The sequence below is a fragment of the Diplotaxodon limnothrissa genome, linkage group LG15 (assembly GCF_057381915.1).
Source record: "Diplotaxodon limnothrissa isolate DT_005_m linkage group LG15, D_limnothrissa_male_GT1.1, whole genome shotgun sequence".
Lineage (NCBI taxonomy): Eukaryota > Metazoa > Chordata > Actinopteri > Cichliformes > Cichlidae > Diplotaxodon > Diplotaxodon limnothrissa.
Window position 1 is genome coordinate 6572450 of NC_140610.1, and position 117918 is coordinate 6690367.

At 41.6% G+C, this 117918-nt stretch overlaps 5 protein-coding genes across 5 annotated transcripts; 3 read left to right on the top strand and 2 right to left on the bottom strand.

The window, feature by feature from the left end:
• Positions 1-28749: 28749 nt before the first annotated feature.
• On the top strand, positions 28750-38279 carry dll4 (delta-like 4 (Drosophila)). The gene is made up of 11 exons (XM_085372253.1): positions 28750-29187; positions 29350-29610; positions 30000-30057; positions 30735-30998; positions 32922-32982; positions 34042-34172; positions 34403-34572; positions 34672-34891; positions 35393-36128; positions 36473-36581; positions 37090-38279. The coding sequence occupies exons 1-11, from the start codon at positions 29134-29136 to the stop codon at positions 37093-37095; spliced, it is 2070 nt and encodes a 689-aa protein (XP_085228379.1). The 5' UTR covers positions 28750-29133; the 3' UTR covers positions 37096-38279.
• Positions 38280-44311: 6032 nt separating this feature from the next.
• chac1 (ChaC, cation transport regulator homolog 1 (E. coli)) lies at positions 44312-45970 on the top strand. The gene is made up of 3 exons (XM_085372555.1): positions 44312-44945; positions 45084-45119; positions 45230-45970. Exons 1-3 carry the CDS (start codon positions 44775-44777, stop codon positions 45611-45613), a joined length of 591 nt encoding a protein of 196 aa, XP_085228681.1. The 5' UTR covers positions 44312-44774; the 3' UTR covers positions 45614-45970.
• A 3644-nt stretch (positions 45971-49614) lies between these two features.
• On the bottom strand, positions 49615-87713 carry ino80 (INO80 complex ATPase subunit). Its single transcript, XM_085371838.1, has 37 exons — positions 87652-87713; positions 86377-86436; positions 85817-86009; positions 85315-85472; positions 85129-85196; positions 84840-84986; positions 84196-84316; positions 83863-84068; positions 83717-83770; positions 83360-83563; positions 83038-83242; positions 81612-81679; positions 81307-81528; positions 80897-80977; positions 80344-80439; positions 79450-79509; positions 79212-79354; positions 78434-78518; positions 78172-78289; positions 77926-78011; positions 76224-76391; positions 75126-75259; positions 74685-74752; positions 74149-74242; positions 73563-73779; positions 70315-70455; positions 69506-69731; positions 60989-61116; positions 55968-56062; positions 55482-55554; positions 54841-54999; positions 54622-54724; positions 54448-54536; positions 53155-53310; positions 52453-52624; positions 50696-50911; positions 49615-50049 (listed from the first exon to the last, which is right to left on the bottom strand). The coding sequence occupies exons 3-37, from the start codon at positions 85966-85968 to the stop codon at positions 49841-49843; spliced, it is 4722 nt and encodes a 1573-aa protein (XP_085227964.1). The 5' UTR covers positions 85969-86009; positions 86377-86436; positions 87652-87713; the 3' UTR covers positions 49615-49840.
• Positions 87714-88437: 724 nt separating this feature from the next.
• vps18 (VPS18 core subunit of CORVET and HOPS complexes) lies at positions 88438-94780 on the bottom strand. Its single transcript, XM_085372146.1, has 9 exons — positions 94391-94780; positions 94157-94298; positions 93243-93334; positions 92612-92862; positions 92083-92436; positions 90707-91969; positions 90322-90531; positions 89801-90037; positions 88438-89692 (listed from the first exon to the last, which is right to left on the bottom strand). Exons 1-9 carry the CDS (start codon positions 94491-94493, stop codon positions 89396-89398), a joined length of 2949 nt encoding a protein of 982 aa, XP_085228272.1. The 5' UTR covers positions 94494-94780; the 3' UTR covers positions 88438-89395.
• A 410-nt stretch (positions 94781-95190) lies between these two features.
• rhov (ras homolog family member V) lies at positions 95191-96491 on the top strand. The gene is made up of 3 exons (XM_085372416.1): positions 95191-95530; positions 95693-95751; positions 96005-96491. The coding sequence occupies exons 1-3, from the start codon at positions 95191-95193 to the stop codon at positions 96449-96451; spliced, it is 846 nt and encodes a 281-aa protein (XP_085228542.1). The 3' UTR covers positions 96452-96491.
• Positions 96492-117918: the final 21427 nt, after the last annotated feature.

Sequence of the window (117918 nt, forward strand, 5' to 3'; positions counted from 1 at the left end):
CACCGCATTTCAGTCTAATGACAGATTTTCAAATATTTCTGCCAACAACCAACAGCCAGGAGCTCATTGGAAAAGGAAGAGCGGTTGTTAGAGATCTTTCAAATTTGCATTTTCTGGAAATAAGGAGAGGAAAAACTTTAGCCTGTCCAAAGCAATGCATTTTTGTTTTTTTACAGAACAGTTTTTTAGGCAAATCAAGCAAAAATCCTCTCTTGTTTAAATCCCAATGCTCAGAGGGAATTTATATATCTTCGAACATGGCTGGAGGGGATCTTTAAGTTTCTGTGTTTGAACACTCACAAGTCTTTGCTAAGGCTTTCAGGAATGTATTTACTCCTTATCTCCCAGTGCATCATTTAATATTAAACCTAACACTAAAAACAAACCCAGCAGATTCACATCAAAATGCAGCTTTAGACCAAAATTTACATATGACAGGCACAGAAGTATGTTGTTGTGCAGCTTTATTATCTCTGCTAGTAACAACACCCTGCGTGCAGCTGCCCAGTAACCATTTTATATGCCCTTGTGAACTAGCAGTGTTTGCATAACGCCCCAGTAAAATCAGTGCTTATGTGTAAAAAGATCATAAAGCATGCATAGAAATCACACAACTGCTGCCAAATCTCCTTCTCAGAGAAGATCTGACAGCCTATTCTGTACAAGATAATCAAAGTGGTATACGTAGAACAAGGCTGTGTTTCTATTCAATGTTTTATACCACTGGGAGTTGAAAGTAAGTCTGTTATTTGCACTTATTAGCAATTTAATGCACACACCGCTTAAAAGAAAGCACATTGCTACTTTTATTATTCAGTGCTTGTTTAAGGACCTAAACAACAGCATCTGTGAGTTTGGCGCCCATCACTTGAAAGCTACACTTCAGAGGCAGACAACCAAACATGCTGATTGGGTTAATAACAGGGCTTGTGAAGCTGAAAGACTCAATGACTGATCTGCTGAATACTGAGTCTTTAAATTCAAGGATGGCTGGCATTGAAAGGGCACTTCTGGTGATGTGATAAAACATATTGAGGTCATTGTTATGTGAAAATGTAACTGACATCTCTGTCGTCTGACGCACACACACTCGCAAGACAAAACAAAACAATTAAGCAGCTAAGTCTGGATTTGTTGTTCCTCTTCTTGCATCGCACACAGACCCCAGAGCCGATTTGGACGATCAGGACGGGGAAAGAGATGAAAAAGGAAGCTGGCAGCGAGTTTAGAGGAAACGGGGTGTGGAGTGAAAGCATTTGTGGAAGGAGAGGAGGAAAATAAGGGGACTGCCTGTGCCCCATTCCTCTGTTTTGTTTTAACAGAAGTTGGCAGCACATTGCCCCGACCTGGTTGGCACTGAGGCATCAAACGGTCTCCACCCTGTGCCGTTACTCATTAAAGCTTCTGAATGTGAGCTGCACTGCCAAACTTTCTCTGTTTTATCCTTTGCATGCCATGCTCATCCTCTTTTTTTACAACCATAGCACAGATCTTTAAAGTGGAATACTTGCACATTTTGCATTGGTTAATATGTTTCCAATACCAACTAGTTTTTCATTTTCTCCAAATTATTTTAAATGTTATATTTCTAGTCAGATGAGAAGATCAGTGTTTCTGTCATGTCTGGACAATAAATATGAGGATGGCATCAGCTTAACTTTAATAGTGGACGCGGTGGAAACAGCTGTGTTGGCCTTCGGTCTAAAGGTACTGAAGGTATGCCTGTTTTTCTTCACATATTCACTGCAGCCCAAAACTTCTATACATTCACTTGTATGTGAGAAAGCAAATGTCGGATTTAGACAGACTGGACATTAAATCCTGCCCACTCCCTAGTACAAAGTCTATGTGATTTCTTACTCAGCCCACATGAGAAAAGGCGAGGTAATTATGCTGTTTATTTACGGTAATGGAGCACCTTCGGCGCACTCTACCCAGTTGTCACCCCTGACCTAAACCAAAAGGAGTGTTTCCAGTAGTATGATTTGTCTTGTCTCTCCATCCATTTTAAGCACTTTCATCAATTCAGGAGGTGGTGGTAGGGGCAGCAGGGTCAGAGGGTGACAGACAAGCCAGTCGTCAGTCTATTGCAGGGCTAGCACAGAGAGACTGACAACCATTTACACATATTGCCAATTTAGAATCACCAATGACTTTGAACTATGAGAGGAAGCCGGGGTACCTGCAGATAGAGCATGAAGACACAGGGAGAACTTTCAAACTCCATGCAGAAGGGTCCCTGTCCACCATTGAATTCAAACCCAGACCCATCACATTGGGGTGACAGTGCTAACCACTGGTGCACTGTGCCACTCCTATTGTAGACCATCTGTAACTGGCTGCTTGTTGGAAAAGGCAACTACCGGCCATGTTATGACCCAATTCTTATGAAAGTCATGCAGGTCATCGCCCATAAGTGTGTGTCAGTTTATTCTGAGAAATGTTGCCACTTAGCACCTTTAGAGTCAGCTGCCTTTTTTTTAAACAGCATCTTACTATGAAAACTGTTACAAGCTGCTGAGGTTCAAATCTGCCATTTTTAAATTGCATTATTTTTTAAATGCAGATGCTAGCAACATGAAATTTAAACTCATCTATATAAAGCATCTTCGTACGTTTCAGATTTTGAACTATTGCCTTCGTCACAGTATGCCTCTAGTAAAACTGTGTATAAGGACTCATTTGTGGCAAATGCATTTAGTACAATGAATAGTGAAATGCTTTGATGTATTTATGTAGTTTTATTCAAGTTTTATTTATGTATATATATGAATGTGTGTTGATTACGAACAGTATTTTTACTACAAAATGATTTTTGTTAGTGGGGACAGGTTAACTGGAAACTCTAAATTGCCCATAGGTGTGAATGTGGGAGTGAATGTGAGACCGAATGGTTGTCTGTGTCTATGTGTTAGCCCTGCGGCAGACTGGCGATCTGTCCATGGTGTACCCTGCCTCTCGCCATCCCAACCGCCGAGATAGGTTCCAGGTAGGTTCCAGATAGGTTCTTGGTTCACGCTGGTTCACGCTGACCAAACTCGAATTTTCACATGTGATTAAACAGATCTGACCAGTCAGACCACTTCATTTGATGACAAGTCCGCTTGCAGCTCAAACTGCGCGCTGGTACTGAAAATACAATGTTTCTTCCTTTTCTTACTTAATAATATCAGGGCCAGCTCGTCATCACTTGATGTCTACTTTATTTGTATTCACAGGACAAATAGGACACATTTTTGGTGAAAATACTTTTGGTGTGTACATACGTTACACAACTAGTTTGAGCTCCCAAAAAATTCAGAATTTTGTGCAATTTTTTAACAACACGGATGGTTTGTAATGGCATTAATTCTAATTCAAACTCTATGATCAACTTTGAGCATGCATATCATGCAATATAGTCCCAAAAGAATAAGGGTGTCCAGACTTTTTACTGTTAGTAGATGCGAAAGTTATTGTATTAAACTGAAATGTGCTACAGAAATAATCTCATTGTTTATGAGACATTCACAGATATCAGCCGAAGGCTATGTGTGAAGAGGATGTTGTTCTTGACATAAAATGTACTCCTGCTTCCCAAAAATTACATCACTTGGCTTCAAGTTGAAGAAAAGTGTGAATAATGGACGGAGCAAATGCTTTTTTATTACTAGTCAGTGAAAGAGGCTGAAAGCTATATCTATTGCAATTACTGTAAAATGGGAACGGGAATGTGGGGTACTTTTTTAAAAAAACACACTTTGCACTGCCAAGCTCTGACATAAAAAAATACTACAGTTGACTTTTATGAGGTCAGAGGTTTTGAGATGGCTACACACACTCAGTAAATATAGCTCACCTTGGTTCCCACATCGTAAACAACCTTGTGATGTCAGTGATGATCCCGAGGACAGGATAAGAGCAATAAACAGGAAGTGGCTCAGCAGCAAGCTGCATCCCATAATAATCACAGCAAAAAAACAAAACAAACACACACTGACAAACAATCCCAAATCACCACAAGACACAAAGTGACAGACAACACAGACAAACGACCCCAAAACCCAGCACAAACGTTCAACAGCCCCAAAAAGAGCACGTGACAGAAACACAAACAGCCCCCCTTCATGGAGAGATTTCCCAAAGAGAACATCAAATGCATCAATTTCCAAAATCAAAGGCTTCTAAGCCTAAACAGTCCATGAATCAAAGAAAGGCGCATGCAGGAATGAGCAGAGATGCGTGCAGAGAATGGTACAAACAGGCATAAACAGAGGATAGTGTGACAAACACTGTAGGATCAACTGTGAGACAACTTCACATCTTCAAGAGTGATGCTCTAATGTATCATATTTCCTTGTGTAATATGCTACAGTGGGGCACCACATTTCCATTTTATTTGAAGCACATAACAGAAAGAAGAGCCTTCATGCTTCATCTCAACAGCAAAACCTCCTTTATGGCCACCTGACCTGTGTCAGCAGCACATAAATCCATTTTGAACTTATCATACTGCCTGTAAACAGACAGGGAGAGTGTTTAATGCACTAAGAGCACACAGACATAAAAATATAGTGTATAGATACCCCGACTTTCTCCACCCGGTGAGCAACCTGAGGGAGACCATCTGGATGCAGTTTCTCTGTGTTTTATACAGTCCCATCTCTTTAGCTACTCTTCATCTCTGAATATGCAACAGTGTCACAAGTTGGTGGATATACAGCTAACACATAAAACAGCTTTTTTACAAATCTGGAACCAATGGACAGTTGACTATGCAATCACAAACAAGCATTTTAAAGCCTTACTAATTGGCCTGCAATTAGCATTAATCTCAAAAACCTGAACACCTTAATCAGCATAATTACTGCTACTATTAGTAGCTTAATTACAGATTAGCATACTAACACACTATTGTAGGATAGCAAACATGGTAGGCATTAAACATGTTAAACATCAGCACATGTTAGCATGCCATTTAGTTCAAAGCATCACGGTACAATTAAATATCGCCCCAGAGCGTCTCATACAAAAAACTTGATTTCAACTTTAGTGATGGTACTTTTACAATTCTGACGAAATTAAACGTAATCATGTCTGACTGAATAAAAGATGCTGTTAAAAGTATGTTGTGTGCTGGAGGGGTTGTTGGACTGTGTTTCAAGAGTTGTATTGTTTTTAATGAGTGCTAATGGATCCCGATGACAAAGCACGCCAACTACCACAAAAAACAAAAAAAAAAACTAAATTCAAGTGAATCTATGACAACATTTTCTTTTACTGTGTGATGAGTGTGCAAATCTTAACACTGATTGGTTATACTCAGTTTTTATTTTCAGTTAAATGACATGCTTGACTCTTCCTGTAGCGCAAAAAATTCTGCGAGGGATCTCTGGTTATGATATTGCTCGCTGGATCAGACGCTTGTCTGGAACGATTCAACGTCCTTCCTTCATCCACGGCCGGCAGACCCACCAAGTCCGTGCAGCTGTTAATCCTGCTCCCTCCCATCTCTGACTACTGACCGCCGCCACACAAGGAAGGAGAACTTGAAAGGCAACCTCGGTGACTGTACTTCACACCTTTTTCTCTGCCTTACACACAAGGGTGCTTGCGCACGCACATCATCTGTCTCCTCGTTTTCATATAAACACACACAGACAAACACGCAGCTGCCTGGACGCTTAAGATAAGGAGCAGGAGCTGTGAGGTGCGGGGAGGGGGGTTGCTCTGATGAAGTATGCCTGTATGTGTTTGTGTCTGTTTGTGTCTGTGTGTTTTTCTTTTTTCTGGGGGGGGGGGGGGTGCTACTCTACAGGACGTCCTGAGAATGGCGAGCTTTTCAAACAGGAGACAGGTTGCGCACCACGTCGAGCCATATACAGGGCAAACAGCTCAAAAACAAACAACTGATTGCTAAACCCCCTAATGGCTACAGGACAGCTGATGACAGACATTAAATATCAATAAGCTAATGACCAAGCAATCGTGATAGCCAGATCTGGCAGATATTCAAAGGGCAGCTTTTTTTGTTAATGAGCTGCAAATATATTAGAGCTCTAACTATGGCCACCGTTTGGAGAGAAAAAAAACACCAGCAGCAGCTGAACAGTGTCGTTAGCAGCAGGAGTCCACTGATGGCACTGCCTCTCCATTTCCCTAACGACTGCACCATAGGAAGAGAAGCAAGGTCTTCTCAGCACTGATTTTCCTCCTGGGTCCGTGTGTGTATGTGTGTGTGTGCATGTGTTGTCAAGTGTGAAGGTAGTAGCCTTCCTAATGGGATGTGTTGTATACAGGGGGGGTCTGGGAAACAACAGTGTAACCAAAGGGAAGAGCAGAAGGAAAACAAGGACCCCTCCCTGTCCGAGTATGGGACAAACACATTCGACGCACACACGCACACATTAACACATTAACACACATGCCTCCTCGCTCTCCTTTCAGGCTGATCTGGAGGGGGGCCAAGTTTCTCTTGGACACCTCTCTCTTGCCGTGCTTGGTTGGCTTGCGTTTTGTATTTGAAGGATGTGTTTTGATGTCGGACCAGACGATGCAGTGAAGCTCTACTTCATGCATCCCGAGCTCTAAGTTTAGGAAGAGGAGGGCAACACCAAACACTGTGTACGCTTTCTTTTCATCTTGTTTATTGGCCAACATGCCCTGTGGTCCCTGAGAGCTGCGAACCAATGACAAGCCGGGGATGAGAGTTGGCACGGTGCCCCGCTGGAGCAGGTGCAGCCAGAATAGGAGATAAGGAAAACGTGCTGACAGACCTGCCGATCAACTTAAAATCACTGATTGAGGGCGTTGACACTCCGAGGCTTTTTTTTTCTTTGCTGAGGGGACACTGTTGTACCATGTGGGTGTGGGTGGCCCTGTTTGTGTGGGATTAGAGCAGGGAGGGATGGGGAAGGGATAAAATAGTGCATATGTGTATGTATGTGTGTGTTCTCTAGTGCCAGAACTCCTGTGCGACATCGTGGAAAATCCTCCTCAGCAGTTTCCTGTGGGTCTCCATTATCAGGCCTCGTTGATAGACCAGCTTTCCCCCCTACTTCCTGGCTCTCTTCCTCCCCTTCCACCCCACTTCCCCTCCCACACTCTTCTCAATCACATGAATCACCACTGCCATGTTGAGGGCGAGGGGCTGGCAGCAATTATAAACAACTCTCCCAAATCGCATATGGCCAAATTATGCAGTATAATATTTACTGTGCAATGAGCTAATGCCATCCCTTCAGTACTGCATGTTATTCGTAACATGATGTCATTACCGTGCTGCATTTACTGACATTCTGGTGCACACACTTAAGACAAATGTTGAGTCACTTGAACATGAGGTCATTCCTCCTTCCCCTGTGAGATGTGAACCCAAGATGCCAATCAGGACTGAGCTTGCCCTGTTCAAACATCCTTAGCAAGCCCTTGCTGTTTGATTGCAGCCAATGCAAGTGGGCCTGAGTGACGCCACCATTCATCACGATCATTGCGACCGTACAAACTCAAGACGATGTGTGAGCCAGATTTCAAGGTTTCAGTTTCTCCTCCTTCTCTCTCCAGACTCTCCTGTGATAAGACAAACTGGTTTGAGATGTGGGGATTTTAAAACACCGTACTCTAATCCTTTTCAGCAACAGCTAAATGATTCTTGGTAACCCATGTTGTTACTAAGACAACATCAACAAACACAACCCTACCTGACAATGATGAGGGCTGAAAGGTGGTTACTGGTCAATAAACATACACGCCGAGTTGAAAGGAGAGTGAGCTTCAAATCTTTTCACCAAGTTACACTGCAGGTTGCTAGAGGGATAGGAAAGCAAGGAAAAAAAGGGCACCCATGAGTCATTGTAGGTGGAAATAAGCAAGAAAAGGTTTGAGAGTAGGAAGAACAAGGGTTGGGGGGATAAAACATGACTAATCTTGCTTGCATACTTTTTTTTCTCCAAGATTTCAATCAGTTCTGTAGACATGAAGAGGATTGATCTGTGGCTGGAATCATTGTGCCTTTCAGGGAAGGTAGGGCTGTTGTCCGCTACAGGACGTGACACAGAGCATGTGTGAGGGGCCTGATAGAGAAGCAGAGGCCGATGAGAAAAGGAAAGAAAATAAAGAGAGGGAGGAAAGGGAAGCACTTAGGTGTGCTTGATATCCTATCAGCACCCAATACCCATCTCGGGCATGGAAAAACACCGCGAGTATCATGAATGGGAATCGTAATTTGGTTAAAAAGGAAAAATCAATAAATAAAAAGCTTGAGAAGACCGAGCGGATTTTGGACTGTGAATGAGAGCGGAGATCAAATGTGGATGGATAAAAGGTGGGGAAACAATACCCAGATCCCCCGTGTGTCCGAGAGCCAAATTCGCAGCGGCAATATGAGTTCCTTTTTGTTCTTGAAAATGCTCCTCAGATGTTTGACGCAAGACTGAGAGTAGAGGAGGGGGAGGCGGAGGGAGACAAAACAAACAGCAATTAAGGTAGTTTGTGGATCCGTTTGAAAGGCCTTGTGATCCATCCTTTAGGAAACATCTGCCATATTGATGTATGAGTCCAGGAAAAGACAAATTCCTTCTATCCCTGTAAAACAAACCCTAGCAAGGATGAGTTGCCTATTAATCCATTTCTAACCTGACGCTGGTCTTCACGAATACTTAAATCAATGAGTCACATGTAAACGCACTCAAACAAAGAATGTGTTTTTTGGCTATACTCTAAACTTTATTCTTCCTAAACATTTTTAGTCTAAACACAGATAACACCAACCCTTATCATTTCGCTCTCAGCTGGAAATTCCAGTCAACCTTCTGATAGAGAAAGTGGATAAGAACATATTTTTTTAAAGCAAAAAACTTCATGCTTGTCTAGGGAAGAAACATAATTCATAATCTCAAGAAAATGCAACTGCGTTTATCGTCCGTCCACATATTGCTGGTATGAAAGAGTTCAAACGTCTCCGCTGTCGGTCAAAACAACCCTGAAAGTCCCAGAGAGGAAGCAGACTGAAAAAAATCTCAGATTTACTGTGTGAGGCAGATGGAAAAAGATACAAACAATAGTTTTACAAATTCACCATGCAGTTCCCTGAACACTAAATCATAGTAAAAGAACTCGGGAAACACCACTGTACAGTTTACATCACTCGTCTTTGGGGAAATCATCATCTTTGGATGCGTTAGAGCGATTCATCATACAGTTAATCTGATAAATCAGACCACATAAAACACTCAAGTGCAGTTTGGAGGAGTCAGAAGATAAATGACAGACTCCTACATAGCAATGCAAGCCTGACCTAGTGCTTTACACACCTCGAAAATGGGGGTTTTGTCTTTTGTCGTTTTTCGTGTTTCTGTTTTTTGGGTTTTTCGGGGGGAAAGGTGATATGTCTATATGTGACTGCTAATGTCAACCCATTTATACTCCACCTTCAGCAGTATAGCCTGGAATCCAAAAACAAGAGGCTGAGGAAAAATCCAATATGACAGTAGTTTAAGTGGTTTGTTGTACAATAAACAGAGGAGCAGGCTGCAGTGTGGCATTGTTTTTATGTCAACACTGAAATATTCATCCAAGGGACCACTCGCTTGCAAGGGCATGCACTCAAAATTGTGTCTGTCCACCTTGACTTATGCCAGCTTCTGTAAATGTAGTCGGCAGTGGTAGAAATCATTTTAAGGTAATTTGATTTGGCGCTGATTTTCTACGCTGGATGCCCTTCCTGAAGCAACCCTCCCATTTATCTGGGCTTTGGACCAGCACTAGGAGTACACTAGGCTGGTTTTGTGTTTCCTCCCATTTGCTAACCGGGGAAACCTTTTGTGTGTTAGGTGAATGTGCTAACCAATACACTCTACAAACACAAGCTTGTCTCCATCCTAACATAACAAAGAACTAAAGAACTTATAATTAACCGAGACACACAGTGCTTCAGGGGTACTGGTTGGACAAAATCAGGATGGTTATATGCACATGCTTTCTTCCTACTTACTAACATGAATGCAGTTTCCAGGTCTGAAAAAAGAAGCCAATGCAGAATTGCATTCAACTTTGTTTTTTATCTGAAGGCCATCGGATGGCTATAGATGTGGTTGCAAACAGAGGCTTTCTGACTTGACCTCTGTAAATGCTTTTCTGATGAGTTAATGGCTATAGTCACTCATTTGGGGTCATCTTGAATTAGTCATTAGTTAAATTGGTCATATTATGTTTCAAAATGGAAAATTGTCTGTGGTAAGAAACTGCACACCCATTGGCTAACAATTTGTGACTGATAAGTCGTTAGCCAGTGAGCATGCAGTTTTACAGTCAGACATGTCCCACTCAGTTTTTTACAACCAAGATGGCAGAGACAAAAGCGTTAATCTAGAGGTTTCAAAACAAGACTGCAGATATCAGTGGTTGATGTCATCTTTTCTATTTTGTATGGTTGCTCCAAGTAGATTCATATTTTAGCCCACAGACTTTTAAAAAGGCATCAGTCTTTTCTCTTTAACTCCTAACAAATGAAAGACAGGACAGATACAAATTAATTTTACTTTCAGGGGTATTACAGTAGTCTTCTACTTTAGGGCTCACAACATTGGATCATCTGCCACCATCTCATCCTATCCCTTGCATCTTCCTCTGTCTAACCAACCCTCTTCATGTCCTGCTTTATGACATCCTCTGTGGTCTTCCTCTTTCCCTCCTGCCTAGCAGCTCCATCTTCACCAACATCCTTTGTCTAATATATCAACTATCCCTCCTCTGCACACTGTTATACTACGGTAGTCTATACTAGAATCAGATTTTTGTTAAGACATGTAACCATTCTTCCCTTACTGAAGTGATTAGTGTTGAAGACAGCTGAAGGTCAGGTCTAGACTCAACAGTTATTTGGAAAAGTGCAAAATGCATGTTCCCAGGCATTAGCATCAAGATGGAGGAATGTGCACAGACAGAAATTAAAGCTAAAAAAAATTAGTTTATTCTGATTCATCATAAACAACATTTTCATTCTGTTTCAATCTGCTTGGTCTTTGAAAGCAATTACAGTCAGAAGGTAAAGCTCTATGAAAATTGACCCAGTCAATTAAACAGAAATAGATCTGGAAGAACAATAGAAACCTTAAGTTTGGCATTCCCTTGTTTGTGAATCACTTTACTATTTTAACTGAACAATGATTTACAAAATGAAGATTAAATTGTACTGATACCAATTCAGTGTATTTATAAACAAAATGAAAATCGAGGTAAAAAAAAATCAGTCAATCAAATGAGAAGTATGGCTATGTTCTCATAGTGGTGCCTGTACCGGCCACTGGAAATAATGCAATTTTAAGTCACTTCCACATTAGCTCCATGTGTCAGTTCCACAAGCTTATATGCAGTTGGTTTTTTTTGGACATCTCCATTTTTATTTCAATTGCACTTGAGGTTTATTTAAACTTAACCTCAAATTCAGCTGCACTTTGTCCTGCAAAATATGAGTCATGTGTTGCTGTGTCTGTGCTTTGCAAGTAATAGATCACTCTTTGTTTACATAAAAAGCGAAAAGCGAAAGAAACACTGAGCTGATAATGAAGAGCCCAGAGACTCCCAACAGTTTAAGGAAGAAATGTGTTTCTTTTTATTTTTCAAGTGTTTACGATAACATCAAGCAATCGCCATCCAGGGTTACACAGCATTAGCTGGATGCAATATCAGATTGAAATATGTAAACATTCCCCAAATGAATTATAATCATAAAATAACATTTTTGGTTCTCTGACCTTGCAGCATTTTAGTGCACAGATATTCAACCTTTTTTGTGACTTTCCCAAAGCTGACTTTGTAAACTGGCAAAAGGGACTAAATGAAGATACCGGCAGATAGTCCATCCCTTGTCCCCGGGATGTCAAATAAAATGTTTTACTAAGATTAATGCTGTACCAACATGGTTGATTGCATAGCAACTAAAGGGGAGAAAACAAAATCACCATGTTGTTTATATGTAATGTTTATTGCTTGACATGCAACATTGAGAAATAAGCGATGCTTCAGACACTTGATGTTTATCATATGTAACCATGTAGCACAAATGCAAACCTTGTATTTATAGGCATGAATCGTTTCCTCTGGGGTGTTTGTAGCTCTCTGTTTGTTCTGCTAGAAGTCGGTTAATTTGCAGGGAGAGATGCAGAGTAATTTGGCCTGCAGCAGGACTGTACAGTTAGATCAGAAGCCAGACTCAGACAACATTGGCCAAACCAAAGATCCATCTGTCTGTTCCTTGCTGAGAGGAGCGTGTAGGGCATAGAGTGCATACACACACACACACGCACGCACACACACACCTCCCATCGCCAGCTGGATTGGAGAAAGCAGCACTTGGGGAACAGTTGACATGCTGATCTCCTTAATGGTTACATCCTCCACACCCAACACCCGAGATGCTCAGACACACACACGCGCTTTCATTACTTTAAACTGACTGACAGAAAAAATACATATTGCAACATTCGCCACCCTCCACCCCCCAATTCAAGATTCGCAACACAAACACACACACACACATATATGCAGCACCGTACTGGTCACACACACGTATAGACACACTATCCTGTTAACCACCCCCACTTCCATGCAATCAGAGGCTCAGAATAGGAAGGAGGGAGAGGAAGCGGCCCTGCATTCACAGGCTGGGAACAAGGAGAAGGAAAAACAGCCGGAACCTGGAATTTACGGAGGAAAAAACAGCAGCCATCCAAAAATACCCCACTACCATCTCTGCAGATAAACAGAAATATCATTACTCTCATCCTCCCGCTCAGGAGTTTTCCTTACATACTTCCTTTGACTCATCCTCAACCACTCAACGCCGTTTCTGGCTACTCAATCAAGGAAGCATTCATCGAAGCTGCAGAGATTTTTGTTATTCACCCAGAGTGGCTGATCCTCAGATGTTTCTGCCCAGCCTTCCTCGCTCACTCAGGCCAGGAAAGGCCTTGAGTTAATCACTGTTAAGTGGAGGTGTGGAATCCCTAAATAGCAGACCAGACACTCAGCCAGTAGTTTTCCCTGATGGTAGGCGATGAGTACCCACTCTCCTTCACAGCTTCAAATGAACTGGTGCAGTATGGTTTTGCATTGCATCATAGCCATATAAACCTGGAGAAGTAGAATCTGAAGTTTATTATAAATTGCATGAATGGCCCATAGATAGTATATATAGAAAAGGGGTGATCTCTGCAATATAGCTCTTAATTTGTAAGGCTGAACCATCCAATACATGCAAAATGCAAGTGGATATAAAGTGCCGTGAAAAAGTATTTGTCTCCTTGTTGATTTCTTATGTTTTTGCATATTTGTCACAGTTGCACGTTTCAGATCATTAACAATCTTTTAATTAAAGATAACCACAGTAAATCTTCTTCTTTGTAGAATCATTCTAATTCAGCAACATTTGGGGTTTTCAAGTATGAACAGCTTGTTTTTAAGGCCATGCCAAAGCATCTCAATCAGGTTTGAGTCTGGACTGTAACTAGTTTCATTTTGGTTTTTGAGCCATTCTGAGGTGGACTTGCTGGTGCATTTTGGATCATTTCCCTGCTGCGTAACACAAGTTTGTTTGAATTTCAGAGCAAGAACCAATAGCCAGACATTCTCCTTCAGGATTTTCTGGTAGAGCGAGGAATTTAATCCATGTCATGATGCAGCAAAGTAGCCCCATCACACTACCACCACCATGTTTGACTTTTGATATGATGTTCTTTTTATGAAATGCTGTCTTAGTTTATGCCAAATGTAACAGAAGACAAACCTCCCACAGAATTCAACTTTTGCCTCATAAGTAAAAGGAAAATATTCCCAAAAGATGCATTTCACCTCTTCCATGAGGCAACTGTTGTTTTGGGTTTCTTTTGTGACCTCCTTGGGGTGATTTTGGTAGGCCACACACTCCTGGAAAGGTTCATCAATGTTCCAGGTTTTTTCCATTTGTAGATAATGGCTTTGACAATGTTTCAACTGGAGTCTTAGAGATGCCTTAGAGATGTCAGTGATTTTGTTTCTCAGCTATCTCTTTAGATTGTGATATGATGTGTTGTTTTTTGAGATCTTTTAGCCTTCTTCATTTTGTCAGAGAGGTTCTACTTAAGGGATTTCTTGATTCAACAGGTCTGGGCTGGATGCGGCTTAAGAAACTTATCTAAGCTTTCCAAAAAATGTGGTTAATCAGAGTTAATTCATGATTTGACAAGGGTGGCAATTACTTTTTCACAAAGAGTGGGTTGGGATTTCTTTTTCCCCTTAACAAATGAAACCATCACTTCAAAATGGTATGTAGCATTTACTCAGATTATATTTGTTTAATAGAAAAATAGGGGGAAAAAAGTTGCCAGTGGGTCCAGTAGACAGCTCACTGACAGAGGTCTTCCTGTGGATAAAAGGTGGGGTTAAGTGACCCTGAGGCCATTTCCTCTGACCTCTTCTTCCTAATTGATTCAATTTCCAAGCCACTGGCCCTTTATTAGGATGTTCTAATAGACCAGTGCCACATTTTCTAAGTCCCTTTCTTTTGTCACTAAAATAGGGCAAATTTCCATGCTGTCCACTTGGATGAACTCAATTCATGTTGCTAAAATTTCTGCTTCTATCCACATGTGATATCAGTTAAATGCATACTTCCCTCACTATGTGCATAACCGTTAAATTACATAATTAACCTTTCAATGAAATAGCGGTGTCATCTGTTGAACTCAAGTGGAATGCAGTAGATGTGGGACTGCAGAAAAAAAGATGTGGCAAATGGCTTATCTGCAGTTTGCCTGAGAAAGCTTAAACCATACAGTTACATTCAAAACTATTTAGTGATACAATTTTGCCCAGTGCGCTGAGAAAATAACAAAAATTGTTATAAACAAATACAAATAACAAAATTCACCTCTTGCACAGTATAAATAAATAAATACCATCCAATAATGGATTATAACACAGATAAAGATTAAAACAGTCACAGGTTTAAACTGAGTTATATATGTATATACTTGTTTATATCTGGCATCAATTTTCCTGCTGTGTTTAATTTAACTTGTAACTTTAACTGTTGTTAATAATCAACTATAATTACAAACATACAGTATTTTATATACTACTGCATATATGATAGAGTGTGTGTGTGTGTGTGTGTGTGTGTGTGTGTGTGTGTGTGTGTGTGCATATCTACACAGGAGATAGGGTACCATATCATATCCATTCATTATAGTATGATGCTATGATACGTTATATTGTGATACACCATTCTAATCTGACATTCTATTCGTTTCTTAAATTACTCATCAAATCTACAAATATATACAACTGTGGGATTTGTATAAAATATTTCCATATGCTACATAGATGATGGAACTCATAGTGGCCCCGGCAATGTTTGTGCAAAGTTTCATTAAGTTCGGTCCACTCATCTAGGGGGAGACGGGGAAGATATAAACAAACGGACGCTACATTCATTATCTTGGGATATAAGTGTTTGTGACGTTAAGAATTTCACTGCAGCATAAATGAAACTATTGATTACAAAACATCAGCATTTTTCGAGAATGTAACAAATTTTTTTCCACGTTTTCTTATGTAATCATATTACAGTAAACTTAAATTTGCTGATTTGCTTACCAAAGCATGTTTCACAAGTTGTCAGGCCAGTGACGGGCACCATGTGACTGCTATTTTGCCATCAGACGCTGCTTAGACTAGGCTCCAGGTTGACTGCCCTACAAAGCAGGTGAGGGTAGAAAACAATACCATACCATCAGGAGAATGTATGCAATCACCACATTTTACTTTTATTCCATTACCACATACGAAGTTATTTTTCTGACTGTAAAAATGTCATTATCACTGCTTCTCTTCCTTACGCACACCAAGGGGATCGTGAACATTAAACTGCTGCAGGTCCTACGATAAGTCAATTTCACCGTGTTAACATCCATAAACATTTCAGCCCATAAGTCAGACCCATTTCTGTGTAGATGTAAACACAGTGTGACATCAGGGTAATTAAACAACTCACGAGGACTCCAGACTGGTCTCCTTCGGGCTGTTCTTATGTCTGTTTATTCATTATGTTACTTTTTACGTGTTCGTTTATGTGACTACTGAGCGAAAACCTCTAATTAAGATAAAATATCACCACTGCACTGGAAAAATTACAGGCAGCCCCAGACAAGATGTTTCATTTGAAGTCCATGAACCACCCGGGGTAATTCACGTAAACTCAAAATTTTGCTCTAATACAACCGGATACAATATTAATCTTTGTCCTTTATTAAATATTAGTAAACATGGCTGATATATTTTTGTTTAATCTGATAAAAAGGAATTAGATAAACTGACATAGATACTTGCCCATGGAAATGTGCCACTTCAGCAAAACTAAGAACTCGGGACAGATAAACAACAATTGCAATTTGTTTGTTCTTTCCTTTTCTTACACTGTTGACACAAAGCATGAAGCAGGAAAATGACTTCTGTGGCAATTAAGGAATGTTTCATACGATGAAAAGCTTGTGTTTGCTTAGATATGCTGGATTTACAAACATTTCCAGGGCCTTTTGGAGTTTAGACTGAAAAATATCTGTGAATTCATGTAAGCCATGAGCAGTTGCTGATGCAGCAGTTTGTCTGATTTGCTAAGTGGTGTCTTCATCTGTAGCAGTTTCTGTTTATTAGTTTAAGTGTTTGACATTTTCCGAACGCAACGTCTTATTCAAACAAGCCTGCGCCGAGCACGCTGCTTTAATCACAAACTGCTCTTTTAGGATAAATACAACTGTCAGCCTGTCAGAGAAGCATTTCACAAAACTATGTCTGTGTTTGTTAGGCATGGCGTTTCAGATGTGTGTGTGCACATGTTCAAAAAGTGTTTACGTGTGTGAGTGTGTGCGTGCGTGTTAGCCCCACTGAGAGAGTTATTACAAAGAGCCAATAGGAGCGAAGGACCACACTCTAGCACATCCTGTTTGACTTGACCTCAGAGGATACTCTCCTTTCCCAAGCAAACAAACTGCCGGCTTTTTGGATCGTACCAACGTCGGAGGGGAAGGGAGGAGACGGGAGGAGACGGGAGGCAGGAGATGTCTCTGGTGGGGAATCAGTGGGCTGAGCAGAGTTTTTGCAGCACAGAGCAGCAAAATAGTTAATATATTGCCAAAGGGTGGGGGGAGGAACAGGTATAATCTCAGAAAATCTGCGTGTTAGCAGACTCTAGTCCTACAGTGATCCAATGATAATACACTGCTGTATATCTATATGGATATGGACTGGCTGATGTGTTAGGAATGCCACATTGTTTGGTGGATATGAAAATTATCAACTTACAGAGGGCTGAATGCAAAGTGAAAAAGTGAAAGTAAAAAAACAATAGAGCAGGATAGTCCATTTTTCCGAAATATCATCGAGCAACTCAAAATGATACTCAGTACAGTGGAACCCCAACTTACGAAATTAATTCGTTCCCGAGGTTCTTTCGTAAGTCAAAAATTTTCGTAAGTCGAAGCACCCATTGCGCGTTTTGAGTGAGGCGATGCTGAACGATAGGCTATAGGCTAATTGCTAACTAGAACAACAATACGTCGTTCAAGTGAAACAGCGAAGCGCAAGTACAGAAGCCAAGGGGTTGTCACATGATTCGGAAGGCATTGTGGGCATTGTAGGCTCAGCCGATCAGAGCCAGCGGATTTCATTACCCGGGCATTTTGCCGTAACAAGGGCAGAAATATTGCCGTTCAGTGCCTTCGTAACTTGAATTTTTCATGAAATGGGGTATTTGTAAGTCGGGGTTCCACTGTAGTTTGTATGGCCCCCACATACTTGTATGCATGCTTGAAAATGTTTAAGCCTGCTCTTGATGAGACAATGGATGGTGTACTGGGGGTTTGCCCCCAATTTTGGAGCATCACTGAGCTCTTGGTGCAACCTGGGCGCGTTTGGATGGACTGAAACATAAGCATTTTGGTCAGGCAAGTGTGGGAGTCAGTGAGTGGCATCAATTCCTTTAACCTCCAGAAACTGCCTGCATACACTAGCCACATGAGCCAGGCATTGTAGAGCATCAGGAGATACCCAGGTTGTACTGCAACAGTGTAGGCTTTGACAGTGGGTCCGAGGATTGCATCCCAATACCTAATGGCAGTCAGGGGACTGTTGCACAGCATGTAGAGGTCTGTACATCAATCCATGAATAGGCCTTCTCAGAATATCACTGACCTGTTCCTTGAACAAAGGAAGTTGCTGGTCTTGTTGATGAGTTAAGGGCCTTCTACAGCCCTGTCCAGCTCTCATAGAGTAACTGTCTGTCTCCATGGAATTTCCTTCACACATTTGAGACTGTGCCGGGAGACACAGCAAACCTTCTGGCAATGGCACATACTGATGTGCCATCCTTGAGGAATCGGGCTACCTGAGCAACCTGGCACCTATCACCAGTAGTGACATTGAGCTTAGACAAATGAAGACTAGTGAAAAAAAACATTCTTGTTTTAGTTGTTGCCCCTCTAGTGCACCTGTTGTTAATTTCATTAACACCAAAGAAGCTGAAACTGATTAGCAACCCTCCCCACTACCCAACTGACCAAACTGGATCAATATCCCAGAAGTTGAATTTACTTAATGCTATATTCTGATTAAAAAGTGGATCTTTATATTTTTAAAAGGCCATTATGTATGACATAGCATTTACATATTTTACATAATGTTTGAGCTGCATTCTCAATTCTCAGCAAAAAATATTTGTATATTCAAAGCAAAGCATCCCAATCAAGAACAATCACAAGTATATGGCACTGGGGCTCACTGTTGTGGCGAATCCACTTAGCCAAAAAAATGGATCGGACATCAATTGTAGAAACGATAGTCTTTATATAAGGCTTCAAAAAGGGGAATGTACAACAAATAAACTGCTCGACATCAGAGCAACATATAAAGGCTTCCCGAAACTTTCTTTGCTAGCTAAAACCCAGAGTAACTTTCGTCTACCACAAAGGATTCTGGGAAATGCAGTTTTCTAATGAAAATACCTGTTAAATGCTCCCCTTTAGCAGAAAATTAAATCTATAATTAACAGCTCTAACTAGACATGTGGCTAACACTTAAATCACTTACAAAATAACCAAAATGCTGTTATCAAACAATAAACTGCAATAAAGTTACAACACTCACAATTCTCAGTATTCAGTACTGATCATTTTTGTAGTTAATCAATGTTTTTTAACCAGTAATATTTTTTCCTGTGTTCAGTGGTGTTTCAAACAAAATTCTGTCATGGAAACAAATTCCAGTGACCCTTAAGTTACGTTAATGGGAACGTCGATGAACACGACACATGAAACAAACACAAACGGGCAACCCCCACAACCCTGAATTGGATGGATAGCTACACAAATTTTTTGCGCCAGAGGAGATTGAACTGAAAAAGCTTCTCGGATGAGAGGTGAAACGTTTTCAAGAAACTTACAGTACTTAAAGGAGTCCAGTCGCTTTTCTTTCCAAGGTCCTTAGACAACATAACATCACATTCACAGGGGAAATAATATATCCATCCATCCATTCATTCATTCTCTTCCACTTGTCCTCATCAGGGTCGTGGGTGTATGGGGCTGGAGTCTATCCCAGCTGCCACTGGGTGAGAGGCAGGGTACACCCTTGACAGGTCGTCAATCTGACCCACCCGTTGAGGACGTGATAGGGCACATGCCCACATATATACATAAATAATCTATCGTCAATATAGTGAAACAGCATTCATTCTGGCAGTCAGCATACCGGTTGCCTGATCCTTGCTTCCCTGTTGCTGTCATGGAATTAGGGTTAGGGTCTTGTAACAGATTATGAATCACACCATGTGGACACGGCAAGTTGGCTCTCCAAGACTACTCACAAGAAATAAGCTTGTGAGTAGTAATCGCTTTTTCATTACTCTTAATTGTTTTGCTATAAGTATTTTCAACTGTGTAAAATTTGACATGGCAACTTGTTGGGTTTCTGCTTTTCTAAAGCTTCTTAATATGATTTTAAACTTGATTTATAGGACTCATCTAGCACAGCAGGTCCTGAAAATAAAAAAATGTGTATGTCTATCCATCCTATTACCCGGTCGTAAGGGGCTATATTTAACAAATGCATTTTCTCTATATAATTAGACTACCATCTGGAAACATCAGAGTTGTGTTCTAGTTAGATGAAATTATCTACTGATACTTTTGTTTTTATGGTGGAGCTTTTTTTTATTTGTGTGACTATGTATTACTGCTTGATTTTATTTTGTTGATATATCTGTCCCAAGTTATAGGTACTGAATTGACTGATTCAGTGAAAATTTCAGGCAGTTACCTTTAATAGCTGTTTAGATATGCTGGAAGTCGATGAAAAATCTATCTTAAATAGTATTTTATACATCATATTGTATTTGTACCAAATTTCTGGGTAAATCCAAGATTGTCAAAAAGAAAATGTTCTAAAATTTTTGATGATTTAAGGTGTTGTGAGCCGATAAGCTCACATTAGTCTAAAGATATTTGTTTTATTGTGTCACAAAATAATTAATCCAAATATACTTAACGCTTAATAATGTGTCAGCTGTGTCATCTTATCATTGTAGGATGAACAAAACATATACTAACATACTAACACAACAAGGCATACAATATAAATCTTGCGATATATGTAAGGCAACAATATCAGCAAATTGCCCGTATAGAAAAAAAATGGACAAGCCTGCATCACAGTAGTAAGTTTTTTTGTTTTTCTTTGCACATTATGTAGAAAGTCGTCTCCTCCTCTATCTGTAACTGATTAATCCATTATTTGGTTAAGTCGCTGCTGCCCACTCCCTTCAGCCTCCCACCGGTGTTTTTCTCAGCTAACGGTGGGCCAGCTTGATGCTGCTGCTGCTGGGAGACTATTGGGATTAATGCTGCCGACTGACACTAATCTCATTGTGGTTAAGGCTTTGGAGAGACTGCATAGCCTACACTCTCACTCCCAAACACGTATTTATGGCACCAATCCACTGGGATATTCATGCCCAGGGAGGGATTTGTGTAGTGGATTCTTTCACTCACTGCTCATCTAATGGATGGCTTGATTTAATTCCTAAATGACTGATTCTGAAGTCTTGAAAAACTAAACTTAAAAGATACAAAGAAACACAGAAATCACAAACCTATTGTGTGCTTTTATTATTAAACACTATGTCATGATTTTTACTCTTATTATTTATCACTACAGTAAAGCCTTGACTTTGAACTACATATCAAAAAATTCACCTGAGCGGTGAGTCCTTCCACTTATCTGAATAATTATTGAAAGCTCTTTGTTCATGGTGAATGATATCTGCTGCTTTTATCAACTTCAGGAGCTGCTGTCACTATATTTAGCTTATATAGCCTGTGTTTCCATGGCTACTACAGTTAAACTGTGGTGGTTAAAGGCAGGAAACCTATACAATCCACATCCTCGTAAATCATGTCAGCAATCACAGCGTTTGTATCAGAATACTAAATCATTTCCACCTGAGTCCTGTAGTAAACATTAACAGAACTTAAAATCATTAAGTCCATAACACTGGCATTGCTCTGTTATATGAATTCATGTACCCAATTTTTATGTTTGAAAAACTGTTTCAGTAAAAAAGTATTTTAGTTTGATTTTTCAGTTTCATCTTCACAAAAATTGTGCTGATTAAATTCTGCAAAGCTTGTCTTGAGTTAAGTTGGAGTAACGTGACATGCTCTTCCCTAGAAATGTAACTACACACTGCATCAACCCAACCCTAAACAATTACCATCTCAATATAAGGAATAATAATCATAGCATAATGACTCACAAATGTCTCACTCGAGGGACAAATATGACAAATATACCCCCACACCAAATTAAAAAAAAAAAAACCTGACCAGAACAAAGAACATAGAAAAAAGTCCCAGCATTTTATTTGTTTGTATCGGCTGGCACTGCATATAAAACATGACCACAATGTAACTGAACACATAACACACCAGGTAAAGGTGCTGGTTTACACACCGAACAAACGTAAGAAGCATGCCAGGAAGAGTAACTGGTGTAGAAAATGAGTAAATAAATCTACAAAATCAATCATGCAGCGCTACCTGCAGTGACAACCCATTGTGACTAAAAGAGGAACAGAAAGTACCTTTATGAAGCTTTCTGCTTTTATTCCCTGTGAGATTATTATATTAGATTATTATATATCAATGCAATTATTGTGGTTTGTACTTCGAGCTATTCATTTTAAAGCTGTAGGTACTTTTTTTGCAGAATTGCAATATTAAAGACCAAACTTTATACCCATCAATCAATCAGTTATTACAATTGAGCAAATCTAAATATTTTTCATTATACAAAATATAACATAGCAGTTTTATTTATATAGCATATGTCATTATCATAAACCTTGGAGATTAAAAACATAAAAATCTGTGTAGATTTTACAATGCCTCAAGGCAGTGAAAAGCATCAATTAAAAAAAAAAAAAAAACGCACACAGCTATTGACTGTAAGCCTGTGTGAACCAGACGGTTTTGAATCTGTTTTTGAATGTGAGCACAAATGCTTGTTACAAAGAACAGGACCACAGTAACTGAAAGCACCCTCAGCATACTTGAATCTGATTCTAGGAATATTCAAAAGATCTGCACCTGATGACCTGAGAGGTCTGATTTGGTTATAAACAGTGAGCTAAGTCAGAGATGTCCCAGGAGGGCCAAACCACTGAGAGCTTTGTGACCTAATAGAAGGATTTTAAAGGTAATTCTATATTGCACTGGGAGCCAATGAAGAGAGTTTAATACTGGGGTAATATGGTCAAATTTCCACGTACCTTTAAGGACTCCATCTGCTGCATATTGAATGAGTTGAAGTCACCCTACTGATGCAAACAGAGCATTACAATAATCTAACCGGCTTGATATGGGACACATTTCTCAGAGTCCGTATGAGATAAGCATTTTCACATCTTTTAAGGGATTTCAAAAACATTATTTATCAGAACATTATGTTTAAATTCTTTATGCAGACTACTTATAACATAATGAATGTGTAAACACAGGACTGCACATGAGCCTGAAAAACGTGTTTTCTATCCCAGGTTTCCACAATGATTTTATTTCTGTTTAAATATTAATTTGTCTGGGTTCTCCATCCTGTGCTCTCAGTCTCCTCTGTCTCACCTTATTTAAAAAAAAATCCTGGAAATACCCTTTGTTTTGAGTTGTTTCATGTTGGAAGTATTTCTTTTACGTAGTAAAATTTGATGTATGTTTTTGTGCTTTTTATGGTTTTTGGTCCATTATAACCAACAGAAGGCAGACATCTCTATAGTTCATTTTGTAAAAAGGGCAATTTGCACTGAAGCAATCTAGAAAATATCACATATGGGAGAAAAAAACATGTTTATTTGATTTTGTGTGACTTCTTCATTTAAATTATAAAACTCAAAGCTAACCTCAAACCTTAGTGTGTACTCCATTAAGATAAGGTAAAACTGACCTCGACCCCCTCCTTGAGATTATGATGTTCTCAGACAAGGTGAGTTTTGATGACGGCACATTCTCTGTAGTCTGCGGCATGCTAAACAACTCCAGATGGTTCATGTTGCCACTGTAATCGTCAAAAGGCCAAGTCAGTGCTGGTACAGTGCTGTTTGTAGTAAACACCATGAAGTCAGAGAAAAAAAAGACAGGTTCCAAAACAGAACATAAGGGAAAGCATTGTTAAGGTAGACAGATACGGGGCATTTTGCTCCAATGAAGTCCAAATTTCAAGAGTTGAATCAGATGTCTGAATTTTCCTTTCAACCAAATATCATGGATTATCTAAACTATGTTTCACCTTCTTTAATTAAAATAACTGGACTTTTATTAAATTGGTTTGTATGAAGAACTTCTTAAAATGTTAACCTATACATTCTTCAGGTTTCATTAAAGAAACACTTTTTTTTATAGCTTGACCTCTCGAGGTCATTTCCTTCACCTGCAACTGAAGAAAATGGAAAATCCAGAGAGACGCGCATCTGCTGACGGATTTTTTTCTGAATCACTTTTGTGCAGGTCACCCGTGACTTCCTTAAATGAGGTCTTTCAGGTGTGACTAAGAAGTATCCTGTATACAGCCAGGCAGTGAACCTGTACCTCTGAGGAGCAGGTCATAAATCTGCCGTCTTCTGGTGTAACTGTCGATGTCAATGTCAGTCTACTCCAACACACTGGCCTCCTTTCAATTAAATCAGGATTTATGATACATTTACGATAAAGCCCAGGTGGACGTCAAATATAAGCTTCATTGAGTAGTAGATATGGTCCGGCCTTCCTGATCATCATCCAGCTAAACAGGATCAGACAAATATGACTGACTGCATACACATGTCGTATATAACGACTGAGTCATAGTATACAAAATGTGAAGTCCAAACCATTTCACCTGATGTACTCCCAGTTCTGTTATTTCTCTGCCTATAAGACAGGCTTGGTGTAGTGAAATGTAAAACTGTCAAGGCTTCAAATTACAGCATGTGTTACCTTAGACAATTAGTGGCTTCCTTTTCCTTCCTTCACTCTCTGTGGTCTAAAACAGTAAAAGTGGACACTTGATGACTTTACATCTTGTCCACAGAAGTTTAACCTGGGAAGAAAAAAGGAAGAAGCAGAAGAGATTTCTGATTCCACTTTGTTATCCAAACTATTCTACTTCAAAGATAACTCCAAAAATGTACGACCGGAGTTAAAATTGCTGTTATGGTCTGGTTGAACAAAGAAGCAGATTCCTGTCATAGCAAAATTATATTATGTCAATTTAGTTGAGTCTATATTTTTTTTAGATTAGCACCCATTGAAGTTTAAACCCACTTCATCTACCCACAAAAAGTTTAAAATATAAATAGTTTCAAGGTAGTACAAATGGTAGTGTGCATACTTATAACTCCCTTGTAAGAGATCTGCGGCCCTAAAAACTTTAATAGCCTTCTGTATGTTAAGCCATGTGTGGCAAATAAAACTGTATAAATTAATTTGATATAGAGTGACAAAGGAGCAGCATATTAGAAAAATATCTGTCTTCTCATATTTCCAAGTTTCAAGTATCATTACAGATGCGCCTATACTGTAGCGCTTGCCCTTCGTTTTCAGATTACTCGTGTGATAAATGGAGAGGCTGACATCATCTTGCTTGCTCCATTAATACAGCATTCTTCACATTCCACTGACAACAATAGATATTTTCTTGGCCGCTCTCTGACCGATCAACCTGTTTACACTTCCTTGTCAGATCACAATTATTCATGAGAATTGTCCAGAATGGTGAGAACAGGAAACGCGGTTTTCTCCGCAGCGTTCCTCAAATCCACAAACAGCCAGGAAAGCATCGCGGAACGATCTGAAGCGCACCAGCAAAACCCACGAGGGGGGTTTGCTCGCTGTGGAGTAGAGGGACGCAAGAGGAAGCAGAGGAGACATGAGCTTGTACGCTTTCTTCAGCTTCCACGACACCCACATACAAGCTCGTAGACACAGACACACACACATCCAAACATCAAAGCGCTCGGATGAAGGCTACAGCATGAACTGAAGCCTGGTCAGTCAGATCCTGCTGTGTTGCTGGAAAGCAGCGAGCTTTGATGCAACATCTTAATAAATGCAGGGTCCCAGCTTGTGGTTTAGAGAATGGGTCCAAATAGCTTAAGAATGAGCTGCACCAAAGCAGTTGGCTTGTTGTGGGCTCCAGTTGCTGCCTGGCATTGCATAAGAGCTCAAGAATACAATGGTTTTTCAGCAACGCATGTTATAAATAAAACCACAGAGAGCATTTGATGACAGCGGCTTAACTCTATCTCAGATCCTCTACTGGAAATGTTTCTGACTGCAGACATCGTGCGACGTGTTTTGATTTTTGCCTACCATGCTTTACAGCTTCAATGCTTTCCCTTTAAAGAGTTTTCAACTTTTGCCAAATATAATCAGTAAGTAAGCATGAATAGGCCATCTGCAAGTATATAAAAGTGTAATATCTGCTATCTTGTACAAGCACTATAATAAAAGAAAGGGTCTGATATTGCCGACATTAACAGTGTTGTATAAAAAAAGCAAAGCTGTTTGGTTTAGTTCAGCTTTATGAAAAAAAAAACAAAGCCCATATGGCATTGTCTTCATAGTAAAGACAGTTTTGTGTTATCAGCTGCACTCACCTGTTAAACTGCAACTGTCACACTTTTTATGGTGGTGACATTTTAGCTGGACTGGAGACATAGGGCCATAAAGCAGATAAGCGGGGGAATATTGAAGATGATTAGAAACCATTATTGGCAGAAAAACTGATGTGCTAATGTGGATCAGTAATCCTGAACCAACTCAAAATGCGTGAATTGAATAAATAGGTGCAGCTCCTATAGAGCGCACACACAGATTCTGTTTAAAAACACCTCATTAAATCAGAAAGAGTCATCAACATCGCAGTGTCAACAAGTTACAGAATTAGCATCCGAGAGTCAAAAAAAAGGGGGGGGAAGAGCTGCACGGCATATGGCTCAGTCAAGCCAATGCCATTGTGTCTCTGCGGACCCACTGGAGACACAACAGGTGTGTCAATATGACAAGCATTCAACCAATCCATCGTGTCTCCCTCATATAAACACTGAATAAATATAGATGCTCTCCATTTTCACTCTCAGCAGTGCACAGAAACAACAGATGAAATTCAAACACTTTGAGATCGTGCCGAGGTCAAGGGAAAATCACAGACTATTTAAGCGTGTCATCATCCGTTAAGTCATAAATATACACTTTTAGGAGGGGGGGAAAGCAGCTTTTGTTGATTCTAGGTGACTAAGATTTTAAGATTAATCAGACTCTAGTCACATGTACTTGGACACATTTGTTCCCTTTTCATAAGCATAGCATGCACACCTACAAGAAAAAAACGGGGGGGAAATAAAAGAGTTGATGGAGGAGTGCACAGTTCATATGCTCAGCACTGACTACAGTATTCAGTGTTTTGTCTTCAACAACCTGATTATCATATTTTCCAGAAGCCTCCTCCTCACGTGGGCAAATGGTGTTGCTGCACAGCAACAAGTTTTGTCATATCCCCAGCGTTCACGTAGGAAGTCATTTTATTACACTATTACTGTAGTTTCCTCTTAACAAACGCTCACATGATGCCAAACAGAATTTAGATGAACAGGTTGGAGAAAACTGGCTCGTGCCCTCCGCGAACAGACGATAGAAAAACGGTGCGTCGGACTGCCAGTCTCCCACCAGATGGTAAATGAGAGAGACACGGGCGATCGAACAACAAATACAACCGATGAGATTAATCAAAAAAACAGCCAATGGATATGAGGGGGGAAACTGAGGTAAAGAGTGGGTTCCAAAAATTCAAATAGGGATTCTTTTTCTTTTAAATATCCCCCGGAAGTCTTTTCAATACAAATTCAATAAATAACATGTATAAATTTTATGTGATTGACATTCTTTGTGCATTACACTGGCGTCTACGTCATCCTTAGTGGGTAAACCTGGAAGTTATTTATTTATTATTTGCGTCAAACGGATTTAAGATAAGACAAATTGTCAGTTTAATAGTTGGACGCATCACCGCTGCCAATTTCAGGCCATCAAATCAAATATTTTATCTCGAAAATGCGGGGCTCAGATTCCTATTAGATGTAAAAGGCCGCGTGGAGAATAAATCAGTTTTACGCACGCGGGTGAAACCACGCGCAGTCTCTCCGTGTGTGTTTGTAGGGTATCACAGAGAGAGAGAGAGAGAGAGAGAGAGAGAGAGAGAGCTCATTTGCATACAGCTGAATAGTTAAGTCCCCCAGTCCTGTACACCCGCATGAGGGCGAGAGAGGGACACGCGCCGCAACAATAGGAGGCACGCTGCCATTAACCGTAAAAATACTTGGGTGGGCATGAAGGGGCGCACGCGCTGCAACATTAAACACAACTAGAATAAGATGTTCAGAAAGGAGAAAAAACAGAATGGAAACATAATACGAAATGTAGGTGGGTGTGCGTAAAATACATTTTTTATTGGAGCTGAGCAAAGGCCCTTTTTCTAAATTAAAGCAAGCGTGCGTTTTAGTGGGATCATTTGGGTTTGGGAGTTGTAAGATATTGGCTCTTGTGCTTCTGGGTTTAGTCTGAAAAAAAGTAACATTCTGAAAACTCAAAAACAACTCAAAAGATTGTCTCCCCCCCTGTAATCGCATTTCTGCTTTCATTGTTTGTCTTACATCCCGAGGGAGGCGCACATGTGACCCCACAGAGAGTGGAGGGTCCTGGAAGGATAGCCCAAGTGTGCGAGGCTCCAGTGCTGCAGTAAGGGCTAATTAGGCGTGCAATTGAGTGGAACCGGGGGTTAAGGAAGGTACAAGGAGAGTAGGACAGTAATTGAATTTCTGCTCTCCATTCTCGAAGTTTCGGCTCTCCTGCGCTGTCCCCTCTCATTGTGCAAAAAAAAAAAAAGTCTAAATGTGCGCCCCGCATATTGTGCGCTAAAAATAAGTCAGCAGATGTTGGGGGCTTGTTAATAATCGCCCGGTATCCATGGTGGTCAGTCATCTCTCTGCCAGTGGGTATTAAATCTGGATAATTGTTGGGGTGGAAAGAGAAGGGGGTTGAATATGTAAAGTGGGCGGTGCCAGTTGGGTGAGTGGCAGTTTATGTAATGAGCAGCGCAGTGGTAGTCTATATATCTGGGAGGAGACACACTAGGGTTCATTCAGTAGTAATAAGACGAGTGATGAACGTCCGTGGCGCACTGACGCACCGACTTGAGCACCAAAACAAGGTCTGAGCCGCGCGCACACAGAGGAGTTGACCATTGTGGAGTACAATATCATGCAAGGAGAGGACGCCTGCTGACGGAGTGGGACACAGCTGTGGATATTGGTCTTCCCTCACCTTTGGATAACTTGGAGATTGGAAACGCTTCCTCTGGACGCTTTTGACGCACGGCAACAAGGAGCTATTGAGGACTAATCGGGAGTGGAGGATTTATAGTGTTTCGTGGAAGGGTTTTTTTCAATACCCTATTTGTTTACCTCGGCGTCAATACTTCGGAATAAGAAGGTTTTGCTGCGTGAGTGGCTGGTGACGCGGCTGCCCTGGAGAAACAAGAAGGATGGCAGCCTGGTTCACCTTTACCATCGCATTTAGCACCACGTTAATATCACAGGTATGAAAGAGGATCTACATCTCCTTGGTGGTCCTGAGACCTCGGCGAAACCAGATGGAGAGCCGACTGTTTAATTTTTACCCCCCTCCTTTTTTTAAATAACAGAATAAGCTTCATGTAGCTGCACGGCGTTTTCTTAAATAATATTTCCTTCTCTTTTAGGTATTTGGATCCGGAGTTTTTGAGCTGGATCTCCACGAATTTAAAAACCACAAAGGTCTGCTTGCAAACGGAGATGCATGCAAACCCAACTGCAGGACTTATTTTAGAATTTGCTTGAAGAACTATCAGGCTGTGGTCTCTCCAGGTGACTGCATCTTTGGAAGTACAATGACACCAGTGCTGGGGACAAACTCTTTCAGCGCCAAGGACAGTGGCACTTTACCTACACCGATTCAAATACCCTTCAACTTTGGCTGGCCGGTAAGGGCGTGGAGCAGCACATCCACTTTATTTGTTTCACTACAGCGATTGCTATTATGTTGATTTCGGGGAACTGCTATGCATTTTGGGAGCGCACCGATTATTGGTCAGCTAGTCTAATCCATATCATTAGGTAATACTCTTTCGACTAACAGATTGGACTGCTGCCATGTCGTTCATTTCAAAATCCAGAAAGGCTCTCGTGATCACTGTGACACATATTTCCTCGTGCAGTCTTAAGTCTGATTTAAATTTCTCTTCTCAATTAGCAGGAGCCTATGAAATACAAAAATAAGCAAGATTTAGGCTCTCGTCTAAATTGCGAGCACTCTTTTTTTAATCGCTATAGTATTTGTAGCATGTATTAACGGCATATGTTTTCTCTTTAGGGGTCCTTTTCATTAATAATTGAAGCCTGGCATTCACCTTATGGAAACCTACCTGTAGGTAAGTGCAGCCTTTTTTGCCACAGGAGGGAGCTCTGTCTGTAGGTTTAACACACTCCAGTCGGTTTACAATTTTTGCACACTTAACATGCACGAAAGCAGAAAATAAATTGGGCTATTAAATGCAGTTTAGTCACTGAAGTGTTCCCCCTCCACCTCCCGTTAATTGTTCATCATTTCAGACAATTTTCACGCCTATTCATGCCTTTGTTATGAACTTCAGAACACCTTTTTCATTCTTATACCCAATACAATTGAACTTCCTCTAGTTTATTTTTGGCGTGGGAAAGAGCTGTGGGCTTTGGTGAGAATACTCAGTGCTTGCCAAAAGCCCCTGACTACATCTTCCTGTATTTTACACCTTACTCTGTTCTGCCCTTTGGAAGAGGGGACTGGGCCTGGGAATGTTTTTGCTGACGGAAAGAAAGAGGAAATTTCAACCTGAGTTTATCTTTCATCTAAGCTGTATGGGATTTGATAAGGGATGCAGCTTGGCACTGGGCAGATTATTAAAGCAAAAGTGGATGACTTTTGACCTCGCAAGCCATTTATGATGCATAAGTGACATAAAACCATAATCAATCCAGGACATGGGCAGGTTTAAACTCTAAACTTCCTCCATTAGTTCTGACTTCCTCTTCCTTCTCCTCTTTTTTCTTTTTCTTCATCTTCTTTCAGAAACCAACAACCAAGACGCTTTGATTAGCCTCTTTACCATCCAAAGACAACTTGGTGTAGGAACTGACTGGTCTCAGGATACACTGGCCAATGTGCAGACAGAGCTGAAGTATTCGTACCGATTCATCTGCAATGAAAGTTACTACGGAGAAAGTTGTTCCAAAAAGTGCACGCCCAGGGATGACCGATTCGGCCACTACACCTGCACCCGTGATGGACAGCTATCCTGTCTGCCCGGCTGGAAGGGGAAATACTGCGAAGAACGTAAGCAACCAGCTACATAATCTTTATGTTTTACAACTGTCTGGCTCACTTGCTATCAGTAGTCTATTCTTGGTGATCACAGTCTGTAGTTGCTTCAACTCAATCTGATTGTAATGAGTTTTTGGATAGTGTTCTGCAGGATTTGGTGGACAGGCCTTACCTTAAAGTGGTTAACTGTCCAATACTCTGATGAATCTGTTTCTGTACATCGTCCTTTGCTCTTCATAATCATTATAATGGTTTCTGCCTATAGAGAGAAATGCATAAGTTTGATATCAGCTGTTGCTAGTATGTGAGTTGTGTAACCCATAGGTCATCATCCTCAAGGCCACAGGATGTTTGAGTGCTATAACTAGACATGACCTCATGATATCTGGCAAGTCTGATAGGCAATTTTGGTGTGGAATGCATTTTTCATAGCTGTTTGCTTCATATAATTTGTAATCATGTAATTCTGACGTGCAATTGGTGGGTTTGTGGGTACTCATTGAATATGGGTTTTCTTGGCGGGGGCAGGCTTAGCACGACAACAGGCACATTATACTTGTGCAAACCCACTTGGCCAGATCGTGCACCAGCACTCCCAAGATTTGGAAAGTTCTGAATGAGCCTATGAGGAGGCTCGATGCCATTTGGCTCCACAATACCAAGGGCCCCCTTTCACCAAAACAAATTAATCAAAGAGTAGATTGGAAGGAGGCACCGTGAGAGTAATAGTTACCATGTGCTGGATATGTGGCCACACGGGTGACAGCGGATCTGTCATCCATGTCACTTGGCGGTGAAAGAGAAATTGGCATGTGCTATTTTGACTGTGGCGCCAAATTCTAACCAGATGGGCTCACGTGTTGCAATTACACACACATCAATCGCCACTGACTACAGAAAATATACATGAGAAAGACAGATTGGGCATCTTTCAGAGGCCATAATTTGCCTTCTCGCTCACACGCTCCCATACATAAATTTTAACAAGCCCGGCCGTTCGGGGCCATAGTGTAGAGTTTGAAGGAGCTTAGTAGCAAACACATTAATGCAGAAACACACACTGTGGACACTTGCGCACAGTGGTAGTAGTAGTAGTCACGTGACACAAATGGCTGGCTAACTTAAGCTAAATCTACGCGTATTAGCGAACATTTACCTGCCGTTTCTGTCCAGGTAAGTTAAAGGAAGAGCTGTTAATTTCTGTTTACTACTGTACCTTCAGAAAGCGCGTGCCCGGTAACTTAATCTGCAGGAGAGAGGGGAGGGCGCGAGGGGGTGCGCGCGGGCATTGATAGAAGGAGCCCGGGCGACTGCACGCGCCAAGGTTAATCGCAGCATTATTATCCGCCACGCGCCACCGATGTTTAGTCCCCTTCCATTGTTGGGCGCGCGGTAGTGGCAGCTGCAAATATGGTTCTGGCAGACCACAAACAACAATAGTGACAGCTGTCTGCTATTGAGAGCGAGCATCTGTTCTGGACTAAACCGGCCGCTTACTGTCAGTCGCCTGATATGTTGCCCCGGCGAATCAGTGTCATGACCGGTACACTTAAAACAGGACAAACAAACTCTCACCCACACACACACACAAACGACCCACCCAGTGGCAGCTGTGGGTGTGGCGGACAGGTTTAGATCAAATGGAGGCTTCTGAGGAAAGTTGAGCCTCACCAAGGCCCCGTGTACTTTAATATACAGAGCTTACAGTTGGCTATTTCAAGGAAAGCCTTGGTTGTTGTGTGCCTAATGGCAGTGCAAGGGGCTTGTGTGACATTTTAGCTTATGGTTTATTTTTAACAGTATGGAAAATGTGAAATTGTCACACCTGATGTATTGTGTCAGGAGGAACAGGTGGACAACAGGCAAAGAACAGTAAAAGAGCAGCACCCTTACTGTAAGTTTCATTTTTTTTCTCTCTCTTCTTTCTGCTTGTAGCTATCTGTCTGGAGGGTTGCAGCGAGAGGAATGGAAACTGCACCAAACCTGGCGAGTGTGTGTAAGTATTAATAATTGCAAGTGTTGAAATATGTGTTGGCTGTTAGGAAAGGAGCACATATGGGCACAGCGTCAGCTCCTTTCATGTGGAAGGCCTGGGTTGTTTTTCACTCAACTTCTTCACTCAGCTGCCTCCCAGTTTATGCGCAACAAAAGCACTTTTATCATCCGAGGATCCACATGAGCTGAAATATTTCCATATGATTCATTAAGTGAGGCTGAAGTTCACGTCAGCGTTTCGGTCCACGCCCTCTCTTCACAGCATCACTCACTGAGTTCTCCGCTTCCCATGTTCCCTCCTTGTCACTGCCCTATCTCACTCACCAGCGTGGATAATTCACACACACACACACTCACCCACTCGCTGTGGGAAATTCCTCCTGATTTTTTATTTTTGCCCTCTTTTTAGGCACAAATCCACCGTTCCCACCACTAAAACCATTCCAGATTAAGGTTAAATCCTTTAGATACCAGTAAAGCTGCTCCCATGTCTCTGCGCACTAAGTAACAGAAAAATGTTTTAACCTTTAAAAGAGCATCTTAAGTCCCACGATCTTAGGAACCTTTAGGAAGCATCTTAATCTTTAAAAAATATTTTTGCTTGGGTATTATTATATTATAATTAGTAATCTTTAAACACAATAAAGATCCCTGCTTCCAGCCCCACTCTTAGCATTAACGTCTACACATGCTGTACATACATTGTATAACCTACCTGTACAAATAAAGTGCAGTTTCACTGAGTGATGAGCGATGAACTAACAAGATTTTACTACTACAAGATCTCACTTTTAGCCAAGTGAAAGTTTGTTTGTTTGTTTGTTTTTTTCAGATTTCTGTGATGCATTAATTAATCATCTAATGATTGTGTCCAACTGTGGTATGACGCAGTTACTGATGTTAACCGATTTCTTAATATTAACATCCAATTAATCTGTTACAGGGATATTTAATCTGAGTTATTTGATGGCTTAAGACTGCAATCACAACACTTTTAGCATGAGAAAAAAAACAAAGACTAATGTTTTAAATGTCTTTCGTTTTTGTTTTAATTTTTCAGATGCAGAGATGGCTGGCAGGGCACGTTCTGTGACGAGTGCAGGAAGTACCCGGCCTGCAAGCACGGTACCTGCCAGCTGCCGTGGCAGTGTAACTGTCAGGAGGGCTGGGGAGGCCTATTATGTGACCAAGGTACGCCAGACAACTTGGCTCACTGCTGCTATTCCTTTTTAAAAAGATGCTCTCATATTACTTGCACCCTGTTTTCATTTGAATTAACTTGAAAGCATTAGTAAATTAGGTTTCCTCTGAAGTGTTCTATTCATAGCTTTCTACACATCCGGGGGTAGATTGGTTGTGTGTGTGTGTCTCCTGCAGACACCCTGTAAACAAACACTCTTCTCCTCTCTCCCCCAATCCAGACCTGAACTTCTGCACCCATCACCATCCCTGCTTGAATGGCGCCACTTGCATGAACACTGGCCAGGGAAGCTATACGTGTACATGCTTGCCAGGCTTCACGGGGGTCAAATGTGAGCTGGAGATGAAGGAGTGTGACAGCAACCCCTGCAGGAATGGGGGGACATGCACAGTAAGTAGGAAACTGAGCGGTGCATGCCCACCTTTAGGTTTCAACATTCACTGCTGATCATACTTACTCACTGACTTGTTTTTATTTCCATTTCTCAAGAATCTGGAGAGTGGCTACATGTGCACCTGTCCCCAGGGCTTTGAGGGTTCCCACTGTGAGCACAGCCTGCTGACCTGTGCCGACTCTCCCTGCTTCCACAAGGGGAAATGTAAGGAAAAGGACAACGGGCGCAGCTACATGTGCGAGTGTCCCAGAGGCTACACCGGGCTCAACTGCGAGAAGAAAGTGGACAAGTGCACGTCGCTTCCCTGCGCTAATGGTACAGTCTTCCTTTCCTCTTTGCCCCCCCCCCCCCCCTTTTTTCTGAACTTCCCTTTCCCCCCCCACTCCAATTCCTGCCACTGGAACAACAGGAATTGGTGGGAACTTGGTGTCTATTGTCCTCCATGTAAACACTCAGCAGCTTCGAGCAGCAGCTTGTAAATGTCACCACAGCTTGCTGTGGTTGTTGATGAAAGGGGACAAATAGCCAGCGCAGTTCAATTTCTGTCCTCATGTAAACACAGAGGGCTCTGGGATTGTTCTGCGCTGGGAGAACAATATGCAGCACTGCGGTCACACTGTGGATTCAGTGGAAATGTGTGAACTCAAGCAGCCTCGCGGGAGGGATTACGGAGATTGTGTTCTCTGTCTTTGATTTTGAAACGCCTCAGTGTCGAAACGTCTCTCACTCTGTTTGCTAATGGTAGCTTCTGAGTTTCCTCCGAACCTGTATTCGTTGATGCTTATGATCTACATCCGCTTTCTCTTTTTTTCATAGGAGGTCTGTGTCAGCTCCATGGTGGCATCCGTGTGTGCAGCTGCCGCGCAGGGTTTACCGGCCAGCGCTGCGAAATCAACATCAACGAGTGTGCTGGAAACCCCTGCCTTAATGGAGGCACCTGCCAGGACCGAATCAACGATTACACCTGCATCTGTCCTGCCGGCTACGGAGGGCGAAACTGCGACCGGATCCTGAACGAGTGTTCCCTTCGGGCCTGCCTCAATGGGGGTACTTGCAGTGGGGGAGGTGGGCCGGGCAAGTCTCCAGCAACTTGTAGCTGCCCCGCTGGATTCACTGGACCCCAATGCGAATATTTCGCCGTCACCTCTCCTGTGACCACCGGAGAGAACAAAGATGGTTTCCAGTGGGCGGCGGTTTCTCTGGCTGTTGGGCTGGTGGCACTACTGGTGGTGCTGTGCATGGTGGTCTTGGCCTTGAGGCACATCCACAGGCAAGCCCAGAGGCAGCGAAGAGAATCAGAGACTATGAACAACTTGTCCAGCAGTCAGAGGGATAACCTGATCCCAGTGTCCCAGCTCAAAAACACCAACCAGAAAATCAGCCTGGAAGTAGACTGTGACTCAGAGAAATCAAACTTTATTCATAAAAACTATCACTTGGAGCCTTACAACTCGAAATCAAAGGAGTTCAAGGACGAAAAGTCACAAGAGGATAAAAGTCTTATTTATGACAAGGGTTTAGATGATAAAATGCCTTTGAGTAGAGTGTACAGGTAAGAGAAAACATCTTTGCATGTCTTTATACTCTCGTCTTGGCTGCGATAATGTCTGTTAAAGAACTATTTATTCCACTCACATAGATAGTGTGTATATATACAGGGCTCTGCTGAGTAGAAATGACTGTTATGTATGAGAAGCCTCTGTCATGTAATCCTCATTTGCACCCAACAGTGGGCCCCCAACCATACATTGCTCTTCATCCACAGAGTTTATATTGAACAAGTGCTTAGCTATGTACTCTTCTTTGCTGCTTCGCCGCATGTGTATACACCTAACGCATAGTTCTGCCATGTGCTTCTAGTTTGCATTAACACAAAGTGTGATTTGTGTTTTGCAGCGAAAAGCCAGAGTGTAGAATATCTACAATATGCTCCTCGAGAGACTCCATGTACCAGTCGGTATTTGTTATAGCGGAAGAGAGGAAGGAATGCGTCATAGCGACTGAGGTAAGGCAAATAAATAAATAAATGAAATGAAATAAAATCACGTCTTCATCAGCATTGCCTTAGATCCTCTATTTGACATCCATTAGGTTGTCTCAAGTGCACGATTCCTCACTAGTACACCAACATTCATAGGAGAAGATGAGACTTGCTGTTTTTCCCTGTTTTTTTTGGTATTCTGACCTAAGCTGGGGGGGAAACGCAATCACGTGCATTATTGGTTTCTATAAATTATGCTAGCTACACTTTATCTTGGCCACATGAAGACCTAAAGTGACAACCTATAATGATTTCTCGCACATGTTTGGCTCTGCTCAGTCTCAAAGGTGCTATGTTTTAGTGCTGTGGCTTTTAGTGGAATTTTTAGGATGTTTACTTCCAAGCAAAACATAACAGTGATACCGGTGCGTTTGAGCTAAAGGAGTGCTTGGAAACTGTTTTTAATTTGCTGTTTTTATGTTGTTCAAATTATTTGGTGTAACTCCATTTTTTTCTCTCTTTTATCCCACAGGTATAAACTGTGAGTGTCAGAAGGCAAGGGAACGAGGGGGGGAGACACAATCAAGGCAGAATGTAATATTCTGGATTGTTTACAAATGCTGAGAAGAGACTGGAGATCATTTTAGATGTTCACTGCTGCTCTGGAACACTTGAGAACTGGAGAGGGCAGAAAAGTCTGCTCTGCAAAAAGGAAAGAAAAACAAAAACAACAAAAAAAAGGACAGAATTGAAAAACTTTGACCGAGTGTTTGTATGCAACACATGTACAGTGAAGGACCTCTCTCAGTCGCGACAATGGTTAAATGGACTGGCAAAAAAATAGACTGACTGCACGAGGTGTGACGACAGCATCAGTGAAATTATTAAACTTCTAACCTTGGCCATCCTGGACAGTAAAAAAAAAGAGAGAGAGATAAAGGGTGGATTGTCGCCCTGTGTATCTAACCTGGCCTTGTGTGATAATCATGATGACTTTGACAGCCAACCAATCAGTAAAAAAGAAAAGGTGCCTAAAGATTTGACCACTCCAAATCCGCCCCCCCCACCTTTCTCCTTCTTTCCAGCCAGCTTCGCCTGCTATGCAAGACTCAGGGTCTAGACGAGTGAACTCACCCCGTGTCACAATCCAACCTCACCACTGCTGAGTTCTGAATGTCTGAAACTAATCTTCAGCCGTCAATCACGTGGAAAAAAGAAATTTGGGGGGGGGTGGACACGTCATGCGCAAGGGTGAAGATCGTATGCAGCCCAAATTCACTAGAAGCCTTAAAAAAACGGGGTTTGAATGCTCAGTTGTGTGCCCCTGTCTATCCTTGGATCGATTTGCACTACCAAAATAAATAAACAAAAACAATGGGGGAAAAAAATACTTTGAAAATCAACAGAGATTTGAAGAGAAAACCACAGGAGCACAACAGTCAGTGCAGTGCCAGCACGATCCAAGAGAAAGGGAAAAGTTTGCGCATAGAAAAAAGGTGTTGGGTTTTTTTTTTTTTTTGTTCTTTTTAATGCAACTGAAAACAAGAGACTCAAAACGAGAAGAAAAAGACTGTCACACCACTGCCTGCCTATAATGAATTTCAAAAGTACAGAACCAATAATGTAATTTTTTTTAAATGAGTATTTCCAGAGTTTTAATTTAAATATGACACACTGCTCTTTATATGTTTTATAATGTTATTTTGTATATAATGCATATTTATAAGGACCAAACTTCTGTAGAATAAAAAATTCTGTGAAAATTTCTGGAAAGAAATTATTTATGAGGCCTTTTTTTTTTTCTTTTACATTATTGACCGTGTGTGTCTAGTATTTATTTATATCTGTTTAGCTTCATTTCAGCCAACAGCATTGGTTTAATCAGTGCTAACTGCTCTCCTGCAGTAACACAACATCACATATAATGTTTTGGACATTTGGTAAATGAAGGTCCTTGAATGTAGTATGTCTACCTCGAGTAATTCCTGGAAATGCTGTTGGCTCTGGCCCCACTCACTCAGCCACCCACCCACCCCCTTGTTTCTCTCTCTCCAGCCCTAAATTGGCTTGAAATTCAAATCCGTTTCCACGGATACCACCCCCTCAAGCTGGAAATGGTGAAACAAAGCCCGGTGCGGGGCAAAAGGGGGAATGCCTCCCCACCACCACTACTCTTCTCTCTCTCACCCCTCCCTCCTCATAAAGCTCGTGCACGCAAACGTGCACACACGCGCAGCCGTCCAAGCAGATGCCGTGGGGGAGCGCGGTGTGAGTCTGCAGTGCCATAAAAACAGCAGCATATGCCAAGCCTCTCAGCCTGTGCGCACGACCCACAGAGACCTCCTCCCATAAAAAATACACTCAGGCACTTGCAGGCTCCCCAACTGCTCTTCCTCCCCTTCAGGGTTAAGAGCAATATTTCAATGCCCGGTTCCGTACCACCCACTCCTCTGCAAACAAAGCTGGAGAGAGGACCTGGCACCAGCAGAGAGGAGGGTGAAACCAGATGGAAGCCAGCGGATCTGTGAGGATTCCACATAAATAAATAAGTCAACTTTTCTAAAATAGAGATCTTTATCAGAGTACTCTTCTTCGTCTTGCTATCATTTACCATCCTCATCTATTTGGAAAATAGCCACTGTTCCATACAGTTTGGAAGAGCGCTTAAGGATCAGTGTTTTTATTATTATTTTTTTTATTTTCTCTTTTTTCCTTTCTCTCTCGCTCTCTTTCTCTCTGTGTGTGTGTGTGTGTGTGTGTGTGTGTGTGTGTGTGTGTGTGTGTGTGTCATGCACATTATCAGAATCTCTCCTGACTCCAATTAACACAAATGCTGCAACAGTCAACACCCCCCTAATCAGCAGCAATCAACACTCAGCAGAGAATCTGGATGGTTTTTCCCTCACACACACACTCATCCACACACACTCATCCTGTCAGCCCGTTGACCTAGGCATCCTCATCCTCAGCTAGGGTGTGTTCATTAAAAAAAAGGAAAAAAAGAAAAGAGTTTGGAAAGGGGAGCTTCCGCACATGCTCGGAAAAAACATACGTGCTATCACAGTGATGAATCACCCAGTTAAAGGCCTCTCGCGCTGTGGTCATCTGTTACCTGACCCAGCCTGATAGCGCTTCCCACCGTCCCCACACTCACACCTACGAGCAAGAGCGCTCTCTCATCCACACTCCATCGCACATGCTAAGGCTCTGCTCTTTGGCCTCTCGGTGTCCATAACACAGTCAGGCATTTTCATTGTGTTATAATCACAGCATCCTGTTTGTGACCCGGTGACATCAGTTCCTGTTTCCTCCCTGATTAAAAAAAAAAGGGAAAAAAGCAGAACATGCCACTGCATGCTGACTGCTTTTCTCACGCATCGTTTTCATTTCGTTCTGTACTTAGCTCGCACACATGACTCGGGCTCTCAGGAAACATCCTCAAAACAAGCCAGGGCCCAGACAAACACACTAATCAGTGCTATTTATTCCCAATCTAGGAAAAGGGAAGAAAATAAAATGTATAAATTGATGTGTGAGCAAAGCAGATGTTGAAAGTGCCAATCAGGAGTTGAAAGTTGCAGGTTGTCTTTCTTTTTATAGCTGGAGCTCTTGTGGTTTGTTAAAATCCTTAAGTGGCTTCAAACAGCATGAGTTTGTTATTGTTGGCCTATGTGTCCTTGCCCTGCCCTGTTGAGGTGAGCCTGATCCAAATATTGATAGTATCGATACCAACCCTGGTATCGGTATTTGTATTGGATCAATACTAGCACAATCCGGTTGTTCAGTGATGATGCGACGAATCCTACTTCCGGGTCTAAAGTAGTGTGCGTTTAATATGGCTTTTGTGTTGTTAACATGTTTAATGTTATGTATTTTCTTCTATTTGATCTCAAAAAGCTCCTAAAACAGTCAGTGATCCCTGTTGACCTCCCTCGGCTTTTATTACCGCTAATCATTTATTTAAGCTCAGTTTTTAAAACCTTAGGATGTAACTACAGCCCAGCCCATGCAGCAGTATATGAATGACTAACCTCGTATTGTGGATGGATTATCTCAGTTGTTCTCCTGGCTGAAGTTTGGTCCTTTTACAGCATCCTGCCATGCGATTACATTTGTTCCTGACCACCGAGAACACTCACATTAACTTTTATCGAGTGGAAAAAAAGTTAGCTTGTTTATATTATGCTAACATAGCTGTGTCGCTAGCGGTCACGTAGCACATCATTAAATACCAGCTAGCCCAACTTCAGTAACCCTACAAACGTCACTGCTGTTTAGTTTTCTGTCTTCATTTATGTTGGAAGTGATAGCAGAGCTGCACGTTTTAATTTGTTTCCAAAACCCCGCAGTCAGGACATGCTATATTGTATTTAGATAGAAGCTAGCGAGCTAACTCCTTGCTAACTTCTAACTCCGTTAAATGTCATAAATTCGGTTTTCATGGATGCCTGGATGTTAAACTCAATTGTTACACCTGGTAGAGCAGAACGCTGATCATTTTATTAAAGATGAAAGACTTTAGACAGTTTTTCAACTCTCAGTAATGCCATAGTGATCGTTTGATATATGGACCTGCAGCGGAGTTTAGACCCAGACACGGCTAGTGACGTTAGACTGAACAACCGGATAGGATTGATACTTTGTTGCACTATGAAAAATGTCTAAAACTTTTTCTGTTCAAACATCACGTTTATTCTAGTTATAGCCTACAGCACATTTAAACAACAGAAGCTGACACAAAGTGCTTTAGAGACAGACATATGTACATTCAGGGTCTCCAAAAACAGTTTCAAAATACAGTTTCAAAAGCTGAAAGATGTGTTTTACTGTGTTAACTGAGTACTATGCAAAGTAAAAAGCACCACAGTGATTTAGTAGTTATTAAAATGTGTTAAGAAGTTAACAAATTGATGATGACTCAGCTCATAAATAGTGACACACACTGACACACACTCTCCCCCACTTAAGCTGCCTTTCTCGGTTATACTTATCAGCATCTGTATCTGTACTGGTACTGGTATCTGCAATGCTGGCCCTGTATTTACTTAACATCAGATTTGCAGTATGGAGCAGCACTACTGTCCTTGCCCTGCTATTATAGCTGTCTCATTATTTAACACTAGGTGTCAGTAAGAACCCCCCCCCCCCACACACACACACACACACACACACACACACCCCACACCCCCACACACAGGAAACAGGGGATCAGTACATGCCAACATAAAACCTGCAGGAACCCTTATGTTTAACTTAAATGCCACACTTCTAGAGCAATAAGCAGATCTGCTTTTACTTGATCTACAACCGACCTTTAATCAAAATGTAAACCAGTCAAACACACTGTACAGTTTATTAACACACACCCTCATCTAAGATAAACATGCACTAATCATAATTCCTTCATAGTTTACTTTTAGATCCAAATCATCTGTCCTAATTACCCCCTAACCTTTTATCTAACATTAGTAGAAGAATGCATACCCTGAGTCACTGCATATATGTGCGGGGAAAAAATAGGGGTCGGGAGGTTTTACTAGGATATCAGGACTAATTAAACATGTAGACTGTGTCAGCATGAGGCTTGAATGATGATCTTAGATTGGTTTGAAGGCAAAGACAAATGAATGTATGATAAACGGACGTGTGCAAACATCGGAGAAGTGGGTGCCACTGAAGTCCTTAGCAGGCTGTGGTGAGAGCAACACGAGATAATGTAGCAGAGAGCTTGAGAAGCGGATGGACATGAAGGCACAATGGGCTGGAAGCTCGTGCATGCAGTAGCTTTAGATTTATGAAGAGCTGATACTGGCCTGGCCTCTTATCAAGACAGGTAATGCCAGCTATTTATAGATAATCTATGTATTGAGCACAGATGAGCCTCTGCTATAACTGTATATCAGATCTAACAAGAGTGGTGAGCATTTTTGTGCGTTTGATCAGATCTGAGGCTGGATCTTTCTGTCCATCCCATGTCTTTTATTTTGTCTTGACTGAGTTCCATGTTTTAGCTGTGTTGGCACTTTGCCATTTTCTTTCTTATCTTTTTTAACAGGGTTTCAAATGCATTTTAAATCTTACATGAAGTAGAAACCCATACATGCTATTATTTTGCAGGAAATCCAAAGAAAACACACTTGATTATTACAATATATATGAGGGAACCTGTGTTTAAATAATTCAGAAAGATTATGCTTCCTGAGTATAACTGCAAGAAAAGCATTGAATCTGGTTACATTTTGGAGTTTAAGCTAGTAGGCTTTTTGGTGATTGTAACCTACAATCACCTGCTGTACCTACACAGACAGAAAGAGAATCAAAGCTCAAATTAACATGTTATGGTGTCGTAATGGGTCCCAATTAGATACATAATGCATGCAAAGACTGACTTGAAAAGATGAACGTAGCCACAGTGAAGTTATCCAGTGAATGGCCCACTTCCTTTTTGAAGGCTCGACTTGGGCTAAAGCCTATCTAGGGTGAAATACGCCCTAGATACACCCTGGACAGGTTGCCAGTCCACTGCAGCGCTAACACAGGGAGACAGACAACCTTTTAGGCATACATACACACCTACAGCAAAATTTGGAATCTAACATGATCATTTTTGGACTGTAATAGGAAGTCGGAGTAGAGCCCACACAAGCAGAAAGAGAACATGCAAACTCCACACAGAAAAGCCACAGCTAGTTGGTGGATTTGAACCCAGGAACACAGAAGAATAAGTATGTAAGTAAGTAAATAAGTAAATCCTATTAATTCATATATATATAATTCATATATATATATATATATATATATATATATATATATATATATATATATATATATATATACACATATGATTTTTCTTTATTTTAATTTTAGCCACCATCAGTTCACCCCACAGTGACACACTGCTTATGTATTATCAAAAATTGAAAAGAGAAAAAGAAAAAGAAAAGACTAATACATACCTAGTTTACATAACATAACCTGTGTGCTTTTTGTAAACTTTGAATTAATGACCACTTGAAAGTAACTGTGATCATTTAATCAATATAATAGTGATACTAATAATTGGTTCATTTGCAGCTTAAGTGACTGTATTTTTCCAGGATGCCACAAAGTGAAGTCAGGAACTCTGACTTTTTGAGTAGAATAAATAAATCATATGTTTTCTCTCTTACACATGTACATCCATATAAGGTCCTGTGTAACTCCCTGCTATACCAGATGTGGTTTCCATCTCTCCTGTGTAAAGTCATATCTTTCAGTTAGAATAATTTATTTGTGGTTTGTATCAAAGTGAAGCAGTTGTTTATGTGCTCTTTTTACGTGGTTAAATAAAACGATTCCTATAGGGAATCTCCCATAGGAACATCTGATGCAATGCCTTGGTATGTTGCTTGGTTCCTGCTGAGGCCCTGAAACGCTTTGGGAAGTTGCATCAGCCGTATGAATCGCTAAAGCTTGTGAAGAGAGTGACAACGCATTGGAGCAATCACAGAGTTATTTGTTTTGAGTGACAGTTCATCGAGCAATCGCGTTAAAAGATGGCAATGCCGGGCAAGTCATTTTTAACCAATAGTGTAACGAATTTGTTTCCTAGTCCCGCCCTATTTGGCGCACCGAAATCTGTTTGGGCAAACGGGGTAATTTGGTAACGCCCCTTTAAATATGATTGGTGTTAAACGGTAGGAGAGGACCCGCCTACGTCCTGCGGACTCTATAAAAGTAAGATCCCTGCTTCGCCATGTTATCGAAGAAACGCGTCAGACAGGCAGATACATCTTGGCGGGTATATTAATACCATCTGGGCGTTAAACGCGGTAACATCTGTAAATCCTCGATCTTTTAGTTCGGTTTTTTTTTTTAAAGCCAACCATCACCAGCCGGCAAGCAGCTGGCAAAAGCGGGTTTTGTCTTTTTTCGACATTGAGCTAAGGGCCAAAGCGGCTGCCATGGATTTTTAAGGCATAATGCGGCATCTCTAATGCAATGGCAATGCACAGTGCAAGGCAAAACAAACAGCGAAATTCCATCTTCGCAACTGCCAAGCAGTTGGGCTCAAATACCGTCCGCGGTATACCTGCGAGCCAACCGGTACCTCTGCTCCTGGACCGACGGAAGCTAACGCTAGCTAGCTAGTCATCTTAGCTGGTTTAAAACAAATCATTCAGGAAAAAAGATCCATTCATTCATTTGAACGTCGTCAAAACTAACGATCCAAAAACAATGAAGCCTCAAGATATCATCGCCGGGAAGACCAGCCTGTGGATTTTCGGGTACGGGTCGCTGGTGTGGAAGCCTGACTTCAAATATCAGAGGAGCAAGGTCGGTTACATTCAAGGCTACAAGAGACGCTTCTGGCACGGAGACAACTTCCATCGTGGGAACGATGAGTTGGTAAGATGGGGCATATGTTTACTTGTTAACGGGAACATCATTAGATTGCTTAGGGTGGCATGATATGTTGAACAGCTGGGCTCACACTGCATCAGGCGTTGTCCGTGACGTGATTTATTTTTTTCTTCTTCTCTGCAGCCCGGAAGAGTGGTGACGCTGATCGAAGATGATGACGTAAGTGGAACTTTCTGCTTCCTATTGGTTTACAGTAGAAAGTGCAGTGGAGTTTCCAGTCTACATCAGTTAATTGAATGATGACTTAATGTTTTCATCTTCCTCCACAGGAGACTACTTGGGGTGTGGCGTTTGAGGTGGCAGGCTCACAGCTGGAGGAGTCCCTGAAGTACCTCAATGTGCGAGAGACGGTCTGCGGAGGCTACATGACCAAAATGGTGGATTTCTTCCCTGAGGGGAATGACCAGCCTCCGGTTCAGGCGCTGGTTTACATTGCCACCTCCGACAACCCTCTCTACCTGGGCCCGGCCACCTCGGAGGAGATCGGTGCCCAGATCGCAATGTCCAGAGGGAAGACGGGCCACAACTTGGAGTACCTGCTCCGGCTTGCGGAGTTCATGAGGAGCAGTTGCCCACATGTGGAGGACCATCACCTGTTCTCCATCGAGGCCACAGCATTGACCATGGTGTCTTACCTGTTAGCAGCACAGTAGCTCGTACCCTTTGTTTCACTAGCATGTAATGGAAAGAATACACTACACATGAGGCTTTGATCTGCCATGTTCTACCTGTGTTTTACATTCTGTAGCTTCACATCCTCATCACCATCCATTGTACTTGAAAAAGTGGAAAAAAAGAAGGGTAGCTTAATACAATCCCTACAATGTTCACTGTAAACACTGTTTTTCTTCACTAACTGTTTTGATTTGTACGGTGCAACTTCCGTCCAATTCAGAAGGTACTGCTGTCGCTCGTGGTTGAGTGCGTTGATGTGTCAAAGAATAAATCTGACTCTGAAAAGTTGCTTGTGACAACTGAGTGTCAAGTAAAATAAATACCAATTTAAAAAAGTGGAAAATGACTGTTTTTGTGTGTTATTGCTGCAACAGAAACTGTTTGTTTAAATGAGCTGTGGCTCATTTAAAAGAAAAAGGCTCTGTTCTTGGTCAGGAAAATCTGGAGGTATCAAAAGTGGCAGTTTAATGAGTGCACAGCAAAGAGATGTATTCTAGAGAACTGATTTAACCAGAAATCCTAAAATAAAGTACACTAAAGGAGAAAATGTTTCTGTACTGCATTTTCCCAAGGAGTATTTTGTGGGTTTGTTTTTTTGTTTTTTTTCCCCCCTCCTGTTTAAAAACAAAAACACTAAGCACTCAGTGTGAAGATTGCAATTGAACCAGCTGACAGAACTTTTTCACACCAGCTAATAACCTGTGGTGAGGGAGGCTTTCAAGGTGTTTGTGTGCATGTCATAAGAACACAGACCATGAGGGTCTTCTCTTGCCAAGAAGCAGCTTTTCTGACATGCTCTTGGAATAAAAACAAAAAACAGACGTGCTGGTTCACATCTGGTTTGCAGACTGTAACTCAACAGCAATGTTCTAAGAAGTCAGTAAAGCTTTTTGAACAGGTCTCCTGAGTGCACATATACAAACATACGTCAGACACACCCAAACATTGGCCGGAGCAGCTTGTACCCTGGATGTGATTCAAGTCCAAGAGTCTATCTAGGTGAAAAGGCTTATATAACTGCTGACCGGGAACAAGTCCAGACCTGGAAGTCCTGTGTTTACAAGTCTGCCCCGTGGTCGTGTCAAGAGTGCACCAGGAAGAACACACTGCAGATGCGTTCACTGAGATGAAATCTCAGCAGGGTGACATGAAAACGGCGACATGGGTCTCAGGTGCATCTTTGTCAGTTTGATCGCCTCTCAAATGGGTTGTTTTTCTGTCATTTCCTTACATCAAGGCTAAGTTCTTCCAAATGATTTTTCATAAACAGACCTTACAGATAGTTTCTATTTTAAGTGCCAGAGGTTTTGAATATCTTATCTCTGAGATATACGTTTCCCTCCCAGTGCAACGAAGCTCAAAGCTCCCTGTAGCACAAAAAAACCCTACATTTGGCAATCTTTATACAGTCGACTTCTTTAATAGTTACTCCAACAAAAACTGCCCATGGCGAGGTCTGCCTATTATTCTGAGCAACAGAGATCTAATTTCTTGGAACGACTACAGTAGAATAGATTAAATGTAATTTTAAGATTGCTGTAAGAACCACCCATTAAATTAGGGTTGAATGTGACCCTTGGCTGTATAAGGATGTCTTACTAATGAGATTACAGGTATAAAGTTTAGTTTTTCTCTGTAGAGTTGTTAATCGTACCTTTATCTTTTTTTTTAAATCAAAAACATGTGAATTTTGGTTTCTGGTCTCTGAAGTCCCAGTTTCCAGGGGTTTTGGTGAGTTTATGAATCTATGATTGTGGGATTGTCAGGAGATGCCGTAAAATCACTTTCTGGCTGAAGGAAGAATACAGAGAACCTTACAAGGGTAAACAAGCAGAGACATAACAAGAGGGGTGCCAAACAAAATGGTTTTAAGAAAAAGCCACAGGTGAGAAAACATTTGTGTGATAACAGAAACTGCTGTTTCTGAGCTTCAGATGTTATATTTAAATAAAGGGCTGAAATGAATATTGTTTGTATCTATAGCCACGAGGGAAATAAAGCGTGCAACTACTGAGAAACTGACATGAAGATGTCAGTGTTCTATCACTGTTGTGCTGCACACAGATGTTTTAGTTTTCTGAGAGATGGCAAGGCATGTTTCTCAGCTGGCAAAGTGATGTTTCCACCTGGCAGTAGTCTACTAATATGTGACCACCCATTTGTGGAAGATATTAAGTAATATGAAGCTTTTATGAAATTTGTGGCCTTCCAAATCTCATTAAGCCCCCATTCAGCTGTACTTTTTAAACCTAGTACTTCTACAAGCAGAATTATTACATTCTTGGTCCTTTATTCCATTTCTTTTCTTTGCCAGTGCAGATTCCCTCCACTGTTGCAGACCTGAAGTCCACAACAGCCTCATAGATTGAGAGGCAGGGTACACTCTGGACGGGTCACATGGCTAACACAGAGAAAGGCATCCTTTCACGGTCACATTCATAGTTAAAATCTATTCAGAATCGCCAATTAATGTAACATGGATGTCTTTGGATTGCTGGAGGAAGCCAGGGTACCTGGAGAGAACATGCAAACTCCAAACAGAAAAGCCACGGCTGGCTGGTGGGTTTGAAGCAAGTAAGCAAGCAAAAATTAAAAAAATGGAGAAAAAAAAAAAGGGCTTTTTACATAAGAGTGTGTACTTTTTATAAAGTTTCACTTGGTGACCACTTTAATATAACTGTGATAATTAATTAATATCAATTAATATTGAGTTATCATTTTTTACCTTACAGCCTATTTATATTTTTCCAGGATATCATACAGTGAGTTAACCCTCGTGAAGCAATGGGTTCAAACCCAGGACAGTGCTAATGTAAAAACCAACAAACAAACAAGCAGCAGAATCAAACTGCTCAGATTTCGCCATCTTTTATTTTCAGTTGACTCCTGTTAGTAAAATGACAGATGCATTTCTTCATATGTACATGTGACTTATAAAAATAGTCAGGCAAATGAGAGAAAAAGCCAGAGGAAATGTCGCTTTCATTCATCATTATGTACAATCGATATAGAACATTGCATTTTATTCACGCTATAAACACAAAAACAAACCCATTAGAACAGATGTAGTGCTCAACTCAGGACACTGGTGCACACCTTTTTTTTTTCCCGTTTTTTGTTTCTGAAACATGAATGACATCAAAGAGAACCACAGATTTGTCATCACAGAAAACAATTTTGGAAAAAGTAAGAAAAAAAAAATGGCTCTAGAATTCGCAATTTACAGTTTACAGGTGAAGATTTTTCCGCAATTTTTGTGAATCGCCTGTTTTTAACTTAAATAACTTAAAACAACCAAAATAAATGTGAATCGATTCATACGTTTAACATTAGCAGCATTGCTCTATCAATCAGTACCCCTTATTTTAGTAGACCTTTTCTTTCTTTTTTTGTTTTTACATTATTTTCCCCATTGGACACAAAAAATAATCAGAAATTTTCCATTTCCACCTATACATGAACACATTTTATGGATACAGTTTTACCTGCCTGCCTGTTGGTTTCAGTACATCTTTCATTACAAAAATAGGAGCTTTAGTACAAAAGCTGTTTGGTATGGTGGGTTCACATTAAGCTTTGTAAAATGCAGACTTGTCCACCAGCTTTGCGCTGAACATATCTACAGAACAATTAAATAACCAAATGTGCATGTAGGAGAATCAGTAACACAGAACAAAAATCTAAATAAAATAACAATTAAAAATAAAAAATAAGGGAAGACGTGGCTCAGTGCATTTGACAGGAACTCCTTTTTCTCGCTACCCGGGCAAATCCAAGGATCTGAAAAGCCCTTTGAGCTACACGCCTTTGGGTTTCCTGTCGTCAATAGTAGAATACAGCTTGTCTTCTCAAAAAAGCACTTAGAAATACTTCTGTCAAAATTCAAATTAAAATGCTCAAGGCAGTGGTTTTGTCCACTGCTCTGGACAAACAAAAAAAAAAAACAAAACTAAATGAATATAACTAATGCAGAGGCTGGTTGAGGCTGTACCTTTAAATTGTTGTGGTTACTCTAGCTTCTATTTAGTTGCTGAGCCAGAAGGGAGAGCGTGGTCCTCCAGGTAGTGAGCCTCAGTTACTATAAATACTCTTGTTTATTAGTTTAGGTGGGCGGGGAGGGGGCGGGGGGTATCTCTGGGAATCACAGTGAAGAGCAGGTCAGTTATCTGTCAGGGCATATTAATACGAATATGCGTACACATGTATCATCGAGCCCCAGGACCGCCAGGACCCTTTCCTTTCCTGACTGCTCCGTGGCTGCTGTGGTGGTGGCTGTGGGCCAGCTGTTTGTGGGGGCTCGGCGTGGAGGTGCCTCCTTTGGTCTGGGGGGAGGAGCTTCTGCTGAGGCTAAAGGCAGGACTGGTACCAGACCGGCCCAGGGAGGTCTGCAGAGGGCTGGATGCAGAGAGGCCCGCTGAAATTAGGGACAGGAAAGGATGAGGTTATTTATCATGTTCAAACAGCCAGTTCAGTAGGACATAACTGGCTTGTGTTTGTTTTTTTGCAGTGATACCACAACAAAATACATCGGCCTCAAAAAACCAAAACAAAAAAAGTCTCGATTAGACATCTCTGGGAGAAGTTCATAACAGTGTCAACTGTGTGGCACTGATTGGAATGTGGAATGATTATGGACTCTAACAATCTTCTCCTTTGTTACTTTCTTTTGGCTTAATGTATCCATAACAGAAACCAGTAAGGTATTCATTCAGTGCATTCATTGTGGCTTGAAAAGAGATGACAGGTCAGCACTCTGGCTTGAAACATTGGTGAAGCTGTAACGTTGTGCATGGGTAGTAGACGTTTAGCTTGCAGGGAAAAGGACAGATTTTAAAACAATATTTTTTAAAAAACTGAGTTACTCTTGAGTTAAGAGTGCTCATTTGAAAATATGGATGTATGAACATGAGAAACAGAACAAGCATGTTTGTTGTGACATCAACAGTCCTTAAGAACATTTGTCCAAGAAATGCATTGACAGGTAAACAAAGCACACATATTCTTTTTGATTTCTGGACAGCCAGTGCCTGTGCATAAAGATCCGTACAATATTTACATACCTTTCGAAACACTGTAGCCATAAGCAGCATAAGCTGCTGCCGAAGCAGCTGCCGCGCCTGCCATCGCTCCTGCCATTGCTGCTGCACTACCTGCAGTTGACTTACGCCCGCGTCCTTTCCCTCCAGTCTTGGCACCGCCTCCAGAGCCTTTAGGCCGCCCACGACTCCGCCCGGACCTGCCTCTGCCTGGACTGATTGTGTCCGAGGCTGAAACACCTGAACACCACAGGCAATAAAAGGAAAAAATAGTAAAAAAAAAAACTCTTCAGTATTTTACAGTCAGGCGGGAATCAACATCACTGTCAGAGACACTCAGTTTGGTTTGGCCTTGACCCAGTCTTTCAGAGTCTACTGTGGTCATTTCTCTGCAACATTTAAGCGCAATTGCACATTAATCACGGCTCATCATTACTGTAAGTGCTGGCTCAAGCAAAAAAAGGAACACTCTTCTCATTTTCCATACTGTTTGCACAATCAGAGCCAGAGTGGTGATGTACCTAATCCTCCAGTACCTTGTCTTCTCCCTCTCTGACTCCCCACATCCCACCACTGGTCTGCATTTCTCTACACGTTTCACTCCAAATACTCTGGATTACAACCTCCCTATGTGGGGAAAAAGGCCCTACTCTATCACTAACACCAAAGCACACATGAAAACCTTTCATAAAATTCCCCACGCTTCCCCCGACCTTCAGGTCTAAATTTCACTCTTCTTTCCTTTCCCATTTTCAAGTTCACCAGTTGATTCTTGATTCTTTGCTTTCCATCTCATCTTCCAAACCTTTTATTTAAACATCATCTACATCTCTGAAGGAACCAACTTTCTCCCAGCTTGCTGGCTCTGGTTATCACTGCGCATCAATAATCTTGCTGGCAAGCACCTCTTAGCATGGCAGCAAAAATTCCCAACAGGTTTTAACGAAGAAGTATGGATTTAGGAGAGATTATCTTGCCGCAAAAATTCCAAAGTGAAGATAAAAGGAAAAAACATTCACCATGTATCTTGATTTCTGAGTGCGGCCGAGCCAAAATAAAACTGTTATAAATGTAAAACAAGCAAGAAACGAGCTGCATACAGCTTATGAGGTAAAAAGCCACTTGTCTCAATGGACCCCAGCCTATTAAAACACAAGGCGAGATAGCAGAGAGAACATAACAAGCCAGCCTTCTACGTGCAGCGATGACTTTCATGTAAGTCACACTAATTTGCTATTCTAGCAACAGTAGAACAAGATAATAGTCTCATGGAAAGGACAGATTAGGTTTTATTTGGCAACTCCACACTTGGAAGAGATTATATGTACTTAGATTATTTTTAGTTAGGACAAACCATTAGGTTTCTGATAGTGTATGAGATACGTTGCTGGGTGGGCTGGCTGTTTAACACTGCCAAAAATGCATTGGCTAAACAACCAGAGAGCAAGAGAGACCTCTAAAGCCTTTATATAGGAAGAACACAACTTTTAGCACCATTTACATACTTTGGGCTTAAGTGACTGTCTTTAATGCTACATATATGCTACATATTTATTTGGAAACTTTGAACTTTAGCTGCTGATATCACTCACTATACAAACGGATATGTCCTAAATTCAGAGGTGGGGAGTATCAGTAACAAGTCAAATCTGGTCTTGATCTACAGCAAATTTTCCAGGGACACCAACTGCAGAGCAAGTCTATGCAAAGTGCAGAAAAACATAAAGTATACTGCTCTACTTGCTCCATGAATGATGGCTAGACTGAAATTGTTTTCTCACCATTCATATTGTCAGAGACTGATCCAGACACAGAGGCGGGTGAGTTGGTGGCACGAGACTGAGGCGCGGAAGAAAGCGGATCATCCACGATGACGAGCATGTCGCTGCTGCTCTCATCCGCGTCGGCATCAGGAGGTAATGAGCCGGGCTGGAGCTCGCTACTTAAGGAGATCTGTCCATGCATAGGAGTACAAACAGACATACATACAGGCTGCGGGTCAGCACCACAAGGGAACGAGGAACCAGGTAAGTACAGTAAAGGGCAACAAGAGGAACAGTCCGAGGAACAGAGAGGAAAGGAAAGGAAAGGAAAGGAAAGGAAAGGAAAGGAAAGATTCAATGTGCAGGGTATAAAAGTGACAAATGGTTGGGAAAAGGTAAGACGGACAGAAGAGTGGATCGAAAGAAGAGGAAAGCCGGAGAAGAGAATATAGGGGAAGAATTAATAACCCAAAAGAAACAAAAGATAAGAAAAGAAAAGGGGAGGAGGATTAATAGCACAGCATGCAAAGTAAGATTGTGAGTTTGTGGATGCAGGCCAAAGAAGCCTAATGGAGCAGCCACAAGTCATCACATTTAACATAAATCTCATCCCTTTCCCGCCTCATCTATGACCTACACTTTCACAAAAGCCTTTCTCTCTCTTTATCGCACACATGCACACACCATCCATCTCTTCTGTTTTTCCTCTGGATCCCTCACCTCGCTGAAAGGACTGGGCATGGCCGAGTCCATCTCGACGCTGATGAACGAGTCGTCTCCATCTGCCGACAAGTTAGAGTTGTCTGCTGAGGGGGCGTGGGAAATGACCAGGTTCACTTCCTTTTTCCTCTTGTTCTCCAGCTCCTCGTTCTTCTTCTGAAAGTTAACAACAGAAACGAGAACAGGAGAGGGTATTGATGAAATCAATTCTGCTGAAGTAGGGGTGTGAAATTATTTTTTCCTCTAAAACAGAATTAACCTAACTAGTATATATTAAACCAGTGGTTTAAGCCACTTATTGTTAGAAGGCTTTGCTATGCAGATGATACCCAGCTATATCTATCAATGAAGCCAGATGATACAAAATAACTACTTAAACTGATGATCTCTAAATTCAGATAAAACATAGGCTATTGTACTCTTATTATTATTTCTTATTATTAATTATTAATCTCTGACTCTCTTCCACAGTGGGTCTTTTGTCTTGTCCTATCCCTCCCCTTATCCCAGACCTGTCACAGCAGATGGCTGCCCTTTCCTCAGCTTGGTTTTCCTTCCTGGTTTCTTCCTGTTAAAAGGCGGTTTACCTTCCCACTGTCGCCACTTACATACAGGGGTTAGGTTTTCTCTTATTAACAGAAAGGTCTTTATCGTACATTGTAAAGTACCGTGAGATGACTGTTGTTGTGATTTGGTGCTATATAAATAAACCTGAATTGAGTTGAACTGAATGCGCTGACAGTCAGTTGCATGGCATATACATTTTCTGTTCAGCTCTTGAGTTCAGAGCAAGACAAAACTCAGCAGCCACTGACCAGATTGCCATGAAATCCAGTATGGATATGATCCCCAGAGGAAGATATTTAATGATTTTAGATGAACCTCTGACCTTCCATCTGACCCTACTTTAGTCACTGACTATCTCAAACTAGTGACCTGATTTCTGTCAGATTCACCAGCTATGTACTGTATAATATCTCAAAGGAATAAGTCATAATGATTTCAATGTCCCCTCGACCCTTCCTGCAGCTTCACTATCAGGTCAATGTTATATTATGTTAGACAGAAGAGAGTCTATCGTCTAACAGACAGACTACCGTTTTCACTCTTGAGCTGAACACAAAACTTTCTGTAAAAGTTTCTTCCAGGACTCTTGTCTCCTTATCTTCCTACCTTACAATTTCTTCCATTCCAACTTTCTCTCTAACATTTCACATGTGTTTCTACTCGAAGTATTCTACATATTCCACTCCACATCCAGGCAGCCACCAACTCAGTTAATCAGTTCCATACCTTCTCAGCATACTTCTCCCTCTTCCTCTTGCGCTCCTTCACCTTGCTGCTCTCCTCTTGCTGCCTCTTCTCCTCTTGCCTTTGGCGCACTACAGAAAGAGACACAATGTTTGTTTTCATATTTTCCTTCCCCTCACAGTGAAACTCTAACATCTGCCCAATCAAAACACTCACATTTCTTCTCCAGCTCGTCATCGTCCAAAAGCAGGCTGACCACCTCTTTGGGTTTGAGCGTGTCTGGCTTGAAGTTGCCTCCAGAGATCACTACCCTTTGGATCTTATTAAAGAAGACCATTAAAGCATTAATCACCTCTGTTATTAATATGACCATTATGCACTTGTGTTATTTTGTTGTTGTTGGTTTAAAAAGAATAGAGGATATTTTTGACACACCTCGCTCTTTTCCTTGGCCCGCTGCAGTATCCTCTCCTCGATGGTGCCCTGACAGATGAGGCGATAGACGGTGACCTGTTTGGTCTGACCCAGCCTGTGAGCCCTGTCCATGGCCTGTTGGTCCACTGTGGGGTTCCAGTCACTGTCATAGAAGATAACCTGCACAGGAAAAAATATATATGTCATAATATTTTTCTCTAAAATTAGGATATCCATGTTTACCACATTGTCTAATTTTTTTTTGTGAAGAAAGCCTGAGCGTGAAACAGACACTCCCTTCTCTGCAATTTCGGAGACTAATAACAATGACGTGTTTTCCCAAGTGAACTGCCTTTTAACGTGACAGATGTCCTGTGTTAACAATCGCTTCACGCTCATTGTCATGAAAGCTAATTTCACTCGAACAGGGCTACAGGGAGTTTATAGCGAGACATGTTAATAAACACTGACATTATCATTTTCAGAGGCGTGTTTAGCCCTACTGATTACATACACAATCATGCTCCTTAGTCATTATCCAAACGTATTTATTTATGCTGAAACTGTGTTTTACGACAGAGAATGTGTGCTGCCCTGGATATAGACCTTTAGGAAATGTTAGTGCTATTTAAACTATGATATGGTATCAATAAGGGGCTCACAGTGTCAGCAGCAGTCAGGTTAATGCCAAGCCCTCCGGCCCGTGTGCTCAGCAGAAAGACAAAGATATCCGTTCTGTGGAGGGCAGTGAGAGAGGAGTGGGGGGTGGAGGGAATAGAGGAGGGGGACAAAATCAGAAGATATCATTCCCAACTGCAGCTACAGCACAAATATCCACATATCATGCCATTAAATGAAGTTGCAATGTAAGTTAAGAATAAAAATGTCAAGCTTAAGTCCTGTATAGGATGTGAAATGTGCACCAGTAGTGAAAGCCTTGCAACATAAAGCAACTTCAATAAACTCCAATAAACTTCAAACTCTTTTGTCCTCCAAAAAGAGTAATGCTGGCGCCTGAGAGCTATGTACTAATGCAAACCAGAGAATGTGGACTAAACACACCCATATATATTTCGATGTATGGGTGACGTCTTATTTCATGCATGCACAACCACTTGCACTCTAGGTCGTATTTTATCTTTACCCACCGACTCTGGAAGTCAGCCACCATATCCCTGCGCTCAGAAATCTTGGAGGATCCATCGAGGCGCATGTAGGTGTGCTTGCGATAAACCATGTACTCCTGGAAAGATGGGACAAAGACAGTAAAGAAAATAATTACTAATAAATAAATAATGACTCCTCATTTATTCTGGTCTTTCACAGAGCAGAAGGTTGGCTTACTTCCAGTATGGAGGAATATGTAGATATAGAATAACTGATTCTAATTTTCACAACATCTTTTGCTTTATTTTCATAAAACCTATAACTAGAATAACTAGATCTGCATCAAGTTAATAAAAAAAACTAAAACTTAACTCTAGGATTAGCCAATATTTGGCATTCATAGATCGCTCTCACCACTGATTTCGAAACCAGCAAACCAAAGTTATCCAAACTTCAAATCCAAAACTCAAATCTCAAACTGTTCTTCAGCCTCTGCTCTGGGGATCGCAAGCAGCAACTACACACTGAATTTAATAAGCTCTCAAATATGAAATTCTATTCTTTCTCTGAGGAGTGGATAAAGCCTTCAGCCCTACTTGTTAAATTTCAAGGGTCAAGAAATATTCATCTGTGCTGTAAGAATTTCTTTCTGACAGCAATTTTGTGTCCAAAATCCCAAAATCCCACATTTCTTATGTGCATTCGCTGGAGTTGAAACCTCAATCCGAGCCCAGGGAGGCATTGAGAAATCAAGAGCTTGATATTCTATCCCCCCCAAAGTCTGCTAAGCTGCGCTGTGTGCGCCTGTGTGTGTGGGTTTGATGGGAGGAGCTCTGAAGTCAGAGCAACAGCAGTGATGAGGTGACTCGCTGAGCTTCCTTTGAGCGCTGCCCTGAACTCGCGACCTCCTCGATGAAACATGTCAGTCCCCCCTGAACCAGTTACAATAAATGGCCACACATAACAACTCCCCTCACACAGCCATTATCAATGATAACGATGATTTGAAGCTATGTTTTCTATGACCCCCTCCAAATCCCCTTTCACGACACCCGGGGCCCTCAGTCCCAGCAGGGCCTGCCCCCTCATCGCTCTGAGTGTCTGGCTCTGTTCCCAACAGCCCCATCTGCTCTAACCGAACACTACATTAGGGACCATTAGGGCAGCGCTCGCCAAAATGCTGCTAACCTTGTTGAATTGGGCTTTGGTATCTTGCCAGCACAACGCTGCTGTCTTTCTAATCTCCATCTAAATCAGCAGAATCAAAGTTTTAGAAAAGTTACACCTGAGAGATCAAATTCCTCTGCAGCCTTTTTGTGGTTTACACTTGGAGTCCTGGTTAGTTGCAGCATGCTTTCGATTTCTTCCAAGATGCCACACTGAAATATAAATCCCAACAGCTGGCAATTTTCTACAATATTCTGATCCAGTTTGTGCTAACCGTAGGTGAAAGTGTGATATTTCTGCAGTTTTTCACTCATTTTCTAATGTATTCCTTTACAAATGTTATAAATCAAGCACTATGTCGGGTTGGCCTGACTGGACAAAATGTTTACTTTTTTCATGCAACTATCATCGGCCCATTATGAACCACATATCGCCAAAAAAACCAAAAAAAAAAAAAAAAAAAAAAAACAAAACCCCCCAAACCCCTATGTTCCCTGAAGTTCACGACGCATGGGAACACGCAAATTTGTTTTAAGAATGCCCGATACTTTTGTATCCACTCCAATTACAATTTTGCTTTTTCTTTCAAAGTGGCTCTGGGAACACAGGCTGTTCCCAACTTCCTGTTAAAAATGAGTCCCCACAGTCAAGCAAATGCTGTTAGATTAGTGTGCGTGGTCACAGACTGTTCCTAACCCAACAGCTGTAATAACTGAAAAGAACATGCTGTGGCACGATAATAAAACAGAGTCCACTTCAGAACTGAGCTGGGCTTAAGACTGTTATGTCTGCTGTCAGTGACATGGTACATACAACACCTGCCCAAGACCACAGGAGCAGCAGAACTTCACTGACCTTAACTATTAAACAGTGTTTCCAATTTTAGGCATTAATACAGATGTGTGAAAAAACACTTTGTAAAACATCCTATGGTGTAGTCTATGCACATTTCTTTTTGCATGTGTGGCTGAATCATTCTGCAATTACAAAAATGCTATCTGGCATTGGCTCCTATGCCAGTCTGTCGAGTTTCTCCGTGTTCGGTTTCTCATGGTGACTGCAAAAGCAGATCGTGTTGGCTTTTTTCCACTTAATAAATGTTTAGCCACAGTTATTTAGCATTAAATTAATGTAACACTGAAGAGAGAGTCTATACACAGATTGAAATAGCAAAGAAAATGAGAATAAATATATAAATGACCACATTTTGTTTCACAGACGCAAAGCATATTGCCACTGAGCGGACAAATCAGTGTGTGCGCGTGTCATTAAATGTCTGGGGAGGGTGTGTGTGGCAGGCTTCTGCAGGCTATATGAAAACTACATCATATCTTTGACAGGTATCAACACAGCAGTATAAATCACACCTTAGCAGAAAGCTCATTGGACCTTTCTATCCCCCTCTAGTACAGCATACTAAGAAGTGAGCGACCAAATTGCATTGAGGAGAATGAAATGCAGGAAAAATGCAATCTCTGGTTCACTACAACAGTTCAGATCATTTTGGCTTCAAAAATAGTTCCACAATATTACAGGAGCCAAATGACCGCAGTAAGTGTCAGCAAGCAAGAACATGGACTTTGATTAGCTACTGCTAAAAAGTCGCATGTATAAGCAGAAAACCAGTTCAGACAAGGACAAGGTGATGAAACCTGCAAAACTATTCATTCATCAAAACCACAGTGTTAACAAACACGGTAACTACAACTCCACTCTCTGGCTTTTCCTTCTGTGTCACAGGCTGTAGAGTTTCTATATTTGCAATCATAGTGTGCAGAAACGTACAAACAAACTGTCATAATATGTTCCACAAAATAATCTATGCAGAAGCCGTGCTTTTCATTGAATAATAGGTCACTGTGTGTCACTCCAACACTCCAAGACAATTTCCCCTCACACCAAACTAGTGATGGCAGCTGGCCGCCCCACCCCGAGCCTGGTTTCTATTAAAAGGACGTTTTTCCTTCCCACTGTCGCCAAGTGCTTGCTCTTAGAGGGTCGTTTGATTGTTGAAAGGTTCTCTGTATTATTATAGGGTGTCTGCTTTACAATATCAAGTGCCTTGATGTGATTGCTGTTGTGATTTGGCACTATATAAATAAAACTAACCTGAATTGAATTGAATAATGAACAAGGCACACCTGAAAGGCAAATTGCATTACCGGTACTTCATTTACAGACAAAATTCTATTCTGGTTTGGCAGCAGTTCCAAGAGACTGTGGGCATTTCCCCTCATTCCTGCATTTTAAGCTTTGCAGACTTTGCAGTAAAATGATGTCTAAAAAAAACTCAGCTTAAATAGGAAGGCAGTGACTCCGTGGTCCCGCTACACTATCAGCTGCTGCCAAAGAAAGCAAACAGTGTTATTTTTCTTTGGGCCACCCGAATCTTAATGATCCATCAACTGACCGCGTGATGTCACCAGAAGAACCGGCAGCCGACTGGTGATGATAACAATGATGATAATGACACAGATCAGCATCAACTTCTCCCGCACTCTCTCTCTTAGTCAGAGACTCACTTTCAGATAATGAACTCCATCTGCAGATTTATTTATTTTTTTAGCTATGACCAATGACAAACATGGAAAAGGAAAAAAAAAAACACTGAAGCCAAATTGGGTGAATGTATGATTTCATCCGTGATTGCCTTGAGCCCATTAGCAGAGGAGATGCTGTCATATACAACCTCCCCCTCAACCAACGCCCACCTCCCATTGCATTATGAGGTCACTTATACACAATGACTTCTGTGATACACAGGGCGCTGTAATGTTGTCTCATTAAATCATAGCTAGAGGGAACAACTATAGGTGGGGCAATCAGTGAGAAGAACACTAAAGCAGAATGACTAGCCAGCATTATCGAAGCCATCTTGAGCATTCTCATCACTGCCGTTTTCCAGTGGCCTTTAACACGAGGCATTCTTGCTGTTTTCCAGACACACAGGAAGACGGTCCTTAGCCACCTGGGCCAGGTCCATCTACCATCAAAGCATTTGGCTGTGGAACTGGCTCTGCACTGTGTGAATAGGGACAGAATGACATCATGCGAGAGGCTTTTGGCTCCATAGTGATGTTTGCAACAAATATGGAGGCAACAACAGAGTACACCGAGGCTGTCGACACATAATCACTGTCAGGGCTGTGTTTCAGCATTATATTCCTGTAGGGAGAGCAGTAATGCACTTCGATCTTCATCTTGGATTCCAAACTGACAGCCTCTGACCTTCCAATAAGATTATAACTAACTAAGAAGTTGAAAAGAAAAACATGCATGTGGGTAAAAGTAATACGGGTTCATTTATCAAGCTCAAACCGGGAAAAACGGATTTTGTGATCGTTTATTTGTTCCCACCTTTTCCTCATCCATCTACCTTTGTCTCGGTTTTCATGTTATTTCCTTCTCCTCTAACCCCAAAGACCCTGCCACTCCCATCACCCATTTCCCCTCCACTTCCCCGCTTTCCTTATTTCACCCAGTTATCCCTCCCATCTGGCTGCCTCCCCTGCAGATGAGACCCCTCTAATTAGTCCTGACCTGTTAATTAGCAGTCTAATGAGTGCACCAACGAGGGACAGGCAGGTGGTTTAGAGGTGCTGTAGCGCCACACCCCAACGGTTACACTGCTCGGGTGAGGAGCTTAAACAACTTACTTGGAAACTTGGAATTGATTTATGCAGATATCTAAAAGATTTAACTCACCTTCAGGTTACATATTACTGAATGGAATTCAGGACGTTACTTTTTCTACACTTAGCAATAGTGTGAGGGTAACTTATAAATAGAATAGATATGAATAGAGCGAGCAGAGCTGTAAAGGGGCAAAGGTAATGAAAATGAGGAACAAACTGTTCTATTTATAGATGTATGCCATGTATGTGTGCTTTTATACCTCAAGCAGGTCTATCATGCGAGTCATCTGAGAGTAGATGAGGACTCTGTGTCCCTGAGCCTTTAGTCGACTCAACAGGATATCCAAGGTGTGGAGCTTTCCACTTTCTGTAATCAGGCTTTCCTTATCTGAAAGAGGGAAAGAAAGTTTTACCACACAAACCACCCAGGTGGCAACACAGCAACTTTTCCATGTTACTCTCAGTAAGTAGCTGTGTGATGAAATCACATTAATCACTGAAAATATTTAGTGAGTTGACACAATAAAATATCTGCTTACTTACAAAGTTAAAAAAACAAACTCCAATCAATTCAGAAGTTAGATAAGACTCTTGAATAACCCTTTTCACCAGAACAGATAGAGCTGGGGGGGGGGGGGGGTCGATCCTCCTAGATCTGGCCCTAATTTAGTGACCGTTTAAATAAAGCCTGTGCCCTGATTGACTGTGCTGTTGCTGAGAGCAGAGAGAATAAGAGACAAAGTGAAACTCTGAGGAAAAAGTGATTTACACTCCATTTTAGACAAAAGCACAAAAGGTGAACAAACAGGCCTGGCAGTTGGTCACGTTTCTGTTGATACCACATCAGGTATTCGCTGGCCTTCAAATGATTTACCGACAAGAGCAATGGGAAAGAGGGGGGTGTTCTGACCCTGGGTCTGCTGCTGAAGTGGTTTCCTCGATGTCCAGCTGATGAGGAATTAACGTCATCTGACACAATGATAGAATAAGGAAAAAGCTGTGCCTGCATTCGACCCTGTGACAGGCACACGATGGTGTTTGACCGAGAGGTCGTGGCCCTGAGTAGGAAGAACCTAAGGCCAGGTCCAGGGTCAGGGGACAGGGTCAGGTCAGGATTAGAAGAGAGTCCCTATGGGAGAGTGAGGCTTGACCGTCTTACATAAGAGGTGGACTCCTGTCCCCCAAGCCCTTTTGTGCGCTGCAAACCTGGGCTTACAAATATTTCCCAGTGTTATTTCTTCACTTTGCTTCGGCCATTAATTCAAAACACATTCTCCAAAAAGCAAAAAACAGACTGGGATACCTTCAAAAAGAATAGCCTCCTGGAACATATTTGAAACATGCAAAAAAAATTGAAATATACACCTGTGTTAAAATGTACCACAGACCCACAATCTCACATAGATCTTTTTTTAAGGAGACCTTTCTATGCTAATTTGTACTTGGACTGAACCCTGACCTGTGACCTTTTAGTATAACCTTCTGAAAAAATGTCAGGCCTGGCAGAGGTGTTAAAGAGGAACTAATAGAACAGATGAATAGGTGAAATGCTCTGGGGAAGTATTGGAGAGCTCACCTACAGGTCACTGTGGAGTGGTGTCAGCCTGTCAAATACATCCAGTCCTGGTCTCACTCACACTCACAACCTACAGCTCCTGGGAATACGCTGGCAAAATTTGTTCTGGATTAAATTCATACATGTCTTTAATTTCGCTTGTTGTATTTTTCTTCTGGACAGCTGAAAAGCTGAAAAAGGTTAATGTTTTCTGAGGCGCGTAGCTTTTTTGTCAAGTATCCTGTATTTTTTTCCATTTGCAGAAAAGAGGATTATGCAAAGGTTTGTGTGTTGACCGGTCAAAAAGTTGGCTTGAACATGAAAGAGCGAGACCACAGTGGAGTTTGCCACGTAGAGGAAGAAGTGCAAAATATCAAAGAATCACGTAGGAGAAACGCAGACAATGGCTGCAGTGAATAGTTTTGTTTTAAACAGTTTCACTCCACTGCTAAGAATTTCATTGTATAACATGACTACTGTCTCCTTTGCAGCTAGAGCAAGCTTAAAGACGATCAACAGCACTTGCATAAATAAGAGTAGCCCACATTACTGGTTTTTCCATGCATGGCGTAGATAGCAACATGTAAATGTGGGTCTGCAAAGCTCTACGTAGCACCTACGCACTACTAACGCAGTATCACGCAAGTACTTTACGCCATTACAATAAACAAAGAAGTTCACCAACAACACCTGGAACCAGCTCAACTGAAAGGAAGGTCTTATAAAGAGACATTTTAAAGAAGGAGACATGGAAAAAAAAAATCTATAGGAGACTTCTCTAACAGTCAAACTGGAAAGCATGTGAGCCAACCGTGCTTTTGCTACACCCACAGTTTCAGCTTTGTAGAGGGCGCATCTAGTCATTATAGAAGAAAAGATGTATGTGTACTGCATGTTTTCACAGTTTATCATACAGGCTGAATTAGAATGGTACTTGTTCAGTGCTCTGGTAGAAAGAAGCTGATAGTTACTGCACTGCTGGCTGAGCTGTTAAAAAGCTGTAATGTTATGAAGCTTTGCACATGCATGGTGTGTGTAATGGGTTTAGCTGAACATTTTAAATATACAGCTGTTATGTCCTGATATTAGGTACGCTCTCTCCTTATTCAGACAGAGGCTTCGAAATACCCAAATAGCTGCTTGGGGGCATTACCAAGATGGCTGCCAAAGGGCAAGACTTGCTAGAAAGATTTGGTTAGCAGGATGAGCGTTTTATCTCCTGTCATTATGTAAAATTAAAGGTGTAACAGGGGTCTACATTTAGTAAATGACATGCGTTCTTCCACATCAGTATCTTTTCTCATTATATTGTAAATACAAAAGAGAAAACACCTACAATGAATTGAGCTAACTCACAAAATATTGAAAAATTGTGAAATGACATAGGAAATGCTTTAAGGAGGATAATGAATGGCTTAAATAATACACCTATAGCTAAAGGCATTAAAGTACAACTGAAGCAGATTCGATGTGACACTTTATTTACTCTAAAATAGGCAGTTGTGCATTGCTGTGGTTCTATTCGGTTTGTACAAAGAGCCCAGTGCACCGCAAACCATGAGATACACAATGTACCCTTCCGTGAAAGGCCTGTAATTGGCCTTGGCGTCAAGAAAGTTAATGGACTGAGAAAGTAAAAGACAAGAGAGGCCGGCATGCAGCAGATTAGACATGCAGAACAGAAAATGGTCCAGACAGAGAGGGACAGACGGAGAGGAAAGGGGGTCTGTGGTGGCTCCGGCTACAGCGAAGCTGGATTAGCCTGGTGGTGGTGGCGGTGATGTTGTGGCTGAGATCAGACAGGGCCTCCCGGCCGCAGGTGCCAGTCTAACCAGGGCCGCTGCTCAGTCAAGGGCACTGACTAACACTTGCGGGCCACGCTGCCAACCACCCAGGCGCAAAACCACCACTTGGCAGAGACACAAATACTCATATAAGACAACACTGCTAAACCCCTGCTACTGATCTGTTTCTGTTTAGGAGATTATATTTAAGCCTCCAGACTCCAGTGTCATGTTTTAAGACAGGTTAAAAGCCCCTATCTGAGGATTTTTCTGGCCAAAGAGGACTAAATGTTGCATGTACTTAAACTAAGTCTTGAATGGCATTAACAGGCAATGAGAAAATCCCATATTAAACAGTTGGATACTATTATTCTTGTATACAGAGACGTGTCAGTCACAATAATCCTTTTGTTTATGACTGGATTATGAGGGAGACCATTAATAGGGAAGCTGCTCTGCTCCTTAAGAAAGCAACCTTCTGGTGTTTGATGACACCGGTGACCATGATACAGCATTTGGTAGTTGCTTATCGGCATCACTTGATCATCACCATATTGAATTCTGAGTTGCATTCATACACAGAGAAATTATTAACACAAAGACAATAAAAAAGGAAAGAAAGAAAGGCAAGCAAGAAAACAGGCAGAAAAAAATCGTCCCACAGCAATGTGGCTTATAGAGAGGTTGCAGAGTTCAAGCATTTAGTACTGCATTGAGAAAACCCCAGTTTCATATTGCTGCTATACTCTATAAAAGGGAAGCCAAGAAAATGAATAATTACAATTTGGGAGGACTTTGGTGGTCTGTCTCATTCCAATGTAACACTTATGCTTACATTATAAGCTACATGTGGTGGCAATGAAATGCAGGACCACTGCCCTTAAGCGTGAGCAAACTGGATATAGTAACTACGCATGTACCATGAATTATGGACGGTTTGGAGGAATTTAAATGAAAAGGTCGATACAGCTAAAAAAAAACAAACAGTGTGTTGGCTCAAAAGAGTCACTAAAATTCATTGACATAGCAACAGCAATATTATGTAGCTGATTGCAAACAAAGAGATCATGTCCAAATATGTTGTGGTGTGTAGATCAAAATGTGGAGTAAAACTGAAAGCAAGAAAAAAAAAAAAAAAGGGGGGGGGGGGGGGGGGGGGGGCACAAAACAACTTTAAAATCATGGCCTGACAGGGATGAGGACTGCGATAAGACCACACCCCAAAACACGAGCAAATCCCATGTGGTGTCACACCACTCTGCCGTTGCTATGGATACACATATCAAGCTTCACCACCTGCCCTGCCCCCCTTTCACAGCACCCCCCTCCTCGCCACCACCACCCGCTTCAATCCAATCCAGTCTAACAGAGGTATTCACCCAGCCAGGCCCTCCCCATCTCCTTCATGCTTACCGCCTGCTGGCAGATTAAGCTGCACTCCCTTGTCCCTCCTCACACCCCCATTCTACTACATCCACTGTAGCACCCTCCAGCAGCCTCTCCATCCTTCCCTCCTCCACTTCTACACTCACCCTCCCACTCCACGATACACACCCTCTCTCGCTCGCCCCTTTCCTCCCCCTGCTGTCTGTCCCCCGACGTTGTAATCCAATCCCTGCAGGGCCAGAGCCAGGGGTCTGACATGGTCCTGACCCAATTAGAGGCCTGCTGCCAGCTAATTAACCCCGGCCCAGCCCTGGTGCCTGGCGCCTGATACTCCCAAACCAACTATGGCGCTAATTTCATTAATACGCCGCTACAATCTTCTATGCTGTCCTCTGTTTCCTTCCCCTCTGCTGCTGTTGTCTGCCAAAGCCAAGTGGGGAGCTGCCCTGAACACGGAGGGAAGTGAGCCAGATGTGATGAAGAACAGCAATTTTGCAGAAAAGGAGTTAGTGAAGGAAGATGGATGAATGGTTATGTGAGAAAGAGAGACAGATGGGAGGCCACAGAACAGGTCGAATCAACGATCGAACCAAGCACCAGCCCCTCACTGTACAATGATACATTACACTGGGCAATCAATAAGTCAATGAGCAACACTTGTTCAGCAGCGCTGATGATGGAAATATTAGCCTGACACTACTTTGCTGCTTCTGCATATATTGACAAAAATCAGAGTGAAACTTAATTTTCTTACAGCGACAGCATCAGTACAGCTAAGAGCCAGATGCCAGTGGGAGGATTTGAAAGCTAGGAAGTGAGAAGCCTGACAGAAAACAGGAGAATTTAGTGAAGATTTACAACCCCCCCAAACAAAGTCTGTCTGCATCCAGAAAGCAGCATCTCTGCTCTGGAGCCTGAAAGAGAGTCATTAAAAAAAAAAAAGAAGAACATAAATTCCCTTAAAAGAAAAAAATATGCTTGCACAACTAAGTGTGGCTGAGTCTGAGCGATGGAGGAGCATATATGGAACATGTTCACACATACACCACCGCCTCCCCTCAAACATGCAAGAGGAACGCTTCTTTTGGTTCTCTAGGAGTCGTTAAAGCAGCGGAAGAGACAGACAGTCTGATGAAGACTCCCAAGTTTCGCTGGGGAACCTCACCGCACCACACCACAGCGGCCCACTCTGAACTCTGTCATTAAGACAGATTACTGCTAGTTACCCTTGGCTGGCATTGACTCAGAACTTACCACAGATCAAAGCACAAAGATTACTTGGCTTCCATGTTTAAAGATCCCAGCATAGAAAAATAATGTGGCTAATGTCTCCCCCTTCAGTCTACACTGGATTTTTTTTTAAAAATTTGCTCTTTCTTGTGGACACATTTATAGCCATAAATTGGACTAGGAAATCACAATCCCTTTACACACTTGGCTGTATGTTTTGTTTTTCATTGCTAGCAAAAAAAAAGAAAAAAGCTGAATTCCACAGACGGACACCGGTGCCAGCTTAATGCAGATTAAAAGGGGCAGAGTCAGACGGTGATGTGGTGAGGCTGGCAGTCTGTGTTGTTTTGTGCCTGTCTATCAGAGGGCCGGGGAAGCTTCCTGCCATTTTGGTGGAGAGCAGAGTTTCTTTGAAGGGACAGGAAGGCAGAACTGCATTTCCCACAGCCTAATGTGAACGGCAGGGCCAGAACTTTACTGATGGATATGGAAGTACGCGCACACAGACTCCTGTGTGCTCTCTAATGCAGCTAAAAAAAACCCCCAACAACAACCAAAAAACAGCTCCACAACCTGCCAACCATCTCCTTCAGAGATTCCTTCACGGCAGCAACAGTCGTTTAACAGTACACAATAAAGCTAGAAAAAGAGTTAAAGAGTCGGTGCTATAGTGAGAAGCCCGTTATTTTGTGGAGTGGCTGCTTCTAATTAATGCGAGGGAGACAGAGGCCACACAGACAGCAAGGAAAGCTATTTCTGTGGAACTTAAAGTTTCTTTTAAACTTCAAATCTGTCTCCATTTGAATTTTTTTTTTTTTTTAAATTGAGTGGTTGCGAGGAGTAGAATTTTCACAAAGCAAACTAAACTAATTTGGCCCAGAATTTCTCTGTAACTAGAGTCCAATCTTCTTTTTCTGCCATGTCTCCGTGGAGAAGACAGTGTGGCTGCTTGGGCTTCATTTTTGAGCCGATAATACATGTTGCTTTCTTTCAGAGACATACAGAAGCATCGTGTCATCATCGGTGTTAACATTTTTTACATGTAATTAATTCTCTCTCTTTTTTCTTTCAAGGAAATAATACAATTACAATGACATCAAAACAAATAAACAAACAAACAAAAAATAATGTACGGTCCAAAATGTTACAGCCCATTGTTTTTTCCTCCTCTATGGCCTGATTCCTAATAAGTCCTCTGATTAGATTCCTCCATCGATATCAGTGGGCAGCTGTACTCACGCCATGGCGCTCAAAACAAACAGTTATTCAGCTCTGCCATTTGTTCTAAAGGTGTGGGGCTGGGAGTGCGGAGGAGACGGAGGGTGGGAAACTTCAGCTGAGCTACTGTACATATCTGAGCCTTGATGTGGCAACAATGTGTTCAGCGGAGGACGGGTGCCTGAGTGTTGGGTCATTTCCTTCCTACTGAGGCTGAGAAAGAAGTGGGAGACCAGACGGACTGAGAGCCCGTGGCCAGATACTGATTTCAGCCCAGCGCACCGTCCTGTCTGTTAGTGAAGGAGAGACAGAGGTAAAAGCTTGTCCCCCTGAGCGTGGGAGAGTGTGTGCGGAGGGCTGAGAGACACCTCGGTCCCCGTGTGAGCACCGCACACGTCACTTAATGGGCTCGACTGTACATAAACAACACACATATACACACACTCACTCGCACACAGGCAGACCATCTATTAGTGTTACCTAACTGAGCACTTGAACAATGACCAGTAGCTAAACTTCCTCGCTTTGTCTGCCTCCGTATAACTTCACAAGAGCTTTCAGGCTGTTCTCACACAGACAAACAAATACTTGTTGTGTTTCTCACTTTTACACAGAAACGCTCTCACAAGCACATGTATACACAGGAGCTTAAAAAAAGGACTAAGCTTTATTATTATTTATCTGACAGGATCTAAAGGACCTATTATGATTTTTAGAGAAGCTGTTGTTTTACAGTGCACCTCAGAAAGTACTAAAGGTTGTTAAATGAGTGCACTGCAGGCTTATCAAACAAGGTATCCAGTGTCTGCTGCGCTGGGACAATTTGACAAAACAGTCATCATAATCCATAACAGAGTTTATCAGAGACCCCTTCATTAGGTCACTGAGAACGGATGTGCTTTCTGTAAGAAGGTAGCGGCCTCTCTCACCTTAGACATCCATCAGTCATCTGAAGCCTGGTGGTGAATCACCTTTTAGTGTGCTGCAGCTAACCCTTTGCTCAACAAGCCAATCTTTTCTGATAAAGGTCTGCTAAGCCATAAATTCACTTGGACAAACCCCCCCCAAAACAAAACACAATCTTTCCATTGAATCTCATAATTCAATGGAAATTGCTGGTATGTGTTGTGAACCTCTGCAGAAGCCCTTTATCTCAGCAGTTCCCTGGGAAGTCACTGTGTGACCTACAGGTAGAGATAGTGGAGGGTGATGTTGCTTGCCCTGCCCTCCTGACCCAGGACTAAGATCTATGGATTCTCCCACGGGCCTCTATTACTCACTATTCTATAAAAGAGGATATCCACTATTTACTGTTATTGGTCACCTCTGTGTGGAGCTAAACTTACCTCATTTACTGCCCTAAACAAGCTCTGTATCTCTCTCCACATAAGCAAACTTTCTTCAGATTAGCTGCCCCTTGAACAGTCATTGCTGTTACATGCTACATCTAATACATCTATTTGTTAGACTGCAAATTGTGGGACATTTACTTATGGGATTTGATAGCCTAGTGTGAAAAGCTGTGCATGAGACCAGGGGGACTCATTTGAATGTTCAGTAGTAACACACACACACACACACACACACACAGAGACAGGACTTACCAGGTATCCGTATAAAGGACCATCCATGGCGGGGATAGAGGGCCATCACACCCCCAGGGCATTGTGGGTGAAAGGCATTAGCCCTCACACGCCATTCTGATGCCAGTTCAGGAGAGCCGTACAGGAAACACTGTTTAAAGATCGGGCCTCCTCCGCTGCGTGTCACCTGCCACTCGTATTCAGCACTGCGGTCGTTACAATAGCGCTCCATGGGTACTGCTGTCACCTTGGAAACAAAAGACAGCATTGCATGATGGATAGAAACAACATTTTACGATGGCAAAGCACAAATACTGTACGCTGACATAGGCTCGGTTTTTAAGACTTCTTTTTTTTTTTTCTTTAACAAACTGATAACTTTGCTCCAGAGAGATTCAAGCTGTAGATGGAGAGATGTCGATGCATGCAGTCCTGGTTTCACTGAATCAGCAACTTCTGCATCTGCGTATGTTTGTGTGTGTAGGGGGAGGAGGTGGTGAGGGGGCAAGAGGAAGCTGAACAACTACTGAATAACCTGAGCAAGAAGCCCTTTTTTGGAGACTCCGTTTGTTTTAAGTGCAGCTGGGAGTCACAGTGTTGACCTCCTGTACCCCAACCACACACAGTCATACAAACATTTCACAGATAAGAGCTTCTCATTGTTAAAAAGCCACAAAAGCATTGTTCACAGCGCTTCCCTCTTCCACGACCACCCAAATGCTTAGCTGTTTTAAGCGCGCCAGCACACAACCCCGACTGTCATCACATACAGACAGGCAGGACTTCCAAGTGTGTCCTCCTCAGTCTGTTTGTTGCTCTTATACACATACCCTGGGTGTGGCGGCTAGCAGGAACTTAGGTGGCAGCGTGGGCTGGCAGGATTGGATTGTAAAGGTGCCCAATTTTCTGCAGTGGACCTTCACATCTGTGTGCCCCACCACGCCGGGCCTGGAGGCCGTGAACACCAAATCCTGAAAAGCATATACAGAAATCACCACAATGAATCAATGATTTTGTTTAAGCAGAAAAGAGAGGAACTGCAAACAGAAGTAAACAAAGTAGGATCATACAAAGCTCACTGAGTTCAGTGCTCATCGTTTTATAAGCTGTTTTCACATTATATTTAAGTTTATCTGGCTTTTATCCAAAGATATTACATAACATTTCAACTTAAGGCTGAAATTGCTATGTGAAATGTAAGATTACTGCAGCCTATATGGTTTAAACTCCACATGTCACAGCATGTGGGCATCAGGATAAAACATTCATTTGGAACAAAGTATAGTAGAGTATTACAGAATGGTAGGTTTTTAAAGGAATATGGTAATGTCTGCTTTTGTGTGACGTGTGTGAGATTATGGGTACACAGTGCCATCTAATGGCAGATAAAAAAAATAAATAAATCAACTATCAGTGTCAGACCAACTCAGGCAGTGCTTAGCAACTACAATTTTTTCTTCATTTTCTTTGTTGAAGGCCATAATGCTTTGTGTGTGTTTCACAAAAGCAATGCACCAAGGAAGATGTTAGTTTTTCAAACCCAGCAAGAACAGATTATTTTCACATTGAGCACTGAAAGCTTCATCCTCTTTGAACATACAGGAGGATGTTACGATTGTTAGCAGATTGCAGTTAAGACAAAAAAAAAAAAAAAAAAAAAAAATACAGTTTAAAAATGTGCTGACAATATGCAAAAATCATATCAGCACATCTTTATGGTTGTGAAACATAATTATGATGTCAGATACAAACAAAAGCAGAGTTTCATATGGTAGATATGGATGACATTAAGAGAAAGACAACATGCTGTTTGTATATTACGACTGTTTCAGCACTGAGATGGAACAGAGATGGAGTGAGAGTGAAACAGAGGGACAGACAGCCAATCCAAAGCTCCCCCACAGCTTTCTGGGTATAATAGTGCGCGTCTTGGTTCTCTCGGTTTTCTCAATTCCTTGATAGAAGCAAAAGGAAAGCTGAAAGCAATACTGGCCACGCTGTCAAGTACACAGCCAGAGAGAGATGAGCCAAGCAGAAAGAAGTGCCACTGTGTGCCAGCTCCATGCAGTTTTAAAAGAAAAATGAGGTGTTAAAAGAAGTTGGCAAGAACTGCGGGAGTGAGTCATTTCTACAAGTAGGAGTTTGGGGTCAGCGTGGTCATAAAGCACACATACAGTAAAAACTCTCCAGGTGTCTGCGAGTTTCTATTCCTTGCTCATATTTGAAGTTGCATCTAATATTCTTATTCTCATATGTTGAGAAGCTCCAGGGGGGAACCTAAGATGCTAGACAGCTGCCTAACCCAGCATGATGAGGCCGGGAAAGGAAGAGGAGGATGGAATTACCCCCGGCAGCATTTACTCCTGAGTATTTTCCACCCAACAAGTTAAGCTAGAATTGGTGGAAGGGTGGAAATGTGATACAGAAAGTATCTGCCAATGGCTAGAAGTTTGCTGAGTGAAATCTTGATGATTTTTTTAGGCTTTTCAGTTAAGCAGATAAGTGAAGGAGCAGGAATTTTAAGCAGTGACAGTGTAGAGCTTTTATTATTATATATTTTTTACTATTCTTTGTATTTGAACTGGCATTGCACCACTTCTGTACTAACAATAAGATTTCCATATTGCCAAATAATACAAAGAAAAAAAAAGTCAAAGCAATAATGTGCTGTCTCAGCAGTACCCATGAAACTATTTGCGTGTAGAGAAAAGGCTTTGCTGTATGCATTACATTTATCATCTTTACCGACGAACATTACACATCACTAATCATATTTTGTCATAAAACACCAGCAACACACTGGTCATGTATACTAATCCACACAGACAGACCTCACAACCAGCTAAAAGTCTGTACTAAAAGCAGATCAATATGTTTTAATTATTAATACAAGACTTTGTATATATATTTTTGAAATGGTGTTTAATGATTTGAGGAGATTTCCTGTACACATCTGATGCAAGAGTGAAGCTAGATGGTGTGCTGCGAGGTCATAGAAACATATACCAGGAGGGAAATCGACATTAATGGGTCACAGGGCTACAAAGGGATTAGGTTCCACATTGCGTCCCTGTGGACGGAGAGGAAGCTTGGGGCAGAGAGCATGATGTGTAGCCAAACACCGGCTGATGCTCTGGAGAGAATTTCAGCACTGTCAGCAGGACATGAATCCTTTACTGGCGTTTCTCATTTCTGCCACACATTAATGTGTACTGCAGATTAGGGCTGCTCAATTAATCGAATTTTAATCACGATTACGATCTGGGCTTTCAACGATCATTAAAAATGACTGAGCCGATTATTAGCCCCTCCCTCGTGCTTTACTCTCGCGCTGCTCCGTGTGGCAAAGCAGAGTCAGACATCAAGTAGACATAGTGTGTAAACGTTGCCACGGTGTAGTAGCTGCACCACAGAGCAACACTGCAAAGTTCACTAAACATAGATGTTTACATTTTTCATTTATTTTTTATATTGCAAACATTTGCACTGTTATCAGTATTTGCACACTATTTTATATTATTTTTTTAAAGTCATTATTCAATACATTGTTATTGTTAACCCTTTAAATCCCTGTAGAACCGGAACCGTGTAAGCTAGCGCAATAATTTGTTTTGCATAAGAAACCGGAGGAGTTGTACTTACATCTTATGTAAATGGCCTGTATTTATATAGCGCTTTACTAGTCCCTAAGGACATATCCAGTCATCCACCCATTCACACACTGGTGATGGCAAGCCAGTGACAAGCTTAAGTCAACAGCTTGTCCTCGGTCACTTAATGCATACATATTATTAAAATATGGGCTATAACAGTTGTATTGATGTATAGCAACTTGAAATGCTCCCAAAAATGGCACTACAGCATGTAAAAAAAATAATATAAGCTCTGGTGGACTTGGTTCTATAGTAGGTCTTAAAGGGTTAAATAAATATCGTCAAATAATCGAGATCTCAATTTCAGTGAAAATAATCGTGATTATCATTTTTGCCAGAATCGAGCAGCCCTACTGCAGATGGCTACTCAGGAATTTCTTGCGTATAGCTTGCCATCAGCATGCATGCACCTTGATGTTTCTTACCTGCAAAACAGGACTGTTGTGCATGTTGGGGAAGGAAATGGGTCGGTTCAGCCACAGAATCAGGTCCTTGCGAGACAGACACTTAATCCCTGGCTGTAACTTTCCTCTGCAAGCCTCCCCGTCTCCGGCTTCCTCCTGGCCCTGTTCTTCAAGGTCGAACAGGCGCTGATGATGGAGCCGGTATGCAGCTTTCAGAGACAGAAAAAGGGCTAACCACCTGTAAAGGCAGGAAATGAAGACTCAAGTTACAAATGGGAAAAAAACTGTAGAAATGGGTTTAAGTGATACATAAGCTCAGCCTCAATTAAGGTGGATTTACAACTTTTCAATGTTTAAAATTGGACTACAGTAATTTTGCTTACCCCTTTGGCTTTAAGGCAACCCACTGTTTAAGCCAACTTACTTCCCAAATCTTCACAAACAAAAGGATTTAACAGCAGGAGGATGGGGCTGTGCTTAAGATGACCATATAAGGTCACATAAGGTCATATATATCCACTCTCACTGACATCTTACTTAGCTAAGAGTAAAAATATCCGTCTGAAACAGAGCATTTAGAGCAGTCTAAAGCCTATTTGATGCCTACCTTACTAAGGTGCCTTGGAGGATAAGATTGGACAATTCAGCTGGTGACACGTCAATGAAACGCAAGAAGGAGAAACAGCTTCCTTTGTCATCACCTGAAAATGGCAAATAAAAAAAAAATTAAAATATTTGAAACATGACACTAAAGAAATCAAAAAAGGAGAAAATGTTAAGCATGGATTAATGGAAGTCAGGGATTAACCACTTTTGATTAATGGAGGCAAACACAGGTATTTAAAATGCCCCCTGTGCCCGTTTTTCTGACAATATTTCTGATTAAAAATAGCTGAACTGTGTTTCAGGTCTTCACCACACTGACTGAACATGTAGCCAACACCAAACTGGTGTGACAACAGGTTATCATCAGCCACTGCCATCATAAGTATCATTTTATTATCAGTGCATCCCTAATGGAAACATCAAATTAAGAAGACAGAAACTGAGGTTTGGATGTCAGGTCACGTCACAGGAGAAAACCAACTCCTGGTTTGAGCAAGAACTGTCTGTATTCTAGCTGAGAGCTTGACGTGTGCTCACCTTTCCTGTGAAAGAGAGACTGCTGTATGTGATTCGGGGAGAAGGGAGACAGCAGCACTTGAAGTAATCTGAGGACGACATGGAGAGAAAGACCAGGTTACACCAAAGTTTAAAAAAAAAAAAGGAGGGATAGCAGACCTGAACCTAAATTTGACATGATCATCTGATCTCAGTCCAACCCACACAAATTCTTATTTTCCTATCTATAATTGGGATAATAACCACTTGTGAGCCCCAAAGTCAGCTTATGTCCACAAGGCTGAATATTTGTTGAAGAAAAAAAACAGACAGTTTTCAAAGTGTTTACACAGTAATTTCAAATGTAAACGTAACCCTAAAACACTGTTAACAGAAACTCTGACAGACCGTCTATTATTGGATTAAGTGAATATTAGTGAAGATTACGTGATCCTGTGAATGTCTCTGTGTGTAAGAACTCACTTTTTCCTGGTCTGATTGTCCGTGTGAATGAGGCCATGACGGTAGAGGAACTTGCACATGACGTAGGGCTTGAGGGACATGTGGAAAGGTGAGCGGGTCTCCTGACGCTCAAACAAGTCAGGGTGGTTGCAGAGCTACGCACAAACATACGCACAGTTGGAGTTCAGGAATCAGCATGTTTGTTTTGTGCAGGCAAGTCATTGTTCGGATCAGACTAACATTCTCAACAAACGGTAAATGGACTGGTTCTTATAAAGCACTTCTACTCTACTTGAGCAATTAAACTGTTTTATACAACATATCTTTTTCACCAATTTCACACAAACACACGTTTAAGAGCTTCCTACCCAATAGTCACACATTCACACTCTGCAGAACGCATCAGCAGTTCAGTATTTTGCACAAGGACACTTTGGCATGCAGGTTGGAGCAGCCAGCCACCTTCTGATTAGCAGATGACCTGCTCTACCTCCTGAGCCACAGCCAACCAAAATATGAGAATTAATATAATTTATTTTTTAAACCCACTATACCTTAATAATAACTAAATAGGTTATGTTTACATCAGTGCTTGTCTGTTTTAGTGCCAAAAAGTAACAGGCCAATTTTCAGCAGCTGGAGCAGCATTACGGTGCTGATTTCACAATTACTTTAACAATCCTGTCACAAGCACATACGCCAGGGAACTGCTTAGGGTCCAAGGCTTTTAAAGGGCCCCTAAAGAACAATTTGTGATGGCATCTATGTGAAAATGGCCCCCTTTCTCTATGAATTATGCAATTTAGGTCATACTAAATAAAAGATTTGGTCCATTTTGTATATTTTGGTCATATCAGACAGAAAAGAAGATTACCTAGGGTCTGCTCATTGCACAATGACTTTGTGATTGGCAATTAGTTTGTATTGTTATGTGCTGTGCGATGTAACCAATTTATTGTTCAAACATCCAAACATATGCGTAGCCATAGTCTTATTTATTGTTCTTGAATATCTAGTTATTTGCTGAGCGTATAGGTCTCTTCAAGTGCCCTTCTAGTTTTCATACATTTTTAGCATTGAATACCATAAAGACAATAAAATATGGATCAGAGCTCATACCTTTCTAAACTGCATGACCAGATTCATGAGGGAGGAGGTGGTGCTGTGAGCCTGCTGGGCCGTGCCCATCGAGGACTGCAGCAGATCCTCGATAGAGATCTTGTTTCTCAGAGCCTGGTAGAGCAACCTTTGCCGGGAGGTCAGCTGACAGTAGGTCAGGATCTCAATCTGAAGAAGGTAAGGAGAGTTCAAACATTAAAAAAAAAGAAATATAAGTCACATAACATACATGCAGAATAATGCCTTATTAAAACTGTGCTGCAGAATCATTGTTCTCAACGAAGGATGCTTCATCATGTGTAGTTCAAATTAACTTTACATTGTCCCCGCCCCTTTGGTCAGCCGAACAAAATGGTTTTGATTTTTCTGAGTCAGCATTTCTATCCCATTAGAACACACACAGTGTTTTCCTGTGAGCTTAGCCCAAACTGTTATGTGAGTATGGACTTCATGCCATTTGCCCAACAGTCTTTAAACAAACATTCAAATCTCTGGTTTTATCTTGTGCCACGCTTTGATGAAAGCCGTGAAACCCAACGGTAACAATCCATAAAACCATACCGTGAACCACCAGTGAACTTTCCTGGTTAGTATTGGCTTTCAGTGTTCTGACAAAACAAAGAGGAACCAGCGGAGAGCGGAGAAGTGAGGGAAGTGGGCTGGCAGGACTACATGTGGGTGCAAAGGAAAGTGAAAAAGACAGATGTGGGGGAGTGGTGAACTCTGCCATTCCTCGAGACTCCCACAGAGCATGAGCGACTGCGTGTGTGTGTGTGACCTCGGGTCCAACATCTGTCAGGAGGATCTGCCAGCACAAGCATCACTCATACCTTCATTACAATACTTTCTCTGTCAATGAGGTGTACAGAGAGACAGATGGAGGAAGGCTCCATGTTTAACCAGGAGAGGTGACAAGCATAATACCACAACACCTGCATTTATTCTAGCTTTAAGCTCTTTTATTGCATCATATTAGATTTCATTTATTGAGATCCTCACTTCTTTTTTGGACATATTTTCTATTCTATTCTTTTTTTTTTTTAAACAGAGCATTGTGTTCTGCATCCTGATCGGCTGTAGACCATTTTCAATCAATCATCTCCGTGCCGTGTCTCCTGTCCGGTACAGAATGCGTTCAGCTTGTCAAATTTACATAAATCTTCGATCGCTAGCAATGTGACTCTGAGTGGTGTACTGTATGTTTGTAACTTTTCTCCCCAACAAACAACAATGTCGACGAAACATTTTGGACTGTCAAAGGCACCTGCAGGTTCCTTTGGTTTGATTCTATACTTCTGGACTTATTTTTCTACGAAGGTTTGAGCTTTGAGAGTGTTTAAACAAGACAGATTGTGGGAAATTGTTCAAGCCTGTCTGAGAAAAGTGTATAAAGTGTGTAGTGAGGGGTTTTATAGCCTTAATAATAATTGTAAAAAATAATGTTGGCTACTTCACGGATTTCACCTATCGTGGGTTAGTTTTAGAACGTAACTACTGCGATAAAGGAGGGACCACTGTAAATCAAATATTTCTTATACTATCTTAGCAGAGTATAGGGATTAAAATATGGAGAGGGAATGTGGCATAACACGAAGGATACCACTTGGGGGGGAAGAAACCCATCTTTTTTTGCCCTTAGGAAAACTGAAAAATGAGATTGTCGTGTCACCCTTAATTGTTAATACACTCTTGGTTCTTCTACCTTGTCTGAGAGTTCATTTTCCACATCCTTCTTGATTCTGCGCAGCATAAAAGGCTTCAGGATCATATGCAATCTGGATAGTTGGTCTGAAAAACAACAACAAAAAAAATTATGTTTACTTACAAATCATATCACACGCAAATAGAGCCAGGATAGAAGAACAGTGTTGGTACACCTATTTTCAAATAAGCTAAAAAGCATACATATAAAATAGGGGGAAAAAATAGTAGCCTTTGCTGTACTCACTCTCATCGATGGCAGACTTGTTTTCAGCATGGCTCTCTATGTCCTTGGAGAACCACTCGTTAAATTCTTCATGGGAATCGAACAACGTAGGCATGATGAAATGCAGCAGGGCCCACAGCTGAGAGGAAAACATGCAGTCTCTTACAGTTGTGCCCGGATGACCACCCACACACACACACACACACACACACACACACACACACACACACACACACACACACACACACACACACACACACACACACACACACACGTCGCTCACCTCAGCCATTGTGTTCTGAATGGGCGTCCCGGTTAGCAGAAGTCTGTTCCGACACTGGAACTGCAGGAGGATTTTCCACCGAACGCTGAAAAAGCACAGAAACCAGGACCGTCACCTGCTGTGACAGCTACAGATGTTTATCATCTGCATTTAACACTTCATTTAATGTAATCACTGGATGTACTACATTTTTTGGGATTATCGCTTGTGTGTGGCTGTACGTTTGGCCAGTCTATTGATTTTGGCTGGTCTCCAGTAGGAGCCGAGAAATGACACACACTAGTGAAACCGTAGAGACCGGTTACTGTATTTTTCCAGACATTTTTGTTGATTTACCAAATGATTTAAAGAACAGTTTCCCTTGTTCTGCATATTTTAGCTGATTTATTACAAACTTTTTTCACTTGCATTTCTCAAGACACTTATCCAAAGCATGCAGGGCTTTATTTGTTCTGACAAAAAAACAAGAAAACTTACAAATGGCCACAGCATTCTGTGCAAGTTAGAACTGCTGGGACTAGAAAAGAGTCATTTATTTTACAACACTTGTGTTTTGGCCAGAATGACATTATAATTGGTTAGTAAAGTTGTTAAAAGGCCGGTCTGCATTTAAAACATCTTAATAATGTTTGTATGCTCAGGCTAGTTATTGAGTTGCCAAAGAAGGGTAAGATAAAATCTTTAAATACAAAGTCTGATAAATCAGATATCACGCATCAACACATGAATCTGTGACCCTGTGATCACAAATATCAATGCCACCATGATAATGCTTTACCTTGTGCTGCTTTTCAGTGCCTGGGCTTCATCTAGAACCATGTACTGCCACTTGACCCTCTGAAAGTACTTGACATCTTGGACCACCAGCTGGTAGCTCGTGATGACCACGTGGAATGGTGCATTTTGCGTGTAAAGGGTTTTCTGTGTGACAAAACACAGCGTTAAGAGTTAAAAGGATAAAAAGTGCTGAGTTTACTGGCTGCAAAATGTACGGTGATGTATCCTTCAATGTTTACCTGGCTCCAAAATTTCCGAATCACTTTCCGATCGTGAGGATTTCCCCAGTACGGTAACACCTATGGGACATATCAGTAACACTGTTCTGTCAGAAAACCTTCATAGATCAAAATAATCCCCATGTGAACATGTTTAAAGCAAAAAAACAAAACCCTACAGTTAAGACTGAGCAATGCTGGAAAAACAGAGCCACAGTGATGTTCTCAGAGAAAATGTCTAGGCATAACATCGCACATGAATCACTGCCCCACTTGTTGAGATATAGAATGCGATGTGAAAAGATTTACACATCATTACGTCGCTCAACGCAAGCCGCTTTCCCATTGTTTTCAGTCAGTCTTGCTTTGAATGTTCAGGAAGCTTATCTTCAAATTGTGTAATGGGGTCTTTTCACACCTCATTAGCAAAACAAACTGCAATTGATTTATTTCCAAACTGGCTGAGAAAATTGGCAAAGCTGAATGTCGTACACAACAAAGAGTCATGTTTATCACTGACTGTGTGTGTGTGTGTGTGTGTTCAAGCATAGCTGACATATTGATGCATTTGATAATATTTTGGCTACGCACAGTCTTTCAAGAGCCAGTTATGGCATGCAAAATGATTTTTTTGAGATGTATCACTCAACAAAAATAAAAACAGCTATGTAGTTATGTGTCAATGCGAACAGTGCTACAATACTGCCCCCTAATGGACAGCTCCAGATAACATTTCATCTGGTAACCTGCGCTTGCTCTCAGAATGTCAAAACTAACAAACCACTGCATTAAGAAGCGGAGAGAGAAATGCATTGGCGGAAGAACAACAGAAATGACGAATCAGCAGTTCCTTTGGACGTGCTTCTGCAGATGTTTCAGTGTGTGTGTGCTCGCTTAGCCACGATGGGTTCTCACCTTGAATTTTGGCACAAAGCGGGTGAACTCCTGATGCCAGTTGTTGAGTGTAGACGCTGGAGAGATGATCAGGAATGGACCCCAGATGTTATCTCTCTGTTGCAGGAACAGAAAAGCAAATATAATGTCAACCACCGCAACAGGTGGTCTGCTGTGCTTGTGTGAGCAGCACCCAGAAAACAGGAAGTCCTGGAGGGCCTGTGAAGCCCACAGCATGCACCTTCCTGCCAACGACAGTTGACTGAAAAGCTCGCATTTCCACCTTTTTTTTTTTTTTTTTTTGGCCTTTGGGGTTGTGAGACTAAAAAATGTAAAGAGCTGGCAAATCAGCTCTTCAGAGGAGTGAAGTCATATGACTAATTCATTGAAATGTTCCAGCACCTGCAAAAAGCCAGAAACTGGGGACCCTTTAAAGGATGCAGGTGCAAATAGGCTGCCTTTTAGATGTTTTATCACAAGTCGAAAACAATGGTGGAGTCAACTGAATATTCCGCAAAGTGTTTTGGAAGAGTGTGGTGAATGAAACCTTTTGGCCCCCCGTCCTCTCTCTCACCTCTGCTAAGTGTGCCAACAAAGCGATACTCTGAACTGTCTTTCCCAGTCCCATTTCATCTGCCAAGATTCCATTGATTCCCTGTGGAAATGAAGAGCAAAAGAGAAAAGGGAAGAAGAATTAAATCACTCAGTGGGGAGGAAAAAAAAATATTAGAAAACATCCTAAAACTGTACACATGTTGACAAAAAACAATGCTAACGAACCCTGAATCATGTTAGTGATGTTACACTAGAGATTCATAAATTTTCTTAACCAAAACACTAATAAAGATTTCTTTTATACTGTTGGCCATTAAAAACTGCCCAATTCATAGTAATGAAAACAAACTAAAGGAATACCGAGAGTTTCAGAAAAGCGCAGCATAAGTCAGAAAAAACAATAAAAAAAATAAAATAAGACACGTGTACCTGTTCATAAAGGTTAGCCAGCCAGTTCATGCCTTTGAGTTGGTAGCCCTTGAGTTTTCCGTTGAAGATGGTGGGTTGAGGAATGTCTTCATCTGCGCGGATGGATGGGTTTGAAAGGCTGTAGCTTTCTCCAAACCCAGAGCCGGCTCCTTTGGACAAGCTGCCAGCTGCATGCAGGGACGCACTGCGACTGTCTTTAGCCTCTTCATCGAACATTCGCGTCTAAAGGAGGAGATTTGGACATTACTGCCAGTTGCGCTGTGTGAATTAGGGCATCTAATAAAGGATGTGCGTGAATTACTCACTCTCTCCTGATGAATCTGGTAGGCCTCTTGGGCATTCCTCAAGGCCTGGGATTTGTAGTATTCGCTATCTGCAATCACATACAATCATCTTGTGCATAAATGCATTGCAAACCATTTAAATGTAATATTTCTTCTGACAGAGTATATAGTCAAAACACAGCTAGTCTAAACTGAAATTCTTAGTAATGTATTACCACAATTCTTTATACTTAATCAAATAAACTGCAAATTATTATCATTAGTAAACGGTATAATAGCAACAATCATGATAAAAACAAAGTACACACTCTTTAAATTTTAACGTTTTTGCCTTAAAATCTTGCAAATGTACAAAACACGACATGTTACACTGTCGTTATCTATTTACCGAAAAAGCAAAATGCAGACGAATTGAGTAAAAAAAAAAAAAAAGTACATACTTACTGCTTCCCCATGAATTAGCAGGAGAAGCAGCAGTCAGCTGCTGCTAAGCAAATGCACTTGTTTACCTGATCATCAGCACATGTGTTCAACAGCAGACATTTTGGGAGTTTGCTGGCCTGGAGCATTCATGTGTGTGTTAACTTAATGTGTTAATTCACCCCAACGCCAGACCCAAGACCTATATCTCAGGCTCTGCAGGCCTCAGTTAGTATGCCAAATGTTAACATTTGTGACAGAACAATTAGAAAAAAAGACTCGTGCAACGGTGATGATTTGGGCTTGCTCTACAGTGACAGGACCTGGGCACCTTGCAGTCATTGAGTCAACCATGACTCAATGACTGCAAGCTGTATGCCAAAGTATTCTAGAGTCAAATATTAGGCCATCTGTCCAACAGCTAAAACCTGGACCAAACTGAGTCACGCAACATGACACTGATCACAAGCACAGCCACAAATTTATGACAGAATGACTGAAAAAGAAAAGAATCACGGTGTTGCAATAGCCAAGTCAAAGACCAGGCCTAACCCTGACCCAAATGCTGTGATAGAATACCATCCATCCATTCGCTTCCGCTTATCCTTTTCAGGGTCGCGGGGGGCGCTGGAGCCTATCCCAGCTGTCATCAGCTGTTCTTACTTTTCCACACAACGCTTTTGCATTTTGACTTAGGTTTTGTTAAATACATAATGACACAGTGTAACACATCATGTGCTTCGGTTCATTTGAGGTTAATTTTAAGACCTACTGAGGACTAGATCATTTTTATCATGCTTGTGAATGGATGGAGAGTGTACTTTTGTTTTACCATTGTAGAGGAAGAAAAAAAATCTAATCTACAAGTAGAAGATTAGACAGGAAACAAACAGAAATGAGTTTCGTCCCATTTAATTTCACACTGTTATAGTTGATGAAGGGAGTCAATATATGTATAAATTTCAGCCATCAACGATGACTACTAATTTCTTCTGTAATACATTAAACTCGATTGAGTCGTTCATACCATAGTCCTCTTGTCCCATGTTGACCATTACTCCTCCTCCAATGTCTATCTGTCTCTGGGCTGCAGTGTCTTCAAGTTTTCTCAGAATTTCCTCCTGTGCTGCATCTGCACCTGGAGCCCCCACGCTAGCTTTACCACTCATAAAATGAGCATACAGCTCCGTCTGGGTAATGAGAAAATTCAGTTTGCGCTGCTGACGCTTGGCCTGAGAGAGTCAAAAAAAAAAAAACCCAGGGAGAAAAATGTATCTATATTTAGGATTTTCAAAAAACCTGTAATGGCAAATTAAAAATGTCTCCATAATAACTTCCTTGTCACAGACCTCTCTCATTTCTTCATCAAGTTTACGTTGCTCCAGGGCTTCCTTCTCGGCTCTCTTTCTGTGCTCCTTTTCCACCTTGTCATATTTTTTCCAGTAGAGCATCATCTCCTTGGTAAGACGCCGGGCACGGGGTAATGTTTCTTTACAGTTCTTCTGAGCCTGAATAGCTGCACGCCGGACCTCTCGCATGCACTGGTGAGCCAGCTAAGAGGACATGAATCACACGTTAAAAGTTACTTTTGCAATATACAGACATGGAGAGTTACCAACACGCTGAACACGTGTGCAAAACCAAAAACATTTAACAAAATGCTTTAAATGTACCTAGCCATAGAGTGCTGTGTACACTTTACTCACCTTTTTTGCATTGGTTAATACCAGATTCTTAGCAGAAGTCTTCTGCTTGAAGGACTGAAAAAAGTAGAAATGGGACAGTTGGCATTAGAAAATGTTGGAAAAATGGGACCAACATCAAAACAAAACTGACTCTTTGCTTAACTAACCTTGGGGATTTCTTTTTTGGCAATGGTGAGCCAGACTTTGCGTCGGCGAGCATTCAGCTGCTCGACGGTGAGATGTTTTTTCTTCACCATGGGCAGCGGAGCATCATGGGAAAACTTAGCAAATATTTTGGTGACGAAGGGACGCTCCTCATCCACAAATTCTCCCTCTCCCCGTTTCTTCTTCTTCTTTACTTTTTTTAGTTTGGCTACAAAAAAAAGGAAAGACATTTAAATGAAAAGGTAGAGCTTGTTTGCGGTTTTAAAATATATTTTTCTTGTTTGTTTTTGTTTTCCTTAAAGGCACTGACACTGGCATGCCTTTTTTCTTCTTACCCTTAAATTTCTTTTCATCTTTGATTTTCTTTTTCTTTGGACCCAGCAGATGGCGTTGTTGCTCATAGAAGGGATCATGAGTAGATAAGAGTCCCGTGCTGTAGTACTGATATTGGTGAAGCTGAGCAAACACAAACACACAGAGGAGCATGATACATCTTAATTAATATGTCTGAAGAACTTTGTTTTAGGTGACGAGGCTCTGAATTGGCTGATTTTCATTTTTTTAAAGTAAATGTCTTGTCCTGTACTTCTTTATTTAGTGGGGTTCCCCAAGGTACTATTTTGAGTCCCCACTTATTTGCTTCTTATATATTATCCCTGAGGCAAATTGTGCATGGCCATGCCATTGATTTCACCCAATTATATATTTCACCACCTGTTCTGGCACCAGAGCTACATCCTGCATTATGTTGTGACTCTCTGAGAGGGGATTTCCAACACATTTCGACAGCTAAATGACGCTAAACCAGAAGAAATTATGAGAAACCACTATGAATCAAGCACAAGCAGAGTTATTTGCTCTTTTTGTTTTGTAGCACTTATTGATTAAGAACTTAATTAAGAAGCTTATTATTACAATGACATTAAATTGACACAAAGTATTAGCAATTAGTGTTCTTTATTTATGTGTGTATTTGTACCTCCCGGTCAGAGTAGAAGTTGCTCTGATGCTGCCTCGTGTAACGATGGAGCCTCAGCATGTCATGTAGTTCTTCCCGAGACATGCTGAAGTTAGCGTCATCTGAGTCTGTATCTGAGTCTGTGGTGTCATCACTCAACAAGATACTCTACATGAGAAAAAAAGTAGGTACAGGCATGGTTAAAGGAAGCTGAGAGCATGTGACACACAAACATATCCTATGAGAAAGGAAGTACCTATAAAACTAAAATTCTTCAGATATGGAGGTCAGTATTAGCCAGTGTAAATACCTTCAGCCATTTCCTGTTCTTCTTCAGCTTAGAAAAATTGTAAAGGCTTGTTTTATTTGCCTTTTGGTCTGTGAAACAAACAAAAAAAGAAACAACACAGGATAAATATGCATGAAAAGATTCATTAAACCAATGAGTGTGGATGTGTAGCAACATGTCACTAACACATTTCTCAATACATCTTACCTTTACCTTGCGGAAGTACTCCATTAAGCGGCTTGCCATCTGCCAATCCATCTCCTTGATCACACGACTCATTCTTTATTGTCAAAGCCGTATCATGAGTGGTGGCATCCAGGGATATCCCTGGCTCCAGTCCACCCTCGCTGTCATCGCTATCATCACTGCAAGAGAAATGTATGGCCGTAAGCTCAACATTTGCATCCTATTTGTATATTATCCGTTCTCTTCTTAGACAGTGTAATGTAAAGCAGATGACAAGAGGTGCAATCAGCCATGCAAAACATCTAAATTTGTATATATGTATGTATGTATGTATGTATGTATGTATATATGTATGTATATATATATATATATATAAATAAATAAACACAATATACAGTTTAATTTTGATAAGATGGGAAGATTGCTGCAAACACTTCGTTTTTTTTTTTTATAGGTGGCCAAAACAAACCTTAGCCTGGAAGCAACAAGTGAATGCCCACTATCAGCACCTCTTTTTCTGTACCTGGTTATGTCTCTGTTGAAGATAGCAGCGGTTTGACGCAAAAAACTGTCCAACTTCAGGGATCTTTCTAAGCGCTGCAGGTAGAGAGGTTTGGCTAGGCTGGAGGCCCCTGATACCCCAACCTCCAGCTGGCCACCCTGCCCTGACGCCATACACCACAGACCACCTCTGCCCAGCAGGGCAGGACCTTTTACTGAAGAGAGAAGTATGGAAGAAATAGATGTGCAAATGGCACAAGTTAAGAATGAGCAGTACAGGAAAGTTACATCTATGTGAAGAAAAACATTTTAATGTTATTCACCTAAAGAGTAAAAATGGTCCAGACTAAAAGGAACTGTACATTGCTTCATTTTCTCAGCTAATCTGGTATAATGGGAGATAATCTCCTAGTATGTTTAAAGATTTCATAATTACTGCCTACATTTTTTTTTGTCAAGGTCAGAAAAAAGGCACTTACACCAAAAACAAAATACTTGCCTCCAAATGCACAGATATGAAGTATGATACTGTCCATTCTACAAAATGTTTATTCTATTATTTTATTTTTTTATTGGACATACCTTCTCAATAATGGATGGCATTGATTTTCGATTCCAACACTAATGATCAAGATGAAAAGCCTACAAAATAAGAAATGCAGTCACACACTGACAATTAAATGGCAAAAACAAAAGCTTTTATTAGAAGCTCATTTTACAGTGCTGTACTAACAGTGTTTATGCACGTGATTTCAAAACGATAAAGGAAAAGTTAGTTTATTTGGACATCTCTATCGGTTTAAAGTAAAAATAATTTGCTCCCATGTTTCAGTATAAATACGTCGTACACTAAATTGTGCTTTGAACTCAATTTTGAGAATTTATTTTAGTTTATTTTCAATAAAAAATAAGTTATGATACGTTATAATCAGCCATATATTATGCTCGATAGTGTGTCTAAGTAATCTTGGTAATCATTTTCAGTACTTGCAGTTTATTAAAAAATAAAATTAAACTTTAGGCATAGTGTAATCAATTAAGTGTTATTATGCATTAGGTCCTTATGAAGAGTCAGGTGGTTGTTTTGAGAGTTTCCATGCTAAAGTTAACTCAGCTGTCCACAACAATACCCATAAACAACACTATGGTATTTATTCACTTCACTTTCTGTGAGTTCATTTCCTCAAATGTAGCAGGCTGCAAGGGACTAAAGTTTAAAAATAAATACTTTTTTAAATAGCATTGCTATCGCGTCGTTACGTTGTGCTTTGGTGGATAGCAAAACCAAGCTAGTGTTAGCCAGGGCTTGCTAGCTAACCTTCAGCAATACTGTAGCTTCAAAGCTAACGACCGTTAGCTGTCAGCAAAAGCAGCATTGCCTCGGATCAGTGACAGTAAAGAGGCTCAATGTGCTGCTACAGACGCTCACTGACGGCTTTGCCCACGCCAGTTCAATTAGGTAGCACAGGTAGTTTTACTATAGCTAGCCCCTCCTTAGCGTATCATTAACGTTAGCTAGTTAGCTTATCAAATACTAAGGCGTTTTGACACCATCGTCCTCTCACACCATTAATATGAAGTATTTAAATCGGCCCTGTCTCTTTAAGGCCACCACCTCCCTGCCTAAACAATGTATTAAGATATGAAATCGGTTTAATGACAACTCTTTAGCTTGCTTGCTGTCACCATGCAGCGACAGCTAGGGCCTCCGCCCGCGCCTCTTGGACCCTCGTTTCGGATACGAGCCGCGGCTCGGTTGCTTGGCGCACGCATGATCCCCATCTTTTAATTCTTTCTCCCTCCCGGCCATCTTCCCCATTGCTCCTTCGCCATAACAACCACCGCGGAGTCTCTCACCTCGGCCCCGTGTCCGCCTTTCAGTCTCTCTCGTCGCTGCTGCCGACTCTCGGTTCTCTGACTCCAAAATGGCGGTTTGAGACGCCGAGCGAGTCTGTGAGCTTTGAGTCGGCAGCAACAGCGGAGAGGCGGCCACTTTCTGTTACTGAGAGAGCAGAGACACGACGCCATGGCGAAGGTACAGCAAGGAGCAGGCATTTTAATCAATCCCAGAGAGAAGGAAGCCAACCTATCCACGTCTCCTAGGACATGACCATGACAAAATTTTCACCTGTATATTTCGCTAATAAAATACGAGACAGCGCTATCATGCCTTTGGGTTTGGAACGTGTCTTTGCAACTAACGTAAATGTATCGATGAATTTCCGATGTTGATTGATCGTGTCTGCTGGCTGCGAAGATTACCGAGCTACGTCTTACGTCACTAGAAGGGAACTCCGTTTTAGGTAAAGTGGACACCGTCACAAAATTTTGAAAAAATGTGAGTAAGTAATTGGCTTAAGATTCTCGGAGGACAAAAACAACGAAAAACATATTCTATAATCTAATTTACCAGTTATGGTCTCTGATAATGACTGAATTATATAATGACTACAGGCTCATGGAGTTGGTAGCAAGGTTTTTATAATTAAAACTAAGAATTGAAGTTACTTATAAACCAATTATTTCTGTAAACTGAAATAAAAATAAGAATTAGACTTCGGAGAAATTAAAACTAACAGAAACAATAATTCGTTTTTTGCAACAATAAAATTAAATATACAGGAAAATTCTTGCACATCTGTTTATTGAACATGGCAAGTCCACCATTCTAGGCACATTAGCTTCCTGTCATCTGTGTTTGGATTATAGTACCAGTTGTCAGCCTCTCAAATCTTGATCCTGTCCTGACAATTGTAACTTAAAAGAAAAGAAAAACTTCCAAAAACTGGCAGGCAGCGAACCCAACAATGACGCGTGCATTTGCAATCACTTAAACTCAGATCTTCCTGTTAAAATGCAGTTTACACAAAATCACCAGTTGCATCTTTTTCACTTATGCTGCTCTTTTCATATCTTCCTTTAACTTACTGGGCTGTTAGTAGTCAACTGCAGTCTTGAGAAACTTTGATGAAGCACAGGGCTTTTCATTTTCCACAGTAAACATAAAATGATTTGTTAAATATTTTTTACATTTAAGCCAAGTCAAAAAAAAACAAAAAAACAAACAAAACAAAAAAAATCTGTCATAACTGAGAAGCTGTACTGTGCCATAGCTGAACTCAAAAACAGCCAATATGTTATGTAATGTTTAGATGAACACAGATGCATTAATTGGAGAGAAGAAACCGAGCTTAGGACAGGCAGATATTTTGTTAGTGCATTTTGTGTTTTCACTGAATCGAACAAATACACAACATAATGCAGTTAACAGCTAGAAATGAGTGTAAAGCAGTTGTATCCTTATATATAATCTGAGGTTTAGGCACATGTATGCAGTATACAACTCTAGCACAAGCATAGATCAGGTTGGTTTATGTCTTCTCTATGTTCTTCACTACATACTCCTAGTGCAAATGTTCAGTTTCAAATACTGACAACAAAACAAGTGCAGTTTCTAGAGGACAGAAGCTGATTAAGTGTTCAGCAGTAGGCACTACCAACAGGATATCGGCATGTCTCCGCTTAATGTGTCTGTCCTGTGGATCATCCACTTTCGCTGACAGATAGTGAGTTTGTAACGAAGAGAAAAAAAAGTCTTTGTTCACAGCCAGCTGGATTTCTCCTCCTCAAATTTCTGCGGATCGATGAAAGGCTTGTCGATAGATTTGATCATCAGTTCGCCGCAGTATACGCACTCGGATGCGACGATGTCATCAATGTCTGATTTTATCTGCTCACGGCTTGTGCCCGCAGTGGCCTTGCCCAAGCTTGATGTGTCACCCTCATCCTTTGGTGCTGGACGGTGGCGTGATTTGGATGATTGCGTGGTTGCTGCCAGCTTTTTATGAAGATCCTCCAGGCGATTCTGCTTGAAGGCCGACAAATGAGGAGTCACTTCCTAAAAAAAAACGTAGAAGGAGAAAAAAAAAAGGTCAGAGGACATATTCAGATTGATTACTGACTGAATTAAATAAAAAGTGAAATATTCCTGTGTGCAGCAAGTTACCTGCAACAGGCAGTCATTGTGGAACATGTGCCCACAGAGGAACAGATAGAAGGGCCTGTTGAGCAATGGGAAGTCACAAGCAGCACACTTTTCTTGGGAATCCACTACACCATACTTGTTCCTCATTTCCTGTATGTCTTCCCTAATACGTTTTGCGCTCTCTGTGGCCTCTTCCATTTCCTGCTTCAGCTCTTCAATGTGCTGGTTGTACTCCTCCAGGGAAAGGCAGATGGCCTCCTGAGAAACCATGATGAACAGAGCATTAAGAACCTTCATTTGAAATAGTACACTATTTTGTGTCTTTGTGAATGCAGATGCCAGCCAGTATCACCCAATCTGGATATTCATCACCTACTACAAATAGAAAGAAAAAAGTGCCTAAAACCTTGCCCACTGCTTAAAGATTCTACTTATGAATACACAGAATGTGATTACTGAGATCAGGTCTCACCCGACCGCTCAATTTACTGTAAAAACACACACACTGAGGGAAAAAAACGAACATCCTACTTATTACAGACCTTAAAGTGGTCGATGGTGACAAAGTCTGGAAAGAAAGGAAGGATGTCTTCAATTTTGAGCAGGTTGCAGCTGGACAGACAGTTCATGGCTTTCTTAACATCTTCTTCCTTCTGCACCACATGCTTGGCGATTTTCAGCCAAAGCTTTTTCCTCAACTCCTCATCATCCTCTGGGAGGTCAGCGCAGGACTTGGCCAAGTCCACGTCTACCTGCGGACAATTAAAAAAAACGACAAAAAACAGTGCAACAATTGAAATCGCCAACTGCTGTCTATAATTTTGATAATCTGGAAAAAAGAAAAAAAGTGACACAACATTTCAATGATTTACATATGTTCACCACTTCTTTACAAGCACTGCTGATCCATTAATATACATTACTTACTTCTAAAGCAAGATCCACTGCCTCCTCATACAGTTCCATAATCCTATAAACCAGCACACAGGCCTGCCTGTAGCCATGCTCCGCACACAGCCTGAGAGCATACTTGAGGTCATAGTGGATCTCTGAGGCGTGTGTGCCTGCCTGCTCTAGATACCACAGCAGAGAGTCTGGTTTGTACTTTGCATAAAGCGACAGCAAGTAGTTATGGATGGCCTCCTCTGTTACCATCAGCTCATAAACGCAGAACTCCATGTAGCGGATGGTCTCATTGATCTGCTGCGTGCTGCCCATCTGGCTGTAGTTCATCAGAGCTGGGATGAGCTTCTTTGGGTCCAGCCTCTTGCCCATCTGAATCCACGCGTCCACCACGTTTTTGGGAATGTGCTGCATGAGCACCGGGGAGAACTTGTAAAAAAGCTTTTCGTCACAGTGCTTGGAGAGCACATCCAGAGCAGCACTGTACTCGTCGTGCTGGCAGTAGTGGGATATCACTCTCTCGTAGTCCTGCATGACGACTGAGAAGTAAACCATGTCGTCCACGTTGCCGTGGCTGGCCAGCAGATCGTAGATGGTGGAGCGGTTGTTGTACAGGCAGTCTCTGTGCTTGGAGCTGCCAAGGAACTGACGAAACTCGTCACGGGTTTCTTTGAAAATGACGCTGTTGCCATCACTCTCCAGCTGGCCGAGGCGATTCAAGTAGAGCTCAGCTAACCAGGTGACCAACAAGGTGATCTGAGTTCTCTCACTGGGTTTGAGATTGTTTAACTTCTTCAGTAAGAACTCCTTTAAGGCCTCCTCTTGTTTGGCTTCTATGAACTTGAGAGCAATCTCTTCAAAATAGTTCTGTGTTTGTGCATAGCACATGGCGCTCTCCAGATAGCGTTTATTCTGGAAACAGTGCTCAGCCTCCTTTGCCAGCACCATGTCCATACACTCAGGCCGATCGCGACAGTACTCCTTGGCCAGATCAAATTTATTCATGCTCATGTACATCTGCCAGACATCCCTGGACTCCCGCTGGATGTGATATCGAAAAACTGCCCGCTCAGTGTAGATCCACACCAACCCGCCAACTGGGTCTTTGATCATTTTCTTGAGGCTGCCAAATTTATCTGGGAACAAGTCCTCGTAAACCACTTGCCCGTTCAGAGTGCAGATGGCCTTAACTCGGTCATGAAGCAAGAGCAGGAAGTGGAACTGTGTCAGCACAATGGAGATAGGCTTGTTTTGATTAAGGTCAATGTCTGGAGTGTATTCCCACACCTGTTTGTGAAAGAGGAGATGTGGAGATAGTATATGACACATAAACACAGCAAGGATGAGATATTACTAAGAAAAATGTTAAAAAGTTTTCACACACGCTGACTGACATTTACCTGCACATCACTCAGCAGGGAATCAGGCCTGACGTAGTCAAGCTGACCATAAAGAACTCCATTACCCATCATCCAGGCGAACGCCTTGGGGGACGTTCGCAGCTTAGGGGTGTAGAAGGTGATCTCGCTGTGTCCCATATTGACTGGGAACTCCTGGAAACTGGGCAGCAAGTCCTGATTTTGATTGAAGATGGAACTGAAGCCTTGCTGCTCCGACCCCTCGGCTACCTTACCCACAAACTGGAACAGGCGTTTGCGTGTGGTAGCTATGATAAAGTACTTGTTCTCCAGGCCCCGCTCGACCTCCAAACAGCAGACTGGAGCAGGTTTGCCATCCTCCTCCACAGAGTGGACCTACATCAGGATGTTATCAATTATATCAAGAGGAAGAAATGAACTACATCAGGATTTTCTTCTGTTTCCACAAGTGCATTAAATGTATATGTTTATAATACAGTTTGAACAGTTAAAACTTACAAAGCAGATGTGGCTATCATGTGCTAAATAGCAGACGTAATCACTTTCTCACCTGTCTAAAGTATTGATCTGGATTGGTGTTAAACAAGCTGCCCTCATTCGCAGAGATCTCTGCCTCAAAAATGATGCCTTGACTTGTGCCAACCAGGATAGGTCCTGTGCTGGTCTCGTTGCCCAGCAGCTTGTTCCAGCCCACACTCTCGATGAGGTGGCCTCTCCAGCGGGACAAACTGCGCACCTTCTGGGTGTTCCTGTTGAGGTACAGACACTCACTGGTGTTCAAGCTGATCAGCAGATGGGAGCCTGTAACGGAAAATATGGAGGAGGTTATAGCTGTTGTTAAGCAGTCATAACTGTGACATAGCATTTATATATGATGATGATGATGATTTCTAGATTGATGCACTGCCAGACATTTTTGTCTAATTGTTTTATCATATGAAACTGTTGTCTTTATCCAAGTTCAGATTCGCTGTGCATTGAGGTTTGTGGCTGCTAATATTACAGCACTTATGTATGAATGCTGAATCACCTCAGAATACACAATGACTAATCAAAATCAATTATTTCTCCAATTATACAACAATATATAATATCTGCATAAACAAGAATGTTCGATAGTAATTAGCAGTCCATTTATGATGTATAAACAATATTTTGAAAACTATTATGGTTTATCTCACCTGTTGGGTCCAAGAACAGTCTGTGCACTTTACTGTCATCTTTCCTTCCTAATTCAGTCTGGTTTGGTTGATCTGGTTTTGCTAAGTCAATCCTACACAAAAGAACAAAATATCTTGAAACAGATGTGCTGAATAATACAGCTGTCTTAACAACAAAGTTAGAACGCTGTGTAAAAATGTGAATAAAAACAGAATACAGCTAAACTAAAGCAAGCGTAAACACAACCTGACAAATGTTTAAAACTAGGAAGATTGTGCCCATTGTGAATTTGAGGTCTGAAAAAAACAGAAATGCTCTATCCATCTATTTTCTTCTGCATATCCAATTCACAGTTGTGATCGGACTGGGGCCTATTCTGGCTGTCACAGGGCAAATGATGGAGCACACTTTGGACAGGTGACCAGTCTATCTCTGGGCTGTTGCAGAGAGACATTCAGTTTAGGGTCCAACATATTAACCATACAGTATCTTCTAAACTTAGGCCTTACTTCTTTCAGGAAGACAATGCTAAGCATGCCAAACGTCATTGTTCACATATTCCACGGGCATAGCTGTGTAGTGACAGTGTGTGGGAGATTAAAAACACTTTTCAAACGAGAAGTCCATGAGCTGCTGTATGCAGATGAAATTCAATGCCGAGCACAGATGGGAAAACGTTTTTGATTTCCCAACAGCATCAGCTCCTCTCCCACACTGGCAGACAGTTGTTTAAATGAAAGATAATACAGCAGTGTGGTAAACACGTCCCTGATCCAAAACATTTTTGATTTACATTTTAAACTGCACCTCCATGTTTTTACAAAATGGGTTAATGACGGTAAATTACAAAATAAAATAACAAAACCCAATGAAACTAATCAAAGCCATACAAACAGCAGTGAGCGTTTGAACTGCATGTCATTGTGCTATTTGCCTTAGCAGGGTGTCCTTTCCCAGACTCATGCACAGCTGATTGTTGCAGACAGCCAGATGATTTATCTTCTCAGGTGGGGTGAAATCAATCCTCTGCTTGTTGAATATCGGCTTCTCTTCTTCAAGCCTCGCGTTGACAAAGCCTAACGTTGAGAATATAAATGTCTGTATCAGCCAAATATTCCCCACTGCATCTTAGCAAGGAGCTTTAAAAAAAACGAAGAGGGCGACCTACCAGAATGGGTTATCCCGATGTTGGTGCTTGACAGGCGGCTGTGCTGCTGCGCACTTTGCCGGATGTTTTGAGAATCCTCGTACTCATCGAGAATTGAAGCCATGGTTAAAAGTGCCTCAGCTCACTTATTGAATGGATTAACAATACAGGACAGGAGCCAACCCTAAACCAACATGGGGTGGGAAAGAAAACCTGCTAGCAGGTAGCTAGCCAGCTAGCACAAATTTACCCGTTAAAGCTGCAGTAACGTATTTCCTTTCTCCGCGTGTGTCTAAGTTAAGAAACAAAAAAGCACAACAGACGCGTTTATTCTGCAGCATTAACACACGAAGAGAGGAAATTTCAATCATTCGTTTTCTCACACCAGCTAACTTAGCTTCCGCGTACAGAACGCAGGGTAGACCGTGATAATCAGGTGACACATGGAATCATGTGACCACTTTGAATGCAATGCTATCTTGTAAACACCAGGGAGCGTAGTTCGTCCAAAAGTGATTATATTTAGACGCTTAGAAAAAATATAAATAAATCCTGAGCGCTTTTGTCATTTACATGTTGTTCAAGTATCGGATACTTTTCATTTTTAACTTACAGACGGCAAAGAATTTGTATATAATATTTTCTCCTCAATGAATGTCTAATATATATGGGCTTTATTAAAACAAGCTAATCTATATATCTAGCTAATAGAGAGAAAAGCTGAGAGAAAGCTGTTGTTATTCTTCTGTCAGTGGGCGTGTCTATGCAAATCACAACCTGTCTGAGCACAGTAGTTACCCTAAATACGTCCCACCCCGCACATGTTGCTCCTCAGTCGTACTTCTACAGTCAGTCTGGTGGTATGTGTCAGAGAGAGAGGCAACCTACGGTATCTAGTGTCGCTGCGACCGGGACGGAGAAGAGTTTGCATTCAGAGGTTTAATGTTCGGCTCGACATGCCACCTCACATGGATTACTTTTACCACGAGTCCCGAGTCCCATCTGCGTGCGGGCTGACCCGGGAGGATGAGCTCGATCCCGCTGTCATCAGCTGTATGCTGGTCGGAGACGGAGCCGTCGGGAAGACCAGCATGATCATCAGCTACACCTCCAACGGATATCCGACAGAGTACAAGCAGACGGGCTTTGATGTCTTCTCCGGTGAGTGATGATTTTTAGTTTTTAATGACAGCACAGATTTACATTGAGTGGCAAGTTATGTTGGAAGTGGAATGGCACCAGAGTGCACGAGCTGCATGTTCTGATGTTTGAATTGGTTACTGTGTTTACTGTAAATTGACTGACTGATGTGGTTTTTAACAGGTCAGGTCCAAATTGACGGATCTCCTGTCAAAGTTCAGCTTGTGGACACTGCTGGCCAGGTATGGATGCCTTTACACTTGAATCAAGAGTTTCATTTAAGGCTGACACAAAATACCAAATTATCCACTGATGAGACCCTTTTGAATTTAATGATATGAGCTATGAAAGTACAGACCGTCACATCCTTGCTTAACCCACTGTGTGACTCACTGACAGGATTTCAAACTGAATGTTAATGGCGTATCTTTATTTAGTGACTCAGACTTGGTACTCACTTTGATCGGCATTAACCCTCGCTCTGTCTCCACACAGGAGGAGTTTGACGAATTCCGTGCTATGTCCTACGCCCACACGGATGTCTTCCTCCTGTGCTTCAGCATGGTCAACCCCACCTCGTTTCACAACATCACCAAGAAGTGGGTACCAGAGATCCGTTCTAACAACCCGACTGCTCCCATCATTCTCATAGGGACTCAGTCCGACCTGCTGCTGGACGTAAACGTCCTCATCAACCTGGACCGATCCAACGTCAAGCCGGTTCTGAGCTCCCGGGCCCGGAGCATGGCGGAGAAGATCAGAGCCACGGAGTACATAGAGTGCTCGTCGCTCACGCAGAAGAACTTAAAGGAGGCCTTTGACTCCGCCATCTTCGCTGCCATAAAGAACAAAACGCGTAAAACCAAGAAGAGGAGGTTTTCTGACAGGCGAACCAAAGCGTTCTCCAGGTGTAGCTGGAAGAAGTTCTTCTGCTTCATCTGAACTCCTTGTGATTGTCGACCCTGTGGGTTGTGGACAGAACCTTGTTATTTATTTGATTCTCCTACTTTCACTTCGATCACATATTCAGTATGTGGCCACATAGCACTGTTTCCTTTTTTTTAAATGATTTGGCTTATTTTCAGTGGGATGCCAAATGGGGAAACAAAAGACACGATTGAGAGCACTGAGCTAACATCAGCAGTGACTACAGAGAGGATTCTGGGTCGTTCTCACATTGACCCGGGACAACAGTATTGTTTACATTACATTTACATGTTTGATTTGGTTCACATAGCCTGCGCCCCCTTGAGAGGATAGGACGGTGTGAGCTGACACTTCAGTGTGGGGAGATGAAGAGATCAAGCTCGGGCAGGCACAGGGAGAGAAAAGAGAAAAGACCAGGTCTTCATGTAAAGCTGTGAATTTGCATGGTGCTCTGCCTTTTAATGTAGGCTTGTGAGAGAGATAGAGAAACGGAAAGTGTCGGGTCTGTGTTTGAGCAGATGGGCGTTAGCCACTTAGCTGCTGTGTTCCCACTGCCTGACTGCACCAGCGATTTATATGAAGCAGCTGTGAGTTCACCTTGCTGTGTGAGCTGCCGCATTCTTACCTGCGTGCAAATCTCCCCAGGCTGGTTTTTCTGTTGCTATTTTCTGTCCTCCCCATTTAAGGTCAGCTGACACTTCTAATCAAGCCGGTGTTTATTTCCTGATTCACAATTGATAAAGAAAACACAGAGGGAGATTTTGTTTGTGACACATCGAGTCGGGCCGAGGAGCTAGTTTGTAAATCTCCTCGTCTTCAGGTAAAAGGTTGCAAGAGACCAGTGACCTTTGGCTTTTTATTCCCCTCTCCTCATCAATCTGCATCTGTGAAAGCTAGCACTGCAGGGATCCCGACTTCCTACCACCAACCATCTTCATCCCGGCTTTCTTATTTGCCTCTTCTTTGTTTTGTTGGCTCAATACGCTGCTTAAATCCTCCCGTGTGTACAGTTAGGGGTTGCTAAACAGCCTATGTGTGAATGCAAGTGTAAGGTAAATACACTTTAAAAAAACAAGCTTGTACCTGTGACAAATGTGTAAGAATGAAAACAACTTACATTTGCACTCCAGTGTTTTGTTATCTGGTGGGTGTAAACTTTTGTATATTTTGTTATGCTTCTCGTGGAAGTCAACTAAATGTTTAAACTGTTCTGTTTGTTAAAAACAGGTCTTATCATCGCGCGTATGTTTATGAAATATCACACGAGGCACAAGTTTTAACAGGATTAATGTACTCTACAGATTTGTTATATTTTGTATCATTACCAAATCACCATTAATCTTAACCACCTTCTGATCTAAAGCTGTGTGTCCTTTACATGGAGTGATGTGATGCCAATAAATGAAGTGAAGCTCATCTATCTTCTGTGTTATGTATATATTTTTTAAAAGTAGTCTGCATTTGCAATTCACAGTTGTTTATGTGGTGTGATGCGAAGGAAAACTTTGTAAAAAGCCGAAGCACTGCTCTCTGCAGGGTGCCCGAAAGGTCCCCAGGATCACACCGGGTAGTTTTCCTGAACCACCCTCAGCCCAAACATATGATAAACAACCTCTGGGCTCCAGCTGTGCGTCGGCTCGATCAGTTCCAATGCAATCCACATGACTGTTAATGGGTACTGGCAGTGCCATGCTGTGACTTGATTAGGCCTTTTTCCAAAATGACACAGGAGAGTGACATTCGGGGGAGAATGACTGAATCAAATGCACTGATTGAGAATAAACACTAGCGGTGGAGCACAGAACATTGATTACAGACTTTAAAGCATGCTTTTGTCTGAAAGGAATCTCTTGTACTCGTTTTTAAGCCCGAGCTGCAGAAAAATAAACGTGGACGGAGTGTCGCCGAGCAAACTGAGGGTGAACATGACAGAGGAAAGCATGAGAAGTGCCTTTGTTCAGAGCAGTGAGCGAGAGCATGTGAAAACGCGTTCACCCCAATACTTCAGAAATCTGTTTGCCATTAGTCAGTGGGCAGTCCGTCATGTGGAAATCTGTCAGGGTTCTGTTTGAACGTCTGTTATTGATAGGGAAGCACGGGACATCTCACTCTTGGCCTACTGACCTCATGCAGTGGAGAGGTCACAGAAGGGAGCTGGTGTTTTGCAATCTGACAGCGTGACAGCGCTTTCACACATGAACTCTCAGTAACCAGCTGGTGTTAGCCATGACCACTGACAACAGTCACAGAGGTCCATAGAAAGATTAAAGCTGCTCTTACAAATAATTCCATATGAGCAATGGTTTAAATGATGATCTTGTACAGTGTGGGTGCTTTTCAGTGACAAACACAAAGCTTTATCATCCAAATCAGTGTTCACTATTTCCACCTCCCACAGTTTAATATTATGTATGGCGCTAAAGACTCTAAAAGGTGACCGCATGCTACCTGCCCAGCTTCAAACAGCAGCTAAGGGCAGCAGCTGCTGGAAAACATAGCAGAGCATTTATATTAGCATGGCGAGAGATACTGCCAGAAATTGGCACCTAATAAGAAGTGTGATCAAAACATTGGGACGACTGGTCCATAAACCTCAAAAGCCTTACCTGATACAGGTGTGACCAATCCCACATTTAAGGTTCTTACAGTCTCAGTCTTACGCTACGATATTTGATTATATCACTATATCACAGTCTAAAACCTTCAGTGTGCGCACATGGCACTTTTACTTCAACCATGTTGTTTATTTATTTTAGACTGTATTGTTTGTTTTCTTTATTAAGGTGCTGTAACATGATCATTTCCCTTGTGGGACCAATAAAGTTTCTGCCTACCTACCTGCCTGCCTAACTACCCCTTTATCTGAAAAAATAGATCTAGGATCTTGTGCACATCTTTGCCATTTTCAGTATTTGTACTTGTGCGCTTCTGGGCTCTGAATCTTTTCCAGTGTGTCAAAACTGCAATCAATAAAACATGATTTTCATTTTCAGGAAGTGGATCAAATTGCAGGCAAATCTGTCGGTCAACAAAGATTGCGTTGATATGGCTAACAACAAAGGAAAAAAAGACAAACCCAATACAAAATCCCTCCTGTGCTATTGCGATTGCAAGCTGACACAAACTACAGATATTATTATTAAATCCTTTATTTAAACAGGTGTTTTCATTGAGATTGAGATCTCTTTTTTGAGAGACACCTGTGTACAAAGACATATGCAAAAATGAATAAAACAGGCGTTACACATGATCACAGTTTAAGAAAAACTTGCAAGAGATATAACCTTTTTAAAATCAGAGAATGTAGCTTTATAGCTTTTCATGGCCTGTTGCATTTAGACGACATCATTTTTATATAAGCTGCAAAGGTGAGTCAGAAACTAACAGTAAGAAACTATGAATGAGAATTTGTTTATCTATACAAATCCAAATTTGGGTCTCAATGTTCTTGAGAAAGTGGTTTTTAGAAGTGAGTTCAGATGGTTTCCGGAATGTTCTCCCTCACGCACTTCAGGATGTTAATGTAAGACGTTTGTGCTGACATCCTTACCCTGATGAATGTTGAAATAACGACAAGTGAGCTCCCGCTCGTGCACCTCACCTGTGGGGCTGTTTTGGAGCTCCTGCTGTTTTTGAATAAAAATTGGTTGTAACAGGACACCCAGCTCTCATGGCCGGGCGGTTACCCTTCGTATGAACCTTCGGGTCAGTTTGAAGCAGATTTTGACACTGCCTCTGTCTTCAGACACTGCTTTGTGATCACACCTCGTGAACGAGAAATACATAAAGCCTTCTGAAATACATCATTATATACTGGCACTGTAATATCAAAGATCTGTGACACTTAACTTGTAGAATAGCTAATGGAAAGGAAATGTACTGATACGCAGTGGCCTAGATATTAATCAGTCCTCTTTGAGTCATCGAATCTATTAGATAAATGACAGATAATTTTTTTTAAGATGGACATGTGTATTCTTTATAGCAGTTAAAGTAAGAATTACTGCACAGTGATTACGATCCAAATAGAAAGTCAGCAGGAAGAAGCAGAAGTTGAAAAGTGAATGGAAAGCCCAGAAAAGCCTGTTTGCAGTATGACTAATCTCACTATTGTGAGGGTTATCTTAATATCCACCAAGGTTTTTCCTTCTTTTTGTCCAGTATCAGATTTTGTCAAGTACAGCACATTTTGAAATGATTTTATTCAGATGTCTGCAGTAGATCTTGCTGTTGCCGTTTCAAAGCTGCATGCTTTGCCTCATGTCGTTCAGTAATTGTTAATTATTTTATTCCTTAGATTTTGATACGTCTGTGATATTTGTAAGACTGAGGAGCCCATAGAGTCGTCGCTGGAGGATCTGTGCTCTAACGCTTGTGTGTAATAATGAGAATCGTGTTATGCGCTGAAGATGAGACACAAAAGGAAGGCGTGAGACTGAATAGGAACATTAGAAGGCATTGTGATGGGAGAGTGTGTGTGTGAGAGTGTGTGTGTGTGTGTGTGTGTGTGTGTGTGTGTGTGTGTGTGTGTGTGTGTGTGTGTGTGTGTGTGTGTAAGGGCAGCTGTAGGTCAGAAGCACTATGGGTTTTAACATCTTGAAGGGTAGCAGACCTCAGTCGAGGCAGGCCGTGAGACTCCTTATCTCATCCAGTGTTATTTATCACTCGTTCTTTCTTTCTTTTCTTCTTCAAAAAGCTATGATTGCTTTCCAGTCAGTCATTAAAAGTGAAAAATGTTCTGCAAAGTCCTTCACTATAATACAAAAAACATGTCAGAAGTTTCATCCGCTCGCCTATGATGCAAACAGAAACACTTAGGAGGTTGTGTAGTATTGATTGAGCAATCGTCAAGGCCATGCCAGACAGGTTCCAGGTTCCCAGGAGATCATTGAACTGTACCCTTCTTCTTCTCCGCCCTCTTCTCTCTTCTCATGGTTAGTCATCTTTTTTTTTTTTTCTCGTCCTGTCAGTGAGGGCTGGTCCGCCTTCCAGGATCCCCTGCTTTTAGCGATTGTGTCAACAGTAGTCAACCAGCTCTTCCTCTGGCACTGAGCCAGTTTCACTCAGGTTGGTTTCACTGTAGTCAAAGCCTGGCAAGGAGGCCTGGGAATCAGCAGGTGCACCAACAGGTCTGCCTAGCTGGGGACAAAGCCTATTGGCTCACCGCTGCTCTTCCTCGGTCATCCAAATTGGCAGTTTGAACTTGGCAGTGCTTGTAGTTTCTCTTTCACACAGACAGAAAGCTGACTGTTGTGATTATAATTGTTTTCTTCTTCTTTTTTTTTTTTTTTGCTCCTGTTATTGTTGCCTTTGGTCTAAATTTTGAGACATGTGCATGACAGAGTTGCAGCGTTCTTAAACTAAACAAGCTATTAAATGCTTAAATTACTATGGTAATCATTGTTTTCCGTGCAGTATCTATATTGATGTGTTTTGTAGAGCAAAAACAACCTGTCAGTCACATTCAGTGTGCAGAACACTGCATTGAAAAAAAAACACAACTGCCAGTTTCGATGTCAAGCAAAGCCAATAAGGAAAGGTCCCAGTTCTCGACTCTGGCTTTGCCTGGAGGCAGCAACGATAATTTCTGTCCCACAGTCAACAGCATAAGTTCTTCTCCATGCATATGCATGTGCTGGGCTTAATATTCATGTTGGATAGTTGAGTTATACATGGGTAATAATACATCACCACGGCCACGTGAGCATTGCTCCTTTTGCACTTGTCATTTCTATGGGCACGTGAGCCATTCAGCTTGTTATCAAATGCAACTCTTTCTTTTTGTTCATGCTGAGTTTTAACCTGCAAGTGAATCTGCAGCTATCAAGAGGGACAAAATGACTTCAGAGTGACCATCAACAATCACATATGATCAAAGGAGTGTGCATATAAAGGTGCACGCTGCTTTCGAAATGAGATGATTAGCACTTCAAATGGGCCTCATCACAAGGCTCGTTATTACCACAGATGACCCTCAAACACCCAGACACTATCGCCCCTTCACAGCTCAGGACAACAGCAGGACACTTAAGCTGTGACAAAGTAGCAAAATCAGTATTTTTATTGATTTTTTTTATGTAGTGTAAAAGAAGAAAGGCCTGCATGTAATGTGATGCTGTTTGTTCACTGCATCCACATCCATGTTGTGACATTTATTCTTTATCATTATTAAGCAAAAGGGATTTTCTTGACTGATAGCAAATATTCATCATGAAACAAAAACTACAGCAGATAATATAAGGCTCCGAGCTGCAGTGCTCACATGGAAACATGGCATGAAAATCAACTCGTAGATGAATAATTAATGCTACAATAAGCAGAGCACACTATGTGAAATTCTCAGTGCCAAGGTGCTCAAAGCTGAAGTTTGCACACAAATTTATGTGAATCATCTTATGTGATACTACTATGCTGTTGAAATAGCACATGCTAATGTTACACCCTAATAAATGTGTTATATTTGTGTGTATATTAGAGCTGCAATAAAGAAATATCAGCAGCTCTGTATCAATCCAAAAAAGGTGCCAAAGTAAGTATTTTCATATAATACTCAATTACAGGCAACAACAGTCTGACCAAACTATGACTCACATACAGTACAAGTGTAGTTTTCATGAACAGAATGAGTAATCATTCACAGTATAAACTGAAAAAAAGCAGAGGAAGTCTTTACTTTAGTAACTTTCACAACCTCCTTCAGCAGGAACTGCCTTCATCTCAGGTTTTATGCTTCCAATCTAGTCACCACTTGGATAAAAACATTATTTTAAATCTTTTCTTTGCTTGTTTTCATGAACTTGTTGCATATACCAGAGGGCAACAGCCACCGTCCTCTAAGCTTCAGGTCATGGTGGGCTGTCCCGACACTCTTCTGTAAAATGTTTTGATAAAAATCAGAATTCAATTTTGTTCTCGGTGATTCCCGGGCATTCGAGGTAAAGCAGCCGCAAACCATGATGCTCCCTCCACCATGCTGAACAGTTCACAGGAAAGTGCTGTTAAACACATTTGATTGGACAATATAGTGAGAAACTGGGACTGTTATGGAGGACCACTCCAATAAGCTGAACTATATTCTGCTTAATAATAATAATAATAATGATAATAATAATAATAATGATTGGCAGCAGTTTGTTACACACTAAAAGAAGAGTGCAACAACCACACTGAATAATAATACTGAGAAGAAGTGAAATCAGCTTATTGGTGTGGACTTCCACAATAGTCCCAGTTTCTCATGTGGCCCTTTGGAAAAATCAAGTACCCGTCCCCGAATTAAGTTTTTTGTTTATTTGTTTATTTTTCCACACTTAAGATATGCTGAAATGTGTTTTTGTCATTTTTCAAGAGAAGTTTGGGTTTCTTTTATTCACGCCATTTAATTCAGTGTATTCAGTCTTTCGTAGGACAGAGAATTAGACAAAGAAGAAGCTGGATGCAGAAAGACCCACCTCAGAGAAGCCACAGCCCTGCCTTTTTTGTGTTATGGACACACAAATATTCAGGTCTAGCTTTTGTAGGATATTCCATTTTGGATTGTCACTTTAATGCTTCTTTGAAGATCCTCTTAAAATTGCTGTGATTGAGGCATGGTTTGCATCAACACGTCTTTCTTGCGAAAGAAAACTTAATATACGAGAAAGGTCATGCTTTGTTTACAGGGAGGGCCAAGCTTCACAAAACATTCTAGCTTGCACTCGAAGTGATCACTCAGTGTGAACAACAATCACATGAGAAGTTTGAGCACAAACCTTGTATGTTATTAGTTTAGTCACTCTACCATTGTCTACACTTTGGACTTGCACAGATCTTAATCAGAAGTTAGAGGGGGGTGGGGGGCTGGAGGCATCAGTGACACAAAGAGGGGATCAAAAAAATAATTCACTTTTTAACTGTATTGTTAATAAGTGCTTATTCTGTCTATGTATGGGTCTTATTTATCTCAATCAAAACAAGTATAATGATTCTGTTACCTTTCCATGTTACTTTTGGGCTAGTAGAAACTAGTCCAAAAGTACTGGGACACGTTATCTAAATCTTCAGTGAAACCACACACTTTTCTTAACTGTTCCCACGAACCCAGAGAAATATGAGTCAGTCAAGTTACATCAAAACTTAGCCAACTTAAATGAAAATTAAACCAGATTTTATGAATAATCGATGGTGAAACCCTTGTAATTACAAATGGTTCACAAGGTGCTTCCCGGGGGAGACACACTGAATACTGACAGCAGGAAGGCGTCCTAAATTGTAAATTTTAAATCATTTTGTTATTTGTGCGTAAAGATGAGCTCATGTGTTGTATGTGAAACCAGTCTCCAGTGCCTAAACTTGTATCTGTGATGAAATACACATGCATTCGAACCAAAGTCTTCACTGAGTAATCATTTACTCAGTGCCACACTCAACTGAATAGAGACTGAAGATGAGTGAGCCTAACGCCTGCTTTCCAATTTGAATTAAAAGAGTCTGTGGTTGTATGTGAGACTGATCGTCTTGCTCAGCGACTGTGACTACATGAATCATTATAAAGTGTGAATACACACTGGATGTGTATTAAACCAGCCACCAAAGTGTTTTCCAAACTTTTCTGACAAACTTTTAGAAAAGGCAACATACAGAGTGATGGAAATGTGATGATCTTGCCAGCGTATTAAACAGTATTGAGTAATATAGTGTCAAATGAATTATAAGTAACTGATACTAACGCGAGTTTGTTTTTATCTTGCTTATCGAGTCGCATCTTAATCTGTAGCAAAGCTGGAGATGGAGCAGACAGATAAATAGAGGCAGGACTACATCAGTGTTTTAGATTCAAATCCTTAAAAAAGTGACAGTTAACTTTAGGAGGGAATATGATAGTCATTTGCATATGGGAACTAGGCAATTTGATTGGATGTGAGTCTGTGAATTGGGTGTGTGCGCGTCTGGGAATCAAGGGGGTGAGGTGTTCTCACAGTGGCGTTGGGGGATGAGGAGAGGAGGGAGGGGGTGTTGTGACATCCACATATGATGGCAGTGAAGCAAGTGAGAGTGTGATGCAAGTCAACACAACCCTCATTGTCCCAAGCCCCCTTGTTGACAAGTATATTGATTCGCAAAACAGACACGCGTGTACAGATACCACTATGTGCACATGTAGTGTTAATAGAAATGCAAGAATATAAACAAAAATATAGGTAAACCTACATGTAAACGCTCACAGTCCCCAGACTTGTAAGGACAGGTTTGACAAGACGTGATGTGGTCTGGAAGGTCAAGGACAATAGATAAATAGCTAGATTGTGTGTTTCAGTCACTCTTTTTGTGAGAGCAATATGCCGTGCCTGGACTTGTTCAGCAGAGAGTGACGGATTACTCACAGAAAGTAAATCGGCTTACTCAAGATGTTTTTGTGTCACCACCGCCATCACAAAAGCACGTCTACGTGTTTGGGGCATCTTTACAATGAAGGTGAAAAAGAGATGTCAGAAAACAGTGTATCAGTTTCTTTCTGCCTAATTGGCTGGTGTAACCTCAAGTGTTTGCATATTTTTGGAGTAAAAGTGGTAACACTAGAAGAACTATTTTATACTGATTCCAACTTGAGATTTTTTGTTTTGTTTTTAACTAAATAATGCCTCTGTTATATATATATAGAATATTATTTAAAAAAATTGTCCTTCTACATGCCATGAGTGCTGCAAACTGCAGTTCCTGGAATGGCCACTTGTGGCTGCTTCTTAAAGCAAACAAGTAATGTTAATTTATGAAATCGCCTTTTGGTCACACAGTACTGGATATAAAACAAAGTAAACTAAAAATGAAATGCCATAAAAAAAAGTTGTAGATAAAAAATAATTAAATTAGTGCAAGTATCTAGAAAAAAGACAGTTTAAACAGAAAGATTTTTAACAAAAGAAATGTTCGAATTTAAACTCTAAAAAAATGGTGAGGTCTCTGTGACTAATTCACCAATTCTGTCTTTTAACTCGCTTGAAATGTTTGGTTTTTTTTGCCTCAGTAGGGGCGTGGCTGCCTTCCAGGTGGGTGTGGCCACATTTTGCTGTAGTCAGCATGCTTCAGCCCGACAAATTCAAATCACTGAGTAGGACCCATGTTTTTGCTTTTTGGGAAATTTTCAATGCAGTGATCAGACACATACTGTAATGTTTCCAGTTGCACTCACATCTTTCCCAGTAGAATAGAATAGCCCTGTAGAAACAGCAGGAATATAAAAAAACCCCAAGAGGAATATATATAATATGCTACTAAGTTTCCTGCTAAGTTTATTTTATCTATAATTACTTATCTATCTGTTACTTACCTAGTCATTCTATTTATTTATTGCTGTTTTTATCTTAAGAGAAAATTAAAACAAGTTTCATTGTACCATGTATAACAGATATGAGAAAGCATTAGTGTGTTTTGTTTTTTTACTGTGGAAAACTGACTTTTATTACCACTAACTGCTACTGCTGCACTGTAAATATGTTTCTTATTCCCTTGTCTTTGGATTTATTACTGTCATTGTGTTCTTGTTGACTTTTATTTCTCCTCATGTGTATACATGTATGCATCTGTTGGAATGACAATAGAAATACTTGAATCACTGAAAAGAGTAAAAACCTTTTTTTTGATCTTCCTAAAAAACCTACCTAAAAACACTGAAAAAGAAAGCAATTCAATTAAAGTGCAGTGACATGGAAAAGTATTTGTCCACTTCTTGGGTTAATTTTTTGGAATATTTGTCACACCCACATGTTTCAGATCATTAAATAAATGTTAATATTAGTCAAAGCTAACTCAAGTAAATTCAGTGCTGTTTTTAAATGATGAGTTCATCTATTAAGGGGGAAAAAAACCTATCCAACCTATCTGGGCCTGTGTGAAAAACTAATTGTCTCCTAATTCTAGTAACTGTTTTTCCTGCTAGGGAGCAGCACCAGACCTCCACACTAACACCACCATGTTTGCCTGTTGGTATGATATTCTTTTTATGAAACGTGTTAGTTTTATGCCATGTGTAATGGGACTGAAACCTTACAAAAAGTTCAGTTGTTGTCTCGGCAATCCACAGAATATTTTTCCCAAAAGTCTTAGTGATCATCAAGATGTTTTTTTGGTAAATGTGAGACGAGCCTTTGGTTCCTTCATGGTCAGCAGTGGTTTTCACCACACTTGGACAACATAATAGGTTGGATAGTTTTTTTCGCCTTTGATGAATAAAATGAACATTAAAAAACGGCATTTTTGCATTTACTTTCGTTATCTCTGTCTAGTATTAGAATTTGATTGATGAGCTGACAAGTGTAAGTGTGACAAATATGAAAAAAAGGAAGAAGAAAAAACCAAAAAGGGGCCAAATAGCCTACTTTCCACAGCACTGTATGTACGGTCACGTACAGATGATAATGTTTGAAAAACAATGCTAAATTATTCACGTCAACACGAGACCAGTTGTATAAAGCAGGTCTGTTGACAACAACTGTTTATGTCAAGAAAACAGGAGGAGGTGTAAGCTGTATTTTAACACTGACACAAAGACCCAGCAGAGCTAATCACAATGTCTCATCAGCTCCCTTAGCCGCTACGCTAACTGTGGTGGGGGTTGGTTTTATCATGTTTGAAGTCGTGGATCTCCTGCTAGCAAAGTTGTTTATATACAGACTCCAAGTCTCCCTTTTCAGATACACAAGTCTGTTGGGCCAGTGTGCATGTGTCATGTGTTCATGGTGACACAACAGAAATGTGCTGCGGGGCTTTCCAAGAACTGGCTCATGAGACAGCCTCCAGGATGAATCTTCTTAGTGTTGTCTCCAGAGGATGAGCAACAACATAAAACGTTTCAGGATCATTTTATTGGAATTTTGCTGTCTTGTTGTTAAACAGATATTAATCTTTCTATTTCTTTTGCTCAACAATATCTGAGCAGAAATGTTCTACAGTTTAAAAGCCAACCAGTCCATTTTCATTGTAACCTTAATAGTGTGGAAGTGAATAAGAAATTCCGATATTTTGTTTGAGGAAACTTTCAGTAGCTTCCTTTCTTCCCCTTAACTCCTCGTTCGCTCATCTCTTCTGTGTCTCAAGTCACTGTTATGTCACTTTTGCATGCCACTGCAGCACGATCACCGTGCGGGTATTTTGGAAGAAATGACGGAGTGTCTTCATAATTTGCATCTTTTTGCAGCAGCTGATTACAGAGCAAGCATACCTCTCAGCGTTACACAGTGATGGGCAAAGTGACACGCATATGCGCATGCCTATCTGGAATCGCACATGAGGGGAAGAGGCCCCGAGTATTTTTCATGCTGGGATGAGTCACAGTTAAGACTGATACAAAAGTTAGGGATGGAAATTAACACCAGGCTTTCAGATGAACAATAAAAGACGTACAGCTTGGTAGGGTTGTTTGCGGCCCGCTTTTTATTTGTTTTCAATTTATTGCTGTAATATTTTATGCAAACCACAATAGCTGTGACTGAATGACTGGTCACAGACAGCTCGGCACCACTGAAAGTGAAGATACTCAGCAGCTGTCATCGTACAGCAATGGTATATGACAGATGTGGGAGTAATGGAATGAGGATGCATACGCAATAGAAGGTCAATCAGATCTCTTATTTCCAGACCACTAAAAGCACAAACCTACCCAGTGGATTTGAATACGGCAGTTTAGGCCTGCCTTTGTCCACACACACAGTATTACAGGCCTGTATGCACTCATAACAATGGTTGGCTCTTTTCAATAGAGAGCGAAAGGAAGAAAAAAAGGATGTGTGTTTTAGCAGGTAGCTCCCTGCTGTCAGCTCCCCCTGACAGACCTGTAGAGCAGGCTTGTCTTTCTTATCTGCTGCCAGCTGGTCTGACAAGAAGTTTGTCTCGCTTACCTCATGTACAGGTGACTCTGCAAGGGTGTGGCCTGAGAAGAGTCTCTTGCTTCATTGCAGATTTTAAAACAATGATTTTTTTTCTTTCTTTCTTTTAAACTGAGTGAATGGCAGATTACAAAAGCTCAAAAGAAGGGAGTCTTTTGGCTGTAACTGTGCCAAAAGGCTCAATCGTCAGCTCATCAAGAACTACAGCTGCAGCAGTAGGCAGGCAGGTTGACTGAAGTGATAGAGTGAGCCTGAGGAAAGAAAGAAGGCAACACCAGACTTTCCTGTTCAAGAGGGAAACTAATCTCTGTGTCAATAAGAACTGAAAAGAAAAGTAATGACCATGATGGAAGCTGTCCAAACCTCCACCGCTGTCACACCTTAGGTTGGACTGGTGGATTACATGAATATCAGTGAACATGTATAAAATCATAAGACAGTGTCCCCATCACTTCTAGGGGATCATCATATTATTGAGGATCTCACTATAATTTTTACTTCAAAATATAAAGTGGCTTATATACATAAAACTGAGTTAAATAGAATGAATTAAAATTTAGAATAAAAAAAATATATTGATGGGTTCTATTCAGTCAAAGTGGGCAGAATGTTATTTTTAAATAAAAGATCATTTGCATAGTTATCATATATTTATTTTAATCTAGTTTTTGTTTCATAAAATCACAGCAACAGTTGACTCAAGGCGCTTTATATTGTAAGGTAAAGACCTTCCAATAATACAGAGAAAAATCCCATCAATCAGAGTACCCCCTATGAGCAAGCACATCAGCCACAGTGGAAAAGAAAAACTACGTTTTAACAGGAAGGACCTTCTGGCAGAACCAGGCACAGGGAGGGGCAGCAATCTGTTGCCCTGCTTGATGGTAAGGGGAGGGAGACAGGAAAGCCAGAGATTAGTAGTTTTTAAAGGATCTAACTTACATGTTGTTAAAAGTCAACACAATTAAATTCATTTGCTTTTCTTTCACTTCATGTTACCCCCAAGAAGGCAAGAAATTTCACAAATGGACAAGGCACACCTGTGAAGTGAAAACCAATTCAGGTGACTACATTATGAAGCTCATTGAGAGAAAGCCAACGGTTTGCAGCAGTGTCAACAAAGCAAAGGGCGGTTACTTTAAGGAATCAAAAATATAAGACATATTTAGAGTCATTGTCATTTAACAATATATATATATATATATCCATAGGTCCCTCATCCTATTCATGTAGCCCCTTCCGCCGGGGTTACTTGCGTAGTAGCATTCCAACAACGCCCTGTTTTCGTCTCTTGCCCACCGATGCCTTCTTGTTCCAGTAGCCCACTTTTCGTCAGGGTGCCCTGGTTCCTCAACACCTGACGCGGACCTTGTTGATCCGGGCGACGTCCGAGCCGGCATGCCTTCATATTTATCTGTCTCACTCATGTCTGCGGTAGGCTTGCTTAGCATAGGGGGTCTAGCCTTAGGACCCTTACTGGATACAGACGCCCCAGGCAGGAATCGAACTTGCGATCCTCTGTTCCAAAGGCGTGTAGTCTAACCACTACTCTATCCAGCTGCTGGCGCTGTGAGCAGGGTACTAATCATGGCAGCACAAGAACAAGCTCTGAGCACAAGATCCATAGAGGCTGGGGTCTATCACACCAGGCAAGACCCCAGGTGCAGGCTGTGTAAAGATGCCCCAGAGACAATCCAGCACATAACAGCAGGGTGCAAGATGCAGGCATACATGGAACGCCATAACCAAGTGGCCGGCATAGTGTATATATATATATATATATATATATATATATATATATATATATATATATATATATATATAAAATCCCAGCACGCCCCTGCGGGCGGTTTATCCTTCAAGCTCGGGTCCTCTACCAGAGGCCTGGGAGCTTGAGGGTCCTGCGCAGTATCTTAGCTGTTCCCAGGACTGCGCTCTTCTGGACAGAGATCTCCGATGTTATTCCCGGGATCTGCTGGAGCCACTCGCCTAGCTTGGGAGTCACCGCACCTAGTGCTCCGATTACCACGGGGACCACCGTTACCTTCACCCTCCACATCCTCTCGAGCTCTTCTCTGAGCCCTTGGTATTTCTCCAGCTTCTCGTTCCTTCTTCCTGATATTGCTGTCATTCGGAACCGCTACATCGATCACTACGGCCGTCTTCTTCTGTTTGTCTACCACCACTATGTCCGGTTGGTTAGCCACCACCATTTTGTCCGTCTGTATCTGGAAGTCCCACAGGATCTTAGCTCGGTCATTCTCTACCACCCTTGGGGGCATCTCCCATTTTGACCTCGGGACTTCCAGGTTATACTCGGCACAGATGTTCCTGTACACTATGCCGGCCACTTGGTTATGGCGTTCCATGTATGCCTTGCCTGCTATATATATATATATATATATATATATATATATATATATATATATATATATATATATATATATATATTAGGGGTGCAACGATATTCGTATCGATATTGAACCGTTCGATACAGTGCTTTCGGTTCGGTATGCATATGTATGAACAATACAAAATTTTTAATTTATTTTATCAACTTTCCTTCTGACGATGCTGTCTGTGTTGAGCGCTCAGTGAATCTGCGTTCGACTACTCCGCCTAGGCTCGACAGTGCAGCCTAGGCGGAGTAGTCGAAACACAGACAGCATCGTCAGAAGGAAGAGCGCAGGGCAAGCTAGCGAGACAGAAGTTAAGCTCTCCTTGCAACATGGACCTCCCCCACCCTCATTCAGATCTGGCGTTTGGAATTATTTTGGTTTTCATGTGACGTATGACCCTGAAGGTAAGCGAGTCATGGACTAAAGTAAAACAGTATGTTGGATGTGCCATGCAATGCTCAATTACATTGGTGGGAGCTAGTGTGTTAGCGCAGTTAGCTCGTTAACATGTTGGCCATCTAGCCCCATGCACGGGGCGATCGGCGGTAGCTCGTTAATGGAGATTTGCCGTGTTGTGGCGTTAAGGTCATTTCAACGAGATTAACCTGAAAGCACTAGTGGGAACACGACGAATATGACTGCACATTTACGCCGACATCATCCTAGTGCAAAGACAAGTGGAAGCAGAAAAAAAACAAGCAAGCATGCTACTAACTTTAGCCGAGTCATTTAGACAGCTGTTAGCACATGATTCTCCTTATGTGTTTAATATGCTGCTGAGAATATAGCCCAGAAGAAGCAGATAGTATAGCTTTTATTTTGGAAAGAGCCATTTCTCTGTAATAAACTCTCTTTTCCAAAGATGAGTGATTCCTCAATCAGATACAGGGCTCGCAATATCGCTAGCCCGACGTCCCGGGGCTAGCGATCTTTTCAGTCGGGCTACCAAAATCTATCTCTTCCCTGCCCGTCGGGCTATTGTAGGAAAAATATATGTCAATGCTTTTGCATTCTTTCAGAAATGTAGCTGGGTAATTATGTCATTGGCATCGGTGAGCCACTGTCAATATGTGACATATTGAAATCGCGTTTGAATTTGCGCTTGTTTTTTTGCTTTCACTTTGCAATCGTGCGAACTGTGTATAGAGAGCGACAGCACTGATCTGTGAGTGATGATAATTTGTGCACCAATTCCTCTGACATCGTCTTATTAATTGTTAGCTTACTATGCAAACATGACAAGTGAAATCTCCCGCAGCAAGCTTAAACATGTGAGAGGTTGATCGCGCAGAGAATCGCTGAGCTTATGTGAGTGCGCGTGTAAAAGCAGCAGGATATATATTTGACTACGATGACCTGGATGACTGAGAACCTTCACAGACAGATATATATTTTAGTTCTGCTGAGCCAAATAAGACAGGTCAGGGTGAAGAAGTGACAGCCAAAGAAAAGCTTACCACAAAACGGAGAAGTTATGACAAATCAGACTATAAGGCAAAAAGAAAGTGCAGCTTTATGGTTTTATGGACAAAAGAATTTCTGTGGCTGCAATATGATGAGCTAAATAACCAGGGCTGCACATAAGTGGTCCGCAGGTGCGCATTCGCTGTCAAAATAAAAAACACGCACAAGGGTTAGGGTTAAATTTAAAAACTGTACTTTTGAGTTAAAATATATATTTATAATTTTAATAAATGACAAATTAAAAAGGCATGAACATTTTTTTGTATCGAAAAAATATCGAACCGTGACACCAAAGTATCGAACCGAACCGTGAATTTTGTGTATCGTTGCACCCCTAATATATATATATATACTGTATATATGTAAATTCAAACGTGCCCCTGGTACACTTCGCAGAAACACTTTGCCACACACACACACACACACACTCCTCGTGCCTATGGTACGACAACTTTTCTCCGTGCCCCTGGTACACTGCGCAGAAAAACTTTGCCACACACACACTGCTCGTGCTTATGGTACGACAACTTTTCTCGTGCCTATGGTACGACAACTTTTCTCCGTGCCCCTTCGATACCCAACATCCACAATGACGGCGAAACAACTAGTAGCTCAGTGTTCCAACATTCGAAAGAAGGGACTGCTCTCACAGCTAGAGATTGACGAGGTACAACACAAATGCTACGGCAAGGAGGAGTCAGGACGCCAGGTCAGGGGGGAGATATCATCACCCCCACCCGAGATTGGGTACATAGCCCCAAGTGCGATAGGAGAAGGATCGTTGAGTGCGAGAGGAACTGACCTGAAAAATAGGATCATGGCCAAGCTTGAAACCTGGATCCCCCGTAGCCGGTTACCAAGATTACGTGAAGTACCCTCAGAAGGTCTGCTAGATGATGTTAATGCAGCACTACGGACAATACCTACAACCACGATTACCGACACTAACAAGCTGATCTACAATATGGCAGCAGTGATCAGTGAGATGCTTGGCTACAAGTTGAACAGCGACAAGGGGCAGTACCCTCCATGGAGAAGGAGGCTAGAGGGCAAGATCAAAGTAGCACGGAGGGGGGTTAGCCAACTAACGGAGTTGCAGAAAGGTGCGACAAAGAAGGTGCATAAGAAATACAGCAAGCTGTCCATACCTGAGGCCTTGGAAACTGCCAAGCAAAGACTCACAGCCTTGGCCAGCCGCTTGAGGAGGTACATCAGAGAGATAGAAGGCAGGAGAATAAACCAGCTGTTCTCCATAGAACCAGCAAAGGTGTACTCTCAGTGGCAAGGGAACAATAATAATAAGAGAACAGCACCACCAAGGCTGGAGACGGCGCAATACTGGAAGAGCATATGGGAGAAGAACGCAACCCATAACGGCAATGCTCAGTGGCTAGTGGATCTGAGGGCAGACCACAGCGACCTCCCTGAACAAGGTCCAGTAACCATCACAGTGGCAGATATCCAAGAAAGGGTCTCCAGTATGAAGAGTTGGACAGCACCAGGGCCCAACATGGTTCACGCCTACTGGCTAAAGAAGCTGACTGCACTCCACGAGCGTCTGGCAGCACAAATGAACCAGCTGCTAGTTAACGAGAGACACCCGGAATGGCTAACCGAAGGTCGGACGGTCCTGATCCCCAAGGACCCCAAGAAGGGACCGGTCCCCTCCAACTACCGACCAATAACCTGCCTCAGTACTACATGGAAGCTCCTGTCAGGCATCATATCGGCTAAGATGAACAGGCACATGGGTCAATACATGAGCGGGACACAGAAAGGAATTGGCAAGAATACCAGAGGCGCAAAACACCAGCTACTGGTAGACAGAACAATCAGCCGAGACTGCAAGACCAGACTGACCAACCTGTGCACTGCCTGGATTGATTACAAGAAGGCCTATGACTCAATGCCCCACAGCTGGATACTGGAATGCCTAGAATTGTACAAGATCAATGGGACCCTAAGAGCCTTCATCAGGAACTCAATGGGGATGTGGCGTACAACACTAGAGGCCAACTCCAAGCCCATAGCACAAGTCACCATCAAGTGCGGGATCTACCAAGGAGATGCTCTGTCCCCACTGCTGTTCTGCATAGGCCTGAACCCCCTCAGTGAGATCATTAACAAGACTGGCTACGGATACCGACTACAGAACGGAGCAGTTGTCAGCCACCTCCTGTACATGGATGACATCAAGCTGTATGCCAAGAGTGAACGAGACATCGATTCACTGATCCACACTACCAGGCTATACAGCAATGACATTGGAATGTCGTTCGGACTGGAGAAGTGTAGTCGGATGGTAACAAAGAGAGGGAAGGTAGTCAGAACTGAGGGGATTGAACTACCAGAAGGCAACATTGCAGACATAGAGGACAGTTACAAGTACTTGGGGATCCCACAGGCGAATGGGAACCATGAAGAGGCCGCTAGAAAAGCTGCAACCACCAAGTACCTGCAGAGGGTCAGGCAAGTCCTGAGGAGTCAGCTGAATGGTAAGAACAAGATCCGGGCCATCAACACGTACGCCCTGCCCGTGATCAGGTACCCTGCTGGGGTAATAGGCTGGCCAAAGGAGGAGATAGAAGCCACTGACATAAAGACAAGAATATATATGTGTGTATATATATATATATATATATATATATATATATATATACACACATATACATATACATATATATATATATATATATATATATATATATATATATATACACACACATATATATATATATATATATATATATATATATATATATATATATACACATATATATATACACATATATATATACACATATATATAGGTCCCTCATGTTTGTATTGTTAATACGTAGCTGGAGCAAGCTCCCAGGCCTCAGGACCTGAGCTTGAAGGATTGACCGCCCGCAGGGGCGAGTGGGGAATTTATATATATATATATTAAATTCATATATTTAATGTGTTCTGTATGTATCTACAACGTAGGAAGTAGTAAAAAATAAAGAAAAAACATTAAATTAGAAGGTGTGTTTCTCTTTAGCCTGCCCTTGGCCCTTGGAAGCACACTATAAAGACAAAGGCTTGTTTTGAGTGAGGCTTGATCAAGCACATTTTTAGCGTTGAACTGAAGAACAATGAGGCTCTGCAGCTGGAGTCAGGGGTGGGAGGCCAGCCAGGTGGAGCTCCAGTGCCAAGAAGTTTTTTTCCTAAGCTTTCCATGTCAGGCAGATTAAAACTATCCGTGGATAAAAACGCCCCCGAGGGAGACATGTAAATGCGAGTCCCACCGGAAAAATACACTTTTACACTTCTACCAAAGCACTGTAGGCAGTGTTCAACATGGAGGAGAGATAAGTGACCGGTAAAAGCCCCTGTGACGTTGCCAGTGAGGTGGGGAAGGCTTTTTTTTTTTCTTTTTGAGATTCAAATCCAAACTGACATCATGTTGCTCCTGCCTGTTTGAACTGGTAGATAAAGAAGATAAACTGACACATTTTAAACAATACAATAATGTTTTCTTCCTGCACCTGTCAGCCAGGAACTGGTGCGCATACACACACAGCACAACAATACAAGGACAGAACATTGTAAATACAAAGAGTAGCTTATATCCAACAAATGAAAAACCGCAGCACACAATTAATTTCAGTGGACTGCCCTAACATGTGTGTTCTGTGCAGTTCATTCATTTTGATTTTTTAGCATAAAGCTCCGAACATTACATGTAAAACATGGAGTGGAAGTAAAGCGAATGAATTTGAGTGTGTTGACTTTTAACAACAAGTACCTTGGATCCTTTATAAAATGTATATATTATTATTAGATTATCGATCTTGGAAAGAGATGAGAATACCATCATGTAAATGTTTGTATCGTTAATACGTAGCTGGAGCTAGCCTTCGGTTGGCTTGGCATAAATACTAGAATTAAAGGTATAAGGAAAGGGCAACATCGCCTCAGGACAAGAAGGTCCTGGTTTTGGGTTCTTTCCAGGTACTCCAGTTTCCGCCCACAGTCCCACAGCACGTTAGGTTAATGGCTGACTTAACTGACCGTAGTACCGGTTGTACCCAGCCTCCTGCTGGGGTACGGGATAGGCTCATGCCCAACCATAGCCATGAGTTGGATAAGTGGAGCAAAATGGATGGGCGGTGGTATAGTGTACAGTCTAATGTAAAGCGTCTTAGATCCTCCCCTCAAACCTGGTTAAATGACTCTATATATACGAGATTTACGTCTTATCTGTCATCAATTTGAGAGGAGGTGGAAAAAAGATAAGCTTCGGGTATCCCTCTACATTTTACGTAGCTGCCGCACTATATATCAGGACGCTTTTTTGTCCGACATCATTGCGACTAATAGCCATAACCCCCGGGCCCTGTTTAAAATGTTCAATTCTGCCATCAATCCTTGCCCTGATAAACTAGACTTTGCCTCCCCAGCTCTCTGTGAGCAATTTTTCAATTATTTTATGAGGAAAATCTCACTTCTAAAAACCCCACTCTCTCATCTGTTGTGGTGAATCCTCTTCCTCCTGGTGGATCTCCGTCCAACTTCTACCAGTTTGAACCAATCTCACTTTCTGCTTTTAAAAGTTTAATTAATCGAGAAGTTCGAACTCTGCTCGGCTCACCGAGGTGACCGTAGTGCGAAGAGTGAAAAAGAGCCACAATCGTGCCTATCCCTGAGATCTCCACTACAGCTCAGATGGTGAGGTGGGTGGGCATGGTTGGGGTGGGGGTTGTGTTTGTGAAAAGATTTCGTATTAATTCAA

Coding starts and splice junctions, on each gene's coding strand:
- dll4 (XM_085372253.1), top strand. CDS start 29,134: ATGGCAGCCTGGTTCACCTTTACCATCGCATTTAGCACCACGTTAATA. Junction 34,173..34,402: donor AGGCCTATTATGTGACCAAG/GTACGCCAGACA, acceptor CCCCCAATCCAG/ACCTGAACTTCTGCACCCAT. Junction 34,573..34,671: donor GGAATGGGGGGACATGCACA/GTAAGTAGGAAA, acceptor CCATTTCTCAAG/AATCTGGAGAGTGGCTACAT.
- ino80 (XM_085371838.1), bottom strand. CDS start 85,968: ATGGCGTCAGGGCAGGGTGGCCAGCTGGAGGTTGGGGTATCAGGGGCC. Junction 85,197..85,314: donor AGTACTTCCGCAAGGTAAAG/GTAAGATGTATT, acceptor TTTGTTTCACAG/ACCAAAAGGCAAATAAAACA. Junction 76,392..77,925: donor AAAATGAACTCTCAGACAAG/GTAGAAGAACCA, acceptor TACCTTCTTCAG/ATTGAGATCCTGACCTACTG.
- vps18 (XM_085372146.1), bottom strand. CDS start 94,493: ATGGCTTCAATTCTCGATGAGTACGAGGATTCTCAAAACATCCGGCAA. Junction 94,299..94,390: donor CATCGGGATAACCCATTCTG/GTAGGTCGCCCT, acceptor TCTCAACGTTAG/GCTTTGTCAACGCGAGGCTT. Junction 92,863..93,242: donor ACTGTTCTTGGACCCAACAG/GTGAGATAAACC, acceptor TTTCCGTTACAG/GCTCCCATCTGCTGATCAGC.
- rhov (XM_085372416.1), top strand. CDS start 95,191: ATGTTGCTCCTCAGTCGTACTTCTACAGTCAGTCTGGTGGTATGTGTC. Junction 95,531..95,692: donor GGGCTTTGATGTCTTCTCCG/GTGAGTGATGAT, acceptor GGTTTTTAACAG/GTCAGGTCCAAATTGACGGA. Junction 95,752..96,004: donor TTGTGGACACTGCTGGCCAG/GTATGGATGCCT, acceptor GTCTCCACACAG/GAGGAGTTTGACGAATTCCG.
- chac1 (XM_085372555.1), top strand. CDS start 44,775: ATGAAGCCTCAAGATATCATCGCCGGGAAGACCAGCCTGTGGATTTTC. Junction 44,946..45,083: donor ATCGTGGGAACGATGAGTTG/GTAAGATGGGGC, acceptor TCTTCTCTGCAG/CCCGGAAGAGTGGTGACGCT. Junction 45,120..45,229: donor CGCTGATCGAAGATGATGAC/GTAAGTGGAACT, acceptor CTTCCTCCACAG/GAGACTACTTGGGGTGTGGC.